Source organism: Talpa europaea, assembly GCF_964194135.1.
Source record: "Talpa europaea genome assembly, chromosome: 1".
In the NCBI taxonomy this organism is placed as follows: Eukaryota; Metazoa; Chordata; class Mammalia; order Eulipotyphla; family Talpidae; genus Talpa; species Talpa europaea.
Genome location: NC_140073.1, coordinates 45,736,260 through 45,843,446, shown reverse-complemented (window position 1 = coordinate 45,843,446; position 107,187 = coordinate 45,736,260). Strand labels below are relative to the sequence as shown.

The 107,187-nt window shown below is 53.2% G+C and overlaps 2 protein-coding genes across 2 annotated transcripts; both read right to left on the bottom strand.

Moving 5' to 3' along the window:
• Window positions 1-17,668: 17,668 nt before the first annotated feature.
• On the bottom strand, window positions 17,669-74,216 carry ARHGEF17 (Rho guanine nucleotide exchange factor 17; the record flags this gene model as incomplete). Its single annotated transcript, XM_084248530.1, has 21 exons — window positions 17,669-17,865; window positions 18,661-18,930; window positions 19,046-19,220; window positions 19,614-19,762; window positions 20,007-20,074; window positions 20,407-20,493; window positions 20,784-21,033; window positions 21,481-21,776; window positions 21,968-22,167; window positions 22,713-22,786; window positions 23,305-23,518; window positions 23,870-23,988; window positions 25,676-25,761; window positions 25,864-25,973; window positions 26,205-26,255; window positions 26,527-26,703; window positions 26,923-27,015; window positions 27,222-27,338; window positions 29,372-29,554; window positions 35,338-35,415; window positions 71,022-74,216. 21 exons carry the CDS (start codon window positions 74,214-74,216, stop codon window positions 17,669-17,671), a joined length of 6,189 nt encoding a protein of 2,062 aa, XP_084104656.1.
• Window positions 74,217-82,783: 8,567 nt separating this feature from the next.
• Window positions 82,784-83,770, bottom strand: P2RY6 (pyrimidinergic receptor P2Y6; the record flags this gene model as incomplete). Its single annotated transcript, XM_084249071.1, has 1 exon — window positions 82,784-83,770. One exon carries the CDS (start codon window positions 83,768-83,770, stop codon window positions 82,784-82,786), a length of 987 nt encoding a protein of 328 aa, XP_084105197.1.
• Between the last annotated feature and the right edge of the window lie 23,417 nt (window positions 83,771-107,187).

The window sequence follows — 107,187 nt, the reverse complement described above, 5'->3', positions numbered from 1 at the left end:
CTTCCTCATGCTGGCCCACCCCCACCCCCCAACACTGCCCAAATAATTAGAACCAGAAATTCCCTGGAAGGAAGCCAAGTAGCCTAGCCCAGTCCAGGGCCCCAAGCTGGGAGTCAGATGAGCTCCAGGGAGATGCAGCCCTGGAGGCCTCAGAGAAAGAGGAAGCTGGAGCCACTGCCACAGCCTAAGCCTCAGCAGCTTCCTCTTTCCCAGAACTGAAGCTGCAGGGGTCATGGCAGACCATGCCCCCTTCAGCCTCTCCCCCCCACCCCCCCCCAATCTCCACCTTCATCCACAGAATCCCAAAGGTCTCCCACAGTCCCATGCGCCCTCCCTGGCATCCAGTGAGGGCTGGGGGAGGGGGGCAGACACCCTAGGTGCCTTGTCATGGAGGTATGTCCCACCTACCCCACCCCCACACTCCAGCCACTGAGCTGCCTTCAGTCCCTAGACACGCTTGTCTCTCACCAGACTGGTACCTGCATGTCCAGAAACCCCTCCCAGCACCTGGTCAACACCTACTCTTTCTTCAGAGCTCTTTGCAAGGTCACTTCCTCCTGGAAGTCCCCTTCACCACCTCCCATTCTGCATTAATCCCGCTGCCCCGGCGCTGTGCATGTGGCCCGGCTCTAGTATGTGGGTAGGTAGTACTGAACTGGGTGAGGGGCAGGGATCAGAAAACATGCCTTCAGGAGAGGGTCCAGATCTGCCGGAGAGCAGGCTGATGGTAAGGAGCCCCGAGGTTGGGGCTTAGGTGGGGAGAGGGACCGTGAGCCGGATCTGAACCCCTGAGCTGACTGGGGAGACCCAGCCTGCCTTGCTGTCTGCCACTGGCTTTGTGTCTGTGGCCCCTGCTGTGAGGGTAAGAGAAATCCTCATGAAACAGCCCGGACCTGGCACAAAGCCCTCATGCACTATGCCTCAGTTTCCCCATGTGTAAACCGTGGAGGGGGGCATGGTACACATTTAGCAGAAAGGTGTAGGGTATGAGATGCATACTCATTATGCACAATGCTTGGCACAGGGCCTAGTACACAGGCCGTACCCCATTAGCCACAGGGAGAACCTGGGAGGTGGGAGGGCAGGATGGGAGAGGGCTCTGGACTGGCTGGTGGGCAGAACCTGGACGCCCCTGGGGGTCACAGAAGCCTTGGAAGGAAGGAGAGGCAGAGAACAATGTGTGTCTGAGGGCTTTCTGGCTGCGTGCCAATGAGGCAGGACTGGAGGGAGGCAGGTGCCCATCTGGAGTAGGAGATGAGCAGCAGATACCCCTGTTTCCCAGGCAGTGCCTCTAGGGCCTGTGCACTTCCCTGCAGCCTCCAGAGGCTGGGGTTGCCTGGAAACACAGCTGGACATGGGCCTCCCTCGGTGGTGGCTGCAGGGAGGCAGAAGACAAAGGCCGCCCATCAATAAAGAAATCCAGGTTAGTGAGGAACCCAGTGGTTCCCTGGCAACTGGGGCTGAAGTAGGGCAGTGCCCGCAGTGGGCGGCAGTGGGGGCACCTAAGCATTGCCTCCTTCCCGTCTCCCACCCTCACTGAGGAGGGAACGGATTCTCATTCCCTCGGGCCAGGCCCTCTTCCTGGGTTGCCTCCACTCCTCACAGATGTGAGTACCCCTGTGCCACACCTGGGTACATGAGGGCCACGAGTTCATTTGTCTGGGCCTTGCAGCCAATAAGCAGTAAAGCAGGTCTGGAGCCCCATTCTGACTGCTTCCCCCTCCCCCTGAAGCTCAGCCCAGACCCTGGGAGTGTTTGCCACCTGATGGTAGAGGCTACGGAGGGTATACTGTGGGCAGCTCAACTGAGACCATGACAAAGACCCCAGGGAAAGGATGCTGCCCTCACCTAGGGGGCTCTCGGGCCTTTGAGGTTTGCCTGCACCCTCACCCGTTTGCGCACTGCCCCAGCCTGAGCCAGCTCTGAAGGAAAAGGCCCTGGGACGTGAGAGAAGCAAGAAGCCCAGGGGAGGCTGGGAAATCCCAGGGGGACAAAGGGAGACCCGGAGTGAAGCGAACCTCCCTAGGAAAGGCCACAGGTTGGAGCCAGGGGGATGCAGAGCCTGACTCAGGACCCAACTTCCATTCCCACCCCACCCTGCATGGGGAGCCATGACTCCATGTCACAACCCCCAGGACTCTTCCAGGGCCTGGTTATGGTTCTGCGCCCCCAGACCTCTCAGCTGCCTCTGGATCTGGCTTGGGAGGCTGGGAGGGTGTGGGGGGAGGTAAGGCGGGCAGGTGGGGCCGAGGAGTTAATTGGCCCTTGAAACTAAGAAAAAGGCTGAGGTGGCCAGACTTGGGCCCCAGCCCCTCCTAGTCTGGTTGTGGTAGAGATGCAATCCCTGCCGCTTCTCTGCGCTGAGTCTGAAACCAGACAGTCATCTTTGGCGCAGAGTTGGGGCTCCCCGAGCCTCATTAAGTGCTTACTACAGTCCTTACTCCTTTTTCAGGCCTCAAAAACATGGATCCAGGCTTCACAAATGAGAAATCAGTCTCAGAGAGGCTAAGCAGTGCCCTGGACCAAGCCAACTCAGAGTCAGCCACCCCTTGCCTTCTCCCCTCACCTGGCATTCCCACTGCTTCTGCACACCCTGCTCGGGGCTGGCACCCACAAGTTCAGCCCCATGGGATCCCCGCTAAGAGGTTGGGCCAGCCCTAAGCAGTCTCCCCAAGTCCCAAGACAGGGCAGCAAGGGCCCTGGAGGACATCCCACTGAACACCCCACCCCTGCCACGAATTATCTCCTCTCCAAGAAGCCCCCCATCCTGGCCCTATATCTGGTACCAAATCACCAAGGTGCCAGGGCAGCCCAACTTGCTCAGCACAGACCCTACCTCATCACCCCAACCTGGCCAAGTTAGGCAAGACTTCAGCCAACTCTATTCTCTGACTCCTCCAGACTCAGGGTACTGGTGAAAGACCTCCCCAGCAATTCCACATCCCGTCCTAAGGAATAGAGCTGGAGGACTGTGGTGAGCACAGGAGGAGGTCAGGTTCCAGAGCCCTCACGCCTGCAGTCAAGCGCTAGCTGGGCATGTAGGTTGCTGTGGCCTCCAGAAAGTTTAACTTCCCTGAGTTTTGGGGTCCTCCTCTGCAAATAGAGGTGTTAGTCCCTGCCTCTGGGGACTGCTTACAGTGCTAGCCGAGTTACCAGTTCTCACCACAGGCCCTAAGAGTCAGAGGAGCCAAGCTCAGAATTGAACAGCATCCAGTTAAGGTCACTGTGCGGCCCAGAAGCGGACACGAGCACCCAATGTCATGCTCAGCAGTCTGAGGGAAAGTGCCTTGGCCTCCCTGGGAGGGTTCTGGGTACCCACTTTCCAACCCCTACTAGACCGGCCTGTGTGGATGTTTCCTTCCCAGTCTCCCTCTCTTGACCTGGCCCCTTTGGTCATCACAGTTTGTGGTCTCCTTTGAGGGAGAGAGGCAGAAAGGTGAGGGTACAGGTGGCTGGGCACACAACAGGGTCCCTCCCTGCTCCTTCTCCAGGGAGGGTGTGTGGGTTCAAGCTTTGGTCTCTTCTTCTGGAAGCCCTAATTCCTTCTCCCTCCACCCCTCACGCAGACCCTGTCTATAAGTGGCTGGGAGGCACCTCTGCCTCTCCGCCTGTGCCAAGTGGCCAGGGCACATACTCACAGCCACATGGGCAGTTTATTTATAGAGCTCTCATCTTTCCCAGGGTGGCCCAGGAAAGAGCTAGGGCCCTCCAGGCAGACAGACCTGGATTAGGATCCCACTGACACTAGGATCTTCTACTAGGTCTCTCTCTTCTTTTCCCTGCCTGAACCTGGAGGTCTGCTGACCTCAAGATACGAGAGTCCTGAAGTCCTAATCCCACAACTGGGCACACAGTGGGAATACAGCGCCTTCCTGTCTTCCTGGCCACTTTAGCCTCAGCCAATGGCAAGAAGCCGAGGCCTGGACATCCAGGGTCTTAGCACAGAGCAGAGAACACATTCTAGGCCTGCTAACTGATCTCAGTTAAAACCTCTGTCCCTCCTTACCACCCCTCTTGTCCTGGCAGAAGAGCCAAGCCTGTAACAAAGGTAATCTGAACAGCCCCACCAAATCTGCCTCCTCCTTCTGCAGGTAGTCCACCTGGTACTTCTTAGAAACTGATGGCAGAAACATCAGACCACCCTCACTCACCCCGGCTGCAGCTGGGCGTGCTGAGTACCAGACTCTAGCACCTGCAGCTGTGGCAATTAAACTAGGGCTGATCCTCTCTGCTCTCTGAGGCTTCGTGCCCATGAAGCAGCAGGAAGGAGGGTAATCCTTCGTCAATGCTGCTTGGAGGAGACCTGAGCCCAGGGCCTGGCACACAGCAGGTCTCAGCAGGGTGTTTCCTCTGCTGGCCCTGAGCAAAGGCCTTGCCTGACAAGGGCCCCAGGCAACCTCCATTCTCAGTCCTACCCATGGGGGTGGCTTTGAGTCTCTGCCCTTAACCCCCAATGCATATTTAGGAGCATCAGATCCTGGGTGGACACCTCCCTGTGCAGTCCAGCAAACACTAGGCACTCGGCCTATTACGGCAACCCTTCTTCGAGAAGAGGCCTAGCCTGCTCCTAGGGGCAGGAGAAGGCAGACTGCTGGGTATACAAGGCACATGAATCACCTACACCTGGGTCACAACAATGAAGAGGGATTCACAATAGGCTGGGAGGGCTTCCCAGGTACAAGGGAGCTGTATCTTGAACGGCCAGGACAGTTCCAGAAAGGGGAAAGCAAAAGGCAGAGTAGAACCACAGCATCTGGTAGGGAGAGATGAGGCTAAAGGCGTAAGTTCAAAGAGTCTTGAAAGGAAAAGCCTCAGTGAAATGATGAGGGGTTTGGACTTATTTTATAGACTAGTTGTTCTGCAGTGTGAGGAGGATCTGGAAATGGAGACAAAGAAGTCAGTACCTGAGTCTAGCAGGACAGCTAGGCCAGAGATGGAACAGAAGAGGGAGCCCTGATCTTGTGAAGGTGTGTCTGGGGCCTGCTGCCAGTCCTGGGCCACCTCCAGGCATCTGGGGAATGTGTGGCAGGATAGAAAGTAGGTACCCTGTCTGGTGATGATGGCTAGACTATCACTGTTCTGGGGGGACCTTGGATAAGTCCATCTCACCATGTCTCAGAACCTCAGTGTCTCCCTCAGTAAAATGGAACTGGGTCTATGAGCAGGGGTGGGTGTTGACTGTCCTTCAAAGCTTCTCTTCCATGGCCTGACATAGGGCCCTGCAGGCAGACAGACCTGGGAGCATCAGATTCTGGGTAGACTATCACACAGTCCCAACGAGTACCACATGTAGAAACCTAGACTGGTCCTACCATCATCCCTGTCACACCCAGAGGCCCAAGTTCCCAGAAAGGTTTGACTTGAGTGGGGCTGGAGGTAGAAGTGGGGGGTTGAGGGGGCTCCAATGGGTCTGGGACCAAAAGGAGAGGTTAACCCTTCTCCTCTCCCTCCCCCTCCCAGACCCTGAGCTATTTCCACCTCTTGCTGGGGACAGAAATAACTCAGGCTCAGCCCCAGGAGACTAAGGCAGCTATTCTGATCAAGCCCAAGAAGCACAGCTCCAGTCATTCCAGAGGGAACCAAGGGACACCCTGGTCCCCAGCTCTAGCTCTCATAAGCAACAGCAGTGATCAGACTAGCAGGGGCCTCTGGGGAAGAATGAGGAGAGTAAGGTCCAAAAAGGGTGGGCACCACAAAGTTACCAGCCTGCTCCCTACCACAGCGAGTGAGTGGATTTGGGAAAGTGCCCTTAAAACAACTCTGAAGAGGGGGCTAGGGACTTTTCAAATTAAGAGGGTCAACTGGGATTCTCAACTATCCTTGCCACCCTTGGAGCCTGCTCCTGACCCCCAGAACTTTTCTGTGAGCACACTCGCAAAGCCAGCTGCAGGCTCTGGAAGGCAGGGGGCAGACCTTTCTGGTGACCTCTGGCTAATGGGCAGAGCTGGGGCTAGGGAAGAGTAAATGAACAGGAAGACCATGTAACCCCACCCCCAAAGTTTCAGACATGTGTGCAAACACACCACACTCAGAACCCACAATGGCACATCCTGGCAAGTCCATGCCTGCCAGTCTGGGTTTGAGAGACGAAAGCTCAGATAAACCATGAGCCGATAGAGCACCTCACTGGGCTTCATACACAGAAAACCTGAATTCTAGTCCTGCCACTGTCCTGATTCAGCATGACCTTGTGCGAGTCACTTTGCTTCTCTGAGCCTCAGTTTCCCTCTGAAAAACAGCCTCCACATCTCAGAACTACCGAGACGTCAACAAGAGCAAGCCACACGGTGTTTAGCTCGGTGCCAAGTACAGTCCCCCTACCCAGGATGCAATCAACATTTTCAGAGGGTGACAGGAGAGAACAGAACTTCCAGACCATTTTAGCAGGTCCCCCTCAGCCCTCCATTCCGCACCTGACAGACCTCTGGCGGGGGCGGGGTCTCTAAGAGGTCAGCCAAGATGGTGAACAGCCCCAGCTCCTGTAACCCAGAACACCTGTGGGGAACACGTTCATGCCCCTCCCCCACACAGGCAACGGAAGAAAGGCGCCCTGGGCCAGGTAAGTCAGTCTATGGGTCAAGTTTGGCTGAAGGGCCAGGACAGTGGTGGAGAGGGTGGTGCTGCTAATCCTGCCACCAGCACCAGGGTGCAACCCCCGGGGCCACTGTGTCCCCAGCAGACGGCTACCCCCAACCCCCACTGCAGTCTTTCTGCTTGAAGGGAGAAAAGGGAGAACAGAGGCAGTTGACCCAAAAACAATAGAGGATCCCAAAGTGATGATTCACAGCTCATTCGCAGCCCAACACCTCAGAGTGCACAGGGGAGACTGAGGCCCAGCAGGGGAAGGCCTGAGAGCAGACTCCTGGGCCCAGGGCGAATGCAAGTTACCAGGGCCGCAGAGTTTTACCAGGCATCAGGGAACTCAGAGCGTGCGTGCGTGCGTGTGTGTGTGTGTGTGTGTGTGAGTGTGAGCGCGCGAGTGTGCATGAGAGAGAGGAAAGAGAGAGGGGGAGAGAGAGGAGAGGAGAGAGAGGGAGAGAAGGAGAGAGAGGAGGGGAGAGGAGAGAGAGAGGAGAGAGATGTGTGTCTGTCTGGGAGGTGGACCTGAGCCGCCACGGGCCCCTGTAGCTGCAGCTGGAGGTGCCACCCCCAGGCGCGGTCCTGCCTTGGGCCTCTCCCCACCGCCAGGACAAATCACTCAGGGTCTACCCCGTGCACTGAGCCGAGCTCCCCTCCTCGGGGACGGTCCCGGGGCAGCCCCGTCCCCCGGCCTCCCCCAGGTGCCTCCCCACGCCAGCGCGCAGAGTCCCAGCTCCCCGCCTCTCTCAGCCCCGAGGTGCAGACAGACCCCGCCTGACCCCGCCGCGCGTCCGGGAGTCCGGTTCTCACGGCGGCGTGGGCGTCCTCCCCTCTCGCTCACACGCACGAGCGCCCGGCCCGGCCACACTCGCGGCCACAGCACCCGGGGCCCCGTGACCCGGTGTCCGGCGCGGCGGCGGCCACCGCAGCGCCCCGGGGCGTCTCGCAGCCGAGCCCCGAGGCCCCCGTCCCGGCCGGCGTCACCCCAGGGTTCCGGCCCCAGCCGCTCCGGCCGGGCCCCTCCCGCGCCGCGTCACCCCCGCCGCGGCCCCGGTCCGGCCCCCAGGCCCCGGCGGGTCCTCGGGCGCGAGCTCCGCGGGCCGGGGGCGTCTCCGGGACCCGCCCTCCCGGTTGCAAGTTGCGCCGCCGCGTCCCCGCGCACGGCCGGCCCGGAGGCGGCCGAGGACACGCGGGCCCGGCCGGGCTGAGACCCGCGCCCTCGGGCAGGACGCCGGCGGGCGGGCGGGGCGGCGGGGCGGCGGGCCGGGGCTGCGGCATCCGCCGCGCCGGGGAACTTCCTCAGAGCCGCGGGGGGGCAGGGGCGCCCCTCGGCCGCGCGGGCCCCGGCCCCGGCCGCGAAGAGCCGCTTACCTGGCCGCGCCGCGGAGCCGCGGGAGCCCGGGTCCCCCAGACGCGGCGCCCGACCCGGCTCGGGAGCGCAGGACGCCCGCGCCGCCTGCGCGCCTTTTGAATGAAACGCCAGCCCGGCCGGGAGGCGCGCCCCGCCCCCACGCGTCACGGCCGCCGGCCCCGCCCCCACGCGTCACGGCCGCCGGTCCCGCCCCCGACGTCAGAGCCCGGCCCCGCCCCCCTCGTGAGCCCGCGGAGGGGCTCGCGCCCTCCCGCCCGGTGCGGCCCCGCGTCGCCCTCTCTCGCGCCGCGCGAGAACTGCGAGGGGCTGCGCGGGCCGGCTCCGTGGAGCGCGGGGGCCTCTTGGGTCATCCCTATCTGGGCTCCAAACCAAAAAGGAAGCGATGCAGGACTGACCCGAGGCTTGGATGCTGCTCCCGGGCTGGTCACCTTTGCCAGTGCAGCAGGGGCCGCCATCACCCTTTGCTCTTGGAAATTGGCCTCACTTTGCCTAGTTGGGAGCTTCAGGTGCGCCCCGAGGAACCCTTACCTCCTTAATGAGAAAAGGCCTGGTGAGGGCCTCCCTGGTGGCGCAAGGGGTTAAGCATCTCTCTATGAAGCAATCCGCAGCCTCTGCTGCACGAGTTCGATCCCCGGCCGGCCAGGGAGCTACCCCCATGGCGCAGCAGACCTCGCCTGTCTCTCCCGCTGCTCCCCTCAGCAGTGTGTTTTGTCAGTCTGCCTGTTCTGCTCCCCACTCTGTCTCTGGTGAATCCTCTCACACACTCACTAACCCCCACCCCCATCTCTGGCATACCCCAGCTCTTGTGTGCACAAATAAATAAATCTTAAAAAAAAAAGAAAGAAAGAAAAGTCCTGGTGAAAGTGAGTCTATAGAGGAGACCCATTTAGTGGCCAGAAGATTCCTCAAGGTTCAGACCAAATCTTCCTCCAGGAGGTTTTCCTGTCTCTGCCCCCTAGCCCACCAGTCTGCAGGATAGCTAGTTCCTTCTTCCTGCAGCGTAGGTGACACATTGCTCTCTCTCCCTCCCATCATCTGTCCCACACTGCTGATTCCCAACCTTCAGGGTGCCCAGCAGGGTAGTGACTAGGGACAGAGCTGCACACATTCCAGGGCACTCTTCACACATTGCCCCCTGGAGTTGTGCAATATGGTGGGCCAGCATCCAGTTTCCCCCACTCATTACCATTCAGGGGATCTCAGGTGGCCTTCCCAGGACAGCAGATCTGGGAGGGGACTCAGCAGGGAAGGCCTCAGGCTGGGGGCAGAGGCCTGGCTGGAATCAGGGTAATCATAGCCCATGACAGAGGTGGAGAAAGGTAAATAAATTTGTTAGAGACAGAGCGGGGGTAGAGGTGGAAAATTCTAGATAAATCGAGTCATAGAATCTGAGCCATGGGGTGAGGGGATTGGGAAGATTAGAGAAGATCAAGTCCTCAGGGTCCAGGAGATTCCAGGAGAACTGGATACCTGCAGAAGGAGGTGGGGCAGGGCAAGAGTCTCCATTTCCCTGAGGCATGCTCTTGTGTGGGGGAAGGGCAAAGGCACTCCAGGTCGCAGATGCCGGGATGCCAGCCCAGCCACATCAGTGTCAATGGACACCTCCAGGGGATAGGGATGAACCCAGGCTCCCATATCCCATATCCTACATCCAAACCCACAAAGGGGTCCCAGATAGGATCCATGATGGGGGCCTGTGAGGGGATTTGAGCAGCTCAGGGTACCTTCTATTCCTGCAAATGTCTTCCTTGTAAGGGAGCCTCTTATATCTCACATCCAAGTTCTAGAGTTCAAATTTCACATGCCACTCAGTACACCAAAGGGGGATGTGCTAATTGGTCAAGAAGCACTAGGTTGGGCCTTCCTGGTGGCGCAAGGGGTTAAGCACAGCACTGTGAAGCTTGATCAGCAGCCTCTGCAGCACTATCTCCAGCAGCCAGGGAGCTACCCACATGGCTCAGCAGACCTCTTCTGTCTCACCCGCTGCTCCCCTCAGCAGTGTACTTCAGTCAATCTGTCCTGCTCTCTGCTCTGTCTCTGGTGAATCCTCTCACCCCCACCATACCTCTGTCCTATACCCCAGTTCTTGTATGCATACATAAATAAATCTTATAAAGAAAAAAAATAGCACTAGGTATCAATCAGACACCCTGCAGAGGGTCCAGGCCTTTCTCTACTACCAGCTCTTGGTGAGGCATTAGTCAAATCCCTGACTCAGTTTCCACATCTGAAAACTGTTATCAGGCTAGTTCTGCTTGGGAGGTAGTTACCTGCCTGATCTGGCTGAGTGGCAAGGGTGGGCAGCACCCATGTAAGCTAGGAGTAGATCAGGCATGGAGGGGTGAAGGCAGGTGCCTCCTGTGGTTCAGGGGACTCTGAACTTGGCAACTTTAGGCTTTCAAGGTGCAGCTCCATAAAGCCAGGTCTGCTGGAGCCACAGCTGCACACATCCTACCCCCACGCCCACCCCCTCAGGTTATGAGAGAGCCTAATTATTATTTACTGCTGGCTCTGACTCCCAGCCCACAACGAGTTGCACGTAGGACCTGCCCAAGTTTCTGGGAACATCTAGCTACTCCAATGAGGAGACACGAAAGGAGTTGTGGAGGCCAAAGGAGAGAATTACATCAGCTTTTTTTATGGGACTTAGGGAACCACGACTGGAGAGCAAAGGACTCGGAGAATCACAGCTTTTAAAACTCCTAGAATCTCAGATGGCCCCTAGCATCTCACAGAGCCTTAGCATTACAGTCCTTGACCTCAGGAATCCCTCTCAATGCAACCAAGGAAGTGACCCCAGAGAAGGCCTGCACCTCACCCGAGGTGGCGCAGCACAAGACCCTAGGAAGCTGGGCTGAGCTGTGTTGGATGGTGATCTGGAGTCAGCTGCAGGGACTCCATGTCCCACTAAGACTCTGCCTGGCTTGGGATCTAGGATCACAGGATCAGCCCCTTGGGATCTGAGCAGATGTCAGCCTCTGGGTTTATGACCCAGAAATGGCGGTGCCCCCTGCTGGCTACATTGGAATTCCAACAAGGAAGACTAAAGCAGGAGGAATGTTAGGTACTCAGACTTAAATCCCAAGGCTCTGAGCTTGGTTAATCTGCAGCTAGCTACATCCTATCCCTTCAGAAGGTGGGCTGCCCTCCTGTGTTGTTGCTGTAGTTCCAGAGGGAGAGTGGGCTTGGGTCTAAGGAGGACCTGGGCCTAGAGTGAGGGTTGGCCTGGGGCAGGCAGGGGCTGAGCTGAGGCTGATGGGGTCTGAGGGCCAGGTTCAGTCTGCATTTAGGTCCAGACCCTGGCCTGGATCTGGAATCCCAGTGGGGTTGGGTTTTGCTTGGTGTCACACAAATAGGAGTCAAGTCCCAGTCCTGCCATTGCCAGGATGTGTGGCTATGAAGCAAATGACTTCACCTCTTTGAGCACAAGCTCATCTACCCAGGGTGTTGTGAGGCTCTGCTGAGACCCCATGTAGAGGGCATCAGATTCTTTCAGGCCACTGGGTTGGGGAACCCCTATCTGTTCCTGCTCCTCCCCAACTCTCATTTTTGCCCTGTGTCCTCCCCACAGCTTGGCATCTGGGTTCTGCCCCCAATTATTAATACCTGCTTGCTGTCTTCCTCCCCAGTGCACCCAGCAATCTACCCTTTCAATTGCCTTTGCCAGGCAGGACTCCTCACTGGCCATAAAGGGCCCAAAATAGCATTTCCTTTGCTACTTCCTGCAACCTGGCCTGTGCCTTAAGGTTTGTGAGGCTAGAGGAGAGATTTGGTGTTTGGCAAGCATGCAAAAAATATGAAGAGCACCCAGAGGTCACCCAGGTCCAGAGAGGGTAGACTTGCCTAGGTTCACACAGTTAAGGCAGGCCAGGGTTGATGCTCAAGTTCAGACCCTTGGGCACCCCATTCCCTCCCCAGGACCCCACCAGAAGCTTTAGACATTCTTCCTGCTCTCTTTGCCAAATGCTTTGGACCTACACACTGCTGCCCCTGAGATGTGCGGTGGGGATCCTGGAGGCCAGCCAATTCAGCCCTATGTCATTATCTAACCACAGTCAACTTCTTGCCTAGCCACACCCACCCCCAGTCTGTGCTGCCTTGCTGTGTGACCTTGGAAAAGTACCTCTCTGTCCCTCATCTTCTCATAAAGTAGATGGTCTAGGTAAACCCGGTCCTTTGTCCTTAGCCCAAAGGGTCACCTGGTGACTTCCTTTGCAGAAGGGATGGCATTTGGCCCTGACTCCCATTCTCTGAGGTCAGGACACCCTGCCCTGCGCTGATCTGAGGCACCTGAGCCATATACCTCACAAGTGGCTGAATGTGGCTCCTGTCTTCCAGCCACCACAAGTGGTTACTCTTCTCTTCCGTCACGCATGGAGACCTGAGAGGACAGATCACATGTGAATTCAGGTGACCTCGAAGAAGGCATTTAACATCTTTGAAACTCACTTTCCTCACCTGAAAAAGAGACTAATGACACCAACCTCCAGAAACATTGTCCTGGAACTAAGTGAGATGATCCTTGCTCCAGGCTTGCAGCAATTAAATGGGAGCGAGAGTTGTTTTGTGACATTCAAGACCTAGAGGTAGATCCCAACTGGATTCTCCAGATCTAATTCAACAAATATTGAGCACCTACTGCGTCAGGCACTGTAAGCAGCTTGGGGATAGAGTAAAGAACAAAACAAAGCACTGGCTTCCCCCAGCACTGGCTTCCCCTAGCCTTTTCCTCTTGCTCCTCTGCTCCAGCTGGGCCTTCACAACTCCCCTCACTCCAGGCTCTTCTACCCTCCTTGCCTTGACTCAAATTGTTTCCTCTCAATTTCCAAATCCAGGCACCATTTCCTCCCACCCAGTGTCTAGCCATGGCTGTACCTTTTACAGGATGTTTCTTCGCCTTGGCTGCCCCAACTAACCCGTGGTGTAAGAAGTCAGGGTGGTGGTTAGCTTGGGAAGCCAGATTGAGGGAGGGCATCAGGGAGCTTTTATTTTTTTTATTTATTTAAATTTTATTTTTATATTCCCCATACAATTACAACCCCCTTATTTTGACCCCAATCCCTCCTTTCCCCGCCCCCCACCCCCCATAGAGTGTCTCTGGTTCATAGTTTTTTGTTGATTTTGATTTTCACTTTCTTATAGTTATTAATTTTCCTGGTCCCTTATTTAAGTTTTCTAGATTCCTGCTATGAGTGAGACCATCCGGTATTATTCTTTTTCTTTCTGGCTTATTTCGCTGAGCATGATCCCTTCCAGCGCCATCCATGTTGCTGCAAACTGCATGTGTTTATCTTTTTTGAATGCTCAGTAATATTCCATGGTGTATATGTACCACATCTTCTTGATCCAGTCATCTATTTTTGGGCATTTGAGTTGTTTCCAAAGCTTAGCTATTGTAAATAGTGCTGCTATAAACATAGGGGTGCAGGTGCTCTTTGGAATTGATGTTTCTGTGTCCTTTGGGTAAATACCTAGGAGTGGAATTGCTGGATCATATGGAAGCTCTATGTTTAGTAGGTCCAGAAATCTCCACACAGCTCTCCATAGTGGTTGGACCAGTTTGCACTCCCACCAACAGTGCAGGAGAGTTCCTTTTTCTCCACACCCTCGCCAACATTTGTTGTTGCTAGTTTTTTTAATGTGTGCCATTCTCACTGGTGTAAGGTGGTATCTCATGGTAGTTTTGATTTGCATTTCATCAGGGAGCTTTTAAAGTGATGAAATGTTCTGTTCCTTGATCTGGATGTGTTTACTTTATGAAAATCCGTCAAGCCACACACTAATGGTTTGTGTATTTTTCAGTGCAAATGTTATACTTTAGTAAAAAAATTTCCGTAGAGGGCCTCCCTGGTGGCGCAGGCGGTTGAGCGCCACACTGTGAAACTGTCGGCTGGCCAGGGAGGTGACCCACACGGCGCAGCAGACCTCTCCTGTCTCGCCCGCTGCACCCCTCAGCAGTGTGTTTCAGTCAGTGTGCCTGTTCTGTTTCCTGCTGTCTCTGGTGAATCCTCTCGCCCTCTCGCACATCTGGCCTGTACCCCAGTTATTGTATAAATACATAAATCTTAAAAAAAAAATACGGTATTACTAAAAAAAAATTTTTCCTTAGAAAATACCGATACCTGGGTCTCACACTCATTTCTTATTTAATTGGTCTGGAACGTGGCCTGGGCCCTTCAGGTGATTATAATGCGCAGCCAAGTTGCAAATCACACTTTAGAGGAGTGAGTACTTGTAGGACTCTCACCTGGGCCTGGGGCTGGACAGCCCTCATGCAGGACTGCCCTGCCCACAGCCGACTGGCTCTGGGGCTGAGTGCCTGTCCCAGGCTGACAGTGCCCTGGGAGCTCCTTTCAAGTAACAGTGGGCTGGGTCAGGCCATTCCTATTTGGGCTGGGGAATGGTGAGGACCTAGTTCAGTGCTGAACTGAAGTCTGTCCAGGGCCCTGTGTTGAAGTACCCAGGTAGTAGAAGCTGTGAAGCAGCAAAGGATGATGTAGAGCCTCAGGGTGGAGAGGTCAGAGGTCCTGAGATGCGGCTCCAATGCCTGGGTCTTGAAGTTGTTGCCAGTTCATGCCTCCACTAACTAGCCCCCTCTATCTCCAGGTGGAAGGATCTCTACTTTGTGATTCAGATCTGTGCATACCAGGCAACAGTCCTTGAAAGGGCAGGGAGGGGGTGTTATCAGGCCCATTTTGCAGATGGAGAGGCTGAAACCCAAAGTCACATAGCTAGTTAGTAGCAAAATCAAGATTTCTGCTCAGCTTCAAGGAGTGTTCCTTGAAGAAAACTTGTATTCCTCCTTATGCTTTGTTTCATAAATTCCACATGCATGTTGCCTTTACTCTGATATGTAAATCTTCCTTGTCAGGTGCAAGTAAAATGCTGTAGGGAGATGTTCCATGCACGTCCTGTGGCACCGTGGGCCCAGCTGACCCCTGAGATGTGCATGCCAGTTTGCAAAGCAAAACTTTAGCAACTGATTTTAGTCAAGTCTTAATCATTTAGGTTGCAGAATATTCAAATGTGTTCAGCTGAGCTGAGGCCTCTCTGTCCTCTACTATTTAGCTCAGCATCTTGGGTCCTTCAGGTGGATGTTGGGTGGGAAGAGCTCTGGCCTGGGTTTTAAGGCTTTTACATTTTTTTGTTTTTTTAAGATTTATTTATTTATTTATACAAGCACTGGGTACAGTCAGAAGTGCGGGACGGTGAGAGAATTCACCAAAGCCAGAGTGGGGAGCAGAACAGGCAGAGTGACGAAGTACACTGCTGAGGGGAGCAGCGGGCAGCAGGAGAGGTCTGCGCGCCATGTGGGACATGTGGGACATGTGGGACACTCCTCCGGTGGCCGGGAACAGCCGGGGATCGAACCGGTGCTGCAGAGGCTGCAGGCAGCTTTGCAACCGAGCGCTCAACCGCTGCGCCACCGGGGAGGCCCGGCTTTTGCATTCTTGTCTGATTTAATGACACTCCTTTTTGAACCAGCAATTAGCAGACTTGGATTCTATCCCGGCTCCAAAGCCTGATCTTACCTTGGCCTGTGTCAGATTCTCAAGTCTCTTATGAGGCTTAGCTGGGGAACACTGCTTCCTGGGAGCTGCAGTCACGCTCACTGGTTGCCTAGTGTTTTACTTGCAGCTCATGTCAGATTCCCAAGCTCCATCCCAGACTCACTGACTCAGAAACTGAAGGGAGCCTGGGAATGTGTACTTAAACACACATAATTTGTGTTATGTTCTATATTTACATAGGAAAGCTGTAAAGGATTTGAATGCATAGCTCTGGTTACAAAACAGGACTAGTACAACCCTGCTGTTCTTATGAGGAATGTAGGATAAATGAGTAAAAATTCAGTCTTTTTTACGCTAGTCTCTATGCTACCACCAGCAGCCTTGATCATGTTACTGCAGAGGCGTTTGGGAGCGTGGACACCTGGGCCCAATAAGCATAGGGCATGCACTTATGTAAGTGCACACACCTGGGCCTAGAGACGAAGGCCGCTCGAGGACAAGGTAGACAGCGACATATACTACAGAACAAAGGAGATTGCGACAAGAGAACTCAGAGTATGGAGATTTGTGGGGCCTGGGAGATAGACAGGGCCCCTGCCCAGGCCCCCCGCCTGCCTCCTTGCATGCTAGCTTCCCTGCATGGTATACCCTGTGTACCTGATTCAGCATTAAAAGGACTGTAAAATCCTATTGAGGACTCTGTATTTATCTGCCTGCCTGAATCTGCAGATTCAGTGAACCTGCCCCGTGCACACTTGCCCTGCAGGAAACTGCAGCCCAGACAAGGGTGGAGACCGGCCCAGGAGAACACAGCAAGTCAGTGGCAGCTCCCCATCCCAGCATGCTACAGGGTCTCTAAGGCCAAGCTTCTGCCCAGGGGAGAGGGTGGCAGAGGCCTAAGAAGCTGGGGAGCCCTAAGATTAGGCAGGAGGCCACAATGGCTTCTAAAGACAAGTTTACAGTTTCTATTTATTGACTCTTTAAACTTCATCATCCAACGAAAGTTATACATGACTGTTTGGTAGCAAGAGGAACATAATCTAAGACCGCAATGACCCACCCACCCCAAACAAAAACAGAACCAAACAGAATAAAACAAACCCCACCTGAAACCAGACCTTTGGAGTTGCAGCTGAAGAAGCAAGGGCTTGGGAGTAGGCTGCCCTAAAGTAGAGCCTTCCAAGTGAAGAGGCCACGCCTGGCCCCTTGGCTTTGGGTGTCCTTCCTAGTGAGGCTGCCTTGGCAGGAGAGGGTGCGAAGACAGGGAGTCAGTGGTCAGATTGAGGGGGCACCTCAGTGCCCCCTCCCATGGTGACCATATGTGCCAGTGCATGAGACACGGAGGGGGGTGCTGGGGGGGTGAGTGCCAGGAGAGCAGGGGCCTTTTCTCTTTCCTCCTTAGGCCAGGAGAGAGCCTTGTCCATGGTCCCATCAGTGTTCCCAAATCAAGAAACTGCTGAAGGCACTGCTTACAAGCTAGGAAATGCCAAGGTCTGCCAGAAGGGAGTCAATGCCCCCCAATAATCATCATCTTGTCCTGGATGACTGGGGGACTTGGTCCTTGGCTCTGGAGAGTGGAGGGCGGTCCAGTCAGGACAAGGCAGTGGGAAGTGTTAAGAGGCTGTTTAGTGCCCTGAACATGCAGTGTGAGTGCACATCTGTAACGAGGGGGACTGATCCCTCCAGAAGGCTTGGTTAGGGTCCCAGGGTGGCTCCCAGGGCAGGGATAGGATTTTTTTCTTCTGTCATTTTATCAAGTCACCTGCTGTCCCAGGTCATTGCATAAATAAGTGCTCGGGAAGGTACACATCTAGAAAGGAACATAAATACTGTACATGGGAAAGGATTTCGTCTCCCCAGTCCTCCCATTGCCCCCAGAAAACCCTCCAAATATTGCACATGGCCCTCCCCAGCCCTGTGGGGTCCAGGCCCGGCCGTGTCTTTGGTAGAAGCTCCAGGGACAGAGGTCCTGGGCAGCCCACATGCCCTTCTTCCCTACCCCCATCACGACGGGGCGCACAGAGCAGCCGGAGGGTCAGGAAAGGCTGGGCCCAGCTGGCCAGCAGGTGTCCGTCGGGAATGCTTCCGAGAGGCTGAGAGGGAGCCCCTGGTCAGACATTCCTGGTCAGAGTCTGTACGTGGGCTAAGAAGAGGCAAGCAGGCTGAGGGCAGGGGGTGGGTGCATCCTGGGTCACAGTGGACAGGGTCACACCCTCCATAAGAGGAGGTGGTTTGTGCTGTCGTCTCGGCCCACAGTCTCACTGCTGCCTCCGCCCCCGCTGCTGAGTCGGAAGTCCTCGTAGCCATCACCTCCACTGATGACGAGCATTTTAGGCCTGGCAGAGGCAGGACCTCTATGCCGAGGGGAGTCCCGGTGGTCCAGTGATGGCAGCTTCTCAGGGCCTGGAGGGCAGAGGGGAGGATCTGTTAGCCTGGGGGCGGGGGGTGTGTGTGACAGGTGATCTCACTGCTCAATATGGCCTAAGTTCCCTTACCCCAGAAGATAGGACGAAAGCTATGCACATTTCCTACGGAGGATCCCACTTCCTGGCACTCAGATTTCTTAGCTCCCGTCTGCACTTGTTAGTCACGAGGGATATGACTTCCCAGGGCCACACCACTCTAGCATCTTGATTACTGCACACAGACTGTCCTCCAGTACTCTGATCGCTTCTACTTCCCACAGCCCAGACCCAGGGAGGCAGCTTAAGTCTCTTCTGGACCCCAGACCACTCGTGGCCCAGGCTGTCCTGCTTCCTAATTCCCACAGCCCTGACAAAGCAAGACTTTGCTCACTGTGACCTCCTTGGTGCAGACATCGTTTCCTAATATGTTTCACTTTCTGAGTCTCGCAGGCCACCCTGTTTTATATGCCACCCTATGTTCTATTTTCTGACGCTATTTCTATTTCTTGTTCTACACATCACTTCCGGATTTACTTCCTGCCCTATATATAATTTTTACTTCCTGCTGTATATGCCTCTCCTGTGCCGTATTTTAATTCAATCTGACATACACAACCCCCACCCCATATCCTAGAAGATTTCATTTTGGAGTTTCTATGGCCTACTTCTGTAAATGACACTTTCAACTTTGCATCATACTTTTCCTCCCTCTTAAGCCCCTTCTGGCAGGACAGTGGGAGTCCTAAACCCAAAGTCCAGCACCCTTGGGTTGGGGTAGAAGGTGCAGACCCACCTGTGTCTTGGGGAGGTGGTGGGGTTTGGCAGAGCAGGTTGAAACCATCTGGCAGCTGGACTGCAGCCAGGAAGCGAACATGGCCAGTGTGTCCCTGGCCTAGACCAGCAGGGTTGAGGGGTGCCCGTGGGCAGCTGACTGTACTGGGTGAGGTGGGCATGGTGAGCACAACACCGGCGCTGGTGCCCACCCACAGCAGCTCCCCACACACCAGCAGCGCTGTGATCCTCAGGCAGGCAGCCTTGTGCTGCCGGATGATGGCATCCGAGCCTGTGGTGGGAGACAGACCAGAATTAGGGCCCAATCCTAGCCCTGGCTCAGACTCCTCAATGCCAGGGGCAGAATGGGTCTGAGGGCAGGCACAGTGGTGGACTGAGGTCATTACCTGCCAGCATCCTGTGCACAGGAGGTGTGACGTCTACCTCTGCCAGCTGCTCGAAAGTCTCTGGGTGATAGAGACATACGTGGGCACTCCCTTTCAGGGTCACCCATACACCCAGGCTGGAGTCCACCATGCAAGCCACATTGCGGCTGGAATCCTGCCCCACATAGAACGTGTGCTGGTGGGGGGCAGACAGAGAGTGGGTGGGTGACTGGCAGACATGCCTTCTCCAGCTCCTCCCTGCCTTGTGCTTCACCAAGGCCCATCCCTCTCTCCTTAAAACGCACACCAACCCCCTCCAGGAAGCCCACTCAGCCTGACACAAAGGCAGCTTTCCTCCTGGTCTGGAAGATTAACCTTTCAGAGCTTGTTTCACTGGAGTCTCCCCACTTAATCCTTAGGAATTAAGACGAAGGTGCCCTCTCCCCTTGAAACTTAAGTGATTTAATGATCAGAGGATTTCAAAGCTAGTGGGTCTAAAGACCAATTATAGCTCCCATGTGCTCATTTCCCTCTCCTAAAGGCCTGGCTCACCCCAAGTCACCAGTTCCTTCCCCACACCCCATGCTACCTCCAGCTGCAGTGTGTCAGGGCTCAGGACAAGGACTCGGTTCTGGCAGCCACACCACAACCGCCCGCCCACAGACACCATCTTGGTGATGGGGCTCCCCTGAGCACCCAGGGTCACTGATTTGAAGTTCTGGGGGTCCCAGAAACGGCCTGCAATGGGAGTGGGGTAAAGAAAAAAAAGCAAAGTCAGTCCAGTATTGCGTTTGAACCTCACCCCCTCCTGACATGAGGTGCTAACAGCCCCATTTATCAATGAGGACACCAAAGCTCAGAGAGGGCCTGAGAGGTGCCCAGATCACATCTCCAGATTCATGGCCCCATGGCCCGGACCTCACTCAGGAGAGCGCTCCCACACCAGTGAGGGGCCAGAGAGCTGGGGGAGGGGGACACCCACCTGCTTCTCTTTGGTAAACCACAAGTTCTCCATTGGCCAGAGACACAAACACCTGGTTATTCAGATACCTAGACAAAGTAAAAAGGAGTTGAGGGTTTCAGAAAGGAGGCCAAAGTAGGTCACCTGGGGCCAGGAGAATCAGACAGAATTGCTATGGTTCCCAAAAAACCACCTCCACCCGCCCTCCTGTTCTCAAGGTGCAGAGCCTGAGTCTAAGAAGGTGGAGTTTGCCCAAGGTGGTATGTATGGAGGAGGCTCAGCCAGCTTAGGGCCAGGCTTCTGGCCTCCAGCCTCCACTGAGAGGAGGAGCTATTAGAGCAGTGAACCCAAGTAAATAGAAGGAGGCCAGCATGTGCAGCTGGGAAGGCTCTGGACAAGAAGGGCTACCCAGGGGCCTTACAGAATGCAGGTCACAGAGGCCGAGTGCTGGAGCTTCATGCTGTTCCTGCGATCACGGATGCTGTCAGAGGACTGGTACACGTGGACACTGCGGATCAGGGGTGTGCACTTGTGACAAATGCCTGGGCACACCAGTCCCTGGACTCATCCCCCACCTCTTTGCCTCCACCACCATGTCCTCCATGCCAGGTGCCAGCCCACGGTACAGAGGTCCCACTGCCTCTTTGCTGGTGTCAAGCCCACTGGCAGCTCTGGCTAGCGGTACCCTTGAAATGGGACCCAAAGCACGCCTGTTTCCACTTTAGGATGCCATTTGATTTCCTAAGCAGTGAGCTTGGGGTTCTGGCACTGCATCCCCATCCTTTCCCCAGTCCCTACCAGCCGTCCTCAGTGCCCAGCCACACGGAGCTCTGGTAGGCCTCATGGTCAACACTCAGCAGGTCCTCGAGGCTGCCCTGGGTGAAGGAACCACGGCTGGAGCGGCGAAGGGCTCTCCCATCCATTGGGCTGGTGCCACAGGGCCCTCCAGGCCCAAAGGAGCCGGACAGTGGCAGAAAGCCAGGCTCCTGCTCCTCCTCTGAACTGGTTGTCTCCGCTGTGGCCTCCTTGGAGCTTGGGGTCTCCTCATCTGAGGAAGACAAAAGTCTTTATGTCCATTCCCCTCTGCCAGGCTGGGAACCCGACAGTTTTCTAGGCTTCATTCTCTCTTCCATGCAATCCTCCTGGCTCTGTCCCTCTCTAACCCTGAGGCTCTGCATCATCTCAGGCCTTGTTAATGTGCTCACTGGCCCTCGCCAATCTGCTGCCGTAGCATGGACCAGAGGGGCTAATCACTCTGTCCTTCATCTTCCTTACCCAAAAACTCCAGGGTCTTCAGGATCTGGCTTGATTATCCTACTATCTTTAGGGTGCTCAGTGTCACAGCTCCCGCCCACCTTGCTGGTTGGCAGTTTGTGTTAACAGTTTTGATGCCTTGCCTTTGTCTACACTGGTCCCTCCTCACCCATCAGTACTAGCTGGATGACCCCCTCCTTGTCAGGCCCTCCTGCCTGACATCCTCAAGTCAGGCACTCACTGCCAAAGCTGGAGGAGATGGTGGAACGGCTGGCCTGGCTCTGCAGGGTCCCCGAGGGGCTTGGTGAAGACTCATCGTCAGAGTCACTGTCAAAGGGCACCAATTCTGGACGGGGGTCACCCTCGGAGAGACTTGTTGCCATCTCCAGGCCTGAGCCTGCAATGGAGATGTGCAGGCAGGGCTGAGGCCCCCGCTCTGCCAGCGTCGCTGCTTCGTCTGCGGCTTCAACGTCCAGTTCGGGCCCAGTGGACTCAGGCGCCATGTCCGTGGGATTGCTCAGCGATGAAGGCTGCTCGCTGGGAGACCAGAGTGGGAATGAGCGCTCGAAACAAGGCTCTGGCCACCCCACGGACATACCCACACCCTGACCCTGCCCGCATCACCAACAGGCCCTCAACACCCACGGGGTAGCCTCAGTGTGTGTTGGGGGCAGGGGCTCAGGGACTCGGTCCCCCAGTCCCAAGGCCTGCCAGCTGCCCGCGCTCACCGGTGGCAGCGGCGCTGCAGGCCGGGCACTGCCCCGATGCAGAGGATGCGAGCTGAGCAGACGGCGATGCAGGCCTCCACGTCGGGCTCGGCACGCAGGCTCAGCAGGCACACCTGGCCCACGTAGCCATCGCTGTTGCACACCCACACCTCTGGCGTGGGCTCCGGGTAGCTGCTCAGGGTGGGGGCTGCGCATGAGAACTGCAGAAAGTACCAGTGAAGGGGAACATTAACAGAGGAATTGCTGCCAGGCCTCCTCCCCACTGCTCTCCAAGCAGACAAGTAGAACTTAGAGGGAGTGTGGGAGAGAGGCCCGGTGCTATGAATTCCCAGAACAGACCTCTGCATACCTGTATACATGTATGCAGCGTGCACATGATACTTTTTACTCATCAAATGCACATCCATGTGATAGGCACCATCCATGCATCCATGTACACATACATGTACCCTGAACACCACTGCATGTATATGCAGGCAACAAATGTGAAAATGGAAACCTTTGCCCATATGTGTGCACTCATGCAGCACATAAATTAAACACCTTCCATCACTCATATAGCCTTTGTTCACATGCACAGATCCAGACGTGAGCATAACTGTGCATCTGCAGAGAGCAATAGACAGAGAGGCAGGGAGCAATGGCAATGTTTACGACTTGAACATAATGTACACAAAACAAAAATACTTGAACACACACTGGCTTTGAATACAGGCACCCACGAGACCCAGGTGTACGCACACACCTGCATGCCGCTGCGAGTTTTCATTATGGGGATGGCCTTCAGGAACTCAGGGTCTAGACAACTTTTGCTGGATGCTGTAATAGAAATGGATGGACAAACAGACACGGCTTAGCATCCACTTCACTCTGATGCTGACCCTGTCCATTTCCCTTCTTCCACTGCCCCTCAGAACAATGTGGGAAGTGGAATCAGTGTGTCTAAGGACCTTCTAAGTCATGGACACTGATCAAGTAGCTTTCCCTGACTCAGGCCTGCTCAGAGAGACAGAGAGAGAGAGAGAGAGAGAGAGAGAGAGAGAGAGAGTGAGTGCGTGCGTGCGTGTGTGTGTATATGTGTGTGTGTGTGTGTGTGTTGAGATGGGGATTCTGGACTGTAGTCCCCTGCCCTAAACTGACCCTAACCATGGATTTCCCTCCCTACCAGGAGGCCCTGGGGGAGTCTACTGCTTCACTGCAGAATCTCCGCCCACCCTTCCACAACACATGGCAGTCCTGGATTTCTGGCTCCTGATGTCACGTGTCAGTCAGCTTTAGGGTGCGACCCACTGCCTACTGCCTGGAAGTTCTGGGAGGCAGGATGGGTCCTGGCTTACCCAGCTTCCTCTTGGCCTCATCAAAGGCCTGCTCGAAGCCAAGGCGGGCATCAGGGTGGGGGAACTCGAAGATGAAGGAGTCCGTGCCCTCGGGTCTTGTGGTACATAGCTCCAGCTTGGTAGGGGGGAAGGAAAGTGCATAGCACAGCGCCTGCTTCTCTGACAGGTCCCGGTGCATGGCAGCTGAGAGGTCCCGAAGTGCATCGTCCAGACTCTGCAGGGAGAAAGAAGGACCCAGGTCTCAGGCCCAACATCTCCCCACAGTCTGTTCCTACCTTGGGGATGCATCTGGGTCCTGCCTGCCCCATTCAGCAAGAGGTAGCCTAACCGCACCCCCAAGCACCCCCACCCCCCAGGGATTGGGCCTCTTTTGTCCCTTTCTGGGAAGAAAGCTGTGTCTCCAAACTCAGACCTGGAACACATGACTTCCCTCACATGGGGTGAAGCTGTATTTCCCCCTTAGATCAGTGATGGAACATTTCCTGCCTTAGGCAAATAAGTTTGTTATCCCCTCCTCAGAGTCAGGGAACCCCCACTCTCCTAGCCTTAGGATGAGGGCACAGACCTGGTGGGGGAAACCGAGGCTCTCAGAGAGTTTGCTCATTTGCCCCAGGGTGGACAGGTCCTCGTCCAGGCGGCTGATGGCCTTCTGGATGTTCTCCCGATTAGTAGCTTGGGATGCCCCTGGTAGGGATAGAGGAAGGCCATGGACAGATCCAGACAGAAACCAGGTCAGACCTGGACAGGCATTCTTCCCCTTACCACACAACTTACAGTTGGGGGTGGGGAGTGGCCTGGCAAACAGCATAAACCCAAATTCCTGGGAACAAAATCAACAGGCATCTCAGAGAAATCTCAAACCTGAGAGCAAGATACTAAGTCTGATTCTGAGCCACATGACTCAGGATGTTGGGTGTCTGGAGAACTCCATGGAAAAGCACAAAGAACGAACAACGGACAGTCCTGCAAGTCATGGAGGCTACAGCTAGGGCTGGACTTCAGGAAGTGCAGGCAGAACCTCGGCCAGTCAGACTGCTGACAGAAGGACTCATTCCCACTCACAAAGGACAGAGCAATGAGCTGACACCTGTATTTCTCTGGTCCTACCACTGTCAAACGGCTGGTCCCACAAGCCAGCTCAGCACCCCTCACCCCACACTGCCTGGCTGGCAATGCCACTCTGGACCAAAGCCCACAAATGGCAGAGTAAAGCGTAGTGGAACATACCAGCCAAGCCAAGGGAAGCTGCTCCCTGACCTCCAACCCTCACCACCTGGGCAGTCACATTTTCTTCCACATGACTTGGCCCTATTCCTGGCCACAGCAGGACTAGCACTGGGCACCCAATCTAGTCATTTTGTAAACTAGCCTGTTCTTTGTGATTACTGGTATAGAAATTATTTGTCTCTGGACCAATAATCAGCTTATATTCCTACATGGGGTCCTTGTGGGGCAGTTCTAGGTTTACCTAAAGGATGAGCAAGCCCCTTCCTCACGGGGTAGAGGGTTAAGGGGGGCACCTCAGGTGAGCCTGGGGGCAGAACCTGGTCCTGAACTGTTTGTTGCTTCAAAGATGCACACACCACCATTCCGACCACCCCACTCAGTCCCTCGGGAAGTTAAACTGTGGATCCTGGAGCAGCTAGGATTCAGAGTTGAGGGAGAGGGGCCAAGATGCAGAAAAGGGCATGTTACGAAATGGGAGGGGGGGGAGGGGAAGGGAGAAAGGGGGGGAGAGAGAGAGAGAGAGAAAGAGAGAGAGGAAAGAGAGAGAGAGAGAGAGAGAGAGAGAGAGAGAGAGAGAAAGCATACACAGCAAGTGGAGTCGCTCCCTGAAGCCACCTCAGCTCCTGTATCACAGCCCCAAACAGGAAGGCTCTTTCCAACTGACCGTTTGCTTGGATGGCCTGACTGACTGACTGAGTCTGCTCCCTGTGCACCAAACCACCAAGCTGAGCCTCAAACTCAAAGTACACATTAATCGGCGCTCTACAAGCAGTAGCACAAACCATTTCATACGAGGTAGACCACAACTGTGCCTCATCGTCTAATATGAGGCACTTATATGAGTTTGTGCAGAGGGTCAATGCTAATTATGAGGTGTCTGCACTCTCCACACCACCCCCTGCCAATCTAGGTCAGGTCCCAGGAGGGTCAGCAGGAATCAGTATGGACAGGTACTGGTTTGGCTCTGTGGGAGCCAACTGCATCCCGCTTACCAGCCCCATTGCACTGGATGGGAAAGGGAAGCCCCAAAGCAACAAAGCAGCTGGGTAGGCATCAGCCTGGCCGCAGCTCAAATCCTCCAGAGGGATACTCAGAGGAAGACCCCCAACACTGGAACCCCTGGGCAGGCCTGAGGAAACCCCACCTTTGATGATGTCTGCATCTTCCAGGGGCAGCTTCCACAGTAGCTTGTACTTGCTGGCCGTGTCAATGACGCTGGCTGCTGTGTACCTGTAGGGAGCCAAGGGGATGCTCTGGCCACTGCAGGGGAGTGGGGCCAGGGAGGGACAACTATTCCCTCTGTGTAGCCACCCAGCCCCTCAAGTCACTCACAGGCTCATAGAGCTGCGACGCAGGGAGCCTGACTTCCTCTTCAGGGTGGTGCAGATGATGAGGTCGGTGAACAGGAAGAGAGACCGGTCCTTTTTGCCGCCAACTGCCTTCTGTGGGGCCCAAGTCTAGATTTAGGCCCAAAGCCCACTCTCCTGCCCACATACCCCAGTGAATAGCAAGGTCCAGGGAGAGGGCTCTTGTAGCTGCCCAGAAGCAGAGGTGGGACTCGACCCATGGCACCAGTTGGGGTGGAAAAGCAGGCAGAGCCATGGGCATAGGTACGAGGGGCAGCGTGAAGGAATTGGGGAGGTGGGGATAGGGGCAAACAGGATACTTCTTACCACTTCAATGACCATCTCCTGCCTGAGGAACCGCCGCAGAGGGGCCTGGAGCTGTGAGGCAGAGGCAATAGGGTATCTTAAAGGCTGATTATTAATGTTTATCTCTCCCTAGGCCCCAGGGACCCTTGGCCTCACTCCACTGGCCAGGCCATCCACCCTCCTGATGCTGTGCTATGCAGGCCTCAGGACACATGGCCAGAGGCAGACAGAGAAGTAAGAGCTGCTGGAAGACATGGACACAGCCATGATGCCCAGTGACCATAGGTATGGACACAGGCCAAGCAACATAGGAGTGGGAGGGGCAAAGCAGGGTGGCACGCACATCCTCCATGCCCTCGATGTGAGCTTCGATCTCCTGCAGCACACGGGCATGCCGTTCTGCTTCCTCGGCACTCCGGACGCCCTTGTTGATACGTTCAGCCACCTGCTTGATGTTCCGCTGTGCATCCAGCAGGAGTGGGTGGTCTGGGTGGTCCTCAGGTGTGTGCTTCAGGAGATCCTGCAGGGGGAATGGGGACCAGACGTGCTGTTCAAGCCCGGGGACCAGACCCCTGACAAACCCAGGGGTCCCATATTGACAATTGGAGCAGAACTGAGTAGACACAGAGTGGACTTCCTTTCTTACCTGATGCCTCCGGGGACCCTAATGCTAGACTCACCTAGGCAGGGGCCTCAGAGCCCCACGCATCCCTACCTGCCCATCCAGTCCCATGCCCACCTTCACCAGAAGCTCATAGCGTGGGATCCGCTGCACGGGCTTGATCATGAGGTCGGACAGTGCCTGCTTCTCCTTATTCTCACGCATGCTTTGCTGAAATTCAAAACAGAGTAGGTAGGAATGAAATACAAAGAAGGGAATGTCCAGGAGAAGCCCCCAGTCAGCCCCTCCAGCTCAGCCAGAGGGTAGAATATGACCCACTGGCTAGGACTGTGGTACCCAGGCTGAAAGCTCCAAGGAACCCCAGAGCTGGTCCAAGGTGGGGGGTCACCTCCATCCCTTGCCCTGGCCCACAGTACCTCCAGGAACTTGAGAAAGGCTGGCTTCGCCTCCTTAGCCACACGCACGGCATCCTTTGCGTTGAGAAAGTTATCGATATAGGCTGAATAGATATTGACCAGGACGTCCTTGGAAAACTGTGGGTGAAGAAGCAGGTTGGAGACCCTCAATGTGTCCCTTACCCCACTTCATCCTGTCCTGGTTTCCACTGATTTACAAACCAACACTGTTCCCCTCCAACTAGAAGTAACACAAGGGATGGGGCACACAGGAGTGTTCGTGTGACTGTGTGACATGTATCTTGCTTGTGTATGCACATATTATACATATGTGTCCCTAGACGTGGCTCTCTTACTTCCAACTAGGCATTTCCATCTCTTGGTCTCCAATTCTCTCTATAACCCCCACCACCTCAAGTCCATCAGGCAGGATTCCCTCCTCATTGTCTTGTATGACACTCATTCCAGACCCCTGAATGCTCATATAATTCCCTCCACCAAACATGTCCATCCCCCTCCAAATCTCACCCCAGCTCAGGGCTGAGCGCCAGTCTGCCTTCTCTCAGAAGCACTCTCAACCTTGATTAGAACTCTGCCTAGGACTATAGTCGGCCTAGGCCACCCTCGGTCCCCTAAGTCTCCCCTCTCCAATAAGACGGGCATCCCCACCCTGCCCAGTAAAGGCACTCAGGGCAGGACACAGAGCTGGTAGCAACACCTGCTGGCCAGCTGGTGCCTGGGCTAAATGTGAGGGTTTCGGCTAGAACTTGGGACACCCCAGTTCCTGCCTCTGCTGCACCATGAATGCACACAGAAACCTGTAATGGAACTTCTGCCCGCTCTGTGCTTTTGAGCTTCTGCCACCCTGAAGGACTGTCCTTCCCCAGTTGTGCTGAGAGCAGAGGCTGAACAACTCTGAGAGGAAGAACACCCCACCAAATGTCCCCCATCCTGGGACAGAGCATCTCATGCTGACCCTCCCTGGGACCAAGGGCTTCCACTGCAATCCATGGTCAGTGTCAAGGTCTGAGCAGGGGGTGAGGCTAGTGACACCGAGGGTGGTGGTAGCCTGGGGATGTCAGCATGTGGCCCCACTGCTGCTGGGTCAAGGTTCTCACCACTTCTGTTTCCTGGTCAGCAGGGACCTTCTGAGACCCTTTTAGGCCTAAGACTCACCCACATTAAAACACACTCACATCCCACAAAATAGATACATGTATATATTTTTTGCTACTAAAATTGTTGGAGGGAGTACAGTAATTTTGCTTTTGAAATTAGTTGACTCTGAATAACAATTTAGTTTAAGTTTAGCTATGATTTCTCAGTCATCATCACACATTCTTAGGAATTTCTGGCAAAGCAACAAAATGCAACAAATTTTTCAAGTATAATTAAATTCTCATGAATACTAAACAATTAGAGAAAATAGCACGTTATATTTTATAGACATTTAATAAATGTTTATGAGTTGTGCTTTTGCGATTCTTTTTGAGTTTTGAAGCGAATGCCTTTCCTAAGATCCCCATCACTACTGCAGAGTCTTGAAAAGCTCAGAGGAGTTTTCACCTGTTGCGAAAGGGAGTACCAGATGGGATAGAACATGCGTGCTGGGACCACGTCTCCTGGGGTTGAATCCTCCACTTACTATGACTTTGATCAGGTTAGATGCACAATTATCACCTTTAAACTCAAGGGAATAACTGCACCTCCCCCTTGAGTTGTTAATACACATATAAACACAGATAATGTATTTAATGCCTAGCATCTATTGAGGGTAAAATAGTTAGCTATTATTACTAAAATGCCTGATGGAGAAAAGAACTAGTCAAGGTAAGGACTGAGGTCAGTAGCTGCAACCATTTGAGTCTAGATCGGCATCATCACCAGTTCAGGGTCAGGGCTAAGGTCAAGTGCCAGCAATTGGGGTTGGTTCCAGGATCATGTTGGATCTGTGGTTCCAGGACACATGTCAGAGTCCAGCCAAGTTCTGGGGTTGGGCAGTGCCCAGGTTCAAGTCAACCCAGGGACTGGGGTCAGAGCCAGTGTCAGGTCAAGTTCTGGGCTCAGATCTGAGCACAGAGTATCTAGGTGGAGTGGGGAAAGGCTGGGTGAGTGATCCACGGCAGCATCTAGTCCTTTCAAGAGGGGCCAGAGCTAGTAGGGGCACTCACCGACTGGACAAGCAGGTCTCCCACCTTCTGCTGGGCATGCCAGGTCTGCACGCAGTGTCGCACCTGCTCCAGGAACTGCTCGTGGTGCTCCAGAAGCTCAGGGATCTGGTCAAAGATCTCATCCACCAGTGATGGGTCACACAGCAAGGAGTTCTCTGGCTGCTTCAATGGTTGCATGTAGCCCTGGGGGATCCATGGGTCAGTGCAGGTCCCCTCAGAGTAACGGCACCCCAACCTACTGGCATAGCTGTGCACAATCACCCAGGGCTGCAGCTCGGTAGCCCTACCTCCTGGATCTCCTTTTATTGATAGATTTGGAACTCTAGGAGAGAAATGGGAAGACCTAGTCCCATGGCCCTTATTGTGTAGCCCAGGGCTTGGCACAAGATGGGTGTGACAAGCTCAGGAAAGGTTTTTTGGATGTATGAAAAATAATTTTGGAGTGAGAAAAGCAAAAAGATTGGGCTCCCTGGAAGACTCCCCCCCTATACACACACACGCTGATTTAGCAAATATTTTATTGAGCACTTACTATGTCAGGTACTATTCTAAGAACTGGGAAACAGTTGGGAAGCGCGCACACGCATGTGCACACACACACACACAGAGTAAACCACTTTTCATCAAATATAAGATGTACTGTTATTTCTATTTATCCTAAAGAAAAAAATTGGTTGCCCCCTAAATTATGGTATGTCACCAATTATATGAAGAAACTTGATTTCAGAGAGGTTAAGATGTGAAAAATGTGTCTTCACATTTTAGAATGGATTCCATCTTGGAAAGTGAGTGGTAAGTTAAAAGATGGCAATTGCTATGGAAAAAATAAAGCAGGAAGGGATATAGGAAATCATTGGTGGCTTTTAGTGACACACACGAACACTGTTTTAACAGATTTCAGATAGATCAGTCAGTCTATAACTAAAACTCCTTATTTGTCACGTTGAATCTGCATTGGATGATTCCTGGAGAGACGGCCCTCTGCTGGCCGTAACGGTAACTACAGAGAAAAGAAACGGTGTTTGTTGAGACAAAGCATATTCAGTGTTAGAATACAATTTATATAAAACATTTTTAAACATCTGGTTTGTTTATAAAACAAACTCAAGAAAGGAAAGTCCAAATAATCCTCTTCACCTGGTTGGGGATTCTGAAAAGGCCAGAGGATGGCAGTGAGGAGACAGGCGGGCTGCCTCCCTGTCACAGCAGGCCAGCCTGAGCCAGCGCCTCCTCTGCACCAGCTTCTGTTACCCCACAAGGAGTGTGAGCTGAACAGCTCACCTCACAGCCCTAGCACTCCACGTAAAAGCAGTGGGAGGAGAGAATAAACAGCAACTGAAAACCCGATACAGAACCTGCTAGGAACCAGTATCTGTATTCACTCACTACATCCTTGTCCAACAGCAACTTAAGCACGCTGTGAGCAAACCAATGTCCCTGCGTTTGTGGAGCTGACATCTTAGTGGAGGGAGGCAAAACGTAGGCACCAAAAATAATGAAATTATGATGCAGTCTGTTAGAAGGTGGCACACGCTATGAAAGCAGGGCCAGGCGTGCTAGCAGAAGGGGGCTTGATAGCTGGGAGTCTGGGGTTGAAAAAAGGCTGAAAGGGTGAGGGAGATGCTGAGGAAAGGGGGTAGCCTTTTGGACGTGGGTTCAAATCCCAACTCCCTCTGACTGTTAACCTTGGTAATTTCACTTTCTTCATTTTTTTTTTTTTTACTTCTTTTTTTTTTAATTTTTATTTTTTTACGTCCTTGTTCATTTTTTAAATTTTATATATTTTTAACATAATTTTTCATTTTTTCACAATGTATGCATTTTCTACCCCCCTCACTTTCTTTATTTTAAACTCCAGGCCCCTCAGGAACAATACCAACCAGTGTGGGTGGTAAAGGTCACAGCAAGGGAACATGAGGGCTTAAATCTCAATCTGAATACCTCCTGAGTTTCAGGCAATGTAGACTAGTGGGTGAGAGGGAGGACTCTAGAGACAGACTAACTGATTCAACCGAGAGGTTGGCTCCTCCTAGATCTGTGATCCTGAATAAGTTGCTTTACTTCCCCTTGTCTCAGCATCATCATCTGTAAAATGGGGGTTATACTGAGATTTACATGAATGAACTTATGTAAATTGCGTGCATTAAGCATTTAATAAATGTCAGTTTTTAATATTACCACTTGCATAGAATGAATTTATGTCTCTCCAAAATCTGAGTTGAAAGCTAATCATCAGTGTGGCAAGTGTTTGGAGGCTGGGCCTTTGAGAGTGACAAGTGAGTAGTTCCATGAGGATGGAGTCCTCTTGACTAGGACTGTGCCCTTATTTATGAAGGAGACTCTGAGAGCAACCTTATCTCTTCTGCCCAGTGAGTACACAGAGAAGAGAGGGCAGCTTATAGACCAGAAAGTAGCTCCTCACCAAACACAGAATCCACCAGCACTTGATCTTGGACTCCCTGGCCTCCAGAACTATAAGAAATAAATCTCTATTGTTTAAGTCTATGGTATTTTTGTTATAGCCCCTGAAATAGACTAGGACACCATTTAATAGATGAAAGATAATGGGCAGGTTTTTTTATTTTTAAAAAAGATTTATTTATTTATGCATACAAGAGCTGGGGTACAGGCCGGAGGTGCAGGGGGTGAGAGGATTCACTAGAGACAGAGTGGGGAACAGAACAGGCAAGCTGACTGAAATACACTGCTGAGGGAGGCAGCAGGTGAGACAGGAGAGGTCTGCTGCGCCAAGTGGGCAGCTCCCTGGCCAGCCTGGGATTAAACTTGTGCTGCAGAGACTGCAGATTGCTTCACAGTGCTGTGCTTAACCCCTTGTGCCACCAGGGAGGCCCTGGGTAGGTTTCTTAACTTCTCTGAGTCTTCGCTTCCTAATCTAAAGAAGGGTACTATATTTATCTTACAGGGTTAATACAAGGGTAAATGTGATTTTACATACACACACACGCGTGCATTCAGAGTTGTCAGGCAACATACTAAATTATACACGCAGCTCTCTCGTATTCTATACACCAGGCAGATACTACTATTGTTCCCACTCTACAATCAAGGAAACTGAGGCAGAGACTGGTTATGTAACTTGCTCCAGGTCACAAGGCTGGTCAAGTGGCAGAGGCAAGTTTGAACACCAGTGGCCCGGCTCCAGAACCATGGTCCTGACTCCTGGGTCGGACACAGGGCCGCCTCCAACAACAGTCCTTGGGTCCAGCCGACTCCCTCCGCCTGCCCACTTCCTCCCTTCCCCACACAATATGCTCAGTTTGGCTTCCTCAGCAAGATCCTCCCTTAGCTCTACACCCGCAGGTCCTGCAAGCCTCCACTTGTGCAGCCCTGTGCCAGCCTGAGATTCAGAGATAGAGGGACACGCCCAGGCACTGCCTGACTCCTCTGTGTGAACAAGGTATGGGCAGCCTCTACACCTTTTATTTTGACCCTGGTAGATGGGTATGATTAGTTACAGTGTGCAGACAAAAACACTGAGGCTCAGAGAAGTCAAGTGATTCGGCTAGCATCACCCAGCAGGGAGGTGACTCAAACTATGTGACCCTGATGCCTACAACTCCCATGCAGGAGAAGACAAAGGATGCCCCATCCCTGCACTCCCTGCCCAGACCTCTGGACGGCTACCAGGGCAACCAATTCCATCCTAAAGATGGAATTCCAGGTCCAACCTGGTGGTGAAGCAGGTTGAGCACAGCGCTGTGAAGCTGTCCGCAGCCTCTGCAGTGCGGGTTCGATTCCCGGCTGGACAAGGCGATGCCCACATGGCACGGCAGACCTCTCCTGCCTCGCCCGCTGCTCCCCTCAGCAGTGTGCTTCAGTCCATCTGCCTGTTCTGCTCCCTGCTCTGTCTCTGGTGAATCCTCTCACCCCCTGCACCTCTGGCCTGTACCACAGCTCTTGTATAAATAAAATAAATCTTTTTAAAAAAAAGATGGAATTCCAGTTGTATCCCTCTTATGACTTTTTTGACCTTGCAGTGAAGTCTAACTCCTTGTCCAGCAGCCTCTGAGGCCTGCATGGCCTGGCCCTGTTTCCCTCCCAGCAGCACACTGGCAACCCCTCATCCCTAACTGCTCTCCATCTCCTCTAGGCTCCCAGGCTGTGTTTCTGCTGCCCCTTCCACCTGGGCCTGCTAACCCCCTGCCTACCTCTCAGGTCTCAGTTAAACACTCCAACCTCAGAGAAGCCACACCAGGGTGGGCCTCCATTCTGCATTCTCCTATCAATATGTGCCTTTCCCCCCAACATATAGAAGGAGTGTATTTTTTTCTACCACCATCATTTACACCCCCTTGACCCTTTCTTCTTAAGATTTATTTATTTATTTATACAAGCACTGGGTACAGTCAGAAGCGCAGGAGGGTGAGAGAATTCACCAGAGCCAGAGGGGGGGAGCAGAGCAGGCAGAAGGACCGAAGTACACTGCTGAGGGGAGCAGCGGGCGGCAGGAGAGGTCTGCGCGCCATGCGGGACCCTCGCCCGGTGGCCGGGGATCGAACCGGCGCTGCAGAGGCTGCGGGCAGCTTCGCCAGTGCTCCAGAGCTGTGCCATCAGGGGAGGCCCCCCCTTGACCCTTTCTCCCTTCCCCTGCCCTGTTAACCTCAGAAATCTCACTCTGTCCACCAGTTTTGTAAGCATTTTACTTTGTGGAATTGTCCGCTATGTAAAATGTCTAATATTTGTCTCTGTCATAATGACTTGCTTTACATTTCTACACATAATTCCCTTGAATTCCTTCCATCTTGCTGTAAGTGGAAGTATTTCACTCATGGCTAAATAGTATCCCGTTAGTGTGAACATCTTCTTGATCTAATCTTCTATTCATGGGCAAAAGCAATGTATTCTTTGTGGTTCAATACAGGAAACACGAAATTCACCATTTTAATAATTTTTAAGTGTGCAGTTCACTATACTCATATTCAGTCCCACTGCTCTGTCACCCGGTCAAAAGCCCAGGCCTCATCCCAGGCTTTCCTACCTCACACCTCCAGGCCTGACTTGACCAGTCCAGCTCTAGTCTGCCCCCAACTCTCCCTCCCTCCAGTCTCTGCCCTGGACCCTGGATCCTTTCCCCCCTCGCCTGTCCTCAGTGGCCTTGGCCTCCTCTTCTGCCACCCACCTTCCCAGCAGTCAGACACATTTGTGAGGTATGAGTAAGGCATGTGGCTACACACTGCACCTGCTCAAAGCCTGTCATTGACTCTCCCTGCTCTTGGGGCAGCTGAAACCCTGCTCCAGATATTCAAGATCCCTTCCCAGCTGGCTCCGCCAGTATCACCACAGGGCCAACCCCTTGAGCTCTGTGCTGGCTATAGGGACCACTGAATGGGCCCAGCCTCACCCGACTCGACTCTATACATGCTGTTCCTGCTGCAGAGATGATGGGGTAGGCAGAAGCCAGCACCTCCTTCAGGGAACCTTTGTGACCCCTCACCTCACAGGTGTCCTTTGATCTTCGAGAGTGCCCATGTACTCAACTATGTCCCTAACATGACTGTGAGCTGCTGTGGCAGGGGCCTGTCTCTCTTATCCCTGTGTTTCCTGTACCTGGAATAGGGCCTGGCACATAGTAAGTGCTCTATATTGAATTCCATTCAACAAATATTTTCCTAGTCAACAAATAAAATGGAGGAAGGCACATTAGAAGGAGTTCACCCGTCTAATTTCAGACCCAGGACTGCCAGGAGAAGTGGAAGGAAAGTAGGAGGGGGCACCAGGCCTGAGGTGGCCTGGTTTGCCCTTGTTAAGGCCCCTCTGTGTTCTCTCCTGCTCTGGAGGGACTTCCAACTCTGCGGCAGCCCCGTGGGGAGTTCTCCATGGAGGCCTGGTATGTCCCAAGGTCACTGCTTTCTGGTTGCGGCGCCTTGGACATGAAATGGGTTTGTCTCCGCCTCCTTGATTCAGTATAGCCACTCTCGGGGGCCTGGGGTGGCCCGGAGACTCACCTGCATCAGGGTGCGCAGTGACTCCACATACGACTGCTCTGTGTCCAGCAGGGTCATGGTCACATGCTTCCGCATGTCCTGGGGGGTCAGAAGGCAGAGGATGAGCAGTGCTTTGTTCCCTTCATACCCCAACATGCTCAGTCACACAGGCCCAGAGATCCTGCCCATACCCTCCCCCCCAATTTCAAGACCTGCCTGCTGCCTCCCTCCCAAGGGCAACCTAGACCTCCTGGTTACCAGTTACCAGGTTTTGCCCACATGCTCCCCCTGCAGGTGGCAGCCTTTCCCCTCAAACCCGGGTGTCCCCAGTATGTGCTCATGCCAGGCACCCCCCCACCAGCCATGGCTATTGGCAGGCCTGGAGATCTCCTGTTCTTGGATCCCCCGTTGGGCTCTTGAAAAGGTATCAAAAAAAATCAATAACCTCTTACACTTGCAAAGGAAGCTGCCAGGCTGATTCTCCCTGCCCCCGCCCCCACCCCCCAGCTGCCAACGCTGCATGCCCCACCTTCAGGTTCAGTACTGCGAAGTCTGGATGTTGGCAAAGACTTCCCACAGAACAGGGGTTGTCCTGACAGGGAAGCATTCCTGCCTCCCTGGTTGGGCTTCTCATCATCCCCGGCAGTAAGAACTGTCACCCCCTTGAAATCAAGGTAGCCCAGAAACGTGAAGTTGGTGGCTGTCACACAGCTGGGCTGGGGCAGGTGTCCACAAGGCTGGGTCCCAGTTCTCACTTATAAAGGTAACTGAGCCAGGCGCTATTCTAAGTATTGTTTTTCAATCCTTTTGACCTCCCTGAGAGGTAGACATTTTAAGGCTGGGGAAAAGGAAACCCAGGTACTAACACCTCCATCCTGAGGATCTGGATCTGAATTGTGGAGTTCCTGGGAGTGGCCAAACTCAGCACCCACACCCCCCGGGGACAGGGTGGGCAGCCCCATAAGTGCAGCCCTTACTCTGTTGGAAGGCTTTGTGAGAAGCCAGCCCAGGGGTGCCTGCTCAGCGTTTAACTCCCTGGGACTCGTTTTATCTACCGTCCCTCCATATCAGTGCCTATCCCTCTCACCTACTCCTCCAGGAAGCCTTCCCAGATGGTATCAGCCCTAACACTTCTCTTTCCAGGCAGGGGTTCCACTCCAGGACTCCCCTAATTCCCTAGAGTTGTCCTGAGCAAGGCCCCTTAAAGCCCTGGGGGGCCCAGATCTTTGGGGCTTATTCTTGTTTTCTGTTTCCCTCCCAGGCATCAGCTTGGCCATAGCATCTGTCCAGACCCTGTCTCAGGTTCCAGAATTTAAGGAGTGTCTGAGCAGATACTCTTCGCATATGGCAATACCAGGGTGGGTGTCTATGTCTGCAGCATCCCTCCAGTCTCATCCCTAGAAGCCTTCAGGGTAAGAACTCAACCAGTGGGCTGTCCTGGTCACTGCTGTGCCCAGGGTGTATGTGTACTAAGTGGACATGAGCCTTGATCTTTTGTAGTCTGCCTGGTCCAGCCACTGCTCACACCACTGCTTGTGGTATGTCTCCCTCTGACCCAGGGACTCAGGGATCAGGCTGTCCGCCAAACCTGTCCTCCAATGAGGCACATTCACAGAAGTGGGCTCCTGTGCTAGGAAATCAGGGGTGAGGAATGTGAAAGACACCGTTGGGGGAGAGGAGGGAGCTGGCTTGCCCCATCCCTGCCAGTCCTCAACTCCGGTGGGTGAGATGCCTCAGAGCATCCAACTACACAAACCCGACCAGCTAGCCTTAGTGCTTTAGGGCCCTTAAAAACAAAAACAAAACCAAAAACAAAAACAGAGCAGCTTCCCATAAGAGGTAGCATGAGTCAAGCCCACTCTAGGATGAGAGCTGGGGAGAACATAAGGGCCAGAAGAGCCTCCCAAAGAAGTGTGAGACACCTCATCCTCCCAGGACCTCCAGCGCCATCTTAGCATGTCACAGACATGGCCTCATTTCAGCCCCACCCTCACATGGTGTCACCAACTCCAACATCAAACGTGAAGAAGTGACATCGAGAGGTGACAGGACTCACCCAAGGTCACACAGCTAAATGACCAGCTGGGGGCCTCCCTGGTGGCGCAGTGGTTGAGCGCTGGGTTGCGAAGCTGCCCGCAGCCTCTGCAGTGCCGGTTCGATCCCCGGCTGCTCCCCGGCCACCAGAGGAGGGTCCCACATGGCGCGCAGACCTCTCCTGCCGCCCGCTGCTCCCCTCAGCAGTGTCCTTCGGTCCTTCTGCCTGCTCTGCTCCCCGCTCTGGCTCTGGTGAATTCTCTCACCCTCCCGCGCTTCTGACTGTACCCAGTGCTTGTATAAATAAATAAATAAATCTTAAAAAATAAATAAATAAATAAATAAATGACCAGCTGGAATCAGAGTCTCTTCAGGCACCTCGAGCTGACTCTGAAGGGTCTAGCACCTGGAGTTCTCACCCAGATGGACCGCCCAGCTGTGGGTCACAGGGTCTGTCTCTCTTACCAGCTGTGTGACCTTGGGTGATCATCTGGACCACTCTCCCTGGGTTTCCAAATTCTCCTCTGAGAACTGGAGAAAAAATACCTCCTTTCCAGAACTGTGACAGCAAGGAGATGCACTCCCCACACACACTGGGGATTCAATGCCCACTCTTACTCCACACACCAGTGAGGCTGTTTATTTATGCCCAGCTCCCTGCTGAAGAGGGAGTCCCAGGGAGTAGGCCCAGGCGAAGCTCAGCTCTGAGCCACAAGCTACCTTCCCTCCCTCAATCCCCTGACCAGGTCAGGCCCAGCTGGGTGTGGTAGGGGTCATGGGCAGGAAATCTTCCTGAGGGAGCAAGGCTGCTGCTGGGCCTGTGGCCTGGAGGACTAGCGTAACACTGAGAAGCTGACACTGCAATGCTCAGCCCCCTCTCTGCTTAAAAGCACATGGGCTGTCATTCAGCTGTCAGGCAGACGCATAGAAAACAAGGCCAGCTCCCTGTGAGTGCACTGAATGCCCTGCCACACGTGCCCAGACATGGGTGTGAGTGCATGTTGGGAGGGGGGCAGGAAAGGGGAAGCAGGAGTCAGGTGGTACAGCTGTTCACAGAGCAGCACACCCTCCTGTTTCAGGTGGGATAGCCCTGTGGGCCCAGTCTCCCCCAGAACCCCTCACCCCTCAACAGCCTTATCCCTAGACTTTCACTAAATGGGGCACTGAAGTGGGAGGGGGATACAGCAGAGGGATACAGCAGGAAGACAGAGGTAGCCCGTCCTGTCAGTACGATTGGAACATCAAGACCTCAATATACAGGGAGATACAGGTACACAGAGAGAAGCCATAAAGGTTAGACAAGTCACAAAGAGATAAAATATACAGCCAAGTCACCCAGCTGGCAGCCAAGCTCTCCAGCCCAGGGAGTTAATGCAATAGTAAGGAAGGTGACCATCGCCCCCACCGGAACCCTGGAGAGGGGCCCAGGCCCAAAGAGACACAAAAGCAGGCAAGCGGCCCCTAGGAGCCCCCCTCCTCTGCAGGAGAACACACACTGAGCCAGGAATGGGAACACCCCTGTTGCAACCACAGCATGACAGCTCCAAGGCCCAGCGAGTCCAGCACAGAGAGGATTGGGGTGGGCGGGAGCAAAACTGGCTACTTGTCACCCCCTCCCCCTTCCCAGAACATACAAATCACCAGAGATTGCCTGCTTCAGGCCTCAGGAGGCCAGAGAAACCTCCCCTTTCTAAGGAAACCTTCCTGAGCCATTGGACACAGGACACTCCTGGCCACAGCCTCTGCCTACAAGCTGACCCCTTTCACGAGCTCAGTGCCACTAGGCCTTTCAAGGCGGAGGCTCGCACAGGCCTCCCACCCAGGCTGAATTTGCCTATCCTTCTGCCATCCTAAGCTTGCACCTTGGTGGCGCCAAACCTCAGCACCCTGCTGGCCACACCAGCCCTCCCAGTGCTCCCCACACACCCCCAATCTCCCCGCCCCCCCCTACTGGTCACAGAGGCCCCCAGGTCCACCACCAGGAGGCTGATGCACCTGATGAGCATTCAAGGCCCTGGGATGCAGCATCTGCCCCTGCCTCCAGTCCTGGGAGGCTGCCCCCACCTCCCGGTACCTGGGTCTCCCCGGGCTCCTCGGGGTCAGCGCCGCTGCTCCCGGCGGGCTCCAGGGAGGCGGCGGCCGGGCCCAGGTCGCGCATGTCTTCCAGCGCGATGGTGAACTGGGCCAGGGTCTTCACCATCTGCAGCATGCGGCCGGCCCGCCGCGGGGGCGGGGGCACCGGGGCGGGGGCGCCCGGGTGGCGATCGGCAGGCCCGCTCCTCCCCAACCTCGGCTCCGGGGCTCCGGGGCTCCGGGGCTCCGGGGCTCCGGGCCCGGCAGGCCGCAGCGGTGATCGCGGCGCGGGCTCCAGCGGCGAGCTGAGCCGACTGCTAGGCTGGCGGCGGCGCTGCGCCTCCTCCGCGCGGCGAGTGCGCCCAGCGAGCCCCGCGCAAGCGGCGCTGGGGGGCGGGGAAGGGGGTGTCCCCCGCCCCCGCGCCCCCCAGGCCTGCTCCTGGCCTCCCCATCTCCCCCAACACGCCCAGGGCGGCAAGACCTCGGCCCTGCGGCTCTCCCACGCAGAACACCCCGAGCGCAGACCCAGACCCAGACCCATCCCCCGCCGAGGTCACCACACACCCGTGGACAAATGCGCAGCGACAGCATTTTCCTCACCACACCTGAGCCACGGAGGCACACACGGGCGCGCACGTGCCTGCACAGAACTGGCCCAAATACACGGAAACCTGCCCTGGGCTGTGACCCTACTAGCTGGTGGGTCACAACCAAGTGTACACACATCAACAGTGTCCATTCAAACTTGAACCCTGACACCTATGAACCTGAACCCGGAGCTGCACACTGAAAGTCATTCATGTTCACAGGAGTACGAGCACACACTGATTTAGGGACTTGCACACATACACATCCCTGCAAACAGACACTGTCCTCCAGCCCAGGGGTGGAGCATTTAGGCCTGAAAGGGGGGCATGTGGGTGTTGCCATGGAAAGGACTTACCCTGCCTCAACCCTACTTCCACCCCACCCAGGGGACCTGTGTCCTGTACTTTAGACAGTCCCATCCCTCTCCATCCTACACCCGCAAGCCCACCATGAGGGACTCAGGCATTTACAAGCCCCACCAGTACCAGAAAGGTGCTCCAGGATGTCTCCAAGCAGGAACCTCAGGACCTGTCAGGCCATGCCAGAACCTATCCCAGCCCCAATTAATCAGGAGGGGACTGAGTTTGTTTTGCACCAGCAAGCAACTCCCACCAGGTAGCTCTGAATACACTCTGCAGCCAAGTGGAGACTCCTCTGCAGTAAGCTGGCCGAGTTCACAACCCCTGTCCCCAGTGCACTAAGGGTTCCCACACTCACCAAATCCCCAAATGACTCCCTCCCCCAAACCTGCCTGTGCAGTGACAACATCCTGACCACATCACCCAGTCACCCCATCAGTCTACCCTCCCTCCCGCTTTGCTTGAGACAGCCCAGACACTTTTTTAACTCTTAGAAACAGATCAAGCGCCTTCCTGCCTCAGGCCTTTGGCCCATCCTTTTTCCTTTCCTAGGAAGGCCTTTTCCTTATCTTTAACACCAGTGTCCAGTGCACATGTCACCTTCTAAAGGAAGCCCTCCTTGATCCTCAATTAGGCGAGGTGCACCTGTTCGATGCTCTCAAAGATGCTCAGTTTTTCTTAACTAGGTTTTATTTTTTGTAATGACACATTTGAGCAATTGCTGTCTCCTCCCAGAAATAGCTGATGTTGTCTACCTCCTCCCAGCAGACTGTTGGTTCCCTGAGGGCAAGGTTCATGTCCCTTTATAAGTCACCACTGCACATAGATGCTGGCTAATAACTCTAATGGCTCTCAATAACTCTTCCTCCCTCTCCCCAAAAGCCAAGCAGTGGTGCACAGAGAAGCAAACCAACCCGTGCAGTTCCCTGCTCCCAAACCTTGCTTGATTGCCCCATGGCACAGACTCAACCCCTCCTGCTGGCCTTTGCAGCCTCCTCTCCTGCTGTGCCTCAGTGCTCTCCCCTTCCCTGCTCAGCCCTCAGTCAGATGAGTCCACATCCCACACCCCTGTCCAAGGGAATTATTCTCCATCCTCTCCTGAGAGAGCAAGACAGAGGCCCAGGCAGTACTGGTCTCCCCAAAGAGTTCAAAATATACATCACTAAAATCCCAACTCCCCAAATTGACTACCTCCAAGTAGAACAATGCAACCGGGCACAGAGAATTCCATGGGAGGAGCAAGAGAAAACTGATGTGACCACACCTGGCAGGATCTCCCAGAGCAGTGAGCAGGACAGACAGGAGCAGGGCAGCTCCTGAGGCTGCACTAGGACAGAGCCTGACACCTGACAGGTGTTAGGTTTGTGCTGTCTAAACAAGAGAACAATCCATCAACACAACTGTCTCCCTGGGTCACGGGTCCTGAGTAAGTTGAGTCAGTGTGCGGAATGAAAGACTGAGTGAGGGCCTCCCTGGAGGCGCAGGGGTTAAAGACAGCGCTGTCAAGCTAACACCAGCCACTGCAGCATGAGTTCAATCCCCAGCTCAGCTGGCGAGGGAGCAAACCATATAGCACAGCAGTGTGCTTTCCTGCCTTGCCCGCTGCTCCCCTCAGCAGTGTATCTCAGTAGATCCTCCTGTTCTAATCCCCACTCTCTCTGGTGAATCCTCTCACCCCTACCCCCACACCTCTGGCTTACACCCCAGTTCTTGTATACACAAATAAATATTTTTAAAAAAAGGAAGATTGAGAGAAGGCACGAGTGTATGCTCTGCACGAACCCCTTTCTGGTTCCTTTCTAGCAGTGTGGTTCCCAGACTGAGCTTCAGCATCTCCTGTTAGAAATATGCATTCTCAGGCCAGCCTCCCACACTTCCCACTGTTCTGAAACTCCAGCATGAGGACCCAAGATCTGTGCACTTGAGGGCAGCAGAGAGCTGTCAAGGCCGAGAGACTGCCTGGCCACCAATCCGGGTCCCAGGGAGCCCCCAAGCCCTTCTCCTCTAGTTTAAACCAGGAAGTTCAGAGTTCATCTGCTTCTTACCCTCCCAATGAGACTGGATTATGGGGTGGGGCCTGATCCTCTTCTCAGGGTCGGGCAAAGCATGGGGGGGGGGGGTGGCTGGGAGATTTGGAATAGTCAGACCAATTGACTGAGTGATGGATAGCGCAAGGAAGATGGACATACTCTGTGTGTTCAAACAGCAAGCCTAAATAGCCAAAGATAACACTACATGAACATGAGGGTCCATGGCAGGAGAGCCCCATCCTGCATTGCTTGGTCTCTGTAGCTACTTAACCCATATATGACTTTCTGTCAGAACACTTCCTCCCCATCTAACCCTCTCCCCAGCTATATGACCTTAGACTTCATTTCCTAAGTAGCTGGAATGGTGCACAGAACTTGGTTTATGGGTAAAGTATATCTACTTCCTCTCTTGTTCCTGCAGGACTGGGCCCTAAAAAGATGAAGCCACTCTAGCTGGCATCCAGGAAATCCCAGACAACACAGAGCTCAGCAGAGGAGGTCACCACAGCCTAGGGGTTAGGGGATTATTCAAGGAGGGCTTCCTGGAGGAGGCAGGGTTTGAAAAAGGCCCTGAGGTCAAGAGTTTCAAAGGCATGTGGATGTCGGGAAGGCACAGTTCACCAGACGCCCCTGCCCTGGAGGAGGGGGAAAGACTTAGTGTCAAAGGTACTGTCTGCTGCTGCTACTGCTTCATTAAGGATGGCTAATTGGAGCCAAGCCTGTTGCCACAGCAACAGAGGGATGGTAGGAACAGGGAAATAAAAGGAAGCTGAGAGATGGAACAGGAGCATACAGCTGCTGAGTGAGGGTGTCCAGGGATCACCTCCACATCGCAGGCATTGGAGACCCTCAGGTGAGGTCATTGGGCTGGGGATTGGAGGCACCACATGTGCTGGGGCACCTCTGTGCAGGTCTGGTTCTGTTGTTATAACCCTGAGGTCTGGTTGATTTCTTTTCCTTTTGAGTCTGGGCAGTTGTCGGGTATGGGTCTGGCTCCAAAGAATTTGTGTAAGTGTATGAGGCAGTGAGGGTACAGCAGGCTCTTCTCCATACCCCACGCCCCACCACAACATGTGGGCTCTGCCCCTCACCAAACTGCACTCCCTGCTCCTCAGTCATGGGGAGGAGAGGCAGGGAGAGGGAAAAGGGCTCTGCTCAGCAAGGCTACCACCCACTCCAGGAGAGGCAGGCTGGGCACCCAGCTCTGTGGAAATACCCACCCCACCTCCACCCAGAACAGCTGCTGACAACTTCTCCATCTCTGAAGCTTGTCCATCTCATGACACACTTCTACCCTAAGCCACACTGAGACCTCCTGCAAGACCTTCCACCCACGCAACCCTGCAGCTGGCGCTGGGCCAGCCGAGGGAATGAGTAATGAGAAAGGACTTGTGGATGGACAAATGAATGGATAAGTAGTTGCTGAAAAAAATGAAAGGATGAAAGGTTAGAATAATAACAAATGAATACATAGTGGATGGAGGGATGAACAGAATGGAGAATCAGTGACAAATGAATACATGAGTGAATGCAAGGGTACATGACTCGGGTAAGTAACTGCTTGAAGTTTTTATTTTATTCATTAATTGATTAGTTCACCCACTATTTATTGCAAACCAATGAGGCACCAAGAATTGTGCTGGGGTTTTAAAGCTAAGAAAAGGAGTCTGTGCCCCATGGGGCACTGCATTCTATGAAGGACTTGGAGAAGAAATGACAAGTGAATGCTGTAATGGAGAAATGCAGATTCCAGGGTAGCAGATTTCATAGGGCTCCTGTAGGATGATTCAGAGTCTCTAGCCTTTCACATCTGCACAATTCTATATAAATATTTTTTTTAAATATATATATATTTATTTATTTATACAAGCCCTGGGCACACTCAGAAGCACGGGAGGGTGAGAGAACCCACCAGAGCCAGAGCGGGGAGCAGAGCAGGCAGAAGGACCGAAGTACACTGCTGAGGGGAGCAGCAGGCGGCAGGAGAGGTCTGCGCGCCACGTGGGACCCTCCTCCGGTGGCTGGGGAGCAGCTGGGGATCGAACCGGCGCTGCAGAGGCCGCGGGCAGCCTCGCAACCCTGCGCTCAATCACTGCGCCACCGGGGAGGCCCTATATAAATATTTTTTAAAGATTTATTCACTTATGCATTCAAGAGCTGGGGTGCAGGCCAGAGATGGGGGTGATGAGAGGATTCACCAGAGACAGAGTGGGGAACAGAAAAACAGGCAGATTGACTGAAACACACTGCTGAGGGGAGCAGAGGGCGAGTCAGGAGAGGTCTGCTGCACCATGTGGGTAGCTCCCTGGCGGGGGATCGAACTCGTGCTGCAGTGGCTGGGGATAGCTTCATAGATTGTGTCTTTTTTTTTTTTTTTTAAAGATTTATTTATTATTTATACAAGCACTGGGTACAGTCAGAAGCGCGGGAGGGTGAGAGAATTCACCAGAGCCAGAACAGGGAGCAGAGCAGGCAGAAGGACCGAAGTACACTGCTGAGGGGAGCAGCAGGTGGCAGGAGAGGTCTGCACGCCATGTGGGACCCTTCTCTGGTGGCCGGGGAGCAGCCGGGGATCGAACCAGCGCTGCAGAGGCTGCGGGCAGCTTTGCAACCCAGCGCTCAACCGCTGCGCCACCGGGGAGGCCCCATAGATTATGTCTTAATCCTCTGCGCCATCAGGGCGGCCCTGTATATAAATATTTGCCAGGAGAGGTTCTAGGCCAGAGTTGCCCAAACTGGAACCCTGGGAACTCCGTAATCAGAACCCTCACCATCACTAATGTTGTTTGTACACTTTTAAGCTGCTGGCAGCTCCACCACTGCTTTCCATGCCTGGTGCCTTTACTACCCACGGCAACCCTACCTACCAGAAGGGCTCTACTATTGTTACAAAGAAAAAAACTAAAGCTGGGGGCGGGGTCATCTAACTGGTAAGGGGTGGAGCCCAGGGGTTGCCTTCAGAAGCACCACCTCCTGGAATAAGATTCCCTTTCCTCCTCTCTGCAGCCTTGTGCACACAGGTAGGCCTTCCCCCCGACCCCGTACCCCTGACACACTGGTTGCCTTTCTCCAGTCTTGCTGCTCCTGAGACAGTCACACCAACAATGTGTTCTCCTGACTCTGGACAATTTTGGTGAAAAACAAAATGCCATCCATAGGCAATGCTGGATCGAGGAGGCCCCTCTTCCCAGAGAACTGAATCCTGGCTAATGGCCCAGATGGACTGTCCGATGACCCCACCAGTGTCCATGGGCATGGAGTTAATACTAGATGGTCCCAATGGCTACCCATTCCACTGATGGCTGCTGCCTTCCTCAGGTCCTCAGGCTCATCAGATGAAACTTCCAACAGAGAGTCTTCTTTTGGCAGACTCTGGAGCCGGACAGTGTGGGCTCAAATCCTGGCTCTCCCATTTAGTGATGTGACCTTGAGCAAGACACTTCCCCTCTTGGGAACTCAGACCCTCCATCTGCTCCTGAGACCCCGCCCCTCTTCTTTCTACCACCCCATCCCTCCCCTCCTGCCTTTCCAGGTCATGTCCTATCCCCTACAGACCGACCCTCTCTTCTGGAAGGCTTCACAGAGTTCCCAGGGAGTTCACAGGCAGCTGCAAGGCAGTCTCCAAACCACAGGGCCCCTTTGGGACTGTCACCTCCAGACAGGCCTCAGAATTATGGGGAATGTGCTTTGGGAACGTAAAGGGGGAGATCAAGGGCTTATGGAGCCTTAGGACCGTCCTGCCGCAGGGCCACTGCCCTGCTTCGACAGCTATGTGCACTTGGAGGTGGGACTGTGAGTGGCACAGTGTGTGTTGTGTGTGGGTGGAATCATCCATACGTCTGTGTGCACCTGTCAGTGGTATTCTGTGGCCATGTGACCACACAGCCTGAGTGTGGGTGAAGATCCATGTGGCAGATGGTTCTGTGACAGAGGTGGAAAGTGAAGGGGCCACTTCCATAATAACCCAATGTCGCCATAGTTATAGGCCAGACATGTGCTAGGTACTTTATGTCACCATCTCATTTGATCCTCTTAATCACCTCAGGTAGGTATGGCAAAGTGCATTTTCCAAAGATAGCTACCACAACATTTTCCATCCCACATCCTCTTCTTACAATGTGGTCTGATATTATTCTTATAGGGTGAGGAAACTTATGTCCACTCCATGAAACTGGTTTACCTCTGTGACTGCCTCAACCAATAGAGCACAGCAGGAGAGAGGCTGTTGACACCCAAAGCTAGGCCACACAGATGTCCTGTGTGTCTACCTTGCTCTTGTGGGTCACTCATACTTAAACCAGCTGCCACGTTATGAGGAAGCACAGCACACATGCAGAAAGTCACAGAAGGACTTTCCAGGTGGCAGCTCAGATCAAGTCCCACCCAATGCCCCACTAACAGCCAGGTCTGTGAGTGAGGATGCCGTCAAGGTGATTCCAGCCTGGCCGTATCTGACTGCAATTGCATGCAGGTCTCTAAGTGAGAACTCCCTAGCTGAGGACACTGAAGAGCAGCCAGGTGATGAAGGCACCATCACAGAGCTGGTAGGTAGCAGAGCTGGATAAGAACCAAGGTCATTAATGTCTTGATGGGAGACATGAGGCAAGGGAATGAATTCTGTACAGACTCAGATTTCATCTGTTGATCTAAAGGGATCACTCCAGTCTTCTGAGTTATATATTACTATTATTGCCATTTTACAGAGGGGGAAACAAAGATCCCAAGAAATGAGGCAAACTGCCTGAGGTTATATAAACTGGGATTTGGCAAATTTGGGATTTGACCCCAAGTAATCAGCACATGAGAGAGAATGAGAGGCTTTAACAGTCACTCTGTGCCTGGATGGAGGAAGGTCTCCATGCCTGCCCTCCCTCCCCACTCTCATGTCTATAAAGGCAGAGACCAGCCTCTCCATATTCACAGCTGTGTCCCCGACACACAGTAGGTACACACACATGCCTGTGCATTGACTTGCTCTGTTACTTTAGCCAAGCGTCTCCCCAGTCAGGGAGGAGGAGGGAGGATACACATGGACTATAAATTCCCCACAGGATCCCTGAGGGAGGTGGGTCAGAGAGAGAGGGGTGGACAGTCTGACCTCTCTCCCTGGTTTCAGTCATCTGCCTTTAGTGAGGCAGTGAGGCTCCGGGAACTGCACTTCCACCAGGTGCCCACAGGTGGCAGCAGATGTTCATAAGGCAGAGGCTGTGGTGCATGTGTTTTGAATTTAACTAGTGTTTTCTCTTGTGGGGTTTTTTCCTTTCTTCTTCCCTAGTCCTCCTCCCCCTTAATTCCATGAAGATACAGCTGGACCTTTCAGCCTGGGAAGGAAAAGTTTCTTAACATCATGGATAATGGCCGGAAGCAGGGAGTGGGGGTTAGGGGGTGGGTGGATATACCCCAACAGATGTGAAAAGTTATCTCCTGAGGAGCTAAAAACTGAATTTACTCATTTTCAGGGCCCAAGAGGTTGGGACTATCATCCCCATTTTACAGGGACTATCATCCCATTTTACTCAAACCCAGATCTTCTGGGTACTACATCTGAATCCCATGGGACAGGTTGCCCCACCCTTAGCAGTGACGGTAGGGGACACCAGAGATACCACTGGGGATCTGATGAAGCTTTAAGGTAGGATTTGCTAAATCTGGAACCCTAGTTCTCAGGAAATGCACCCACCCACACTACATACACTTCTACCCACAACAGCGATCTGGCCCACGGCCCCATTCCTGGCTCAGAACCTATGGATGAGGTCATCACCCACAGCCCTTCCCTCCCTAAAAGTTCTTTCATTCTAAATGTCCAAACCTTGCTCAGCAGATAACACTGCACAACGAATCATCCGTACGGTGTGGGCTCAGTACCACCACCTTCTAGCTGGTACAAGCATCCCTTCTCTTCAGAGTCAATTTCCTCTTTTGCAAAATGAGGTTGGACACCTACTGCACTGTAGGTGCCCTGGAAAGTGGACTGCCTGCCTTCCCTCACCTCTACTCAGTCCTCCAGCATGCAAAGAGGCTGGAGCAAGGGGTCGTGGGAACGGAAGTCACTCAGTGTCTGTTTCCAGCTCCTCCTGTTCCCTCCCTCCTTCAGACCCAGGCATAAATTGGGAGGGGGACTCCATCTAAGTGTATTGTAGGGGTGGGATGGGGTGTCTTGCCTCTAGAGCGGAAGATGACTCATTGCACTGTGGGCCAGGCACCCTGGGAAAGGCCAGGCCAGCCTCAGGCCAGAGCCCCAGGGAGCTGAGAGGCAGGGAGGAAGGGGGCAGGGCCTGCTTGAGCTGTACATATAATCCTGGGGGCTCTCAAAGCCCCACAGCCAAGAGAGGCCATCTACCCCACTTATGGTGGCAAATATTCTTCTACTCAATACGAAAGGCCCAGAGCAGTTGGAGGTGCTATGACCTCCCACCAACCTACCATCCGCTGCCTCCAGCGAAGCTGCTCTCTTTACACTGACAGCCCTACCCAGGCTCATTCCCAACTTTCCACCTTTGCTCAGGCTTCCCCCACCAGCCCCAACCCAGGCTGCTTTCCCTGCTCTTGGACCCTTCAAATTCCACTTAACTTTTACACTCCTCTGCCTCCTCCAGGAAGTCTTCTTTCAATCTTCATTAAACCACCCCCACCCCCATCTCTTCTTCCTCAGTGACTGTCCCCACGACAGACTAGGCATTGAGCGAGTTGTCCTGTGACAATTCCCTGATCAACAATCCTCTTCTTAACATAGTGTATTGAGGACCTACTGTGTGCAGGTCTGCCAGGGTTCCAAGGCATCCATAATAAAGTCTGCCCCTTAGGGGAGGGAGCACCTCTGCCTATTTGGGTGCTCAGTACGCAGTTGTGAATTAGTGGCCAAATGAGATCAAGGATCAGTGTAATGACAGTGCCAGCAAGCTCAGAAGGTCCACATTCAATCCTCTCTTGAAGGAGGGAGGCAGAGAAAGAACCATTCCTTCCCCTTTAACACATGGGCGCTGAGGCCCAGAGAGGAAAATGGCTGGTGACCACCAGGGTACCAGGGTCAGCAGAGGCTGGAACAGAGTCTTCAGGCTCTTCTACTGGAGTTGATCTACAGAGGCCCAGTCAGCTGGGAGGTACTGTGGCTCCACCTACCTGATCCCTCTCCTATTGCAGGGCCAAAGGGACATTTCCAGGAGGGAAAAACGGTTCATCCTCTGACCAGTCATTCTGATCCTGGAGTCAGCTCTGGTGACCCGGACCAGGGAAATCCCTCCTATCACATTAAAGCCTAGAGTGGTCGAGGTGCCCAGAGATGGTGCCCACACCTGCTCGGCTATCCCCCTATCCCAACCTCCCAGGGAACGTCACTGGGCCTGGCACTAGGTAATCTCCGCCTTGGGTTGACCACAGCACTGGCTTCCTGGCCTTGCTGCACTGTATCAGCAATTAGTGATCAGCACTAATGCCTGGGCAGCCAGTCACGTGTGTGTGCGCGCGCGCGCGCGCGTGTGTGTTTTGCACAAGCATTGCAGCTGAAGGTCAGTTGAGTCAGGCCTAGATTCCATTTCCCAAGGCCCCAGGACCAGGGCCACCACCTCCAGAAAGCTGTCCTGATAGCTCAGATCTCATGCCCCTTGGGCTTATGGAATTGCAGTCTCTATACTTCAGAGTCACTCTAGGCTTGGGATCAGGATATTGATAGTAAGTGGCATCCCACTTACTGTCACTCCCAGCACTTCACAGTTTACAAAACTCTTGTGGAGCCTAATCTCATCAGATCCTCCCAGCAACTCTGTGGGGAAACTCAGTGATAAGCCATAACTTGCTCGGGTTCTCAAGCTAAGGCGGTAGGGCTGGGCTCAATTCCCCACTCTGCCACTGATCTACCTGCTCCTAAAGTCTGGGTCAACCACCACCTAGCTAGCCTCTCTGTGCCTGCGGATAGGAACACACAGATGGCAGACAAATAGGAGGATCTCTTTGGAGGGGTTCCTAAGAACTGCTGACTGAGTGCCTCTAGTTTTTTACTTTAACCTCAAGATAAGCCTCCCAGGCACAACCTCCTCTTGCCCTGTTTTACACAGGAGGAATCTTACATAGGAAGTTAAGCACCTGCCTCGAGAGCTAATAAGCATACAGGATTCCAGACCTCAGGGGACTTGGCGTGGTGGGTGGGGGAGCTGGGACACAGGGAACCCACATCTATTTAACAGAGCTGGGGGAGGGTCATCTTCCAGCCTACAAGGGTAACTCAAGTAGCACCCAGGCCCCCAGCATGTGCCTCTTCAGCACAGTGGGAACTGACAACAACCTCAACATCCAGCAAGAGGCATACATAGTGCCCATCTCAACATCAGGAAACACAGATACACAAGGAGAAAAGCCCGGAAGAAAATATGCCATATACCAGAATGTTAACAGTGGGCAGAGGCCCTGGAAAAGGGAGGGCAAAGCCAGAGGCCAGGCTGCACAATGGCTGCCCCCTCCTCTGGAAAGCCCACATGGGTCTCAGCTTCTTCCTCTCCATCAGGGGTAGGATGTGACTTAACCCAGTGCTCTATATGGAACAGAGAGGTTTCGCAATAAATACTGACTAGCATGACTAACCAGAGCATCTTAAGAGGCAGGACATCCTGGAGGCTAACTGGACCAGCCACGGATGGCAGCTCTTGCTGGCAGACCCCCAGAAAGGAGGTGCTGTCCCCTGAAGAGTGTACCCATAGCTCCTTCTTGTGTGGGGCAGGTCTGCTTGGGAGAAAGTGCCAGCTGCCCTGGACCCCTCAGTCCCTGGGGGATCTTAGCTTTGTAAGGCAGTAACCCTGGGGAGGATTTTCCAACTCCCATTCTAAAATCCTTTGGTATTAAAGTTTTCTATGGGGTGATTCTCCAGGTACAAAGTTGGGAGAGTTTCTGGGTGGCTCTCTTGTCCCCAGATCAGGTGACCTCAAGCTTTCTCTGGGATGACAGAGTAGCGTTTGTTGGCGGCGCTCTGTGCCTTTTCCATTTTGTCTTCTAGAAAACAAGTGAGAAACCAGCTGGGTCTGGCCTCCTCCCTACCCTGCCCCCAACCCCTCCGGTCCCCCAGGGGCGGGAGGCCCTCTCTGCCTCCTCCCTGGACAACGGTCTGGGCTGGCCTGGTAGAGAACCCTGACAGGAGGGGCCCTGTGAGCTGGCTGTTGCCATGGTAATGACAGCCCTGGAATTTGACCACTGGGGCCCAGGAGTGGGGGTGGGGAGTTGGTACAGGCCATGCTGGGGACAGGGAAGAAGGGCGCAGAGGCCCAGAAAAGCCAGAAAGAGCAAAGACAGGGCAGGGGTCTAGGTTTCCCTTTATTGCCTCAGTTTCCCTGTCTGTTAAGAGGGGAGATGCATGAACCTCAAGGTCTCTTTTTCCACGCTAATCCAAACTGGAACTTGGGTGAGGGATAGGGGTAGGGGAAGCAACCAGAATAAGCCCAGCTGTCCCCTTTGATGGATAGGAACCTCAGGGTACAGGGCTCACCCCAGCTAGCACAGCAGGTACAGGGCAGAACCAGGAGTGGACCCTGGGCATGGCCAATACATCTCTGGCTTCCCTGTTTCTCCACTGGAGAAGACAAGGATGTCTGCCTCATGGTGGGGAAGAGCTACAGCTGGGCTGGGCCCACAGTCCTGAGACAACAGATGATGTGCCCGCCCTCGGCAAGCCCTGGCATTCCTGATCCAGAGGGCTGGCAAAGGGCCTTCCCCCAGCCCTGCCTGCAGTGCCAGGCAGTGGTGGGTATTTTTAAACCGGTGCCCGCCCCCTCCACCCTCCTGCTTTCTCACTCCAGGAACACAGTGGATTCTGCTGCCAGCCATTCCCCCCACCTTTTGCCAAGTCAGAGTGGGCGCTAGATCCATGGCCATCTTCTGTATCCCCACCTCCAGGACAGCCCACTTTTGCTGGCCACCCCCATCTTCACAGTCAACCCTGGGATAGGAATGACCTCCAGGTTGCCTTCTCCTATGACACTCTAGGCCCAGAGAGCAGATGGGGCATGGCCAAAGTCACACAGCACCAATGAAGGCTTGGGAATGCTGTGCCACCAGCCTATGCTTCATCTCTGGCTAGTGCCACCCCAGGCTTTCACCTCATCCCTTTGCCATGGACCCTCAAAAAACACAGTCTTCCCCTCCCCCCATCTATGAGGCTTTCACACCCAGCCCAGAAAGCGGCTCCAGTACAGCCATGCCTCTGCTCAGCTTAAAATGCCAGTCGTCTGGGAAAAAAACAGTTGAAGCCATAACTCGTATTACACACCAAGATAAATTCCAAATGGATCAAAAGATTTAAATGTTAAACCAAACAAGAAAACATAAACCACCAGAAGAAAATATGGGAACATTGCTTTCTAACCTTGGAGCGGGATCCTTCTAACCATGACTCTAAATCCAGAAGCCATAAAACAAAAGCTTGATAAATTACACCACATAAAAATAAAACCTCCTCCATGGCAAAAACACACCATAAACAAAGTCAAAAGTCAAGTGACAAAGCAGGAAAAAATATTTGCAATTCATAATCCAAATAAAGGACTAACTTTCCTTGTGTTTAAAAGGTTCCTAGAAGTTGCTAAAACAAAAGACCAATAACCCAGCAGAAAAATGGGCAAAGGCTGTGAATATTTCACAGAAAAGAGAATCCAATGTCTTAGCCATGTGGAAAGATGCTTAGACTTACTCATTATAAGATAAATAACAATTAAAATACACCAAGACACCATTTCCCAACTACTGGATTGGGAAAGTCCTGTGTGGCCTGGTGAGGCTGTGGGGAAGCAGGCTGCTCACATTGGTGGTGGACCCCTGTGGACACCTCAAAACAAGAATCACTATATCCTTTGTCCTAGCAATTTTGCTCCTAAGAAGCTGCCATAAAGATGCACCAGCCCCTGAAGGGAGGACCTGTTCACAGCAGCCCTATTTGTAACAGCACAAGACCGAAAATCACCTAAATATCCTTTAAGACCTGGTTAATATGGCTTGGTAATCCGTGCAATGGGTTATACCACACAGCACAAGAAAGATGAGCCCTTTGAGTCTCCTCAAAGACTCTGCTTAGGAGGGATCTGGAGGGGACACTAAGTGAAAAGAGCAAGGAGAAGGCCACGTGGACAGTGTGCTGAGTGGAGTGTGGGGGAAGACAGTGCACTGCTTGGTATTTACAGATATAGAAGGATTCACAAGAACAACCGGATGTCCCGGGGTACCTCGGGGAGGGTGTGAGGCAGCTGGTGAGAAGATTATATACCCCTTTGATTTTCCTTAACCATGTGATATATTGCCATTTCAAAATATTAGAGATACAAAAACGACCTCACAATCTGGCTGCCTGAACCAGGCTCACGTCTCAGCTATGAACAGCTCCTGAAGCCCTTACTTCCTTTTCCACCCTAAAAGGCCTCAGCCGCTTCCCCAGGAGCCATCCCTCCCTACAATCCCTCTTGGGGTCCACCAGCCCCAGGGTTTCTCTGTCTCACCCTGACCAAGCACAGTAGGGGCACAAACTGGTGTGAGTGTCTGGGCACTGCCCTGCATTCCCCAGCTATGTATAGGACCAAGTCCCAAAGGGCTCCAGTGAATGGAAACCCAATGAAAGGGGGGGGGGGGGCTGCTCTACGACCCTGAACTTGTCTCCTACCTGATCTCCTCTTGGACAACTCCCACCTCATCTGTGGTGACCCTCCAGGCAACTCTCCCTGCTGACTTTGCAGACAGAGAGGGGCTTGAACTCCCACCCAGTCTGTAGAAACCCAGCCAGTTCCTCTTTCACAAGCCACTCTCCTCCCTCCTGTAGGTTGAGTGACCTCAGTCAGAGCTTGGAAATGAGTGCCTGGCCTCGATGAAGGCCCAGGGTTAGAACTTGCTGGGTGACCCTGGCAATCCTGACCCTCCCTGGGTCACTGACATCACCTGCACAGTGAGGAGGTCAGTAACAGGCAGCTTTGTAGTGCGATGGGGATTCCAGCCAGCAAAAATCCAGCAGAACCCCAAACACAAAGAATCCCAGCCTACTCCTTCTTACAATCCCTCAGTTCCTCTACTATGGCCAGCGGCCAAGGGGGTACACTTTGAGCCTCTCTTGGGGAACTCAGGTTCCTGCCACCCCCCTACAGATAACTTCCTGGGCTGCTCTGGGTGACCCCACCTCATCCACTTCTCTTGGCTCCTGGAACCCTTCCTTCTCTGCCAGGCCAGGCCTCCATCCTCCCCTCCCTTCCAACTTGCTGTATGATCTCCCCCTGATGCCCAGCGATCAGTGGGCTAGCCTGACCACCACAGGCATGATCACATTTCATTTGCACAAAAACCCTGTAATAGTCTGTTTCCGCAGTGTAGTGGCTGTCACGTTTGCCTGACAAAACCCCGATAATAGATGCCATCACCATCACTCCCATTTCATGGGGCATAAACTGAGCTGCAGAGGGATTAAGTACCTGCTCATGTCGTTCATTTAAGAGGGAGAGCAGGGTCTGAATCCAAGTCACCCAGCTCTAGTTCTTACACCTACACTGTCAGATGCAGGATCAGGTGCAAGCACCAGGTGAACCCCCAAGAGCCTAGGTGACCTGGCCCTCACTGACCCACCAGCATCAACTCCTCCTACTTTTATCACTTATTGGCTATATTGGCTATTTTTTTTTAAATATTTATTTATTTATGCATACAAGAACTGGGATACAGGCCAGAGGTGTGAGGGTGAGAGGATCCACCAGAGACAGAGTGGGGAACAGAACAGGCAGACTGACTGAAATACACTGCTGAGGGGAGCAGCGGGCGAGTCAGGAGAGGTCTGCCACGCCATGTGGGTAGCTCTCTGGCTGGGTATTGAACTCGTGCTGCAGTGGCTGTGGACAGCTTCATAGTGCTGTGCTTAACCCCTTGCGCCATCAGGGAGGCCCTCACCTTGGCTGTTTAAAGCTGTGAGACTCAGTAGTTCCTCTAACCAGTCCCACTCTCTCCCAGCCCTGGGCACATGCCAGGTGCCCCTTCTCGACTTCATACTTGGTAATTTCCTATTCATTCAATTGTTTTGGTGGCCAAAGAAGCGGGGCGTCTAGGCTGTGTGCTGGGCCAGGCAGGCAAAGCCCAGGTCCATAAGAGCTTTGGACTCATCAGGCTCAGCTTTCTCCCGTCAATACTTGTTCACACTTTCTTTTACTCACTCTAAACTCTGGGGACAGCTTTCTGATTCTAACCTAAAATACCTCACCCAAGAGGAGCCACGACGATTCCTGGCCTCTAGAGAATACGTGTCCACTGGTCAGTGGCTGAGCTGGGCCTGTTCTGACAGGGTAGCTGGTTGCCAGCCCCTCCCTCCTGCCAGAGGTCTGCATCTTCCCAGGCAGCAGCAGGCAGAAGCAGAGGCCTTCCCCCCACTCTGGCAGGTAATCCTCCTGATCAAGTGGGGCCTAGTCAAGCTGTAGAGGCCTGGGGGAGGGGATATCTTCTCCTCATAGGAGCCCCAAGGACAAGTGGGGTGCTCCATCACCTGGCTCCTTCCAGAGACTAGCCACTCACAGGTCCCTGCCCAGGGAGCCTGGCTGGGCTAAACCTCTGAGCCTGCAGAGAAGCTGAAGGCAGAAGCTTGCCCAGTTTTAAACTTCTCTACCAGGGCCCTCGCCCCAAACAGTGATTGTCTGCCTGAGCCCTAGAGACTCCAAGGAAGTGTGCAGAGGAACATGCAGTCTAGGGGGCAGAAAGGCCCTCCTTCCCCCTTCATTTAAATCAAGACTCCAAGCTACCTGTTTTATAGTTTGCTGTCAAGATTCCTTTAGAAGAAAGGGTTCCATTATTTTTAAAAACTTGGAAATTAATGCCCCGGGATCAAATCCAGATTTCAGGCCTGGTCTTCCAGACTCCTCAGTACCCACTCAACGTGTCCAGAACCAGGAAGCGTCCATGGTAGCCCCGATGCACCAGGCCCTTTCTATCCGCAGCCTCTGCCTTCCCTGTTCTCTCTTCCCAAAGGGCCTGGCCTCCCTTCTGCCTGTCAAAGCCCTGCTCGTCCTTCCAGGCTCTAGTCACCACCCCACATTAGCTCCCTCACCCTCACCCTCCTTCTCACCCTCAGCTCTCAGAGGAGGCTCTCTGGGGCAGGACCCCTTCCTGCTCGTGCTACAGTCCACCTGCTAACTCTGCACATGGAGGGACCGTGGTGCCTATGGGATGGAACTGACCAATAAAGTTACCCTGGCTGGTTCTGCAGACCCATCACCCAGCCTGATTCCATCATTAATTACCCAGGACTATTTAGGAGAACCAGCAGCAGCTGTGCTCAGTCAGCTCCGGTACTCCTCCCTCCAGTGCCAATGAGCACCCCGGTTCACAGTCAGATGGCAGGTGTTCCCCATGGAAGTGTGTCCTGAGTCAGGTAGAAAAGTGGGGTGGGGCCTCTCTCCCTTCACTTGGTTCCAGTGTTCTCTGCAAAGCCCGGCCCTGTGTGGGGCACTCGGGGCTTTCCGTGCAGGAACAGAGAACCCGTCCCCTTCCCCCCCAGGTGGAGGATGCCTACTTGCATTACTTGTTAAGCTGACATCTGGCTGCCCCTGTCTACTCCAACATCACTGTCATCCAAGTGTGCTCCAGGGAGCTGAGGGGTTCTCATCTCTGATATCTGCACAGATGTCTTTGTGGGCATAGAAATCTGCTGAGGATTGACAAGGAACATGTGTGTGGTGTGTGTGTGAGTGTGCACACGCCTACATGTTGTGCACTTTAAAGGAATGGAACCTTTAAAGTTCAGGTCCATTCCATAGGCTTTGCTGTGCTGGGACGGGCGGGGATTCACTGTCAACCTACCCCTCAGAGTGGGAATTTTTGGTTTTGCTGCATACCCCAACCCAACCCACAGATTTCTGCCAATCTCCTTTCTGCATCGCCAGCCTCAGCACAGGCCCGCCCCTGGGCATGCTTTCCAAGTACCCACAGTCCTGGCCAGGCCACATGGATGATCTGATAACTGAGGAGAGAGGGCCACAGAGCTGCCTGAGGCCCAGGAGTGAAACTCGTGGGACAGGGCTGCGGACTAGGGGCCCAGAGGGAGACAAGGCAGGAGGCCGGGGCTTGGGAGGCCGCCGGGGCTGGCTGTGGGTCCGGGACTCTCTGGGCTCTTTGTCCAAATATGGAAGGTTTTTTTGTCTCCATTTGAGTCATGCCGGCCATGGCCCAAGAGATCTGCTTTCCAGATACTGCAGGCGGGACTGCGCCAGCACTGCCTGGCTGCCCCCGTACACCCTTCCTTCCCTGCCTGTGCTCATCTCAGCACGCTTCCAACCCCTTAGACCAGAACTTTCTCCACCAGCAGAGAGCCTGGCACCATCCCAGCTGCCCTCCAGCACAAGAGAAGGTCCCCGGGCCCCCCGTGGAGGGAATTTGTTCCTGCCTCTCACTTCCCAAGTGCCCCTTGTGGCCAACTGAGCTATGCAACTGATATTAACTGAGCAACTACTATGTGCTCGTTCCTGGGGCTAGGCCTGTGGACTATGAATCCAATGGACTCATTATGTCCAAAACTGCATCTGGTCTGTCCTCCCTGTGCCTACTTGGGTGAGAACACCACCTCCACCTGGCAGTGCTGAAAGCCAAGCGCCTGATGAATGAGCATCTGTAGATTTGGAAGCCAAACTGGGCTTGAACTCCAATTCTGCCACTGAGTTAGTTTTCCCATTCTGGACAAACTAGTCCACCATGCTGTAGCCCAGGTTCCTCAGGTGACAAACAGGGAAAAGAGTACCTCCCCACAGGGTAGATGTGAGGATTAAATGCAAAGTGCTCAGACCAGTGCCTGGCACCAAGAAGTGCTTCATGACCTCCACTATAGTTACTTATGACTCTCCAGCCCTGGCCCGTGCCTTATCCACCAGGTCAGAGACTGTGGACTAGACCTGTCCATTGGCTCCCTCCTGATCTCTCTGCCCCAGACAATAGTCCCTCCTGCAGCCTTGGAATGAGGCCGGTGTGGCCACCAGTACCACCTCTGTCCTCTGGGCTCTGGCACCTATGCTAGCATCTCACCCCTCAGTGTCTACTTCCTATCCCATCCCAATCGGTCCTGCCTTGGGACAGTACCCTTTGCCCACCTGCCAGATCTCACCTGCCTGGGTGCCCAGGTCTGTGTTTCCCAGGGCAGAGCCAACAAAGGGCTAATAGGAAGAGCTCAGAGTAGCCTGGGAACTCCCCAAGGGCAGGGCCCAGCTCTCCTCCTCCGACCTTCCCCACCCCTCCACACTATTTAATAATTTGTGTTTTGATGCAGACCTTGTGCCAGGAACAGGAGGAGGGTGGAGCATGGGGGGAGGCACCTGAGCAGAATCGGGCACTGGGTTCCACAGGGTGAACTGGGAGCCCCACCCACATCTACACACCCCAGAACCTTTGAGGTCTGTCCTCCCTAGAGCAGAAAGGGGCTGCAATAGCTGTGTATCCTGGGGGCAATGAGAGGTTCCTGGTGGGTACTTCCCCATACTGGGGCTGGGATACAAAGGTGTACTTCACTATTTAAGGCCCTCTTCCAAAGTCCTGGTCCTGACCAGGGATCTGTGTGCTGCTCTGCCGGAGGCTGGGAGATACAGGTCAGAGCAGAGTAGAGACACGGAAGGAATAAGACCAAGGGAAGAGAAGAAAGCAAGGAGCCCCCCAGTGAGGGAAAACCTGGGGTGAGCAGAACATCTGGCAGGAGAAGGCCATCCACTACCTAAGTCCTGGGTGCAGGTGAAGATGTGGGGCAGGAGGGATAATTGGCTTGCCCAGGCCTTCTGCTCTTCCTCCAGCCTTGGGGCCAGGCCCAGCACTATTTTTAGCTGGGGCTGAATTTAGCTGTTCCCTCGGAAATTCCTCACCCGCCCCAGGCAACGCCCCCGCTGGCCTTGGGGAGAAGCCTGGAAGCTCTCCTCCCCAGGCAGAAGGGGAAAAGAGGGCTCAGGAGCAATGGGGAGCTGGAAGGGTATGCAGGCATCTGATCCAGAAACTGAGGCTCAGATCAGGCCCCCAGTCTGAGTTATTCCTCCCCGCTATAACCCTGCCCTTCTCCAGGAAGGCCTCCAAGACTGCAGGGCCACAGAACAGCTCTATTCTCCGTGTCTGCTCACAACTATCATGAGGTTACTCTGTCTCCCACTAGCAAGGCTCCTGGTTGCCCACCTACCCCCTAGCTCCTATCGCTGCGATCCAGAGCTCTCCTGGACTGTGCACCACCTGAGATTCCCAATTCACTGATGGGGAGACTGAGGCAGAGTGACTGGTCTTAGTTCACAGCCAGCAAGTTAGCACAGCCTACTCCTTCTCTCCCCCACAGGTTCCCTTCCCAGGCCTCTTCCAGAAGCCTTGGGTGGGGGGTGGGTCTGGAGCTCTGCTGTTCTCTGGAGACCCCTTTGAGAAGTAGCACACTTCCACTGGAGAAAGAGGGACTGAAGTTAGACATGAGACACCCCGGGCACAGAAGAAGGGACCTGAAATGAATGAGAAGTCCCTCACCCTTTCAGACAGGCAGAGGAAAGTTCTGCCCTGAGCAGGGGGATGTCTCAGATGACCAAGCATTAATTCAAATAAGGGAGGTGACAGGGCTTGTGACAGGGTTCCAGAGCCTAAATTCAAATCCTCAGATTTTACGTCCAAATTATCTCCCCAGTAAGTCCTTTTCTCTCCATCCCTACATCACCTGCTCCCCTAAGCTCAGGCTTCTTCCCTCCCTGCTCTCTCCAATCTAATCATCAGCCCACAACCAGAGGGCACTTTTTTGTTTGTTTGATTTTTTATTTATTTTATTTTATTGAGGACACTTTTTTAAAAAAAGATTTATTTTATTTATTTATGCATACGAGAGCTGGGGGGCAGGCCAGAGGTGCAGGGCGGGGGGTGAGAGGATTCACCAGAGACAGAGTGGGGAGCAGAACAGGAAGAATGACTGAAATACACGGCTGAGGGGAGCAGTGGCCGAGACAGGGGAGGTCTGCTGCGCCATGTGGGTCAGCAGTGAGACCTCCCTGCTTTCTTGGCCTCAGATGCATATCAAGACTTCTCTTTCCTGCCTGGCTCAGTCCAATTCCCTAAAATGCTGAGTGATCCAAGTTTCCTTCTCTCTCAGTTGTCCCTTCCTTATACCCAGGAGCACAGGCATGAGGCTGCAGCAGTGGAAAAGTGGAGGGCCAGGTGGCTGGTCTGGTCTACTACTGCGTGGCCTTAGGCAAACCCCGCCCTTGGCTGGGCCTCAGTTTCCCCTCTGATGATGCAAGGGTTAGAGGAGGTAAGAAGGCATGGCTGGTACCTAAACCAGGTTCAGGTTGGACTACCCTGGCATTCAAGGCCCTGCCCTCTTCTTCCTCTTCCTACCCTGCGAAAAAGTTGGACATCTCACCATCACACCCCCACAGAAGAGAAAGCGAGAGGCAGAGGGGGACACTGAGGAACCAGGAGTGAGACTTTAGTGGCATAGTCAGTTAAGAAAGATGGAGTGACGGCCTCCCTGGATGGCACAAGAGTTTATGACGCAACCTATGAAGCTGTCTGCAGCCACTGCAGCACGAGTTCAATCCCCGGCCAGGGAGCTACCCACATGGTGCAGCAGACCTCTCCTGGCTTGCCCGCTGCTCCCCTCAGCAATGTATTTCAGTCAGTCTGCCTGTTCTGTCCCCCACTCTGTCTCTGGTGATCCTCTCACCCCCCGCATCTCTGGCCTGTACCCCAGCTCTTGTGTGCATAAATAAATAAATCTTAAAAAAAAAAAAAGATGGAGTGGGATTTTGAGGGGGGGGGAGGCCCCTTCCCATCCTTCCACCTCTTCCCTTCCACATCTGCTCCTTGACCTCCAGGGCCCAGTCCTGGGAAAGGACTGAATGTTTGTCCAAGGGGGTTTGGAGGGAGGGGTCTCAGTAGTCCCAGGAGGCGAGGCTGTGGGGCTGGCTGGCAGCCAGGACCCCAGGCCTCCCTCCCTCCTGCTCCACACTGCTCTGCTCGGGAGCAAGGCCTGCTCACCCCCTGGGAACCAATAAACAGGAAACAGACACCAACCTGGTGTTTGCTCCCTCAGCCAGGGCCCTTCCAACTCAGTCCCCCCCACTGCCCTCCCACTGTCCCAGGACGTGCCCCGCCTCTCCCGGCCCCAGAATATCAGAACCAAGAGTACTAATCCAAATACACAGACAAAATCAAGCTAAGAGGTATACTTCTGGAAAAAAACAGAATCTTTCATCTTGAAACCACAAGATCCTCTACTCTGAACTGGCCATCTCAAAGGCACACCATTTAAGTGGCGACACTTCTGTAAGCTGCTAGAGTGGGGGTCCTGGCCTGAGGGCTTCATGGGCATTGTTTTTTTAGCCCTTGAAATAACTCCCCAGTGGCCCCAGTTTACTGAGAATGAAACAGATTCAGATTAAGGTTTTAGCTCTTACTCATCTGCCCCTAAAGCCTAGACACCAAGGCCCTCTGGCTTGGAGGGGCTCTGAGCTTAAAATGAGGAACAGAGGAGACTGTATTCTACTTTGTAGTCTGCTTCCAGTGGGTCTGGGGCTTTGACCCAGAGAGGACTTTGGCTCTGCTCTCCCTCCTAGGTTGGGGCTAGTGGTAACAAAAGGAAACTGGGAGCTAAAGAGAGGAGGGAGGACGAGGACGGTGGACCCTGGGTTTTACCCACCTGCCCAGCCCTTCTCCCTCTGCCTACCTCCAAAGGCCTAGGCTGCTGAGTCACAGACCATACCCAGGTACAAGTGGGACCCCCACCTGCCCCTTTCCCCCCCAGTCCAGACTATGTCCTCAATTTTTTTTAAGTCTGTAATTTATTTATTTAAGATTTTTTTAAATTTATACAATAGCTGGGGTACAGGCCAGAGGTGCAGGAGGTAAGAGGACTCACCAGAGACAGAGTGGGGAGCACAACAGGCAGACTGACCAAAGTACACTGCTGAGGGGAGCAGCGGGCAAGACAGGAGAGGTCTGCTGCACCATGTGGGTAGCTCCCTGGCCAGCCAGAAATCGAACCCAGGCTGCAGAGGCTGCGGACAGCTTCACAGCGCTGCGCTCAACCAGCTGTACCACCAGGGAGGACCTGTCCTCAACTTTTGTCCTCAGTTTTACACCTAGAAGATTGGAGTTGGGCCTCCCTGTTGGCGCAGGGGTTAAAGACACAGTGCTAACAAGCTATCACCAGCCACTGCAGCCTGAGTTCAATCCCCAGCCAGGGAGCTACCCACATGGCACAGCAGACCTCTCCTGTCTCACCTGCTGCTCCCCTCAGCAGCGTGTTTCAGTAGATCTGCCTGTTCTGCTCCCCACTCTGTCTCTGGTGAATCCTCTCACCCTCCCTATACCTCTGACCTACACCCCAGTTCTTGTATGCATAAATAAATCTTTTTAAAAAGGGAAAAAGAAAAAGATTAGAGTCAATATCTTATTAGTATCTTAGTCATGAGGGGAGGACTTAGCCATTTCCCGCGCATTGGCATTATTTCATTTCATCCTCTCCTCTTCTGTGGAGAGAGGGATAATGTGGAGTGTCTGTTAAGGCTTGCCCTGGGTGCCAAAGTAGGAGCAGGGGGTGCACTGGATGCGCTCTTTCCCTTCCACATGCCACCTCCGTGGAAGCACATAGGCCTCTCAGGGCATGAGGGGACCTGGCAGGCCTTCTGGTGCAATAGCACTGGGGTCACCAATCCTCAACATGGAGTTCCCAGCATATAGAGAGAGGGAAATCCTTTCCATTTGCCCCCGAGGTCCACCTGGGTCAGCCTGGCAGAGATGTGACTGCCACTCCCTCCCTAGGCTCCCACCTTCCGTTTGCCCCGGCTCTAAACTCTCCTGCCAATGACCCTTCTTGGGAGCTGCTTCATCCCAATTTTTAGTGAGCAAAGGTAGGGCCGGCCCCTCTGGAAGCAAGCCCACCCCCGAGGGACTCATTTTACTTCTGTCCCTCTGCCACCAGGCCAGCGCTCAGCCGCCTTCTGGAGCCCACCCACCTCAGGAGGCCTGGATCCTTGTTCAAAGCTCCTGGCGAGCAGAGATGTCCAAGCTTTCCTGCGTGTCCCCAATGCCCATCTGGGGGCTCAATAGTTGACTTCCAAGTAAACGAATAACAGATGAATGCAGGAAAAGGGAAGTGGGCCTGAGTTTAAGGCTCTGCCCTGTAGCAGCACCTTCTGGGGGCTCTGAGTCTCAGGAGCCAATAGCCTCGGCCCTCTGTGCACCTGTGGTAGGCAGAATAATGGTACCCGAAGACATCCACACCCTGATCCAGAACCTGTGAATAGGGCCTCCCCGGTGGCGCAGCGGTTGAGCGCTGGGTTGCGAAACTGCGCGCGGCCTCTGCGGCGCCGGTTCGATCCCCGGCTGCTCCCCGGCCACCAGAGGAGGGTCCCACATGGCGTGCAGACCTCTCCTGCCGCCCGCTGCTCCCCTCAGCAGTGTATTTCGGTCCTTCTGCCTGCTCTGCTCCCTGCTCTGGCTCTGGTGAATTCTCTCACCCTCCCGCGCTTCTGACTGTACCCAGTGCATGTATAAACAAAACAAACAAACAAACCAGCAAACAAATAAATAAAGCATGCCTCTATAAAAAAAAAAAAAATTAATTAAAAAAAAAAAAAAAAGAACCTGTGAATAGGTTCCCTTACACTGCAGCTGTGATTAAGGATTATGAGCTGGGGAGATTATCTTGGATTATCCCAGGGTCCTTCTAAGAGGAAAACAGGAAGTTTGGTTCAAAGTGAGACATTTGAAGATGCTCTGCTACTGGCTTTGAAGATGGATGAAAGGATCACAGACCAAGAAGTGTCAGCAGCCACCAGAAGCTGGAAGAGACAAGGCGACCGATTTTCTCTAAAGCCTCCTTTCTCTAAATGCAGCCCTGTTAACATCTTAACTTTAGCCCAGTGAAATGCATTTCTTCTGATCCCCAGAACTGTAAGGTAATATTTGTGTGGCTTTAAGCCACTGCATTTGTAGGAATTTGCTCCAGAAGTAACAGGAGACTAATTCACCACCTATCTGCCAGCCTAGACCCTGAATCAGCTCATGTCGCTCCTACTTCAGGCACCTCTACACTCCCCTCTCCCTGCCCAGGGGCGTCTCAGAGTCTAGTGACCTCTGCAAGCCCCAGAGGAAGCACCACTTCTGGGTACAGGCCCCAGAATGAGCCCCATAACCTGCCGCAAGTGTGTGCTGTCTGTGTGTGCTCAGGGGAGCCTAGAGCAGCGGCTGGTGGTGGAAAGCCCGGAAAGCAGACCCTTCTTCACCGTGAGCCTCAGTCTCCTCAGTGGCCTAAGGGGGCAGTGAGTCCCCACCGGCCAGCACTGCAGTCTACAAGTCGGGATCCTACCAGGCCAGCTGTTGCCTCTCTGATGCCTAAAAGCATGGCGGAGTCTGTGGCTCTGAGAGGGAAGGAACTCACTTCAGGCCACACAGCAGGAACATGGAGACCTCTATGTGCTACACCAGGTCGTCCCTGGTGATCCTCACAGCTATTGGAGGGGGCCCCAGCTCACTTCTGCTCACTTACTGCTCATCCGCCAGCAGCCTGGCAGTATTCCTCCACCTCTGTCCACCCCTGGCATGTCCCGCAGACCTGGGCTTGGGAAAGGGTGTGTGTGCCTGGGGATCAATCCCATGGGGGACACTGGCTCCAATAAGCTCCTGTTTCCCAGGGGACCCAGGGCCCCCGTTTTAGTGCCTGCCAGCAAGGCGCCAGGCTGCCTGGGCACATTTCCCAATAAGTACGCCAGGGCTTCAAGCTTTTCTGGGAAACATGGGCTCCCCCTTCCCCCCGCCTACCGCCACCATCCCCGCCAATGTTGCTCAGTGGGAACTCTGTGGAACTCTGTGTATGACCTAGGACTCTGTTGCTCAGTGGGAACTCTGTGGAACTCTGTGTATGATCAGGACACCTAGGGCTAAGTCCCATATTTGAGCTGGAGAGCCTTGGACAAACCTCTGCCCACTCTGAACCTGCTTCTTTATCCACATACAAGGGCCATGGCAATGCCCACCTCACCGGAGGAGCAGATGAGAGAGACAGGACTCCTTGAGGGTGTCATGCGTTCCCTGTGCCCCAGGAAACAGGCAAGTTAGAGCTGGGGCTGTCACGGTGGCTGCAGAGGGGACACCAGAGGGACAGGACACTATCGTCTGCCTACTGGGGCCCTATGGCAACTTGACCCACTTAGCCTTTGAACTGCACCAATGGAGGTCTGCAGAGGGTGGGGTGTATCCCACAGTCCCAACCCCAGGGGCCTAATTTCCCCTCCTCACCCTAAGAGAACCCTCCACACGATGCCAAGCCACGGGAGCAGAAGCAGCTCTATGTTTACCTTCAATGGTGGGTCCCAGGTCCTTGCAAAACCCTCTGGGCTGCTCCAGAAACCCACCCCCCCACATCCTCTTACCCCAGCTCAAGCCACCATCAGTTCTTGCCCAAATTATTCCAGTGGCCTCCCTGATTCCTTCCTGAGCCCCTACAATCTACCCCTCCCCACCCCTCACCCAGAGCAGTCAGAGTAGACCTGTGAAACCTAAGTCAGATCAAGTCACTGCCCTACTCAGAATCTCCCAGCAGCAGCTGTCCCATCTCACCTCAAGTAAATACTACAATCTTTCTATTGGCACCTGGCCCCAACCCACTTACACCCTCCCTTACCTATCTGTCCCGTCTCATACCTCAGGGCCTTTGCACTTGCCATGCCTCTCCCCAGAATGTTCCCCACCCAGCCCCGGCCCCCAACCCCCAGATAGCCACGTGGCTTACTCTCGAAATTTCTCCAGGACTTTACTCAGAGCGTACCTCCTCACTAGGTCTTCCCAAACCTCTCCCTGTCATGATCTACTCTCTTATACTGCTTTTTCTCCCCACCTCTACCTCTCCCTGACATACAATCCATTCATAGGTCTCCATACTCATTGGGAAGCCATGAGGGAAGGCCTCTGTTTTGTTTGCTGCTGTATTTTCAGGACCTAGAAAAGTATCTGACACATCAAGCAGTTCAGTGACTATTTGCTATTTGTTAAATGGATGAATGCAAGGGTCACTGTTGATCACAACTTCTGCTGCACCCGACCAGCCGTGTTCTTTCCTACCTCCTAGCTCATGTCCATGCGGTGCCCTCTCCGAGGATCCCTCCCTACTTTCCTGGCTATTCAAACTCTTCCAGTTTTTAAGGCCAGACTCCAGCAACACCTCCTCCAGGCCAGCCCCTCAACCTCCTACAGCCCCTTCCAGTGTGCTTCTGGATTCTTAAGGCTCTGTCTGAGTGTCTATGGCTGCCTGGGGAGACTCCACTGTGGGGAGGCATGTGTAGCCTGAGAGATCACAGATGGGAGGGAGGGAAGAGGAGGGGCAAATCCCTACAGAGGATGGGGGGCTGGGGACAGGATTAGCAGCAGCCTCACAGCCTCCCAAACCCAGCTGGTCCCGGAAATGTGGGGTTGGAAAATGTCAGACTCAACTCTGGTCCATCCCCCAACTCTTCCCTGCTGGCGGTGGGGTGGATTCATTCCTGGACCACACTCCCCCCCCCCCCCCAGTAGCCCAGGGCCCTAAGGAAGAGGGGGTGGGGAGAGGCAGGGAACAAACAGAGGAAAGGGACAGCCCTCTGCCTGTCCTCCCCCATCCCACCCTCCTCCTGCTGGGTGACAAGACATTTAATTATAGATATTTGGTACCACTCAGAATTCCAAATGTCCTAATCGCCTCTCCTCCCAGAACCAGTTTCCATGGAAAAATCACAGCAAAGAGCCAAGGAGGGAAAGGAGAGAACCCCTACCCCTTGGGTTCCCTGCCAAGGGGAGACAGAAGAAAGGTGACAAGCACCCAGGCCTTCCTCGGAAAGGCAGGGAGCTGACTGGGTAGGCTGGGAAGTGTGTGTGTGGGGAGGGGGGAGCGGGCACGACTATCGGGAGCAGGGGTTGGGGGGCAAGGCCAGGGTTCTGGGACTTGGGCCTGGCTCTGCCCTGCCTTGCTGTGTGAGCTTAGGCTCAGCATTCTCCCTTTCTGAGTCCTGAAGTTCCTCTAACCCCAACCCCAGGCCTTGGAGAATTAAACAACCACCAACACTCAGACTGCTTGGGGTGCGCAGGTGACACTTCCAACTTCCCCCAGACCCTGTCTTCCTACTCAGATGGAGGCCAATCCCACCCAGAAATAGGGAACCTTTGGGCCCCTTGACTTCTAAGACACCTCTAAGAAACATTCTAGGATTCAAAGTGAATCTAACTATCTGCAAGTCTAAGAATTCAGCGCTGCAAGAGTCTCAGAGTTTTCAAATGTGAAGAATGAAACCTTCAGAGCGCCCGGCACATGGCAAACACTTAGTCAATGTTAGCCACTGTTCCTGCTACTCCAGTATGTTACAGTTCTGTGTGTCCGTCTGTGGTTCTGAGACGCAAGTCACTTCCTGTTTCTAAGCTCCAGCTGTCACATCTGTCAAGTGGTGTGCAGGTACCTGACAGCAGAAGCTGGAGCTCTAAGACTGCACTTTAAAGCTCAGGCGGGAAAAGCCCTGGAGTGGAATGCCGCTGACCATCCAGGCTACTGTGGGCTTAAGGGACATGGCAAAGGGCGTGGGGTACTCGGGCAGGGAAGCTCCCAGGCACTGCCTCTCCCTACCCCCCTCCTGGACAGATGCAAGCAGGACAGATGCAAGAATAAAGCTACTGGTACTTCTCCCTCGTCCCCTGAGCTCTTAGGTTCTAGCCGTGGTCTAGAGCTGCCTTTCTTCCAGCTGCACCCCAATCTGCCTGTGTCCCTTGGCGACCCTGCAGGCTGAGTCCCTCCTACGGAGCCTCAAAGGCCAGCCAGGCAGGGTACTCTCCCACCATATAGATGGGATCACTGACCTGGCACCCAGGCCTCCTGCCTCCCAACCACACAGAGGGCATATGTGGAGAGGTGGCCAGCACAGGGGTCCTCTTTGCCCCAACAGGTGTCTCTTCTCAGCCCCTAGCTGGGGCCACTCTGGTTTCTGCCTCATCAGCAAATCTCGACGGCTTCTTCCCGTCTTCTTATTTGGAAGCCCACACCATATCATCTCCACCCACAGCTCAGGGAGCGTGACTGGAGCCCCAGGCCTGAAACAAGGGGGCATTGTCTCCTCTGGGAAGGCTAGTAGGAGGGGGTGGAGAGCTGCTCCCCATCTTCCTAGAGTCTAAAGAAAGAGGATAGCAGGAGGGATTCAAGCTAGTAGATGGGAGAACTTCCAGGCTTTATGAAGGGGAGGTGAATTGGGGGACGCTGAATCTCTTTTGAGTCTATTCAAGTCCACCAGGTTATACTGGGGTCCAGAGAGGCCAGCCCTGTGCTCAGAAATAAGCAGGAGGTGGGGGAAGAGCCCAAGGCTGGTCACAGAGAAGCACCAGGGACAGTGGAGCCTTTTCCCTGCTCTCCTGCCCTCAGGGAGGGAATGATCAGGTTGCCCACCCCTATAAGAGTCTGCCAGGTGGAGACCAATGCCCCCATTTCAGGGACAGGCATAGTGAAGGGGTGTGACTGATCCCGGGTCACACAGGGGCTGGAGCTGAGGTCCAAAGCCTGCTCTGCTGATGACAGTACCAGGCCTGGCTCAGTCTCTGACTCACTCTGAGATCTGGACAGACTAATCTTAGACCTCAGTGTTCCTACCTGTACAGCAGGAGAGCAGGCTGCCAGTCTCTCCCTTAAGGGGTGAGGGGGGACATCAAGCTGGGCTTGGAAAAAAGGACTACAGTGGGCAATGAAAAAAATCTGAGGGCCTCCCTCGTGGCGCAAGGGGTTAAGATGTAACCTATGAAGCTGTCCGCAGCCACTGCAGCACGAGTTCGATACCTGGCCAGGGAGCTACCCACATGGCGCAGCAGACCTCTCTGGCTGGCTCGCTGCTCCCCTCAGCAGTGTCTTTCAGTCAGTCTGCCTGTTCTGTCCCCCGCTCTGTCTCTGGTGAATCCTCTCACCCACCACACCTCTGGCCTATACCCCAGTTCTTGTATGCATAAATAAATAAATCTTTAAAAAAAAATCTGAGAAAGCCTCCATCGAGGCAAGAAGAGGACTATGTTATGGGCAGATATGTCCCACCTCACAGGGATGGGGGCGGGAGGGAGGAGGAGGGAGGAGGACGAAGACCAATTCTGCAAGAGTTCCCACTTCCTTCTGGGTCTCAAAGCCTCTTTTAAGGAGCATTATCCACACAGCCCCTGCCTCCCCACCCCCACCCCCGCCCTGTTTCCTTAAGTCCCTTGGTTCACCCCATCCTCTCCCCTAAATTTGTCTTCAAGTTTCCCAGAGAAGATAATACAGGAAAGGCAGCTGCGTAGGGGGCTCTGCTCTCACCTCTACCCACAAGTTACAAAGACAGAACCAACACCGGAGTTAGGGGAACCTGTGCTGTCCACCGGGCTCTCAGAAGGAAGAACAGATCCATAATTTCCAGTCTCCCACTCCCAGCTCACTGACTCTGTGGCCTTCAGGAAAGAACCCCAGAGCCAAGATGGGGAAGAGACAGGAGAGAGAAACAAGGAGCGTTCAGAGGGGCGTGAAAGCGCTGGGAACAGGGAGTGACCAAATTAGTCCAGAGTTTAGGGTTTCCAGGACGCTCCCGGCTCAGGCAGTGGGAGTACAGGCCACAGCTGAAATAACCTCAGGCCATCCCAGCTCTAGACCCGGAACCCAGAGCCTAGAACCATCTGAACCCACAGCCAAAACTACAGGAAAGACTGAAGCCAGAAGGCAAAAGTGGGGGTCTTAGGGAGAACAAGGCTCCCAGGGCCTGGGGGCTGACAGATGAAGGGGGATCAGAGCCACCAGGAAGGGGGTGGGGTGAGGTGACACCTCCACCCTGACTGCAGAAGCAGCCCTGCCTGCTAGGGATCAGAACAGCTCCCAACCGCTCCAAAAGCCCCTGGCTGCTGAGCTTCAATAGCCCCTCCCTGACCCTACCTCCTCCTAAAGGCCCCCATGCTAATCAGAAGAAGTTCTAGCAGACATCAAGCCCCAAAGAATGCTCCAACTCCAACCAAAGAATCCCACCGCCCCTCCCCCGGCCCCACCAAATCTGCACAGCCTCATCTGGTAGGAGACACAGGCACTGCTCTGTCCACACCACCATGACTTCAGATGTGGGGCCAAGTCATGAGAAATGCCAGGACCACCACTGTACTTCATGGGGCCCCCTCCCTCCCAGTTCTCCCAGGCCCAAGGAAGACGGATCTGTCACCAGAAAGTCACATGAAGGGCAAATTTTTGTCAACCATGGAACCCAAGTCTAAACACCCTACAAGGGATCTAGCCAGAGGGCAGCACAGCTCTAGATAGTTCTCACTCTCACACTTCCTTGGGTATTCACAACAAAGGACCAGATAGGAATCTCTAAGACCAGTCCCTGAGAAACATCTAAAGAAGGCGATTAGAACCTTTTGTAATTATCACCCAGAACACCTTGGGGAAGATAAAATAAACTTTGACATTAGCAGCAGCAGAAGCCTGAGGTCTCTGGGGTCTGAAGAGATGGGAACCTGTCATTAACACTCGTAAAATTGCCTGGCACCTCTCGGACCAGAGAAGTAAGCACCCCCAGACCTGGACACCTGCCCATTGAGCATACACAAAAGGCTCCTGCAGAAGTCACTGTCCACCGCTCTCCTGCAGCCCTGCTCCAAAGGGCCCCCACAAAGTACTCACCACTTGTGGCTTGCTGCAGCATTTGCTGGCTGGAGCAGGCTCATCTGGAGCGCGGGCTGCCTCAGGAGGCTTGGCTTCAGAAGAGGGTGGTGCAACTGGAGTCAAAGAGGGCACATCCACTGGCACTGGGGTAGGGACCTCGCCAGAGTGTAGGGTCAGCATGTACTGCTTAGTGACGTCCTCAAGTGACGGTGCCTGCAACATGGAATGGGCTCTGGCAGGTAAGCCCATAGGTTCCGGCACAGCCACAGGGGGGCCAAGGGAAGTTGGTGGCTCAGGTACCACAATAGGCATGAAGGTGGCGGGCACACTGGCATGGCGAACGTGTTTGGAGGAGGGCCGGGCATGAGAGAGGCTCCCAGACTGGTCCTGATTGCCCTTCACTCTCTGTAGCTCCTGATGACTGCTCCGGGCTGGGCGCTTCTTGGAGCCACGGCGGATGAGCCTCGGGGACAGAATGTCAGTCAGTTTAGGGTCAAGGTGGAAGTCTTGGCGGGCAGTGGAGGAAGGCGGTGGGGCCTCGGGGAGGGTCTTCTCAGACTGTGCCCGGCCCCTGGAGGGACTGGGTTCTTCCGGCTCTGCCTGCCGCTCTGCAAGGATGGGTTCACTGCTGGATGGAGGTAGCATGGGTTCCACCTCTCGGATGGGCTCCCCTCCTGGGCCCTCAAATCCTGGCCCAGCAAGCTCCCCACGGCGGCTGGGGTCACTCAGAGATTTCTTCTTTGGGGCTTTGCCAGCAACCCTGTCGTCCACCACTCTGCCCAAGGCACCAGGCCCCTGAACAATGCTCTGAATAACCTCCTGGTAACCCTTGCTCTCCTCACTGCCCACGGACCAGTCGCTGTGGCCACTGGTCAAACCCTCATCCACAGCTGTGGCTGCTGGAAGTCCTGTCTTGGGGCTCAGTGAGCCCAAGAGGTTGCTATCCACAGAGAACCCAGAGGGCTCCTCAGAGGTAGCAGCACGATGGCGCTGGGGAATTGGGTCACTCAGAGACCTGTAGGCTTCACCTGCCTCCCCGTTGCTCAGTTCAGTCCCACCAGGACCTGAAGGTGGAGCTTTACGTCTTCGGCGGAGGGCACCTGGTGTGGAAGGAGTGTCAGGAGACACCAGGGCCCACCCACCCAGACTGTCTTCAGCCCCAGGGCCATGGTGGTTTGTCTGAGCTGAGGATGAGGAAAGGGGTCGCCACACCCCTGTGGTACCCAGGCTGCAAATGACTGAAACAGGAGGCTCAGGGTCCGCCCCAATGCCCTCATCCGTAAGGCTGGACTCCTGGCCAGAGAGCTCCTCCTGGGACCGCTGCCCCTGGGTCACCTCTCCAGGCCAATCAAGGCTTCCAGAGGGAACATCGCTGCCATCATCCTGCTGGGCACCCATGCGCTGGATCTTCTCAAACACCTGACGGGCCTCTTGCACATACTGATCCTGGACAACATGAGGCAGTGGGTCCTCCTTGGCACCTGGGCCTGCCAGCAGGAGCTCAGAATTGCTGGGCTTCAGGACACTGGTGCGGGGTAGGCGGCGGACCATGGGCTTATCAGAGCAAGTAAAGGACTTTGCCCTTCGCAGGGTGGCTGTCAAGTCCTTGAGTGTGGGGCGGGTGCCAGGGGATGCTGGAGCTGGGGCAGGCATGGGCCCAAGTTGCCCCACTTGGCCACCTGCTGATGGTGAGTCTCTGCCATCTAAGGAGCCACTCGCAGGGTCCCCGGAACGCCCACCAATCTTTCGGACCCTCAGCTCTGAAAGGTCTGAGCGCAGGAAACTGAGCAGTGTAAGGGTCTCTGAGGCAATATCTGGATTCGACAGGGACTTGCGTTTCCTATTCTTGTCCAACTCCAGTCCTCCATCTCGCAACGCTCTGGTGGTGCCCGAGGGTCCCTTGCTGCGAGTCCGAACCTGTGGCCTTAAGAGGAGTCCTTCCCCAGTTCCAAAGCTAGGGGAACGATAGACACCCCAGCCCCCAGAAGCTCGGCTAGCCCACAGGTCCTCATCCTTGAGGGTCTCGGTGCTGGAATAACGGCTGCTACCACGGGAGCCTGATGGGCTTGCCAGGTATGCAGGAAAGCTCACCTTGGCCACCCGGAAAGCTCCCCCCACGGCGTCAGACAAGGGCCGAAGTCCCTCCTGGGGACCTGGTACAAAGGGAGGCGAGCCAGTACCCCAATTCCGAGGTCCTTCCTCACTAGGGGCTCTTGGAGACGTTGGGGGATCCGGGGTCCTGGCTCCCCCTGCCGAGTCCATGCTGCCCAGATTTAACCCATAATTGTCCGGTCTACAGTCCTGATCCAAGGGGGCGCTTCCAGGCCCGGGCCCCAGCCCCCCTCCCCAGGGGCGGCCTCCCTCACCGTCGTGGTCCTCGTCACTGCCCGAGGAGTGGCTGCCGCGGTAGGCCGAGGTCTGCGCCCGAGTCGGAGGCTGCGGGCCCTCCTCTTCCTCCTCGCTGGAGCTGGCAGCCCGGTTGCGGCTGACAGGATAGGAGGAGGCGATGCTGGAGGAGGAGGAGCAGGAGGCCCGGGCCCCGGGCTGCGGTTGGGAGAAGCTATGCCAAGAATGTAAACCATCCGCCGGACGCTGCGCCCGCTCCGGCTGCTGCTGCCGCCACCTCTTCGCTTCGGCCCCGGGGCCGGGCAGTGGCCGCGCCGAGCGCAGCCCGGCCAGGGGGAAGCACGTCCGGGGAGGTGGCGTCGGTGGCTGTCGGGGCTCCCGAGCCAGGGGCTCCCAAGCGGCCCCGTCAGGGCAGGGCGTCCCCGCGGCCTCGGAGTCGGCACTAGGGCGCCTGGAGCCGGGGCCCCCGAACAGCTTGCGCATCTCGGTGACGCTGGGCCAGGCCCCGCGCGCCGCGCCCTCGGCGGCTTCTTCCGCGGCCGCGGGGGAGACGCCCCCGTCCCGGGCCCCGGCGGGGTCGCCGTCCGGACGCCGCGCGTCGAAGCGCCGGGAGAGCTGGCGCACCGACGGCGAGAGGCTGCGCAGCGGGCGCGGCTGCGCGGGGGCGCCCGGGGGCCCCGACGCCAGCTTGGACACGCGCCGGGAGGGCTGGCCCGGGGCGGCCGCGGCCGGCCGGCACGAGGCGCGGCGCCGCAGCCCGGGGGTGTCCGTGGCCTCCTCCTTCGGCCCCGGCCCGCCGCTCCAGCGCTCCAGCAGCTTAAACGAGACGCTGCGATAGAGGGGGGGCCGGGGCGCCCCGTCCGCCATGGTGGCGGCGCTCACTCCGGGGGGGCTGGCCTCGGGGAGCCGCGGCCAACCCCCCCCGCGCCCCCGCCCCGAGGGAGCGCAGCGGCCGGGCCCGGAGCCGGGGTCCTAAGGCCGCAGCGCGAGGGCGTTCGCGGGGCGCGGGCGCAGAGGCCGGGGCAGGGGGGTCTCCGCCACGGTTCAAGTTTCCGCGGCCGCGGGCGCCCGAGGCTCCATCCCAGGCGGCCCTCCCGCCTCAGCGCCCGCCCCAGGGCCCGGCCCCCGCCCCGGCCGCGGCGCCCCCGAGCATCGCGCTGGGCCGGGTCCCCGCAGGGCTCCCGCGCGGCCCCTCGGCCCTGCGCCCGCCGCCGGCCTCCCTCGCGCCCGCTCCCGCTCCGGCTCCGGCTCCCTCCCTCTTGGCTGCTCCCAGCTCCCTTTTGTTGCAAATAAACTTTGTGGCAGAGGAAAGGGGGCGGGGGGCGGGGCCTCGCGCCCAAAAGAGGGGGTGGGCTCCCGGCGCGCGCTGGGCTGGGAATTGGGGGGCGGGGGCGGAGGAAGTTGGGAGGAGCCGGAGGAGACGCTGGGCGGCTCGAGCACATGCAGACCGGAGCCGCCCTCCAGCGAAGCCCCCCGGGACCCCGGCGGGCTGAGCTGCCCCCCGGGTCTCTCCCTGGCAGAAGCAAGTGCCGAGTGGGGCGGCCCTCGAGCCTCTGCGGGTCTGCTGCTCGGTGCAGAAACACCTCCCGCCCCGAGGGGCCCAACATGGCAACCTCAGACCCACCGACTAGGACACACAGGTACACGCAGAAACACTCCCAGCCAGGAAACGGGCGCGACTCACCACTAGGGGGAGCCGCGGGCTCGGGGCGCCCCGCCCCTCGCGGGGTAACTGAGACCCCGTCCCTCCTGCCGCTCCCCTCCTGCCTCTACGGCGGGTCCAGCTCTGGGCGGGCCTCCAGCCCACCCCACGCTGATTCAGGAGCCCCACCCTTTGTGAACAGGCCCCCTTAGCCCCCCGTACCCCAGGGCCTAGCCCCGCCACGCCCCCCACTCGTCCCCGCCTTCTCGACGGCGCCTCGCCCCGGAGCTCCACCCTGCACCCGCCCCCTCCGGGCGCAGCGCTCCTGGGGGCGCGGCTCTCGCGCCCTCTACCGGCCCGGGTCTCCCCCCCTGAGGGCCCTGGACCCCATCTCCGCACAGCACAGGCCCAGGCCCCGAGGTTTGGGGAGACGTCGCCGCGTTACTTCCTTTGAAGCCTGGTCTACCTAGTCTCTTCGGAAGCGGTTTCAAACCTAACTAAACCAAACAGGCCCTTCGCAGAGCTCGCTCTGCCCCTCTCTTTCGGCCTCACACACAAGAGGTGCTTCCACGGGAACGCCCTCGCCTGGCCTGCACGCCTGCCCTCGGCCGCTGCCCCCTCCCGACAGGGAAGGGGTAGGTAGCTTCTGCTTTCAAGCTGATCCAATGCTTGATCTCTCCTGCCTCTGCCCCAGTCCGGCTCGCCTCACGCGTCCGGTCCGGTCCGGGCGCTGGGGCCTCCTCAGCGCCACTCGCCTCTGCTACAACACGCTCATCTTCCCTGGCCCAGCTGAAGTTCATGACAGGAGCGAATGGGAGTTTGCGGGGTGCCTGAGGTGCAGGGGTAATAGTCTCTCATTTACTTCGGTTAGTCCTCGAATCACCCTTGGAGGTAGATGTTGTTGCTCCTTCTCTGTGGGACGTGAAGAAGTAATTTTGAATAGTATACAAGTCAAGAAATGGCAGCCCCCATGACTCAAAGATGCAGATTTCAGGAGCTTCAAACACCATGCTCCTCCAGACAGCCTTGCCTGGGCCCAGATGCCTGATGAAAAAGGGGGTTCGCTCTCCTCTGAGCCCCCAGAGGCTTCCTCTGCCTCTTCCTTGGGCCTGGACATGTCTCCCCAGGAACAGCACAGAGGGGGACTGACTCTAACCTCCTCTCAGCCCAAGAGCAGGTGATTGGGTTGCACTAGGCTGGGGCCTGCGACCAACAGGCCCTGATCCAAATGGGAAAGGCAGGGAAGAACTGAAGGGCAGGATGGTTGGTGCTCAGGTATTGTCTGTCTTCCACGTGGCTAAGGCGGGGAGAGGGAGGAGGCTTGCTGCTTACTTTGGGTTATAGGAAATCACTGCAGGGAGAAGAGTCTTCCTCTTTGAGCAGAGGCCAGCCTCTTGAGTCCCTCACTTCAGCTTTGTCTCAGCTCTGCCTCAGAGGGTCAAACACATCCCTCTTCCCTGGGAAATTGATGGGCAGGGAAGAGAGCCCCACCATGTGACTTGGGTAAATCCCTGCACTACCTGGGCCTCTGCTGCCTCATCTGAAAACTGAGGAGTGGGTCTAGGTCTCTCCAAGGGTACTTCTCTCTGACTCTATTTTAAGTCAGACTCATTTCCTTCCTCTTGAGTTTTTTCTTTTTCTTTTAAAGATTTATTTATGCATACAAGAGCTGGGGTACAAGCCAGAGGTGCAGGGGGTGAGAGGATTCACCAGAGACAGAGCGGGGAACAGAACAAGCACACTGACTGAAATACACTGCTGAGGGGAGCAGCAGGCGAGTGAGGAGAGGTCTGCTGCACCATATGGGTTGCTCCCTAGCCAGCTGGGGATCGAACCCCTGCTGCAGAGGCTGCGGATAGCTTCACAGGTTATGAAGTTCATCCCTTGTGCCACCAGGGAGGCCCGAGTTTTTTCTTTATACTCTTTTGGGAAAGTTTTGGTATGGGGAGCAGCCTCACCCCAGGAGTTACTGCTCTCCCCAGTAATGATGATCCTTACCGTATGAAATTTGCACTTTTCCAAGCTCCTTCACAGCCTGTAATTTTTTGTCTTCACATCACTTCTGGGATAGAGGTTCTTATTCCCAAATCACAGATAGGCCCGATGGAGAGGAGCAGAGACTCAGATCATAGGCCCCCAGGGTCCTGTGGCTTCGTCTTAAGGTGGTTAGGCTGGGCCTTTGGTTCAGGAAGCCCCTTGGTGGGAAGGAAGGGAGGGTGTTGAAGGATCTGGGCTGGGCCTTCTCCCAGTCCAGAGGATATGCACCCAGAGAGTGGCCTGACTACTTCCAGCACCTCTTGATTTTTCCCACCTCCACCCCCTTCTGATTCAGGATGAGACAAAGTCATCTTTCAGGCACAGGGGTCTGGGTGTTTTTAGTCTTCAGAAGATCCCCCTAGTTAGGGGCTGGGAGCACTAGGTCCCAGCGTGGAGATAGGAGCACTAAGCTGGGAGTCTAGAGTCAGGCCTAGGGCAAGCACTTTCACAGATGTACCAGGTGACCCTCAGCAGGTGACTCTTTCTTTGGGCCCTGAGCTCCTCCTTTATTAAAGGGGAATGAAAACAATTACTGGGTAGCAGTGAGTCCTGGTGACCCAGGATTAGGGAGATCAAGATGGAAGGTGTTGATCGTCACAGACCAGCGATGGACTGGGATACTTAGGAGGGTAAAAGATGAGGAATGATAAGACCCCAAGAAGCAATGAGATCAGGGAAAAGGTATCTCACGGGGCTCCTGACTTCATTCTGAAGACAAATAGAAACAACCTGAGATTGTCTTCTCTCCTATGGTCTTATGTCTCAAAGGCACACGATTAAATTATTTATGGTGTTTGTTCATGATACATTCTCATGAGTTATTTAGTTTGCTCTCACCAAAAAAAAAAAAAAAGAAAACAAATAGTACAAAACAATAAAACCTCACATAATGTTATATGCCATTTATATCTCAATTTAAAAAAAAACTAAGACCGGGCCTCCCCGGTGGCGCAGCGGTAGAGCGCTGGGTTGCGAGGCTGCCCGCAGCCTCTGCAGCGCCGGTTCGATCCCCAGCTGCTCCCCGGCCACCAGAGGAGGGTCCCACATGGCGCGCAGACCTCTCCTGCCGCCCGCTGCTCCCCTCAGCAGTGTACTTCGGTCCTTCTGCCTGCTCTGCTCCCCGCTCTGGCTCTGGTGAATTCTCTCACCCTCCCGCGCTTCTGACTGTACCCAGTGCATGTATAAACAAAACAAACAAACAAACAAATAAAAAAAAACATGCCTCTATAAAAAAAAAAACAACAAAACAAAACTAAGACCTTTACAATGACCCACATCTCATTATATAGCCCCCCCCATTTTATTTCCCCCCACAGGACATCACCATCTCCACAAATGCCATGTTCAGTATTCTGAACATACATTTTTTGTAGTTTTATTGCATTTTCATATTCCTTCAAAGCATATGTTTTCATTTCAGTTGTTTTTAATTTTATAATAATGGCATCCTGCTGTATATAATTTTTTGGAATTTTTAAACTGTCATTTAGAATCTTTTATCAAATTCCATCCAAGATTATCCATCATATTACATGTCATGATTAGCTTTCTATGAACAAATTTTGCTTTCTGTGTACAAATCAGTGTTAATGAAATAAAAATAAAGCTGTATATTAGGTAAAAAACTATATTAACCTTTGATTCAAACATTATTCCCAAGCTTCTTCAGCTTAATTAACTACAAAGAATGAATTGTGTATAGGCAAAAACTGAAAAGAGCTGCAGGGTACAAGGGACTCAAGCTTAAAAATATGAGAGCTCTAGATTTTATTGAATCCATGAAAAAAAGTTTTTTAAAGATTTATTTATTTATGCATACAAGAGCTAGGGTACAGGCCAGAGATGCGGAGGGTGAGAGGATTCACCAGAGACAGAGCGGGGAACAGAACAGGCAGACTGACTGAAATACACTGCTCAGGGGAGCAGCGGGTGAGTCAGGAGAGGTCTGTTTTGCCATGTGGGTTTCTCTCTGGCCTGCCAGGGATCGAACCCATGCTGTAGAGGTTGTGGATTGCTTCATAGTGTGGTGCTTAACCCCTTGTGCCACCAGGGAGTCCCCATGAACAAAAATTTTTAAAGTAGTCAAATTATAAAATATCAGCTCCCATTAACTTCAAGATTTATCTTCTTCTGAAGTTGACTTATTTCAGTTTGCTTCGTTCTTGGAAGCCTATTCAATTTTTCCCACAAGATCTGGAACTTCCTCATTATCCTCCTCTCTAGTAGCAAGTGATACTTTTCCATACACAGATTGTTGGGGCAGTGCTGGTCTCCTAAACTAGCCTGTCTGCACCGCGCTGGTGTCAGAGGCTTGTCCATAATACTAACAGTGTTTGCTGCCAGAGATGTCTGAACTTTTGGGTTGTTAAAGTGAATCATTGTTCCTTGGTTTGTGAACATATTCACCTCTTCAATATCAGAGATACTGTTTACCCCTAATTTCTTTAAGGAGAACTGAAGGTTTTTTTAATCATGCGCTGTAGCTGATCTACAAGTTACCGTCTTTCTGCGAGTAGCGCGAGCAGTCGCTTTCCCAGCAATGTACACTTGTGCTGCAGTTTGGTGAGTTTCTTCTGGTTGATGATCGTTTCTTTCATCTTGTTGGAGCAGAAAAAAACAAGTGGGGGATTAGGGTTGGAACTCAGGGTGTCTCTGGCAGACCAGCTGAGATGAGGCCTATTTGGGGGATTTTTTAAACTGACTATTGCAATGCTAGGAGTGCAGAAGCTGCTCAGTGTCTGAGAGGCCTTGTCAAGCTTGGGTCGAATCACTTCTATCCTTTTTGACATTCTGTGTTTCCTTTTCTGAGAAGTGTTTGTGCCTCTTGCCCATTCTTCTGTTGAGTTATCATACTTTTTTTTATTTTATACAAAATCCTGCCCAGAATTTTCCATGCTCAATACCCAGGGCAGCAAGGGAGGTTTGGTGGTATAATCACTGTGTTACAGGTAAACAACCAGAGACTCAGGGAAGTGAAGGGGTTTGTCCACTGCCCTTCTGCACCGAGCTAATGTCTTCTTCAAAAAACAAAACAAACAACAACAACAACAAACCCAGAAGTTTAAAAAAGATAGACTTTTTTTTCTCTCTCATGCAAAAGCAGATTTAGGTGGCCCCAAACTGGAATGATCAGAAATGGAAGCTCCTTCCAGCTTTCTGCTCTGCCAGCCACAAGATGGTGCCCTTGCTGTTATGATCTTCTTGGTCTAAGATGGTGCTCTAGCTGTGATACCCTGTTACAAGCAACAAGAAGGGAGAGGATGCAAAGATACCACCTGTCTCTTAAAGACAGTCCGCTTTCTCCAAAATTAACGGCCTTAGAGTATTCTGATTATATCTCAGTGGCCAGTAATAAGTTATCTGACCACACGTAACTGCAAGAGAGACTGGGAGATGAAATTTTATTCCAGAATGTGTGTGCCCAGATCCAAGAGTACTGATATGGTAGTTGGCACTTAGTTGTCTCTATCACAACTTCTTAGGGGACCCTGGTTACTAGGACTGAGGAGAGCAGGTGGACACTTGGATGGTAGGTGCAGAAAGGAAAAGAGAAGGGAGGAGGCATGAGGTAGGAGGGTTCTAGCATCTGGGTTAGGGAAAGGCTGAGTCATCTTAGCAAATCAGTTCTCACATCTGGGCCTCAGTGTCCCCATATGTGATAGGAGGTGTTCTAAGGATTAAATGCATGGCACCTGGAATCCAAAGAGTCCAACAAATGGTCATGACTGTTGGTAGCGTGGCTCCCCAGAGCTTCCCTGACCTGGCACCCAAGGCCTTTACTCTCCAGCTTCATCTCCCTCCTCTGTCCCTCTGCCCCTCCCCCTCCCCCATCTTTTAGAAAGGAAGGAGCACTATGGGTGTTTAGGTGGGGGGGCATGTCAGAGTGACTACACCTGAGGGGGTAATCCCACACTGTCAACATCCCAAACTGTCAAGGATGTAAAATAATGGCACTTCAATAAGTAAAAAGAAAAGAAATAAAAAGGAAGACCTTCTTTGCCGTGTCTGGTTCTGTTGTTTATGGACCCGTATGGGACCCCAGAAGGCAAGTGCAGGCCACACTATTCTACAGGAAGAAACTGAGATCTTAGCAGAAGGAGTGAAGACTGAAAAGGTAGGAGGTGATGAGGAGAAAGAGCAGAGGAGATGAGGAGCCTCCAAGGTGTGGCTGAGAGAAGAGGTGCACAGCGGGAGAAGAGCAGGTGAAAGGGTTTGCAGGGTGACTTCCCTTTGCTGCCTCCTTTGGGCACTTCCATGAAGAAGCTTTCCTGGGGCTCTTTAAGGCCCAGGTCTAAGATGCTTCCATCTGAGTCACCTCCAGGCAGCCTTCCAGGTGCCCACCCTCCAAATGATGGAGTGCAGAGCACAGGGTGGAAGTCCGTGGGCACTGCCTGTCTTCAGCCTGGTTGGTCCGTGGGCTCTAGACCACAGAACCTCCAAGTATCTGCCTCCTGGCAGCCTTGCATCTCCTCAGCTGCTGACTTCTCCTTTTAGAATGAAGTTGTGTTGAAGGGCTGTTTCTGCTCACTTGGGGAGGGGTTGCCAGTAGAAGTACTCCCAGGTACCAAGGACACCCTGAGCCTGAACGAGGCCCATCTGAAGCGGTGGATGGAGAAGAGGTGGGTGAAGAGGAGGGTGGAGAAGAGGTGGGTCTGGGCTTTTCTGGCATTTAATACTCTGGCCCCACCAGCTCTGTATTTGCCCACCTCCTCCACACAAGCGATACCCAGGGGCTTAATTGAAACTCACTGCTGCTTTCCAGATGGACTCAACACATCTCCACCTCCAGAATTTGAACACAGGATGCCTTCTACCAGGGGCGCTCGCCTCCGGTCTGACTTTGGAATTCCTCTCCGATACTTTCTTCTGCTGAGCCCCCACCAACTGGAGCATCTGGCTTGCTCTTGACCTAGTTTGGAGGTGGTTGCAGGATAGCTCTTATTTTCTCAGCTTTTGTAAACAGGAGGCCACATGCCCTTCACCCCAGCTCTCTGGCTGCCAGCCTCAAGGCAGAGCCCAACTCAAGGCTGGCCCAGGCTATGCTTCTGTTTGCAAAGCTCCCATTCATTCATCAGGTGCAGATGACCCTTCATCATAGAGATCTTTCCTGACTCCTCAGACTGAGTCATGAGCATCCTTTAAGCATCTCTTCCCCCAGCCATGCTTCCCTCTGTCACATCCCTGATATTATACTGTCAGTGTTTGTAAATCTAGTAGTTGGGAGTTTGCATGAGGTAGGGCTGGGACTGCTTCTTCTGGGGTCTGAGAACCCACCCAGATGCAAGCACAAGGTATCAGTGAAGATTTGCTGAATGAATGGAACATCATACTCCCCTACAGAGCTCATATTCATCCCTCAAAACCCACCTCAAATGTCCCTTCCCAGATGTACTCACTTCCTCCTCCCATCTTCCCTACTCTCTTCATTGGTGAGTCCAAAGCATGCAGCATACTCCTCAATTACAGTTCATGCCACACTATATTTTTGTGAATAGCTTAATATGGTCTCCCTACCCTCCATGGTCAACAGGGGCCTTCTGGGGAGCCAGGTTCAGGACTTTCCTGTCCCTGTGACCACAGGCTAATACAAAGAAAGGGCTCAAGAAATCACTGTTGAAACTTCGGGGTCTGTGGGCCACCTTACTCCTTGCCCAACTGAGTTAAGCTTTCTGCATGGTTTTGGGTTGGTGGGGCCTCTGGTACCCCAGTCACAAAGGCAAACAGTCCATGCCCCAGGTGCCTTGCCACAATGGGCTCAGCCACCCTGCCGCTGCCATTTGGCCGTGAGTTTCTGTAGCAATTCCTTTGGCCGCTGACGAAACTTCTTCTGGGTGAAGTAGAAGAGGATGGGATCCAGCACGCTGTTGAAACTGGCGAAGGGCCGCGTGCCTTTGTAGGCAGCCGCAAAGGCCTCCAACATGGAGCAGGGGACACGGTGTGCAGAGCGCACCCCCAAGTAGGCGGTCTTGGTGATGTGGAAAGGCAGGAAGCTGATGACAAAGACGGCCGCCACCACCACTGCCATGCGGGCTGCTTTGCTGCGTCGCTCCTGGGCCACAGGCTCTGCAGGGCCATCCTGGAGGCACAGATGGCGGGCCAGGCGCCAGTAGCAGGCCAGCAGGGCAATAAAGGGCAGCAGAAAGCCAATGACTGTGAGGGCCATGCCATAGGGCATGTAGTGGGAAGCCAGGTGGGGCGGGCTCAGGTCATAGCAGACGGTGCGGTTGCGCTGGCTGCCCGTGGTGGCAAAGACAGCTGTGGGCAGGCACAGGGTGGTCACCACCAGCCACACGAACCCACACACTAGCCAGGCAGTCCGGCGGCCCCCACGCTTGTGCCAGAGGGCTAGAGGGTAGCAGATGCCCAGGTAACGCTGGAAGCTGATGCAGGTGAGGAAGAGGATGCTGCCGTGGAGGTTGGCATAGAACAGGAAACGAACCAGGCGACAGGTTAAGTCACCAAAGGGCCAGTCGTCAGCTCTGGCATAGTTGTAGATGAGCAGGGGCAGGGAGCAGGTATATAGCATGTCAGCCAGAGCCAGGTTCAGCGTGTACACGGCTGTGCGGGTCAGGGCCCGGCGGGACATGAAAATCTGGACAATGACACAGGCATTCAGTGGGAGGCCTGCCACCAGCACCACTGAGTACACAGGTGGCAGCAGCAGGTGCTTGAAGTTCTCGTGGAAGACGCAGTGGATGGGTGCTGAGTCTGGCAGCTGGGCTGTTTCATTGTCCCACACCATGGCTTCCCAACTAGGCTTCCTATATCAAAAGAGACTGGGGAAGAACACACAACCTATCAGTGACACACCCACTGACCAACCAATAGGCCCCTGTCCCTCTGGATCTCCTCACCAGAACTATCTCTGTTATTTACCACCCAATGGAGGGCCACACATCAAGAAAACCTGGAGTTTAATAAAATTCAAGCTTGGGTGAAATCCCATTCACTTTCTTTTTTAAAATTATTTCCCACCAGGCTTCCTGGCGAGCTTCTATTTATTCTTCAAAACCCTGGTCAAATGCCTCCTCCATAGATGAAGACTGATGACAGTCTTGGGTCTGAATCCCGACTCTGTTACTTGCTAACTATGTGACTTTGGGCTAGTGATATACCTCATCCGAGACTCTGTTTTGCCATCTGAAAAATAGGAGAATGGTGCACTAACTTCTCAGGATGCCATGAGATTAGAGGCACTAAATACACAATGCAGGGCTTTCCTGGGCTCCTTGAAGTTTGGGGCTTGTGGTCAGGGTGGGCCTGCATGTCTCTTCCTCACAGATCCAGAAACTTTTAAGGAAAATGGTGGGGTCTGGTGCTTCCCTAAGAGCCCAGCTGGGAGTCCAGGGTAGGAGGGCCCTGAAAACTCTTAATCAACATGAACAAAATGTTCACTCAGGGGCCTCCCTGGTGGCGCAAGGGGTTAAGCACCACACTATGAAGCAATCTGCAGCCTCTGCAGCATGAGTTTGATCCCCAGCCGGCCAGGGAGCAACCCACGTGGTGAAGCAGACCTCTCCTGTCTCGCCCACTGCTCCCCTCAGCAGTGTATTTCGGTCAATCTATCTGTTCTGCTCTCCACCCTGTCTCTGGTGCGGCCTCTCACTCCCCTGCATCTCTGGCCTGCACCCCAGCTCTTGTGTGCATAAATAAATAAATCTTTAAAAAAAAAACAACCAAAATGTTCACTCAGTTTAGATTCCACCTTTCAAAGCCATCATCCTGTTTTGGTAGTGCTCTTCTTATCTGTAAAATGGGGGAAAGAAATGATCCAGGAGTTCTTTTTCCATTTGATTTGAGGCTACAAAGTCACATCTGGCAGAGTCACTGAGGCCACAGTGCCCCCTGGTGGCTAGAGTGAAAACAGCGTCCTGAAGACGCATGGCTGAGGAACCAAGTCCTCTTACCTGAGTTAGAAGCAGCGTCAGAACTAGAACTCAACTGCCCCAGTCAGAGGAGGCAACTTAGCGTAGCTCATAGAATGGAATGTAGAGGTTAAAGTCCAGCTTCAAAGCTAGGCAAGCAGGTTCGAATCTCAGCACCCCTTCTTCCAAGCTTTTCAACCCAGGGCATGTCCTCACTTTTTCTGGGCCTATGTCGTCATCAGTAAAATGACATGCAGTAGGTGCTTAATAGATGCTATGCCATGTCACTGTATACTATATCTTGTCCCTCCATTTATCCCTTCAGGTTGGCTTTTGAGGAGTCACCAGCACAAATGCTATAAGAGGTTCTTGAGTTGAGTAAGTCTTGCTTCCTAACTGGAAGTTCCACATTTGCTAGAGAGAATTCACAACTTAAATTCACAGCTAAAATCTAGAGAGAATTCACAACTTAAATCCAATGGATATGTAAGACAAAACCTTTGAGATAGTGAGTGGAATCCTTCCCTCTTTCTATTTTACAGTTGAAGACATTGAAGCCCAGGAAAAATATGAAATCTTGCAAATGTCTTCAGAGGGTGATAGAAGGTTGAGGCTGAAAATAAGGCTCTGGTCCAGATGTTCAGGTTCAAATCTTCCACGTGTGAGCTCTTTGGCTTTAGCTCATAACTGAAACTTTGCCTTAGTTTCCCCCTTTATAAAATGGGGTAACACAGTGCCTACCTCATAAGGTTGTTTGTTGTGAGGATCAGTGCCTGGCACAGAGCAACTTAGCTGGTCTTCATGTGAATAAACCTGCTAAATGAAGGGAGAAGATTATAAAGAGCTACATTAGGGCAAAACGTAACTCCCCAAACTAATCCCTCTCTAAAATCTGATTTTTTTTTACGATTTATTTATGCATACAAGAACTGGGGTGTAGGCCAGAGGTGTGGGGGTGAGAGGATTCACCAGAGACAGAGTGTGGGGGAAGAGCAGGCAGATTGACTGAATACACTGCTGAGGGGAGCAACGGGCGAGGCAGGAGAGGTCCTCTGCTATATCATGTGGATCAGATTCCTGGCTGGCCGGGGATTGAACTCATGCTGTAGTGGCTAGCCCCTGTGCCACCAGAGAGGGCCCTAAAATCTGATTTTGATGAAAATACGTTACCAGATTCTGGGTAACTGAAAAATGACATTTGCATTCTCTAGTCTTGCATCCCACATAAAATGGGGTTATCATTATTTATCAAAGGCCCTTTATGGGCTTCAGTCCTTGTGGAGTCCTGGGTGCCCAGCTAACTATTAGGCATGAGGGTAAAGAACCATTAGGCCCAGGGAAAAGCATGGCAGTGCCCCCAGTGTAGCCAGGGAGCGAAGGTTAGTACAGGCAGAACAATTGTTCATCCATTCATCTCTTCATTTGTTTGTTCAGGCCATTCTTTCATTCATGCATTTATTCTCTTATTTTAACATACCAAGCATTTAATAAGTACATGTCACCTCTTGGATCCAAGAAGGCTCAGTAGACAGATGAGACAGACAGACACACAGACACACACACACACACACACACATGCACACACATCCCCATCCCCATCCACATATACAGACTACACCAATGTGGGGGACTAGTGTGAACCAAAAAGACAGAAAAGACTTTTTAGAAGAGGGTGGATAGAGGAAAATCTTGGAGTTGAGGAAGATTTCCATGGGTGAAGGGGGGTATGAGGGCCCCTGGGGTGTCCCAGGTGGGGAGGAAGGTGGACCTGAGAGGGCAGCAGCCTGCTGGGGCAGAGGGTCATGGTGAGGAGGACGAAGCAGCTAGAAGGAAAGGAGCTGTGCCCCAAACTCCTTTGGGAGGCTTATAGTCCTCAGACACCACTCCAGAGAGGGCCGTCTAGGGGACTCTAGGGTTTTCTGCCTTCTACTCCTTGGTAGGATTGGTCATCTGGGAAGGAAGCAGGAGGCTCACAAATCTCAGGTGGGCTTCCAAATAGGAAGGCCCAAATAGGCAGGCCCGGCTCCCTATAAGAGGTTCTTGAGTTGAGTAAGTCTGCCTTCTGAGGACCTAGGAGGAGCGCGCTGATCTCCCAGTTCCGTGCAGAAATTGTCCCCAGGGAAGGCACATTTGGCCCCTGCCTCTGGCCAACATCTGACGCTTTCTCTCTCAAGCTCTCACATCTGTCACCTGCTCTCGAACCCCAAGGCTTGGACCAGCTATTCTGCTCGTAGTAGGAGACTTTCAGATATGGCTTTGATTACATCCTTTCCTGCATGCTTCTGGTTTGGGGAGAGAGCTCATTTCCCCTGTCCTGATTTTTAAACCCAAGCCCTCCAGCCTCATTGGACTCCTCTGGGATCCCTTCACTCTGCTCCTTCCTTTCTCGCCACAATTTCCAAGACATTAAGTCTGTGACACAGCCATTCATGACCAGAGATCTGAGCTTCCTCTCTGCCTCCCCATATTTCTAATCCCTCCACAGAGTGCTGTTCTGGCCATCTCTGTCAAACCCCAAGTGTCCATCAAGTTCCAGACCCAATCTCCCTTCTTCCTTTTCCAATCCCCCACCTGGGTGGGGTCCCTTCCTCTGTCCCAGCCCTCCCCACAAACTCGTGGATCTCTGTTAGGTTAGTGCTGGGCCCAACCCACCCAATTTCTTGTGTCCATTTCAGCCTTACCCACCCCACACTGGCCCATGGTCCCAGGACACACCAACACTTACATGCAGCCTCCTGTTCAAGAAGCACTTTGGTGGCCCAAGTGCCGTGGGGCAAAGGTGAGACCAGACCTGAGGCCCCCCACTCGCCTGTCCTCTGCCACACCTCCAACAGGGCTGGCAGCATTCTGTTTCCTGGCAGGCCTGTCTCTGACTGATATAGACCCTGTGGGGGCCAGGCCCTCCAACTGCCCGCGACACCAAGGCCAGGCGGAAACTGGGCCTTGGTGCAGAGGAGCAAGGATGTGGAGAAAAGGTCTCCTTCCTGGAACACCAGCCCTCCCTCCCACCCACGCCTGCTGGGAGAGGAAAAAGCGTAACAAGGAGAGCGAGAAAGAGCGAGAGATGGGGAAAGACCAGAGATCATTGGCTAAAGCTCAGCCCCATAGACCCAGCAACTCCTTTTCTCCTCAGCCCTCTCTGTCTCCTCATCTGCCCAGTGGGCGGGCTGGTGATTGGAGATCTCTTGGCACCTCCTGTAGATGTAAAACTCAGAACCATTTTTCTGGTCTCTCACTCCTCCACCCATCCCTCCTTTCTTCATTCATTCAACAGCTCATTCACCCACACATCCCTCCCTCTATGTGGCTACCTGCTTAGACACAAACTTATTCACCACCTTCTTTTTCTTTTCTCCACAAGCATTTATTGAGCACCTACTATATGACTTAAGATCCTTCTCATCCCCCCATTTACCAGTCACTGCTCCTTCCACACACAGGCCCAGATCTCACTGGGAGTGATGGGACAGGTTGTGGGGACAGAGGAGATACCCCTGAGAACTCACCCTTCTAACCACCAGGACTAAGAGTTGTTAGTATGACCAGAGGAGAGGATGTGACTCCTTGGTGGCCTGAAGAGGCCAGGTCCAGTGGCAGAGGCAGTACTCGGGGTGACTTGGAGGAAGTGGGCTTTGATTTGAAGGGACTGAGGCAACTGGGGTCAGGGACAGGATGGTAGAGGGAAAGAACAAAGCCCTGGGAGCTTGAGGGATCAGTTTCTTGTCCTGCCTTGGCCTCTACTTGTCGTATGTGACTTTGGGCAAGACTCTTCTGCTCTCTAAGCCGCCTCCATCACACTGACCACCGGCATGTTGTGAATGAACAGCCAGAGGGAGGAAGGACCCTTTTTACTCTGGAAGGTGTAAGTATTGAGCTAACCCCCAAACCCATTTCACAGGCAAGGGACTGAGGAACTGAGTAGGGTCCAGCCACCCCCATCCACTCCACACAGGCTGTTAGAAGACTTAAAGGAACCCAGGTATGTGAGGCGCCCTTACACACAGCTGCTACTCTGTAAGCGTTTATGAACCGAATGGATCAATTCCAGGCCCAGCCTACAGGACACCCCTTTGGGCTCCCTGTGCCCTCCACAGTCTCCACTAATTTCTGGACCCTCAGTGCCAGACGTCATTTCTTAAATGTCTACTCTGTGCCAAGTGCTTTATCTGCATTTCTGGGTGGGGGGGGAGGGAGATTATTCTCTCCACGAAGAAAACAAGACTCAGGAACCAGTGCGTTTCCCCAGATGTTCCAGGCAGGTGGCATCTCAATGGTCTGTCTGAGTCTACTTTACCCATGTTCCTCCAAAGCTCATGCCTGGCGGCTCCATCCAGGGGATTCTCAGGGGTGTGTCTCCCCTGCGCTGAGGCCTGTGGCCAGGAGAGGGCGCCAGCAGACTGCCCAGGATGTCAGCCCTCCACCTTCAGCCTGGGGGCTTCCTTTTTTCTTTTAAACGATTTACTAATTTATGCATACAAGAACTGGGGTACAGGACAGAGGTGCAGGGCGGTGGTGGTGGTGGGAGGATTCACCAGAGACAGAGTGGGGAGCAGAACAGGCAGACTGAAATACTCTGCTGAGGGGAGGATGGAACTCTGCTGCAGTGGCCATGGATAGCTTCACAGTGCTGTATGTCACCCCTTGCGCCACCAAGAAGGCCCCAGCCTGGGAACTTTCTCAGTGTGACAGGGCCGTGCTGAGACCTGTCTACCCAGGGGTGTCCCCCAGACACTAGACATCCACCACCCACCTCCACTCCAGGTACATCAACCATGGCGAGGAGAAGCAGGTAGGAGGAAAGGTGGCATGGTCCTGAATCACTGACTTCCCTCACCCCACACACGAGACAGCCTTTGCCTGATTCTTTTTTTAATTCAGGCAACATCCAGGGGCTCAGTGTATGCTGTAGCAAAAGTAATTCAGTTTCGATATAAGGAGAACTGACAAGGGTTGATGCTCCTTGGGCCGCTTGGATCCTGGGCTCTCAGGTTACCCCTTTAGATGATTCTGCTGCTTCATCCCCTCTAACCCTTTCACCCTAGCCACCCCCCACCTCCAATCCTGATGTCTGGAAGGGATAAGAAGATCTGACAGGCAGAGACAGGAGCTGGAAACTTGAGTCACTGCCTGCCAGCCAGCCAGGAATCAGCCCAGACCAGGCTGGATGTGGGAAGAGGCCTCCTAGCCTTGGCCTGCTGGGAAACAGGCCTGAAAACCCCTTTTTGCCAGGCCCCTGGCCTGTGAGCTTAGCAGCGAGGGTATAGGATGCAGGGGTCGAGACCCAGCTTCCTTCCCCTGCGGAGTGAGGCGGACAGGGCTAGTCACTGTGCTTACTTTTCTGGGCCATTGTGCCTTTGGTGCTCCAGTCACTGACCCACCCCTGACCCCAGGAAGCCTCCAGTGTGGGGCAGGGGGGTCCCCAAGGGCCCACTTCAGGCCAGCCTGAGGCCAGGTTCTTGACACCAGGGCCTGCCTGGCACCCAGAGGGCAGTCTGCAGGGGAGAGGGCCCACACCTCCTGAAGGAGTTCTGGTTCCTCCTGGGTATCAGGCTGGCTGCAAAAGCAAACCTCCAGGCTGGCAGCAGGAGGGCACATGGAGGACAAGAAACCTGATTTCTCTTCCCTTTTTCCACTTCCCCTTTCTCACCTCCTGCCCAACAGGAATTAGCTAGAACTCAAACAGTCATTCTGAGTACAGAGAGAGGGAAGCTGAAGCCTTTGGGGAATTTGAGGGTTGAGTCTGCATCCTTGAGTTTCTCTCCAGCCCCTCCAGACTAACCAAAGAGGGAACTTGTATTTCCTGTGCCTCTCTTCTGCACCAGGCTCCAGCTGCCCATCTGTGAGCACGTGCAATCCCTCACTACCATCTGGACAAGTGCTTTTCCTGGGCACGGACTATGCACCATCACTGTGCAAAAACGCCTTACATGCCAAATCTCATTCACTCCTCAAAATCACCATCTCCATATTCTAGGCGAGGAAGCTTAGGCCTGGCAAAGTGAGCAAGAAAGTGTGAATGGAGAGGCCAGCACCCATGGTGGTCCTGGTGGGCACTGGTGGGCACAGGCTGAGAAGTGGCAGGGCAGCCTCAGGGTCCAGGGACCTTGGGTGAGAACACAGGTGCAGCAGTGACCCGGTCAGCCCCTGACAGGAAAGGCAGCCTTCTCAGGGAAGCTCGGCTTCCCAAGTCCATGGCTGTGGGCCTACAGCACCTCCCCGCCAGGGTTTTGGGACATCTCAGGACCTTCCAATAAATCCACTACCCTGGAGGGAAAGGGTCTCTGTTCCTTGCCTGGAGCCCCAGACTGTCCCATTTTTCTCTCTCCCTGTGGTGGTACAACACTTCAGTGTCTCTTCAAGAAAGAATGTGTTGTTTAGCTGCAGGGAGTGCAGTTGGCTGACAGTCTCAGTGGGTGCCTTCAGGACCCACCCATCCTCTCAGATAACCAGGCTCCAGTTTGCTGGAAAGAGATGGCCCTGGTCCAGGCGTCGGGCCTGCCCTGAAGTCACTCATTGTTCTCTCCTCTGCTGTTTCTTTCCACCCAATTCCCAGAGCCCCCTCTCATGATGATCCTGCCTCCTGGTTTTCCTTTGGGGGTACCCCTCCTCCTCTCATGGAGTCTTGAGGATGTGGTAGTAGTGGGCCTCTCGCCTAGGCCTGCTAAAGAGAGGACAGCCAGGGGCCTCCCCGGTGGCGCAGCGGTTGAGCGCTGGGTTGCAAAGCTGCCCGTGGCCTCTGCGGCGCCGGTTCGATCCCCGGCTGCTCCCCAGCCACCGGAGGAGGGTCCCACAAGGCGCACAGACCTCTCCTGCCGCCCGCTGCTCCCCTCAGCAGTGTACTTCGGTCCTTCTGCCTGCTCTGCTCCCCGCTCTGGCTCTGGTGAATTCTCTCACCCTCCCGCGCTGCTGACTGTACCCAGTGCTTGTATAAATAAAACAAACAAACAAATAAAATAAATAAATAAAATATGCCTCTATTAAAAAAAAAAAGAGAGAGAGAGAGGACAGCCAGCTCTCAGGTCATGGAACCAGGGGTGAGGGGGGATCATCTCAGAAGACCTCGGAGTCACTTGGGAGCTTTTGCTAGAACCCTGGGAAGAAGGCAGGTTTTCCACCTGGATGGGATACTGGTAGGAAGAAGCCTGGAGCTGCCACACACTGTGTGTCCTAGACACTGAAGATACTGCCCCAGGGACAGGAGACTTTCCAAAATAAAGCCAAAGGACCACAGAGTTGAAAGGTGAGAACATACAGGATCCTGAGGAAACCACTGAGTGCCTGTTTCCTGCTGTGCCTAAAGCTTTACCTCCCGCGGGACTTTGTGATGGTGTGAGCTGATGAGTTCCCTTTTTGTCTCAGTCCCCAGTACCGACCTAGGATCCTGACACTTGAAATCAGGAGTTACGTCCGTAGGCTCCTCTCTCTGCAACCCTGTATTCAGGACTTTGGCCCCAGAACCTGAACATCCCTGCAGGGGAGGCTGCAACTGGCCATGCACCTGGAGTCCAGCAGGGCAGGTGGTGTGAGGGGCTGTCAGGTCAAGTCTGATCCACACGGGGGTAGCCAGGAACCCCCCCTCCCTAATTAAATTCCCATGAGGAGAGGCCCTCCTCCATCAGCTCCCAGAGTGACCACTGTGGAATCTTAGTAGCTCCTGGGCAGGAAACTGGAAAACAGGCTACCCAGGTTCCAGTCCTAGAGTCGCCACCCACTTGCTGTGTAACCTGGAGAGGTCCCTGTGCCTCCTGGAGGCTAACTTTCCTGAGTTACTTTGCTGCTTCAGTTTCTTTGCTACTCAGCAGCTGCCAGCCACTTAGATAAGTGCTTTTGCTGTAAGGACTAATTTGTTCTTACAACTTCCTGTGTTCCTGTGTGGTAGGCTGTATTAGCCCCACTTTACAGATAGGCAAACAGGCTTAGAAAAGGCTGGTGACTTGCCCAAGTTGACTTTTTGAGTCAGTAAGGAACCAGGATTAGGATGTGACCTGAATAATGGTAAAATCTGCTCAAGAAGAAGGTGATATTTTCCTACGGGAAAAATTAAGGCTAGAGAGATTAAAACTTTCCCAAAGTGCCCACAAACCCACCACTTCTTGTTCTCTCAAGAACATAGTGGCCTGAAACAGAACAAAGAAATGGGGACCGATGGGCTTCCCTGGTGGCCTAGGGGTTAAGTCTCAGTGCTATTGTGGGTGTAACTTGGAAACCACGCTGGGCGCCAAACTGTTGTAGAGCAACCCCGATACAAAATGGGGTGCCTGACTGTGGGTCCTCACCCGCGCGCTTAAAAGGACTTATCAGTGCTCTACTGCAGGCACACGTGAAAGGTTAATAAAAGGTTTATTTACAAAGGGAAGGGGAAATGAGGAAATGTACAGCTCAGGGATAAAAGTGGGAGACAAAGTTTTAAATGAGTCCTACCCGATCTGCCAATCAGGAATCCCAAATGGCACTCTGAGAGCTGGCTGCCAGCCAGGAGCCGTGAAGCCAGGAGGCGAGCGACAGCAAGCCCGCCCAAGGCCCACGTGTTTGGTTTTTATACCCAACCTGGCTGCTTAGCTCCACCCTCAGGTCCCAGCCGCCCTCCCCTTGGTGGTGATGGGATTTGTCTTTCCCAATGTCTTGATGGCTTTAGTCTGGAGTGGGGGTGGGGTCCACAAAGCCTGTATGGGATTAGCTCAGAACATCCTTTCCCCCTAACGCTATCACTGCTATGGCCTAAATTTGATTTTTTGCCAGGGAGCTACCCACATGGCACAGCAGACCTCTCCTGTCTCACCCGCTGCTCCCCTCAGCAGTATATTTCAATAGATCTGCCTGCTCTGCTCCCCACTCTGTCTCTGGTGAATCTTCTCACTCCCTGCACCTCTCGCCTCCACCCCAGTTGTTTTACACAAAAATAAATTTAAAAAAAAAGAAAAGAAAAGTGGGGCGGGGAGTCAAGGCAGAAAAGAAGACCAGTCCAAGGGTCAATGTCAGCCAGATGCTGCACTCCCTTCTCAAACTTTGTGAGGAACTAGGCACAGGGTCTGCTTTGCCTTTGGAGTCCAAGAGACAAGCACAGATTCCAGCTTCCAAGAGGCACTGGGAAATGGTGAAGAGTTGGAGACATTTTGTAAAGATGAGCCCTGGGGCTCTGTCCTTGGTGCTGCTTGGCGCAATAAAATTAAAGGAAAAAATCTTTGTCTTGGCTGATGACAAAGACTTCTCAGGGCCAAGGGAGGGAACTGCTGCCTGAGTCTCCCAGCTCCCCACCCTCTGTAAGGGCAGGCCACCAACACTACCTGAGTAGTTATTATGAGTCTGCCCATTTCACAGATGAATGCTGAGGCCCCAGAGGTAGGCTCAAGGTGTGGCTCAAGTACGGAGGAAGCCTCAGAGAACTCTCACTTCCCACAAAAGGCTGCCCATGGTCTTAGCCCTGCTCTGACCGTCCCCAGTGCCTGAGCCCACCTGGCAGAGATCAGACACCCAACTGGACCCTGGCACCTAGGGTCTGTGGCAGGGCTCTGAGATCTGGATCATCAGGGCCAGAGGGACCGGTAGAGCATCTCACCCAGAGCTCTTCCCACCCTTGGACAAGGAAGCTCCTTGAAGCCTCATTGACAGGGCTCTTGTGGACCTGCCTTGCATGCTTCCCATGACAGAGAGCTCACTCTTCCACAGGCTGCTGCATTCCTCCTCGAGGAACCTCACTGGGAGATGTGCTTTGCCACACCAAACCCGGAGATCTTTCCTATTCCAGCCTGCCCTGCTGCTGGGGTCACAGCACTTAGTTGCCCCTAAGAACACCCTGAAGAGACGGTCTCAAGACTATTCGTCACTTGACTTTCATTTCCACCAGGCAATTCCAGTGCTCATACCCAGGTCCAGGGAACCCTAGTGGTGAGGACCCCTAAAGAGGTCCAAGCCCAAGAGGCTGTGACCATTTCCAAACCTGAGGACAAAACCCTTTGCCTCTGTTTTGTCTCACTCCATGCCCGGAGCCTGTGCAGGGCACATGGTCTCTTCTATTTGGGGGGGGGGAAGAGGAAACTGGGCCACCCATAGCCTCCTACCTGCCAAGGCCACCAGTCAGCTGGTGGTCTTGCAATCACCAGGATTTCCCTCCACCACCCCAAATCCTCACCCTCAAATATTAGCCCTGTGGGGCTATAGCCCCATGAGTGTCCAACCTAGAGTAGAAAAAGCAGCTTTGAGGGGTGGTTGTGAGGGGAGATCAAAGTCAGGGCAACCATATGGTTGAGAATATAAAGGGGGCAGCCAACAGGAACAGCTGAGCCCTGCCCTGGAGTGTGGCTGGGGGACATGACTCCGCCAGGGAACCTGAGGTCCCACAGACTGGGGTCCCACCTCGGATGATTGGGTTCAACCTTTTGCCTGTCCTGAAGTGGCTCCTTCCCCTCTTCCCAGCTTTTGCCCTATTTTCTCATCAGTCCTATCTTTACTCCCAGGAGCCCTCAGTTCCTCCCTCAGAGCAATGATTGCCCATCCAGAGGTTCTGCCTTCAAAGTCCTGCCACCTTTATCAACCCATATCTGCACCCCTCTCTCCTCATTCCTCTGCAGCCCCTTGGGGAGTACTCCCCATCCTTGCTGGTGGCTTTCCCTCAGCCCACAACACTCTCAATCCTCTTCATTCCCATGGCAGCAAAGCCTCTTCTTGATCCCTTGCATCTCTCCAACTGTGCTTCTTCCTCCCTTGAAGTCAAGCTTCTGGAAGAGTCCTGGCTGCTCTGCCTTCACTTCCTCTTCCCTGCTCCTTATTTCTCTCACCCCTCAGGGGGGCCCAGAGCAGAGCTGGGAGTCTTTGAGCTCCAGCTCAGGGAAGAAGGGTGGGCACCCTGTCTTTCTAGGTGAGGCTGGTGAGATGGGGTATGGGAGCAAGGGACCCTCTGTATTCCATTATCAGGAAATCTCAGAAGTGAACTTGACATAATAGGCCTTGGGGAAAATAAACCAGGTCATTTTGAGGTGACTTCTGTCTAGCTAACCCCCTTCCTTCCTCCAACTAAGTGCAGGGCTGGGGGAGGGAAGCTACCTCCTTGGCTTCCAAGAAAAGGACTGGACTCTACCAGGAAGGTGGGGTGGGGCTCATGGTGGGAGTGGCACCTCCAGTATGCTTTAGGTGGGGGTTGGGGATTCTGGAAGAGGTAGATGAGGGGATCGATAACTTTGTATAGTTCTTGACATCAGTTTGAGAGAACAATGATCTGTATCAAAGAAAAGGAGGGGCTGATGATCATGGAGTAGATGAAGGTGGGGAGCACATAGCTCCCAAGCTACCCCAGGTATCACCCCTGTCCATATAAAATACACGGATCTACTCTAGAATGTGTCTCTCTCCAGCACTCCCTGGAAAACCCTCATCAATTCTAATTCTCCCCTGCACTCTCTCATGCACTGCCCCAGCTCATCCCCACCCCTGGGTAGGGGCCAAGTCAGTTAGAACCAAAGCCCATTCCTGGCATCTGCACCCCTCTGCCACCCATCACTGTTCCCCCTGTACAGCTTGGCACCTGGCAGATCCAGTTTCCAACCTGGCTCGGCAACTTACGAGCAGTGACTTTATCTCTCCAAACCTCAGAGTTCTTATTTATGAAATGGAGATAGCAATGCCTGTCTTGAAGCACCGTTGGGCCTCAGCTGAAGTGCTGGTCTAGAACACCTAGCCCAGGACTGTATCTGGTGCGAGCAGGTATTCACTCACTGGGGCTTCTACTTTCACCCATAATTTTATCACAGATCAGCTGAATTCATGAGAAATGGCCTCACTTACAGTCTTTGCTTATTTATCCTCTCACTTATTCATCCATCTGACAGGCATTTGCAGGAAGTCTGACAATGTGCTGGGACTGCACCAGGCTCTCCCCTGCCCTTGAGGGCCTTGACGAGTGGGAAAGACAGACAAGGCGTTCTCCGGTTAGACAGAGGAGGCGCATATTCATGCCTGGAGTTACCAGGAATGAATCCCTAGAGGAGGTGATTCTTTGGTGGAGTGTGGACAAAGACAGGGAGGATGTTCCCGGCACAGAGACCTGCTGGGGATGTGAGGGCATGCAGTGTCTGCAAGCGTTTGCGCCGGCAGTAACTGAGGCAGAGAGGTTATTGGTGCCAGGTCCTGACTGGTCCTCAAATGTCAGGCTACAAATTTGCCTCTGTGTTGTGGGTGTCAGTTGAGGAGCACTCAGTGGCTTGTAGGGCAGAGCAGAAATGTGATCAAATTTGGAGAGCTCTTGCACTGCTCGATGGAAGAGGGGTTTTCTGTCCCCTTCTCTCATCCTGTGGCCCCTGGTTCAACCTCAACTGTAGAGGTCTCACCCCCTTGGTCTTCATCTCCCAGGCCAAACAGTCTCCTTTCTGAAGTCAGAGGGATCTTTGCTAAGCAAAAATCTGACCTCATTACTACCAGGCCAAAGCCTTTTAAGATTTCCCAGTGCCTGAGGATAAACACAAACCCGAGTCCTGCTGACCCCTCTGTTCTCAGCACTCACTCCTGCCCTTTCACGACACTTGCAGGGCCCAGAGTTACTTTCAGCTCCTGGGACCAGCATGCTTGCCTTCGCTCTCTGGTGAGTGCTGTTTCTATCCCTGGATCACCCTCCTCCCCACATCTGCAGCGGGCAGACTCCCATCATGGGCACAACAGAAGAGACTCAGGTCCTGCCCTCAGGAGCACAGCGTCCACAAGGACAGGTGCCTGAAGACCCATCCTCAGAGCTCTGTCCCAGAGGCGGGCAGGGAAGGGTGGTGCTTCAGGTGGAGAGGCTGAGTCGAGGAGGCAGTAACAAAATGCCAAGTGTCCATGGAGTCAAAGGGCATTTCAGGCAGAGGGCACGGCAAGGGCAAGGCTGGAGGAGGCCTGCTGAATGATGGTGAACATAGCTAGAGCTGCTAGTGTACCAAGAGATGTGGTTGGAAGAGGCCCAACTAGCAATAATAAAGATGTCTTTACTGAACACTTAATATGTGCCAGATATAGATTCCTCCATTCAGCCCTCAGAATGACCTGGTGAGAGGGCACTGAGACTAGCCCCATCTTATACCCTAAATGGGGACACAGTTTAGCTGACTTGGGCAAAGTGGTACAGGCAGAGGAATGGCTGCTGGGCTATGAATCCAGGGCTCCAGGTTCATATTCTTAGCTCCTACAGTATATTAGGGTGTGGTAGGGAGGCTCTCTGGTGGTAGTGAAATCCAGACACTCTATAGCTCTGTCCAACCTGCTTGGGACCCAGCTTGTCTTGGGCTCAGCTTCCCACTAGTCACAAGGCTGCACAAATGCAGTCTCCTCCAGGAACTCTTCAGGGACCAACTAAAAGAATTTCTTCTAGTGCCCTCACACGAGAAAACTGGGGTGAAGGATATCCTTTCAAACAGAGACTCCCAACCCTAGGTACCCTTCAGATCCTTCCTGGGAGCAATGTTTGCCTGTTTAGCATCTCTTGCTAGGAGGAGTCCCTCCCCCATTCCATGATAATCTGGTTCATTTCTGATGGGCACTTGACCCAGAGCTCATCAGGAGAGTACCCACCCAGACACCTTAACAGTTTAGGGGAACAATTAGAGTCTGCCCCAGGAATTTTGATGGAACCAGCATGAAAGGTTCTCCTCCTACTTCCTCCAGGATTGTTATCGTGAGGGACATGGAAGCCTGGTGCTTCTAGAAAGAACACACATGAGATGTAGAAGCCAATAGAGTTCAGGAAAAAGAATACAAAAAGAGAGAGTGCTGATGTCATTGCTATAATTGCTGGGTCTAACATGTCTGATGTAGGTCTACCTTAGGCTTTTTCTTTTTTTTTTTCAAAGATTTATTTATTTATACAAGAACCGGGGTACAGGCCAGACACGCGGGAGGGTGAGAGGATTCACCAGAGACAGAGTGGGGAGCAGAACAAGCAGACTGCTGAGGGGAGCAGCGGGCAACACAGGAGAGATCTGGCGGGCCATGTGGGATTCTTGCTGGCCAGCTGGGATCGAACGCACACTGCAGAGGCCACGGACAGCTGCACAGAGTGGCGCCACCAGGGAGGCCCCCTTAGGCTTTTTCTGTACATGAATTAATCTCTCTTGTTCAAGCCAGTTGCACTTGTCACTTGCAGTCAGAACAACCCTGACCAGCGACACCAAGGCAAAGGCAACAACAGAAAACAGATAAATTGGGCCTCCCTGGTGGTGCAGTGGGTTGAGTGCAGTGCTCTGCATCTGTCCACAGCCTCTGCAGTTCCGGTTCGATTCCCGGCTGGCCAGGGAGATACCTACATGGCATGGCAGGCCTCTCCTGTCTTGCTTAGTCTGCCCCTCAGCAGTGTTTTCGGTCTGTCTGCCAGTTCTGCTCCCCGCTCTGTCTCTAGTGAATCCTCTCATCCCCTGCACCTCTGGCCTGTTCCCCAGTGCTTGTATAAATAAATAAATCTTTAAAAAAACAGATAAATAGAATTTCATCAAAATTAAAAACTTTTGTGTATCAAAGAATGCAACCCACAGAATGGGAGAAAATATCTGCAAATGATATAACTGATAAATGATTAATATTCAGGTTATATAAAGTACTCCAACTCAGAAACAAAAACCAAACAACCCAATGCAAAAACTAGAATGGACATTTCACCAAAAAAAAATGCTGAAATGGCCATAAAGCACATAAAAAGATGCTCAACATCAATAACCATTAGGGAAATAAAACCAAAACCTCAATGAGATACCATATCACACCCATTAAGATGCCTACTAAAGAAAATACGGGAAATAAATATTAAGTGGTGGGACCCTAGTGCCTTGCTGATCCGGATGTAAAATGGTGCATCTGCTGTGGAAAATATTACAGCAGTTCCTTTAAAATATAAACCTAGAATTACCAAATGATCCTGCAGTCTCACTCCAGGTAATAATTAAAAACAGAGACTCAAGCAGCTATTACGACACCAATGTTCATAGCAGCATTATTAGAGAAGCCAAAAGGTAAAACACCTATGTGTCCATGAATGGAAAAAGGTATAAATAAGTGGCGGTCTATACATAAAATGAAATATTATTCAGCCTTAAAAAGGTAGGAAATTCTGATACATACTACCACATGGATGAACCTTGAAAACATTATGTTAAATGCAATAAGGGCCTCCCTGGTAGCCTAGGGGTTAAGTCTCCATGCTATCAACTCTACAGCCTGAGTTCAATCCCCAGCCAGGGAGCTCACCCACATGACACAGCAGACCTCTCCTGTCTTACCAGCTGCTCTTAGCAGTGTATTTCAGTCAATCTGCCTATTCTGCTCTCCATTCTGTCTTTGGTGAATCCTCTCACCCCCTGCATCTCTGGCTTACACCCCAGTTCTTCTATGCAAAAAAAAAAAATTAAATGCAATAGGCTAGTTGCAAAAGGACAAATATATGATTCCTGCTAGGGGAGTTACCATGTTCCTCACCCCACTTAACAATGGGTGGAGCTGAGTGGCCAGGTGGAGTTATATGACACGGAAGGCAGCTGGTGGGTTCTGAGGGAGACAGATGGAGAAGAAGCATACACTTGCTTCTCAGTTTTGGACTTTCACTAGGGCCTTGGGGGACATGGGAGGAGAGACATGCAGAGACACTTGGAAGAGACACGTGGGTGACAGACATGGGTGGGGCTGACAATGGTAGTTATTATCTTGATTTGTACTTTGATTTTGCTCCTTTTGTCCCAGACTTGCCTGGCTCCTTCTGCCCCTTTCCTGTGGTTTTCTACCTGCAGGTGCCTTGTGACAAGCTTTCAGACCTCAGAGACCAACACTTGTACCCACAAGGGGTGGGTAACTTTGGGTATTTTATTGGGAAATTATTATCCTTTCTTTTCTTCTTTCTCCATGCGCACTAATCCCATTAAAGTTCTTTCACACTAAAAGTCAGCTTTGTCTTTGTGTGCACAATGGCCCGATCCCTTTGGAGAATGCAAGTTTGGGGGTCCAGGGGTGCCCCTCAGCTGTGCACTAATAATTTCACATGTATGAGGTACCTGGAATAGTCAAACTCATAGAGACAGAAAGTAGAACGTTAGGATGGGGGAGGAGGGATGGGAAATTATTATTGTTTAATGGGTGCAATGAAACATTTTGGAATGATTAAAATATTCTGTATTGAAAAACATTTCTGGAGATGGACAGAGGTGATGAGCACACAACAATGTGAATGTATTTAATGCACTGATTTGTACATTCACAAAGGGTAAAATGGTCAGTTTTTTGTGAGGCATAAGAAATGTATATTTTATCTTGGCCCGTGGGTCCTCATAGAACTCCTAAAGTCTTGCAATTTCCTGAGAGATAGAGGCAACTTTTGTTTTAGTGAGTGGATTCCTGGCAGGCCCCCAGATAACTTCAGGATACTAGAACTAACTTTCTAGCTGCTAGAAAGATCAAGGTTTGCCTTGATTTCCTCCAGGGAGGGAAGAGGTGCTAGGAATTGAGTCCAACCAGCAAAGGTCAATGATGTGATCAATCTTGCCCGGGAACGAAGCCGCCACAAAAACACCTAATTGGCAGAGTTCAGAGAAATTCTGGGTTGGGGCCCATCAAAGTATGCTCAGCATCTGACTGCTCCTGAGTTGTACCCTTTATAATCTGGCGATAATACATAAGGTGATTTCCTGAGTTCTGTGAGCCATCTAGCAAATTATCAAACCAGAGCAGGGGGTTGTGGGAACATCTAACTTACAGCCGGTCGGTCAGAGGTATGGAAGGTCTGGGCTTGTGACTGGCATCTCAGTTGGGAGGCAATCTTGTGGGACTGAGCTCTTAACCTGTAGGAGGAATACTAACTCTGAGACAGTGTCAGTATAGGCGGTGGTGTCAGAAGCAACCCCCACATCCCCACATTGGGGGTGAGAAGTGTGAGTGAAAAGCCAGCTCATTTTATGTTATGTATATTTTACCACCCAAAAATGATTGAGATGGTGAATTTTATTGTATCACCCAAAATGATTGAAGTGGTCAGTTTTATGTTGTGTTTATTTTAACACACACATACTCACGCGCACACACACACACACACACACACCCCAAGCCAAACACAAACACAAACACAAGCAACATCTACATGTTGGGAGACACTGTCTGCTCTTGTTCCAGAACATCTTGTCAAGGATATTTGTATAACAAACAGACTTGGAAAATAGTGTCTCTCTCTGGAGAAAGGGGCAGGTTTGTTGACTGCCTAGTATAACAAAGATGATGTTTTCCTTTGGGGCAAAGGTCAGGCAGGCCCATTACAAAAGATTTGAGTTGCCTGAGATGGTTCTTTCTTGTAATGTAACCCACTGCATATGCTAGTGCACTGTCTTGTGGGGATTGGGGCTTGAGGAACCAAACTAATGCAAATGTTCTGGCCACTGTGATTGCTGTGAGGAACAAAGTTTTTCATCTCTAACCAGCAATCTTAGGTCTCCTGTCAGCATCCAATAAACTATAATTAGCTGACTTGTTAGCTTGCAATTGTAAAATCACAGGCCCTTCACAGTTTTTGGTACTACCTAGATCAGAATTTCAGGTGGGAGATAAAGGAAATTTTTATTTTTTGACGACTCATGGTGATAGCGAACTCAAGCTTGTGGCAATCTTGCCCTAGAGCTAAGGCCTGGAAAAGCCGGTTTCCTTAAAGAGCTGGAAGAGTCCACCTCTTAGAAGCTGCTTCTCCCTTTTTGCTCTAGCTACCAGGAAGCTCATAGTGGAGTTTCCCTGCTCACCTATCTTAGGATCAATGTTAGTCTCAACCTTCTATGTAACTTGTATATTTCTGCTCTGCTTATTCTAAAAGTTAAGGTATAAATCACCTATCATACTACCCACCCTGTCAAAGTTCAGTGGTTTTTAAGTATTTACAACAATGTGCTTCCCACACCACTATCTAAGTTCAGAACATTTTTTTTTTCTTTTTTTTTTCTTTTTTTTTTATAGAGGCATGCTTTATTTATTTGTTTGCTGGTTTGTTTGTTTGTTTTGTTTATACATGCACTGGGTACAGTCAGAAGCTCGGGAGGGTGAGAGAATTCACCAGAGCCAGAGCGGGGAGCAGAGCAGGCAGAGGGACCGAAGTACACTGCTGAGGGGAGCAGCGGGCGGCAGGAGAGGTCTGCGCACCATGTGGGATCCTCCTCCGGGGCCGGGGAGCAGCCGGGGATCGAACCGGCGCCGCAGAGGCCGCGCGCAGTTTCGCAACCCAGCGCTCAACCGCTGCGCCACCGGGGAGGCCCAGTTCAGAACATTTTTACTACTACAAAAGAAACCCTGTGCCTATTAGCAGTAACTCCTCTCACCCTCCATTTATGAAAACTATTTGTCTATATTATATATTTGTGGATTTGACTATCCGGACATTTTATTCTATATTCCTACTAGCAATATATGAGAGTTCCAGTTTCTCTACCTCCTTGTCAACACTTGTGCTTGTCCATCTTTCTCATTATAGCCACCCTAATGAATATCAAATGGTATCATATTGTTATTTGCACTTCCCTAATTTCTCCCTTTTAATGTCATCATTTATAATTTACCATTTTATTTTATGTATTTCTGATCTGACCTGACATCTTTTATGGTACAGGCACCCCATGAAGAATCATAGAGGAAGAGCATCATGGGATTCAGGGCCAGATGGTCCTGGGTTTGAGTCCTCCCTCTGCTTCTATTAGCTGTGTGAACTGGAACAAGTTATTTAATTCTGAGTCTCAGTTTCCCCACCTATTAAATGTGGGCTACAATATTAACCTTCCATGTTACTATGAAGATACATTTATGATAAAACTATGGTCTGGGTCCTCAGGGAATCTCACTAATGAGTTTGGGAGTCTGACAGAAGAGGGTGAATCTATAGACTTGAATGTATTACCTGCTTTATTCCAGCAACCTGTTACCTTAGAGTCAAGGGGGCTGTCTCAAACATTAGCCTCTATGTATCCATAGACCTCCTTCATAACATGAGGAATGTCCACCCAGGAGCATGAGGACCAAAGGGTCTGGGCAAGGACTCTGCACCATAATGTTGTGTTAGTGAATCTATAATGTTCATCCTAACACTATTGGAGTTTTGTCTCTTGTCTCAACCAACAGACTAACTACTACCTAAAGGAATAGCTCCTATCTCAGATGAACGGTGAGGAGGGGACTTAACTAAAGCTTCCTATGAATCTAGCAAAATGTTATGTGCTTTATCTTTTTAAAGATTTCTTTTTTATTTATTTATGCATACAAGAACTGGGGTGTAGGCCAGAGTTGTGCGGGGTGAGAGGATTCACCAGAGACAGAGTGGGGAGCAGAACAGGCAGATCAACTGAAATACACTGCTGAGGGGAGCAGCGGGTGAGCCAGCAGAGGTCTGTTGTGCCATGTGGATCACCCCCTGGCTGGGATCGTACTCATGTTGCAGTGGCCGGTAGCTTGATAGTGCTGAGACTTTATTCCCTGTGCCACCAGGGAGGCCCCTATGTGCTTTATCTTGTTCTCCCCCAGAGTCAGTTAGTGATGGCTGGCTCTGTGTGTATGCATGTCATGGAGTGGAGCAGGAGGATACCTCCACATGCCCAGACCAGGGCACTGGTCCTTAGTTGACATGCCAACAGTCAGAGAGGGAGAAAGAAACCCATTTTTAGTCAGACTGAAAAAGAAACCCATTTCAGTAACAAATGGGGAAATAGTCCCAAGACAGACAGGGTGGGGATAGAATGTGCTTGAGGAGGGCCCTGTAGACCCACCTCCCTGAGAGTCCTGACAGCCTCTGCTGGAATGGTCACTGTTGCCAGGCTCTGCCAACTCACCCCTCTGCTAGGGAGGACAAATTAGAATCCTAGGTCCCACACTGGACAAGATGCTTTAATTTCCCTGAATCTCAGCTTCCTCAACTGCAAAATGGGGTAACAAAAATCCTGCTGCATTTGTTTCATGTAAAGTGTTTGGCATATAGAAGGTGCTCAATGAATGACAGCCCTTGTTAGAATTGATTAACCTTTTTCATCTCATCATTGACTGTGTGATATATTCATTCAGACAGAACATATTGCTAAGTCACCACAACAACTGAGAGTGAAGTTCTCAGAATTAGATGGGAGTTGAAACCCCAGCATTACCCCTTGTTAGCCAGGTAACTCCAGGAAAGCCATTCCCCTCACTGACCTTTTAGCTTCTAATTTGTAAAATGAGAATAGTAACAGCATTTCTGAGGATGCTGGGAGTTGGTGTAGTCAGCTGATGGAACAAGGTGAGAACAGCTAGCTCAGGGAAAAATGTGTGGCAGGTGGGCCGTCCAGAGAGGTCAGGCAAGCTGCCAGTCTTGCAGACCAGACTAGGCTAGAAGCTCCGGGCAGCTGGGTCCTCAGGGACAGCCACAGGATGAGGCAAGGGGGAGGTGGGCGGGAGGTGAGAAGAGTCAGTTAGCCCAGAGACAATTGCTCGGTTTCCGGACCACTACGTGCTCTTTTTCTGGTAAACTCAGAAATAGTGAGGAAAGACAAAAAAAGATTTTAAGAAGTTGTGAAAAGGAAAACCCCAGTCAAATAGGGAGTCTTGGGCAGCTTAGAGACACCCCACCCAGCCAGGCTGGGGACTTGCACACACACATACATCACACACATGTGCATGCAAATGCACATATATTCACAAACTGTGCACTTTCACTTATGCATATATACCCAAAGGCTTGTACACACAAGCAGGCACACCATCAGAGGCACAGCTCTTCATAGTTTGCAAAAAGCATTCTTATTTATCATCTCATTTAATGCTGAGGGTGGAGAGACTGTCCCTGAATTGGCTTTGGACCCATCCTAGAGCTGGCAAGAGTTGTGACTCCGAGGGCCTCCCCGGTAGCATAGCGGTTGAGTGCTCGATTGCAAAGCTGCCCGCAGTGCCAGTTCTATCCCTGGCTACTCCCTGGTTGCTCCCCGGCCACCGGAGGAGGGTCCCACATGGCGCGCAGACCTCTCCTGCCGCCCGCTGCTCCCCTCAGCAGTGTACTTCGGTCCTTCTGCCTGCTCTGCTCCCTGCTCTGGCTCAGTGAATTCTCTCACCCTCCCGCGCTTCTGACTGTGCCCAGTGCTTATAACAAAGGAGCCAAGAGTATACCTTAGAGAGAGAGCAAAGTATCTTCCAAAAATAGTGCTGGTAAAACTGGACAGCACAGGCAAAAGTATGAGACTTAACCACTATCTCACACCATACGCAAAAAAATGAACTCAAAATGACTTGGATATAAGAACTGAAACCAAATACCTAGAAGAAAACATAGCTAAACCACTAAAATAAATAAATAAATAAATAAATAAATAAATAAATAAATAAATAAATAAATAAATCTTTAAAAAAAAAAAAAAAGTTGTGACTCCCAGATGTCTTCAAGAGGTTAGGGTCCATCCCATGGTCTCTGCTGCTGCCGTTCTCCCCACTGTGATGGTATCAGTGGAATCCGAATGATTACAGAAAACCCAGAAAAGCATTAACCTGGTTCCCCCAGACACAGTCCTTCATCCTGCTTTGCTCCTCCCTAACAAGTCACACCTGTACTCGGTCCCCACTGGTCACATGGGGTCAGTTCTGGGCTGCCTTGAGGACTAGCTGGGAAGGCAGAGGAAGAGCTTCCCAAGGGCCTCCTCTGTGGACTCCATCTGGTCACTTGACCCTTCCAAACCTCTCCCCATCACAGGGCTCCTGTGGGTTCCGAGGGCAGGCTCAATCTCCCTAGGGGATTTCACCAGCATGCAACGCTTAACGAATACTCAGATACTCAAAGGACATCACTGCACTGTTAGCCCTACTTTAGAGTATGAAGAACTGAGGTCCAGAGACCACAGGGATGGATTGGAAACCACAAAACAAAACGAGAGGAGCTGGACCGACCAACTGCTGGAGTCTGTCCCCACTGGGGAAGTTCTCCATTGACATTGGTGGGGAGCAGAGTTCCCAGCGCCTTAAAAGACTCAGAAGCAGCATCATGTGACGGTCACCAGAATGAGCGAGACAATCAGTGTGAATGAGGACGCACGGAATCCAGAGACTGGTCTGGAGAAAACGGGATGTCTCCTATACCACAGGAAGCTCCAAACCAAGGAGCCCGGAGAATCACTCACATACCTGCCCTACAAGAGGGTCCTAAACAGCTCTGCCTTGCTGCCTGCCTCCCAGTTGCCCCTAGAGATCTTGAGCAGCCTGGTCTGCTGAGGTCCAGGAGCGCAGGTCTTCGCCCAGGGAAAGGACAAGGTTTCAGGAAGGCCCATGGGTCAATCTATGGCTTGCAGCAAGGGACCAGTGGGAGCAATTAGAGCGGGGGAAG